The sequence below is a fragment of the Dufourea novaeangliae genome, unplaced genomic scaffold, assembly GCF_001272555.1.
Source record: "Dufourea novaeangliae isolate 0120121106 unplaced genomic scaffold, ASM127255v1 scaffold228, whole genome shotgun sequence".
Lineage (NCBI taxonomy): Eukaryota > Metazoa > Arthropoda > Insecta > Hymenoptera > Halictidae > Dufourea > Dufourea novaeangliae.
In genome coordinates, this window is record NW_015374150.1 from 1,656,746 (window position 1) to 1,794,062 (window position 137,317).

Genomic DNA, 137,317 nt, shown 5'->3' on the forward strand with positions numbered 1-137,317 from the left:
CATCGAGCTACCAACTGTGCTCTTGATTTAATAAAAGAAAAAAAAGATCATTACAGACCTTATCATTAAAGCCATCACAACCGTAATGCCAGTATTCATAATCGCCCCTGATCAAGAAGGATTGACCTGGTTCTGGTGGCAAAAGTTCCCGATGAACGTTTTTCAGCAAGCTACTCGTATAATCAGCGAACATTATGCGATCGTACGGTCAGCAACGTCGAAACCTATACATTCATTCAACAAAGAATAACATCTCCTTTCCTTACTGTACTCATTGTAACGATAAGTTCTACGAATAATCTATCCACGTTCACTAGCAATGGTAACTTATATTACTTCATCGACTGTGCAACGTTTCACAGACGAAAGGAAGATATTTATGAGCCTTTTGAGGTTTAAAGCCAAGTGTTGAACGATTTGTTACGATCACAGAACAACGAGTGCTACAAGGTTCTGTGTAAATCGGTTCAAAAACCGCTAATCAGTCCGCGCGACGCGCCAGATGGTAATTGGAGCGATTTCCCTTCGTATTTCCCGGTTCACGAGTGAGTATATTCGCGGCCATTCCAGTATTTTTCTAACCACCTAACCTGTCCAGCGAACGCTCGAGCATTATCGTGTCTGGTAACGATTCAGTGAAAGCTCTCTCGCTCGCTTTCTATTCGGTCTCATCTTTCGCGGGCATCACCTTTGTGCGCGTCTCTTTATCTCGGGGAGGACAAACGGACAAAGAAACCCGTGTAATTTACATCGGTAGGCTTAAATGTTAGCCATTAAGTCGTGGCGTCACCTGGAAACACCGTCGGATTGTCAATTGTTTTTCTCCGCGAGCCACGGACCAGCCATCGAGAAATTCAAGCTCGGTACCCCAGGTACCCAGTCACGCGCACTTCGTTACGCGTTTCTGTTGGTTGTGATCAAGTACGGTATACTCGGCTACACGTTCCGTCGTTACTGGGAACAGAAGCAGAACCGCGCGAAGAAGGAGCCCGAAGTGATACGCGAGAAGACAGCGGATGGCCCTGCGTAAATGGACACTGGGTATCTCGTAGTGCAGCAAAATGCCAATCGGGCCGCGAGAACCAGCACGGGCAAGACAAAGAGACAAACAGTGCTAAGACAGTGGAAAAAAACTGCGCGCGGTGTATGTGGTACAGCCACGGTACACGGCGGAGAAGACAACGGAAAGACGTGAAAGACAAACGATTATCCGCGGGAGGATGAGAATGGAGATTTCGTCCACGGTATGCTCGTGATCCCGATATAATATCAATTCGGGTTACCGTTGCTCTCGGGCTGATTCATCGTTTACGTTGCCGATCTGACAGCTACACACAATAGCCCACACTTATCGATTTTCTACCTGTTATGCGAAAGATTCGGATTTATTCGCGCGTGACCGGTTCCCCTGTTAATTTCCGTGTGTCTGCTTATGATTGTCCCTTGTCACTTTCCATCGGGACTGAAGGTCGAGACTCGGGAATACTGCCAAACGATTTAGGTTATGTTTATTATGTCACTGAACAGGGATTATAGATGTTTATGCGCGTTTAGGTTTTCGGTGTGCGGTTCAGGGTGTCGGGAACTGAGGACAGACTTGTCCTCCTACTTGAGAAGTTCGTTGAATGTGAATATAAGATAAGAGGGGTTTTCTGAAGCTTTGCTGTCGTATTTGTTTTATTGTGTTTTTGTTTATTGTATAGGCTGTGAATGTATAGTGTTTGCAGTTTAGTAGAGTGATGAATATTGCTCCTAAGGTATTAGAATGTGTATATTGTGTATTTATTTGATAGTGAAAGCTCGAGGGATGGTTCGAGAGTAACTTAAAAAAGAAAGCTGAAATTATGTATGGTGCTGTGCGTGAACAAGTCTCTGAAAGCTGGTTACATACATATGATTTAAGCAGTACAATGATACCTAATGTCAGTTCACCGATGAACGATGAGGAGCATTTTTGCAAGTTTATCTTATACAAGGAAATTAAGGATTCAAGGTATGTAATGCCTTGAAAGCTGTTCAATTAGAATGTATGTTGTCAGTTAAGGGTGGTGATTTTGTCTGTTAAATCACCAGATCTAAAATAACACAAGTAACTCAGCATCATTGCACTAACTTATTCCTGTTTTTCAGAGTACGAATATGGGATGTAGTCATATTGATGCCGAATCTCTTGTTTCTCTTATTCATAGCAGTGAGATTTAACAGAGCAAGGCTTAAATTAAGAGCAACGAGTAGTCCAATATTTTTAGCATTTTATGGACTTGTCATTTGTAATGTAGTTATCTCAGTGATACGATGCGTTGTTTCAATGACTGTGAATGCAGCAGCTACGGTCGGTGGTAAAGTCGACAAAGTACTATGGGTTACAGTTCGATTTTTCTTATTATCCACGGAAATGAGCGTGGTGATCTTTTGTTTGGCTTTCGGTAAGTTTATTTTTATCGTTTCGAATCGATTACCGAAGATTTCGTGTACATTTTTACATCCCTTTCAAAGGACACTTGGATAGTCGTTCAAGCATTCGTAGAGTACTACTAGCAACATCGTTCATAGCACTCGCTTTTACCATAACTCAAGGAACATTGGAGCTAATTTTACCCGACGATACATTCCGCATTCCCAGTAAAAATTTTTACGTGTTCGGTCATGGGGGTATGATGTTCTGGTTTTGCAGCAGTCTTGTTTTCACAGTGGTAAGAGTATATCTAGAAAATACTAACACCAACGATTATAAATTATTCTAACGCTGACCATAATCTTATTGCAGATATATCTTTTTATATTAATACTGCCATGGACTCGGTTAAGAGACCGTTTAACCCTCCCAAGTACGTCAATATATGCAGTGAATCAAACTATACCTCATAAGAACAATAAATCTTTTACAAACTCTTTTCTATTACAGCAAGAAAAAGTTTTTACATTTACGCTGGTACATTAGCCATGCTAGACTTAGTACAATCCGTCGGTGCAGGCTTCTTAAATTACACACAGAATCCCGTGGGATTATGTATCGTGGATTTCACAGCAGCCCTCTATCTGACACTCTTTACACCATTGGTTTATCACACATTCCTATCAGAATTTTTCGGGTAAGTCTATCTACATAAACACATGAGGGACATATATGTACACAGTGTCTATCTAACTAGTTCCATTTCAGGATTTCGCAACCATCAATCATGTTCTCCTACAAGGCACAAGTGGACGATGCCATGGATGAGGACACAGTGTCTCTACCGCACCAGCAGAGTTTCTCCTCGCTAAGAACAGACAGCGATTACATATACCAGGTCCATACACCGTCTATTCACAAGCCCTTATACGATTCTCAGATATTAAAATCATCCCCCCTGAAACACAAGGCCTCCTTTCACTCTCTAGCATCCCCAAGAGATTCGAAAAGTGCTAGTGGACACACCTACGAATCCTCAGCCGCTTTGTACCGTTCCACGTCCGGCATTAAGAGCTTCAACCGGCTCGGCGCAGACAAAGGTGGCGCGGTCATGAAAAACTATCCCCTCGCGAGATCAGACAATTTCATTGACTCGAAGAAGAGCTCACCCGATCTGAGATTCCCTAACACCGCTTGGAAAAGCAGCTCCATATCACAGATCAAGTACGGCGGGCCCAGTAGTGTCTCCAACCTGCTATTCCCGGCGCACACCGCCAGTAACTTTCTTTACAAGCCGGGCGCTAACAACAGTAACACGAATTTGTTCTCCATTATCAGAAAAAGTAGTCTGGAACGCGAGAGGAAAGGCTCTGATGGAAATGTCAATCAGTTCGTTGAAATTCCACCGCTTGAGAATACTTTGCAGTCCATTTTGGACAGTGGTCATCACGACCCTAACGTGAAAGATAGTGCTCTCGGCCAGGAGTCTGTAGACCTAGCTCAAACTTCGCAGTATATTTCCGACAGCAAAGAATCGACACCTTTGAAGCCGTTCACTGACACTAAAACTTCGGAAATTGATGTAGACGAAACATTAGACTCTACCGATGTCTCGGGTGTTTCCGAGAAGTTGCTTTCCAAGCCCGTTTTCGTGACCAAAGACGCGTTCAGAAAACGAAAAAAAGAGCCGAAGAAGAAAGAGTCGGGCGGTCTGAGTGATTATTTATTGTCTTTAACGGTATCGCGTAACCACAAGTCTCCGAGAGGCGGTGAAACTGATCCCAATCCATCCCCTTCTGATCAAAAAACCTATACACAGACTGAATCGTTGTAAATATTCGTTTGGAGTCATTGATGTAAAGTCTAAGTCATTAGTACCTGTACAGGGTGTCCCATTTAATTTCATCGACTAAGCTATTTCCTCTGTCCTCGATAGTTCGATACGATTTTTTTTGTTATTACTATTTTGTAACGTCGACGAGGCAAGTAGATAGAAATGGAAATCACTTTGATTTTTATGTAACAATGAAATATCGAGGATGAAGGAACCATTCCAAGGTGATCAAGTTAGATGGAACAACCTGTATACAAGGGACGTTTTAATTACTTGAGAGTTGTTTTTAACAATCGGAACGAAGTCACGTATGTTAACGATTAGATGTATCATAGTGTAATATAATAGAGAAGCGCACAAATGCTTTATTATATCTGTATATATGGCATGTTTAGACTTAATTAAACTTATTAATGTAGCCAAACGTACATGGTTTTATTTATTTATAACACTAACTTGGCACACAGTGTATTAACACCAATCATTTAATTTTCTGTTGCGTTGATACGGTACTCGAGGCGAATACAGTCTGCTTTCTTTCATTTTACCACGAATCAATTGCACCGCGCCTTACTGTTTGGCAGTTTTATGCACTCGAATTGGAAGATATTTATGATATCACGTTTGTTGTGTGTGCGATTTCATTGTTTCTTTAACAAATTGACTACCATATCATACTTGTACAGAAGACAGAATTTACGTTAGCACGGGTCGAAGCCACTAACAACAAAACACTAATTCTCTGACAACACAATTGCATTTTTAAATCTTATTTCGCCGAGGAATAAAATAACCAGTTCTGATCTTCTAATTCTAGTGGATACTGATATGGGAGTCAACGTGTTCGTATGTAGAGTCATTGCAAAAGTCTTGACAGAAATATCTTTAAAAAGTGGAAGAATTAATATATAGAATAAATTACATCGCTCGGGGCTTTTGCAAAGACTGTATACATTGCCTTTAAACAATACACAAGCTTTGTCCGTTTTTTCAGTAGATATAAGGTTTTTTTTAGAGGCTCAGGGACGCTTTACAAACCCGACTGATTTTCAAGAGACATGCGTGTCGTCGGTATGACCAAGAAACCGAGAATCAAACAGCTTTCTCTCGAACAAGTGCAACACGAACTATTCTTCTGTTCACAGAACCACAGCGTTTACGATTCCACCCAGTTCGACACAAACTCGACGCCGGTGAATCCACTCTACGCAGCGTCTCTGCAAAGCCCGGATAGCATAACCGGTTACAGTATAGACAGCCAAGAGGGCCAGACCCAGGCGAACGGTTACCAGCAATGAACCTCCGCTTCGCCGAAGAAAAAAAAACAGAGGCATTTAGAAGAACAAATTATCGGATTCACCAGTCGTCCAACGATCAAGTCTCATTTCCTGAAAGAGTGCAATCCACACACTGAACAAGGTGTTCCAACGTCACGAGCAGCTTGGAAGGAAAACCATTTGGTGTACGAGATATCATGGGAAGAATCTAGTCGCTCTCGAATCTTTTAGGGCAATAACATCGAAGAAATATTTTTGATTTCATTGTGATAGAAAGGCATCTTTTAACGAAGCTATCGAAAGAATGTCAACGATAGAAGAGACCGTGGAATAATGTTCGATCTTAGTTCACCGCTAGAAGACCGTGTCTTGGTACTTAAATTAGAGAATCTTCTCTACGGAGTGATCTGGATCAGAATTTTTTGGAAGGATACCACGTCGACATTTGAATTGCATTGATCAACTGGCTGCTAACGTTATCTTGTGCAGGATGTTCCGGGATGGAACTCAACAGACTTTCAATCAGGCTACGTAATGGATCATCCTAAACCGGAAAGATCGTATACTACTTTCTCTAGATGGCCACCATTGACTGTGCTATCCTGGATTTCTTATTCCTGTAACAAGAGGAACCCCAGCTCTTTGTCTCTTTAACAAAATTCCATAGAACAATAAGGTATGCGACCTGATAGAGCATCTAGCCAGTTTCATCCACGGAACACCTAACATTTTCCATCACAGACGTCATGAATTGACTTCGGGAAACTTGCTTATCGTTTTCTCCGTCCTCTTCACCAAAGAGACCCGCCAACTGCCGCGGGTCGCTTCACACACAAAGACACATTACATACATACAGACCACACATGCAAAGCGCCGAAAATCCCCTCGCTATTTTCCTACTTTTGCAATTAAGGAATCGCTGGAACGACGCATGGACAATAGGAGTCGTTGAGGATCGTGCCGCGAGGATCGAAAAACATAATTTAGAAATTAAGTGGGGAACCTAATCTTCGATGGTCCGCTAACTAATTTACGAAGACTCCATCCATCGTATATGTATATACACCCTGTACTCTAGTGTAAAGGATCGTGTTATTTATATACTAATATATACATTATATTTATCGATATTATATGTCCGTACTTGTATTGAGCTAGCTCGAGGCGGAGCAGGGCGGACGGATGGTCCGCGGGCAAATGGCACCACGTCCGCCTGTTTTCAATTTGATACATAACGAATTAACGAGAAAGCGGCGGTAAACGGGAGGCGATCATCGCGGTGATCTAGACGACACTCCGAGGGTGTTTCGCACTAATGTACAATATTCCACGGATTAGTGACTTCTTTTGGGTAGAAACAATGGAAAAAATCGAGTTTTCTGTTTCTCTAAGACATAAGTAAAGTGGAATCAAAGATTTCCAGTGACTTCCTTAAAAACCTATTCATCATGTGACATCATCAGATATCGTAATATCTATTAGAGCAAATATAGAGTAATAGGAAAGGTGAAGATAAAACTGTAACTCGAGATAGAAGGCGTTCACTAATCCATGGAGTATTTCTATTAATATGAAAATTGTTAACAGAGTCAATCGACACCTTTACGTGCCCCAGAACGAAGGTATAAGTGTTCCACAGATCGTCGAATCTTGAAAAGAGACCATCTGGCCAGCACTGAGCCATGGAATAGACGTTCCACCGAAAGAAAACAGTCCAAAGTGTTCACTAATCCGTGGAGTACCGTATCATCCTTGGAAGCATTCAGATTCGTTTAAATCCTCGTTACACGTCTGATTTTTCTACGATTTGTATCTGTTTTTCCTGAAAGGAGCAAAATTCTCGTCGAAACCTGGCTTCAATGGAAAGACAGGTTTTTGACGATCAGGGGAAAGGGAAAGGGGTATCGATATTAATACGATCGTAAATATTTTTTAGCGGTCCAATCCGATCGGATTTTGTAAATACGTAAATGAAAAAGAAAAATGAATTTCGTCGGGCGACACGCAACGAGCCCCCACTGTCAATTGCGCGGGTTGGTTTAAAGTCACTTCGAGTCACTCGTACTTGTACTCTACAGGCTGATTATATCTGTAACTTCCTGGCAATGTGATCCTCTTTTGTAATTGCCAGGCGAGGATAAGTAAAAAAAAGAAAAATGGCAATACGCGTAACACGATTATATATTTAATGAGAATAAAATTACATTTCACTCGAGCCTTTCGACCGTCTCTATTTTTGTAAAATTTGTCACACGTTCATTCCTTTTTAAGTAGACCTCGATATCCTTTCCGGTTTAATTGAATAAAAAACACCGACCGTACGTTGACCATAGGAGGGACAGTAGAAGAGCATAGGGCAAATCGATAACAATATTGTCTTTACCGGGGAACCAAAGCCTCTGTCTATCATCCCTACTGCTATCTTTAGCGAAAGGAACAGAGTACAGTCAATAAAGAGCAACTGCAGCTTTGGTTGCGATATCGATACCGTCTGTTGAGTAGAATTCATAATAGCTTCAACTTCAAGTAGTTATATCGATATCTTGTGTTTTATTCTTTTCAATTTAAACATTAAAGGTAAAACAAACAGAAGTTAAAGGTTTAATCGCGAAATTGTAGAACTTTTAATCGAGATGAGATCAAACAAGAATTTTAATCGAAAAAAAAGGGGTTGAAATGTCAGAAGCTGTTTCGTATAATTCTAACGGAGACTTTCATCAGGACGTAGTGCACCGAAAATATCCTGAAAACGGCTGGCCGGGAGATAGATTCGATGCACTTTAAATTTGCACTCTGATAGGGCCGCAGCCGTCGTTCTATAAATACAAAGTGCATGCATGCGCGTTATTCGCGCTCCAACTTGCAGCACCTTTTCATGGACAAGGCTGCCGGTGCAACAATTACTCACGGCACACCGATCACTCGGTCTTTCCATTCAACTGGATCTCATTGCACAATATCGGAGCGAGGTTTTTGCGTGACCGGGCGAGAAAAAGAGTGCATCAACTCCCCTCGATCGAGCTGTTTACGAAACCGAGCTCTCGAGTTGTTTTCAAATACTTTTTCAAACGAACGGCTCCCTTGAATTATTTGAAAAAACACGTTTTTCCAATTATACGAGAAATATTCTCGATAGTGTCCTCGCTTAAAATTTAGATACACTGCGTGGCATAACTATAAAACCACTCGAAAATATTCAATTCTTACGTATTGTGGTTGAAATAAGAACAAACCAAGTATGTAATGTCTGAAATCGTGTTGGAAAATGTTTCTTCAGAAAAGGATAGATTGTATTCCCTAGGAAATAAGTGGTTCGTTTTCATTTTAACCACAATAAGGATTGAAAATTTGACGGTGGTTTTATAGTTACGCCACGCAGTGTATAGTAGACGAATTTAATGAAGTATTCGGAAATAACTTCCAGTCCAGACAGAATTCAAGGGATAACAATAAGGAAGAATGTAATGTTAAATCTGCAAAATTCAGACGCAAATTCAGCCACCCCCCGCGTTGTAGCGAATTTACTTCCCGCGGTTCGGCGACGACGACGAACTTCAATAATTCACGGCGTCCGATCGATAACCTTCGAATTATCCGTGAAATATTTACCTGCCGACCGGTGGTCCCATTCGACAAGCAATAACGTTAATTGCCACCAAGAGAGTCACGAGTTACGGCGGTTTGATCGACAGAATATCCGCCGTATAACAGGGAAAATAAATAGACCAGTAATGGGTCCTTGCAGATTTTTTCCAAAAAAAAGGTTTTCCATAAAAAAAAAAAGGTTTTCCGCTCGTGGGGGGAATTCTCCGACACTGTGTATAGAGTTCGAAGGGAAAAAAAAAGTTTCCACGAGAATGAATCCCCGAGAAGCCTAGTTATCTCCTGTACAAGGGGGATGCAAAAATTTGTTAGGTAAATGAGTCTCTTGACCAAGCGGAGACGCGTTATCGGGATCGAGTAGGACGTCTTCTCCCCTAATGATACCCGTCCTAATTAAGTCTTGCTTGATTTTAATCAGTACGTCCGACGTACCCAAGCAGTTTAAACAATGTCGGGTGAATAAAGGGGTGGCCCAAATACATCGGCCCGTCACCAGGTAATTAGAAATGTTTTTTTCTTCTTCGAGACGAATAAGGAATATAAACTGTTTTTTTATCGACGTCAGTTATTTAGAATTGGAATGAATGATCTTCGATCTCTATAGAAGCTGAAACTAGAAGAGGGGATACTTATCTGGTTGATGGGTGCTTTTACTTAAACTTGAATTTCTAGTAAGAATATATATGTTCAATGATGTTTAATTATTCGTGATTATTTATTATGTATTAACACGCTGACTTCCACAGTGAAAAAGGCCCACGTAGCCAGACACACTTTATTTCGTTTCTTAAGTCATAAATCGTCGAAAATATATGTATACGTTCAGTTAATAGAAGTTCGTTAGTTTAGTTTAATAAAGGCTTGTTTTAAATTACACTGCGATATTAATTTTTTTTGGTAACGGTATTTAAATAATTCAGCCTTTTTGCAATGGGGGCCACATTTGGGTGACATGACAGTCAAAGTGCTAATAGTGATAACGATTAGTTACATTTAATGATTCGTACGAGTTAGAATATTCCGTGCCAGATGCAATCACTTTGAATCGAGTTATTTTTAATCGGGCAACGCGACAGAATCTCGACAGTCCTGCGATATACATTCAGAATCCTTGATACCCATCGCTATATACGCGTGGACGAAGGGATTCGAACTATAGAGAAAATGCGGTTTTGGCATTGGTCCAAAAAATGGGATTGTATCGCGTTGAGTCCCGTTAATACGCGTTGTCTATTCGAATAGAACCGGAAAATCGACTGGAAGTCGGGAAACTTCGACGTCAACGGTGTTTATCCTAACATTTAAATTCCTAAAAAATTCCATCCTTTCGTTACCCTCCTCACGTACTCGATACATCCTACAATGAAAACATCAAACAATGGCTCGTGTATCATTGAAAGTCGCTGAGAAGCTCCCGTCTCATTTCATACAACTTTAAATACAATCTACCAGAGTTACAAAAAGAAAAAGGATACTAAATAAGTTTTCGTCTAATGATAAACTTCAATTGAACTTCCACGGGAATAAATAGTCTCGTCAAAGTTCCAGGTGAAAGTTCCCAATTATAAGCGGAACGAAATCAAATGGCGGTTCAAGGTCAGTATCCCCCCTATGAATTATTCTGAAATGGACTAGGAACAGTGATTATAGTGGGTACGACCTTCCCCAGTTAATAACCAATTTCTAATCTCGTTATTTTACACCTTTACGTCATTCGACCCTTTATAATTCAAGATCGAAGTTCCCTCGACACGAATCTTCGATACATTCACGTTATTTCAAGTATGTTATACACACATGGACGCTTATAGAGTGCCTCATGAACGTTAAATCCATTTTCAAAATGATCTCCAGAGTAATCGTATCCCCGTCGTCCCATGTGAAACCGTGTCAGAGGCAACGGAACGCTTCAACCAACAACGTCTGATCCTGTTTTCCCCCGGTCAAACAGCCCCCCCGAGGGGTGTGGAGTGTATTTCTTACAGCGGATCAACGGCGCCTGAAGACCTAGTTTTCTCGAATGTTCAAGGATACCCTGGACATTAAAGAGGAGCCACGGGAGTCCACTGTTTCGGGGCTTCGGCCAGCCCCTCGATTCGTTCTATTCCGATCGATTCACAGGGTATTTAAGGATTTCAGGTATATACATACGTATGTATATACATTGCATCCTCGTGTATTGCATACACCTTCTCAAGAAAAGGCATTTCGCGCGTTTAAACACTCACAAACTCCCGACAACCGGACGCTTTGAGATACATGCGCGCTCGCCCGTCTGTCGTCATCTCAAATTGGAATCAATAGATACCCGACGAGACGGCGCCAAAACGTTACTTTATCCGGCGTTGGGCACAATACAAATAGAGGGTGTCGCGAAAGCCACGCAAAAATTAGTGTTTCCTTCGTTCTTGGCGATCCTGTTTCTATGAGAACATTGTAGATACACCGTTATTCCACTTGAAATTGATAAACGCTACTGCTTACTATTTTTATAGAACAGCTTATATTGGATTCTTGGAAAAAATTTTTAAATGGAAATTAATCTAGAATATAAGTTCATTCTTTAGTTATAGGGTGGGTGTGTACCAGTGAATGAGCATTATATATAAAAAGGAATAAATTAAATTATTAAAATTAGCAAATGATTTAATATTGATTGTTTTTTATCAATCAAGAATATGATGTAATAATTTGCTATGATTCAGTTTTTAAATTATTTTGATCTACAAGAAGCGATGAACAAGTCACATCCACACTTCTGTCGTAGTTAAGGCAACCAGTTTCATCGAGCTTGCCAGTGGCTCGAAATGCTCCTGATTCATAATATTCTATCCTGTGTTTACTTAGGTTTGTAAAATCGTTTAAATTATCTCGGCTTTGTTTTAGGTTCGATTCGAGGCACCCGGTTGGTGGGACCAATAGGGGCGCCAACGGAATCCTGGATTACAAAAGTAAGCTTATATTATCGGCGCCATCTGACCGAGCAACATCCCAATGTCAAGATCGTAAATCAGAATGTACAAAGCAGACGGGTGTATTGTTTGGGACATAAACTCGTAAGGGTGAAAGGGAAATTGCTGGGATGTTTGTTTAGGAGCTGAAGACTGGTCTTGATTAAAATGGAACAGTATATCGGTAAGAATGTATCAATATTATCCTAATGGTACATTCCTCGATCTTGTGTGTTGTGTATCACGTTTCTTTAACCCAATAACAGTCGAATAAAATTACGACTTGTGGTAAAAAAATGTATATTTTAATATATAATAATATATATTTCTTTACTACAATAAAACTGAACTACTTCTATCCATAATAAAAAATAAAAAAAACATATTTTTTCACTTATCGTTTTAATAATTACGTCGTGTATGATAAATGCGATGTGCCAGAAACACACCCGGGATAAACTGTTAATGAGTTAAGTCTGAATTATGTAAAAAAATCTATAAAAATGGAACCTTGTATAAACACCCACGATCTATGTATGAATAAGAACATTCTTATTCTCGTTTAATTACTCCACAAGTCGCAGATCATTATCCATTGTCAAATATTAATGCAAAATTGCCAATAATTCATTTACCAACGTATACACAAATTGTTTCCATCGAGATAAATAATTCTTATCGACTCGACTCGATCTCCACTGTCTGCGTGAAAACGGGAATCGTTGATAGATCGTTATCAGATACCATTATCCTGTTCGCGGAACAATTTCCTCTATTTCCGTTTCCAATTTGCCCTCCGTAACGTACTCGCTATTCCTGACATTGGAAAAACAATCCTATAACAACACCGGATAATTGGTAAGATAAATAATCACGATCGAAACTTTTTCTCGAGCACCGTGAACTTCGACTCTGTCATTTTTTCTCGACGTTGATTCAATAAACGGAAGTTATAAGCTAGCGGGGGGATGGAATTAATAACCGACAAATTACGTCGCAGTCCATTTCGTGAATTCATTCTTGGAACAGATTTTCCAACGGATAACAAAACGAGAACGTGGCCACTGAAATTAAATCTCAGCAGCTTTTATGTTCTTCTGAAAGGGGATGGAAACGTTTCCGTGGACGGTAATTTTCATCGTTAACTGCTCTGTAGTTCTCGCCTCGCGACGCCCCATTAATTATTACGATAAACAACAGTTCCCTACGATCGAATAATTATCACGCGCGTGAATAATGCGACACTCGTGAAGACAGTTTAAGTACCCTACAATTTCGTCTGGAAATCGTCCCCTTCTATGGCATAATTTAGTTTGGTAAAATACCAGAACTAACAAGCGGAATGAAATTCATTAAAAACTGAAACGAACTTAACTATACGCATCAACTTTTTTGTTCACTGTTCACGATCAATTTGAACTTCTGAATTCACACACTTCTAGTTTAACAAACACTTACGTAATAATTAATTGAATTATTCCTGATCGTTGTATGTACATTTCATCCCCCTTAACACATAGTGATCTGATGTACTCACTATAAGCTCGCGATTTGCCACTGCACGTTGGTAAATTAATTCCGCGGAGCTTGTTGGAAGAGATGATTTGATGGTGTATGCTGATATGATGTGATTTGAATAATTTAAGACTACTTTGTAATACACTTAACTTTCGTATGAACGTAAATGTAGCAATGTGATGTATGTGTATATGTGTACTAACTGTGTTTGTCCTGAAAGATGTGTTCTTGTTAACGGTTGAATGTGTTCTGTCTGATGTTCGTATGAGTAGTCGCTTGTTGTAGCGAATCGACTTATGATTGGTAGAAACTTCAGGATTTTGGTTAGTGTATATTGGTGGAAAAAGCGGTAGTATGACGTCAAAGAGGCGGGGTTTGGTGTAAATATTGTTATTGGGATTCCTGGAAGTCAGCGCCGTAATACGATAAATAAATGGTCTCAGGGCAATGAATGTTTTTGACGTGATGCGCAGCTGTCCAGGTAGTCCCCGTTTATGACGGTTTGCTGACCGTATTGACAACCCAAGTCGCAACGACCGCTGCGACTCATCGCCCACCTGCCTCGGGTCGCAACCCTTATTGTTATGCGAACCACTCAGAAGCCTGACGTTCACTATTGCGAGATTTTTGTTACCTAATTTAAACTAAAACCGCATTATTTATATAAATTATATAAAATATAACAACTGTAGTTATCACAGAAGAAACATATGATAGTTGGAAATTAACGTCAGATTCAATGATGGTCGTTTTTCGTAATCTCTTGTTACAATGGTTAAGAAATCAGAATCCCCTCAGTCTTTTTCTCATCGAAAACGCGTATTTTGCACCCCCATGAAAAAACACAAATTTCCAGGAAGAGCAGCATGAAACTCCATGAGAAAAATAATTTTAACCATCGACGATAAAAAATATTTTCGAGGCCTGATTACAAGAATCCCCTTCGGCTCGATCGTCGTCCTGGCCCCATGGGGTGGAAGGTGAATAGGTTAACGAAGACAAAAGGCGGGCCACTCGGGGACGCAGGAACGCGGAAACGGGGCGCAGCCGCGGGATGCGATGCCTGGAAGGGCGCCGACGCCGAGGGTGGCGACGCTCGACGCTCGTCGTCGTCGTCGCCGATGCTCGACGGACGTCAGTAGAGATGCCGCGTCCGCGAGTACGGTGTTTCGACGGTGCCAGTTAGCCCGTAGGGTAGCTTCGAGGTGGATCCACCCGAAAGTACGGTGAAAGAGGGGCGCGTCAGGACGCGGGGGACGCTCGCGCGAACGACGGTGCGTCCACAACTTCCGCTTAACCCTTTCGAATCACCGTTTATATCCCACCTTTCTTCGATCGTCTCTTTGTTTCCTTCGTCGAATTATTATCTTCGGAATACATTTAACGAGTTGACCACCGAGTCATTGAGGCAACAGTGATTGAAGTTTTGATTTTGAAATTGAAATAATTGTGTTTCTTGGGGGTACGATACCCCCTTGTGTCGACCATCACGAAGACCTATAGTAGAATAGCTCCGGTTTTATTTGTCAGGAATCGAATTGTAGAGGGTAATGGTATATGTTTTGTAATGTTTAATGTATTCGAGTGCTTCGTTCAATTGTATGTTTGGAGTATACACAGAACGTAAAGGATTCGATAGTGAATTTGGCTTTGTAAGGCAAAAGGACACAAGTTCTTTGCTTAATCTGTCAACTTGTTCGATACTTACAGAGATATAAACAAGATTCACAAAGTTGAATGAATTTTCTTTCAAAAAGAAAACTCAGTGAAGTGAGAATGCTTATGGACATCAGCAGTCAACGTGTCCCAAACGGTTATTATTAAGTGTACGAATAAGTAATTCGCCTTATTTTCAAATTCCAGACTTAGTTTCCAGGAAATCTGAAGCCTATGCTGTTTCAGCGATGTTTGTCTCAATTCTTAAATATTTGCCGTCGTTTCGCCAGAACAATAGGGTAAAAGTTTTATATGTACACTCTATTCTTATTTTATTAAAAAGTAACAGTGAATTACTTATTGATACACCTAATGTCTCTCCCTTAGCTTTGCTCAAAAGGATTATCGATCGAATCAACAATTCTAGATCCCCCGCGAGTGTCCCTAAGAATCAAAACATTAATAATCACAGATTATTAGACTCAAATTATTAAAAGAAAACGAACAGGTCTTTCCTAACCGTAATTTCATCTTTGTAATACCTTAACAATCGAAACACTTCGTAATAAAAAGCACTTTCCTTTAAGAATTTTCATATCGAATGAACAAACAGATTTTCCCGTGATTAGGACTAATCTACATCACCTAACCTTCGACTAACGAATTCATAAGTTAGATTTTAATCGCAATAATTCCTAAACATGCAAAAGAAAAATGCAGCAGAAACATGTTGAACATTGTCTTGAATCTAGTAATTTACGTATGTCTGTGGTGTTCCAAGCAAAAGGCCCGCGAGGCACACAGGTCGCCACGGTTCGACAATGATCAGGCTCTCGTCCCTTCGTGGGCTCCCCTCACCGATCGATTTTATTCCCACACCACGGGGATGATTCGCCGCGTACGAGCACACGCGAACAAAGCCGCCGCGGCGCGCGAAGGTTAACCTTTGAACGGACAACCGACAGCTTGGCAAACATCGTTAGCTCGTGGACACATACCTATCGTGTTTCAGACGTTTCTTTTTTCAGAAACTGATGAGTCGAATCCGTTTCCACGAGGAACGTGAAAGCATGACGATCGAAAGCATCGCGGTTGGAATTTATACAACGTCAATCGATTCGAATCGGGGTAATCGAGTGCTCGCGCGAGTGTTTACCGAGCTTCCGAGTTTAAAAAGCCGGAGACGACGATGCTTCAGACTGGTGGACCGTGAAAAAACGTCGAGAAGGAAATTCGTCGCGGCTAGGAGAACTCAAACTTGAATATATTGTGAACTCCAGAGTCTTACGAAAGATGTTAATCCGGCCTTTGTGAACACTCGATTGATTTTTAACGAAGATTCTATCATAACATCCTTTATTATTTTTTTTTTGTAAATAGAATGTTGCGTTATTTATGGATTATCTACGATTGCATTCTCATTAGTTCATCATCCTGATGTAATTTTTTCCAATTATTATGCAATGATTGCGTTCAGCAGTTTGTTTGTGTCTTCTTGATTTATTTTTTTTCTTATTACAAACGGAGGAAGTTAATTGAATTGTCACGATCCCAGCAGAAAAGCTGATGCCCGTGAAGTAAAGGAGACCAAGGGGAATCAGTGAAATGGAAAAGCTCGCTTTCTGACCCAGGACAACATTCGTACGTTCCCAGAAGTGACCCAATAAGCTCAACGATGAATCGAGAAAACGAAGAAGTACGCAATCATAAGTTTTCTTACGAGTTCTCGCTACTATTCCGGGTTAGGAAATGATTATTAAAAAAATTCTTCAATGTACTCATACTCTCTCTATATAACAAATTAATACACACTTCATTTTTTTTGACAATAATTACCGAGGAATATCAAAAACGACCTCTTAATTTATAAATAACATCCGAAGTCTTTTAGAACCTCTGCTTAATAAATGTCTGTTCAGTCATGATATTTATTCACAAGCAATTGTATAACGACACTAGAATCTATAGTTCGAGCATGTGAAAAATATCATAATAATGTTTCAAAATGTTTTGCGTGACGCAGCAACGACCAGAGTCCCAAACCCTTTGCGGGGCATTGCAAAAGGAGCCGAATTGCAAGTGCCTGGTATTGTCCGTGTTAATATACGGATGCCTTGCCGCAGTGACGTGGTGTAGATGCGCGAATGTCACCAAGGTACGTCACTTCCTTTGCATCACGGGATTCGTCGGCTGGTAGTATACTATCGAGACCGTGTCCATTTCATTCATGAGACGTGAAAAAAATCGATTTCTGTTGTACAATCGTCCTACGAGTTTCCAGTTAGTTACCCCTTTTACAATCCTTGAAAAAGACTACCCAAACACGAGGCACCGTTACCCAGCAGCACATCGTTCTATGCAAATTCAAACATTTTTACGAACCTCACACCCAGCAACGGAAATTTAGCAGACTTTTATGTAGCCGCCATAAAAAATATTACGAGGTCTAAAATAAGATTAAACCCGTGTTATCCTTTATTAAATTTCCATTTTTATACGCTCCCATTCACAAGTACCAGGAGGCTTATCCCAGTATAAAGCCTAATTACTCTTGAATGGTAAATGTAAATGCATATGTGGCCCACGTTAGACTGAAGACGTTAGTAAATTGATATCACTGGAAAACAATGTCCTTGAAAATAGAATCTGTTCCAGGTCGTAATAAATTTTTCGAGGTACCCAATCAGAAGCACGAGACACGTGTCCCCGTGTGACGATGGTTACATATACATTCCTGTAAGCTCTTGATTTATCCAGAATTACATGTCACGACGATTTCCCTTGAAAAAATTATTCTACCCATACAAAAGGTGGCGTTCATGGGAATGTTGTACCTCGTCTACCTGGTCGAGTGTTATCATTCCCCGATCAGAATCGATCTGTTACACTCGGAGAGCCAGGACAGCGTGTTGTCGAAGCTGCTGCAGCTAAAGTCCGCCCAGCCGACGATCTGGTGGAAGGCCGTTTCTTACCATTACGTACGCCGGAAACGACAAATTACCCGGTACAGAAACGGAGACAATTACACTACGACGCAGGTAACGCATAGCGCGCAACGTGCAACGCATATCTCGTTGTCCAGACGATGGGAGATCGCGGGATGGTAAATCGTCGATACGCTTCTCCGCGAGCTTCAACGGAACTTTGCTGCGAGGACAGATGGGCCATTCCATTTTATCTTATTATCTATCTTTAAATCTTGGACTTCAGAAAATGTTATTATATGTCAGACTATTTATTCTCCAACAACATAATGACAAGTCTTCCCCTTTTGCGACTATTTCTGACTGACCTTTGAAGAATACACTCCCTCCCTATAGCTACATCGCTTGGGATTGATAAACGTGCTTGTAGAGAACGGTGTCATGAATATCTGCTCCTCTCAATGGCCCATCTATCCTCGATCGATCTCCCGTTCTGACGGTCCACCTTCTTCCAGGTCTACTACGAGAGGATAAACACCCACGCTGCAACATCATTCTACTATTACGACTACTGCGGCGTGAAGGACATCAGCAAGGAGCTGATCCTGGACCCGGAAGTGCCGATCACGAAGATTAATCTCAGCAAAGGTTTCGCTTTCTCGAACATGAGATCGGCAACAGAGTTCGAGGAGGCCAGGTCTAGATTCTTCGCCGAACAAGTACGTTTCGAAATGCCGTTCTAATCTCTGTGATCGATCGGTGGTCTTATCGAACGATGAAATTATTCCTGCTCCAAGGAGTTAAGGGACGACTACATGGAGATGCGAGAAGGGCTTGATCTTGGATACAATCCCAATCCCACGACACTGGTGGCTGTTCTTGGCAACCCGTGGTTCACGAATCGCTACGTCTACTGGTCTCTAAGTGCTCTGTTGCTCAGCTGGCCTCTCAGAGTTATCATAGAGTACAAGACACAGTACGCGGACTACCAGGTGAAAATATCCCTTTTTTTATTATTCTTAGTGCGTAGTGTATGTCACTCTTATCGCCCATTGCCTGCTAAGAATAAATCGTCGTCTCCAGATAACCAAGCTCTTCGGGATCAACTACGATACTCCAAGCGGAAGCGAACCAATACACGCGTCCATGAGCCAACAAACGATTAGCCAGCCAGGTTCCTACATGCTGGCACCGAGCTACAGCGAAGCGCTGCTAATGGACCCGGTACCAGATTCGAGAAGAACCGAATCTCAAGAGGCGAGTATAACAGAGATGGTGCCGAGCTACTCGGAAGCTTTGCTCTACCAACGAGCCGAGCAAGCCTGTATCGTGAACGAAGAGATCAACGAGGATCCTGGTGGTCGTTACGACCTACCACCACGCGATTGCACCTGTCCCTGTCACGCTGCTACCGAAACGAGGGTCCTGGATGAAACTTCCAGACAGGAAGAAGATGGACAACTGAACGACGCCAGCAGACAGCCCCTGATGGAGACTACGATCGATATTAATCCTCCACCGTGTACATACACCACCCAAACAGAGACCGGAAGGTGTGGAAGCTGCGGGAAATTCTTGGTCGAGGCACAACTGGAGAACGAATCCGTCAGAAACCCTGACACTAGCTCATGGGAGGTGACTCGAAGGATCAGAAGAGATCTGACGATCGGTGTGATACCGAGAGACATGTCCGAGCCAAACCTGAGGTGTCGATCAGAGATGATAGATACCGATACAAGGTTCCTTCGGATGAATGGACAAAGTTTGAGGAATATTTTGGAGAACGATCAGGAAGAGGAGTTCGGTAGCGAGGAGAGGATAGGGGAATCATGTCAGGGCAGATTGAACGTGCCAGGGGATAGAAGGAAATTCCGATTCTCTCTGTGCTCGCTGGATGAAGCGACCTCCAGGTCTGGAGTACCTGTAGATGTTAGCAGAGGCGCCATACCGAAGAGAACGGCTGGGCGAAGTAGGGTTATAACGAATCCTATGTCGAATGAAACATGTACTCTGCCGGATTCGAAGACGTACTTCTGTTTAAAGTCGATTCTCAAGCAGAATAAAAGGAGGTACACGTTGATTACGGCGAAAGAGCTTGAAAACATGTCCAACAGAGAAGAAGGAAATCCAGAAGGCCGTAATGAGGCACGATCCTCATATCACGAAGGTTGTACACCTGTGGTCGCGTCAACGAGCAACGCAGGAGGAAGGTTCAATAATTTATTTTCGAGATCGAGGGAGAGTTTGGACAGTGTGTTGGGTAGAAAGAAGAAGCTGTTGGAGAGTTTGCCTGTAGATAAAAGCGAGGATGCTCCTGGAAGCTCTAAACGCGAGAACACTAGGTAAGAGACACTTTGAAAACTCTAAACTATTCATTCAAGATGTTCTAATTGTAGTCATTGGTTTTTGAGCTTAATCCATAAAAAACGTGAATTTCTTTTCTAGGACTCTAATCTTTGCGAGTCCCATTCAAGAATTCTGCCCTGGTGATCCCTTCGGAGGCAAAGACGTGATCCGTACCAGGCAAGAGGTCGATTCCACTCCTACAGAGGAATCACCAAGTCACACAGTTCTGACCCAACTGGGAAGATCCCTAGCCTGCGACCGGAAAATGTCTCGACGTCGGTTCCAAGACTCCAAGAGGCAAAGATACTCAGACACTTCTCATCCATCCACTTTCTCCTGCCCCCCTGATCGTCAACATCCTTATCCTTACGCTTTCTCTGCGTCCACGGACGCGGTAGATGCCACTAACATCGACCAGGACCAAGCATCTGCTAGGGTTTACCAGCAGGGAACTTCTTTCCCGCCTTACGAAGGTTCGAAACGCAATGGGAAGATGGTCGATCGCTCTACGGATCGAGTTCCTACAGACACCAGTTCGAAATCACCCAACAGGGAGCTTACTCGATCGTTGACCGAGAGAAGAACGAAACCCATTCGATACGAGGCGAACATACGTCGAAGCTTCACAGGCCGCGTAGAGGATTATCGAACGGAGAACAACAAATGGCCGAATCTGAATATGGAGACTTCGTTATAACGAAGGGACGCTGTCGTGTCAGGTTAATCGAATTGTAAATATCCGTCCTACCGATTTTCACGGTTAAAAAAATCTGTACATACGCCGTAAATACCAGTGACTAGTGTCGAGATGGGCTATTGCCCAGCTGGAACACCGCCTTTTGCTTGAAGCGTAACGCGAGTCTCGACGGTAGATCGTCGCTTAGATCGATTTTGCGCAATCGGATCCTGGATACGAACGCGAGAAACGCTGTCGATGTTGCCAATGGAAAAATTATTAAGTGCCCCCCACTAACCACACATCCACCCAGGAAAGTAAATTTCGTCGAGGGGAACGAAATTCCCGTAAGTGAGATTGTTCCTCGCGTCACGATCGCGAATCCGATTCCTTACGAGCAATTGATTCGGCGTCAATTATGCGCACACTTCGTAGCAGATAAGCTTCATCGACTAATGATTTGGGTTTTATCACTGGGAAAAACGTTGTGGTGAATGACAGCTTTTTGTAGAAAGATTCTACTCGAGTCCCCGGAGCTGATATTAAGGTGAATCCTTCCATTTTTCATAGTCCAATCGTGTTGGTATTGCGTGTCAAAACCCTTTTCATTAGTTTATATACGATTTCATGTGACATCTTACATACACATAGCCGTGATCGCGAGCTTTCGTACAATTTTATGCTTGTGCATATGTAACATGATCCACGTATAATAGATGCATCGTCTCGAAAAAGTAAACACTACCGCTATAACCGATCGGATTCAATTTACAACAAACGATAACTGGTAACTAACAATTACAAAAACTCGAAGCATCGAATAATCGCGGTGTCAATTCACACGAATTAAGTGGAACTTGACGGAAATCGTTCGCTCAACCAGTAGCAGACAATTTTAGATTCTAGCGACAGGAATCAAGAAATCAGTGCCGAAAACGATTGAAAGTCTTCGCTTCTCCGTGCATAAATACGAAAAATATATTATACAATGTGTATTTATATGTATTAGCGTCTGAAAACGTGGGGTCACGAATCAATTGAAACGAAAGTAATACTTGTAATCGAGAAAACAATTATTATATACTTAAAAATGCAAGGAAAGATTATTATAAAGTTTCAAAAATTTCATAAAAATGATTTTCTTCTTACGTTACGGAAATTTATAATGAAATGGAAAATAAAATCACGACCCTAAGGCGTTTGAACGTTAATGTATATTTATATACAGAGTGTTTCATATTCAATGGACCAATCGAAAAGGTGGTAGTAAAAAAGTAGGTCGAAAATGTACAATAAAAGTTTTCCTTAATTGGCTCCGTTTTCAAATAAATTGAGTTTGAATTTCGAACGAGCACTTTGCGCGCCATGAACGACGCATCTCCGCGCATGCGTACACGTATGGAATTCAAATGCAACTTTCTCGACAACGAAGTCAGTTATACAGAAAGTTTATTCTGTATTTCCGATTTATTTTTTCCCCATAAAAACATTCTCAACTGGTTGGCGATCAATTAGAGGACAGCCTGTACATTGTATAATATATTTATACAATATATATTTTTGTCTACGCGTCTGCTCTACCAAAGACAAAAGAGGCTATCGTATTCGGATCGTTTTTACTGGTCTCTCGAAATTTTCATCGAGAACTTTGTATTATTAGACGATATATATATATATATATATATATATATATATATATATATATATATATATAAATATATACTACTATTACATATTACCGCAGAGTAAGGGAACGCACCGTTATGCTTTTAGGGAAATATTTTTCATATACTCGACGAATGTGTATTGATGCCAATTGCTGATCGTGATAATCATTGATAGAGAAGATTAAATCGACGATCGTTGCAACCGTGGTATAATTAAGACTCGAAAATTTCATCATTCCTATTTGCAAATTCCTAAATAATTACAAGATTATTTAATTGGATATTAGACCAAATTCAGCTTAGACAATTTAGATAGCTGAATATAATTTAGAAAGTTTGTTGCATGAATAATTAAACACTTCAAAATTCGAATCTTAATTGTACCACGATAATTACCTATAAGTAAAAAATTAAGATTCTGATGTCCTTAATGCGTGCATATGTGTGTACGTGATGCCAATCAATCATTCTCACAATTTCAAGTTTAAAATTATGCGACCACGCAATCTAATTTTCTGAAGTTCTTAGAATTAATCACACGGTTTTGTAATAAATGGTAAACAGGAAAACACATAAAAAACGTAGACGAATGGCTAAGTGTTGAGGACGTACTCACCATCTGAAGAAAGTGTTGAAACTCATCGGGCAGTCACAAAATTACTCATCAGACAGCAAATTTTTTCTTGGACACGCTGCATTTCCAAACCACTCACCAAATTTCGTTTATTAGACGTTTTGAATCGGATTTTTTAAGGTGAAAACGCTTTCCAACATACGCACATTCGCACCACAAGCCGCGATTTTATAACTGTAACATAGTTTCATCGAGAATCGCAAGCAATTCGATAGTAATTTTAGCGCGAAATTCAAACGCGATGTAAGCCACTAGCCGAGCCACCGCATAGACGTAGACTTTGCAAATTCTTGAACGACGAGCGACGAGACATGTGATAACAGAAATTCGATATTCACGGTAACCGATTAATTATTAAGGCATCTCAGGATAACGCGCGCAATTATCGTTTAAGTTTACCCGTAAAACAAGTAATGTATAACAACTTTTTACTCCCAGTGAAGCAAAACTTTTTGATAGAGAAAAACGAACGTCCGCCGGTTGCAAAGAGACACTTTCCATAATGGCGGATGTACTACTGTAAACAAGTTAGCCATTAATTTTGAATATCCATACTATAAATGGCTTCTTCGTGAAATTTACAAAAATGGTATGGAATTGAAAATTTTAATCTGAAGAATTGACTAATTTAGTATGATGTAAACAGTCACTAAGTATTGTGAATACTGACAGCTTTGTTAAACTAGATACTCATTGACTAGCTTTGTACCGTACGTTAATTTCAAAAGTGTCTCTTTAACGTTCGAAAATTAATCAAACCAGAGGTACATGTTGGCAGATCTAGGCTTTAAGGATTTATCAAGAATTTTAACGAGAAATGGTGAGTAAACCATCCACAATTTGAATTTAAATTTGAATAACAATGTTCATCGATAAAGAAACGGGTATAGCTCTAAATTAATATAATGTTGATGTCGATTTGAATTCTACTTTATAACGAATTTTCGATCGATTAATTAAAATTGACTAAACGATATGAGAATTCGGCTACTGTAAAAGAAAGTGCACGCCAACAGGAATTTCGCTGTTATCGCTTAATGTCTTTGCAAAGTAATTCACGCAATGTATTTATTGCCTGCAACGGAATCCTCGTTGTCGTGCAACATAAATAACAACAAAGAAAAACAACAATGCCGTCTCAAAAAAGTGCTCTTCTAAGTAAAATTGTTATATAGGGCGAATTGTCTATAATTATGCGTTAACTGGATACGCATTCGCATAAAAAAGCCTGTAACTGTATACCGCTGCGTATATAACTAATTATTATTATTATTAACGACGATATACATTCCTGTAAGAAATAAAAACTGAAAACGATGTGGTTATAATACAATAAACGTTGACAGGACAAAGGGAACTGTATATTTAAATATTCTTTTGTGTATATGGAATCACGATCAACAAATCAAACCCAACTAGTACTTTGATTTCAATATATTTTTCTAAAACGTGAAATATTATTAATAAAAGTATAAGATACAGCCACAAGTGAAATAATAACACAGACAGACTAAAATTCTGACCACAAAAAACAATATAATGCATAGGTTTACCAATACGTATTGGTACAATGTACAATTTGAATACGACACTAATATATCGGGTACAAAGAAGTTCGTTTACTGTGCATATACTGTTGTTGCTAACGTTTATACACTTCGTTTGTTGATCACTTTATAAACATCCACGGGAAAGGGAACAATAGGAACCTTTTCTTTACTTGTGCCCACTTTCTTGTCGTATTAAACAATAAAGTGTCTTTACATAATAATAATAGGTATATTATTTTTTTTGTGAACATTTCGCTTTATATGAACAGAAATATGATATAGGACTCTTCATTTAGTTGGACTAGCAATATTGACAGACCATCGTGTTTCGCTAGTTCTCAACGGTTGTACGTTCAGTGAATTGCAGTGGCTTTCCATAAAACTAATTTTCGTAGCAATTTTGAGTGTAATAGACCCTATAATAAAGCGTCTTGCTTCGCCAGAGTGAATATGAATTATCAAATTTAAGAAGATACACTCCCTGCAACAAAGGAATTCATAAGAGATGATTGTATACAAACATGTATGTATGCGATTGTTTGGATAAATGTTGAATTTTTAATTTTTCTTACCTGCCCTGGGTATCTATGACTTCCAGCATAGATTTCTTCTTGAGAATCTCTCCTATATACCTGTTGATAATAATTGATAAACATAAGATGACTAATGACATTTGAATTTCTTATATATATATATGATATATATCTTTATATTTTATCCATAAACTTACAGGTACTATCACACTTATAGGTGGTGACGATGGTTTATAATCAGACTGAACACTACCATTCGTTACACCACTCTCCAAATCTTCCCTCAAGACATAATCCTCATCTTCTTCATCTTCATCCTCCGACTCACTAATATGTACTGACACCTGACTTGTTTCTGGCTTCGACCACTCAAAATATACCCCAAAACCAATATCATAGCCATCTGTTGCAAACTCCCAAAACAGACACGAGCCATCTTGATGTGTCGGTACCCTAACAGTCACTGTCTCCCCATGTCCAACTTTAATAACTGCATCACCAGCTTCCCTCCTGATGGTTTCCTTAAATTCTTCAACACCTTTGATGGTCCACATTTCTGCAGGAGCTATTTGTGGCCAATCTTCTTGCTGTTCATCTGAGTCTTCTTCATTTAATGGTGCTGTTTCATCAGTCTCTTTATTCTTCTCTTCCTTTTGAGGATCTTCTGTTGTGGTATTGTTTGCATCTGAAGCCTGACTTTCTACAACTGATTGGTTCTGACGCAATTGCTGCATATATTGATGATAATGTTGTTCCTGTAATTGCCTTATTAAAACACCTTGTTGCTCTGGATTTCCAGGATACTGTTGTTCCGCATACATTTTAAACTGATAATATGTTTGTTGATTTAAGGCATCTTGAATTTGTCTCCTCTGTAACTCTTCCTTTAATCTAGCTTCTTCTTCTTTCTTTTTTTGTTCATCTAACTCCTTTAACCTTCTCTCCTCTTCCAATTTTCTTGCCTCTTCTTCTTTTTTCAGTCGTAATTTTTCTTCGATATCCCTTCTCTGTGCTTCTACAACTGTTCCAAACAAAGGGCATAATTTGTCTAATAAAACTATAAATCCCTCCATAGCTTGCTCCTTGGATATATCTCCCAAATTCTGCCATGCCAAACGTCTATCTCTTCCTATCACATCCAATACCCCTAAAGGCGGTGCATTCTCTGCTGTGCATTTTCCATGTGTTACTTGTTGTGTAAAAGCAACCAATTTTAATTTATCTTCATAAGACAGGTGAACTGCTTTTCCTTCTTTTTCTAAAATAATTATACATACTTTTAATGTCACCATATCAGTAATATCCGTTCTATAAAACTATTCGAATCAAGAAAGTTGAACAACATCAAAATCAACACAGCAATCACAAATGAAGTTCTCATTGAATTCTATACTTCAACTTTCCAAAGTGTTAAGAAAATATGATAGCGTAGTTTAGAAATGCGAATTTATACGGACACGTCGTGTTTCTCGACATAACATAAAGAATTCAACACCGAGATTATTCTAGCAAACTGTCAATATGAGTGACTCACCTTTGTAGAAATTAACTGCCATTTTATACAGTTCTCTGGTTTCAAAACCCCAAAGACGACGTTCGGCCCATTTCTCTCTTTCTGTATCATCCTCATTTTTTGTTGATTCACTCGCAGATATTCCTAATTTTTCGATTTTCCTCTCCACTGAGGAAATGTCACCATTGGTGCCCGCCATTTGCAATTGCACTGACACGTCAATTACTGCCGCTACAAATGCCTTAACCTTCGTCCATCAAGTAATTGAAACATTTCCAAAATTACTGTGAAGATGAAGCTATACTAGAAAGAATGTATTCTTTCGCGTGACTCCTTTTATAGTAGCATGTGTACATGTGTTAATGGTCTAAGTCCGTCTATTGGTCTAGTAAGATTCGACGAAGCTGACGGACTATCGGCGCAACAACTCCTACGACGAATCGTACGATTCATATCACGCAGTTTGTAATCACAAACCGCTAAACACGTCATTTTAAAATTATAATATAACTACTTTACACTTAAATTAATAACTATGTTACAACCAAAGTGATACACTTGTCGGGAAACGAAGAGTGTAGAAATAGGAAATTTTGAAATCATATTTATTCTATTTGGAAAGATCTATTTTGACCACGCGATATCAAGAATATATCTTAAAGTCCCACACATGAATGTAGCATTTTTATAATTAATTTCATAATTATTAATAATAAATAATTTCACAATTTTCGGTAAATATAATTTACAAAAAAATATATTAACATCACATTATAAATACACGTATAAACCGTTAAGAAGAATTTTATACAATATTAAAAAATTATCTGTGAGAAATCGTTATTTAATAATTAAGAATTTAGCCTTCAATTCGTCCCCTAAAACAAATCCGAATATTTTTGTCATTCATTGGACGTATACGTACGTTCTACAACAATTACATTCATAAAATCAGCCTTTCAATTCAGCCTTCCTACGATTTATTTTAATCGCAAAATCAGATGTACAATCTCGTCCGTGGTTCAATTTGAAAAATTCGCGCCCACCGGCCTGACACGTCTCCCCGTAGTTCCCGCATTTACCGCCAGGTGTCCCCAGTTACCCCATCCATTCTATCAATGCCGTGCTACAAGCAACACGTTCAGTCGGCGAACGAGTGTCGCGAGTGTGTGTTCCTTGTTGGTGCTTGTCCGCGTCCGCGAAATCTTCACTGGATGAGAGCGTGATGTAGAGGCGCGGGAGAGGTAAATGCGTATGGACGCCTTCGATTCCGTGAGATCTCGTCGTGACAGACAGATGCGTATGCGGTCAGCTATGCGTTACCGGGCCGGGTCTCAGTGGTGCCAGTGAGAAGAGGACAACGGCGTTGGAGAGCGCGCGCGCGCGCCAGCCCGCGGCAAATCGTGCCTGGTTTCGTGTTTTCGACATGGCTGGGATATACCGTTATCCGTGAACGTTTTTTTTTCTCTCCCCCGTCCGATTCTTTCTTCTTTTTTTCTCTCTTTTTCTTCTTGCTCGTTCGTTCGCTTGGTTTCGAGAGATGTCTCCCTCGAGGGCTCAGTTGAGGGGGTGATTCCGCGGGCGCGGATCGAATCAATCGCCGGACGGGTACATGGAACTTTCCTCGGGCACACAGGGCTACGCGGAACTAGCTAGCGAACGAGCGGTCCTGCTGCAAGGTTAGGTAAGTTTTCTGCAGCCGATCCCTCTCCCGCCCCGGCTACGTTTACTATTTTCCCTTTTGTATAACCGCGTCGAACGCGTTCGAGCGGCTCCATTGATTTCCGACCGCATTTTCCGCACGGTTACGAGCCCCGTTCTTTTAACGACATTGCTCCGATTCTATCCGTTTGTTGTCCTGTCGTGGCATCCCACCGCTAAGCTACGGGGGACGACGAGAATCAGCTTGAGACTGAATAGCCTAAGGATGATGCGTTATTCGAATTTGTTGTTTGTATTTATTCGTTCATTTACTAGATTTAGAGTGAAGGCCCCTTACTTACGTGTAGTGTACTGACAGAAGCGTGATTTATAATCTACAATAAGAATAACTAGCGACAGTACTAATGACAGAAGAGCGTGTTGGGTGAGCATAGTTTCAATCACGCAGAGTTAGAATACAGGACGGTGTAAAAATGCTCGCGAAGGTTCTCCAAGTTTTATGTACTGACAAAGAAACACTATTAAGTCATGTCACGTATGTTCCGGATAAGAGCGTATGATACATCCTTGACGAGTTACAATAGAGACGAACTACGTTATCGATGACAATAGGACATGTTTAATTGTTTAATCGAATAGCTGCAATCGTGTCATGAATCGTCACCCAACAAATGTTGCGAAAACTGTATCAGTGTCATGATTGACAATTGTTATGTAAATCCGTACTTTTATACATTAAACAGAAGTTTATCTCTTTCGTTCTAGGTTCAATTATGCTATGAATGATTACGAAAGTTGCACAAAACTTCAGTACAGTTTCTTATTTCATTTGTGTTCTTGACAATCTCCTATTCCGTAAGTGCATAAAATTCGCGATATCGTAATAAATGAAACTCAGAAACCGCGAACACGAATGATTGAAAGTCATCGTACGTACGTACAACGAACAAAGGCGTAACCTATTTGTGTATATGCGTATACGGTGTGTGTACACGGTGCACCCACCGCCTACGTTCATATCTTTGTGGAGCACAGGTGAATGGGAAGTTGTGTTGTGAAACTCGAAGAACCGTAGCCAGTTCACTAGGACGATTGCTTTCCAGGAATTGATCGGTTTGCGTAAATGTGCGACAGAGGACCCGTAGACCGTCTGCTGGGCCAGACAGCGTAACAAATACGCGGACCATTTAAAGGTTTAAAAATCCGACTGACACAAATTGACGTTTAACTACGGACTGAGTACCATATTCATCTCTTCGAAGTCTTGTGACACAGTGCGACCAAATACAAATGGACCTGGTACTCCATTGTACTATTGTCCTACTATTATCCATCCCGTGCTTTAACTTCTTTTGGGCATAACGTAGAAATCTAGTCGTTCTGTACCACGTGGTGCACCGGTGACCCGTGGTATAATTTTGAAATCAATCCTGGAAAAAAAGGATAGAAACTGGAGTCCTGAAGACCTAGATATAGCTGCTATTATTCTTTTCCAATTTTCTTCCACAACGGGTGTTACTGATTAAAATGGAAATCACGAATATGCTTGAATTCCAGATTCAATTCCATTCCAGTTAAATTGTTCGTTTCCTCAAAATTATAATACATACCAATTTCAATAGCCGGTTTAATCGAATTCATTCGATTCAAGAAACAATCCCGATCGATTGTATACTTAATACATATAAAATTTTCAATTTCCTGTTTTATGAAACACGGAAAGCGATTATGCGGTACGACAACGAATCCCATTTTTCATTTCGCGGGGATTGAAATTCCGGGTCTCCCTTTGTCAGCATTCCAGGTTCCATCTCTCCCACTGTGTAATTTTTCTCGAACGAAACGAATCACATACATATACATATGTGCATGCATACATACATACATACATACGTTATATTCCTCTCAGGGGCCGATGAAAACCGAATCTCGTTGCGTAATCGTCAATTCACGATGACCATTACGTTCCTCGCCGGTTGAGTAATAAAAAAGAAAAAAAAACTTAAAAGGTATCCGGTAACCATTTCCTTTTTTTTTTTTCATTTTCGTCGACTCGTTGTCGACGCCACGTCAACGTTTTTTCATTATCTGATCAATGAACGCACAGGGCTCTAAGCCGCCAGCAGGAAATCGTCGTTAATTTAATTTAGACCTGGGTGAAATCTAGGTTAGTTCGAGATTAGAATCGGATTAAAATTAAAGGCTGCCCCCACGCCACCAGCGAATGGATCTTTTTCCTTCGAAAATATCTATAACGATCACTTTTGCTGAAGTATCCATTTTTTGCAGATAGTGTTCATAACGTATAACATATTTGAATCAGTAGGCTATACATGTGACTCGAAGAAAAATCAGCTCATATGTACTTCTGTCAATCCATTTCCGTGGAATTATGCGCTCCCAAACTCACTCGTGAAGCTTTTTTTTTCTTTTTCAAACTGTTGGAACTTTACGACATCCACTTCTTTTTTACGAGCTCTAGCAACCGGTTAAGATAACACTCATGATTCTAAAACAGTCCTTTATCAGTGGTCATAATTTTCGACCATTCGATTCCATTCGACATCGGATTAACGAACCAGGTGTTTCATTAGGTATAGACAGCGCTAGTTGCACGGAATTGAGACAAATTCGTCGTAAATATTTTATTAAACCTATTTCCATCTCTACCAACGTTCTCGTGAACTATCTAAAGTTTACGAGCCCGTTGTTCCTCGGTACTTTTTATGACGTCCGGTTAATGAGTTAAGTTAGTGCCTATAGTTCCGGAACAGTTTAGATCAACAGTGATAATTCACCGATATGTATGAATTATTCGTCCAGTGTCTGGAGTATGTCAAGAACTCCATAAAAATAGAGTTTTATAGGAGCCTTGAAGAGCTTATATGTACTTCAAACCTTTTTCCGCTTAACGACCCTTTCAAACGTTAAATGTCATTGCTCCATAGTTAACTGTTCCTTTCATAAATAGTTACAGTAAATCCTCGATGAGTGTTCGAAGGCCCCTCGGCACTGAACATTAAATATTTCATAAATTAATTGCCATATGCGACTGAAACGAATATCATTGACTTCAAAATTCCAAGCTCTATCGCCGTGCTAAACTTCATTAAAAATTCAACATTACACCTGGGGATCTCTTCTTGTCAGTGCCAAGGAGCGTTCAAACCATCATCGAGGATTTACTGTAATTGGATAAATTCCACATTGCTTGTACTTAATCCTTATATATTAAACTAAAGAGAATGCATAAAATGATCAGAAACATATCGTTCATTTAATCCAAGAATCCATGCAATTATTCGGACATAATGGCTCTCTGCAAATTCATTTCCGTTCCTACCGTGGACACACGGTTCTGAAACGTTTCTGCACGCAAGAACAAAAGGCCCCACCGCAGTAAAAATGGCCCGCACGAGCGGGCCACACCGTTCTGCAGAAGGAAGCTGCCACACGACGTGTCTGCGCGCAATTAACCAGACCTTACGTGTCGTCGTTCAAGGTTTCGGGGGCAATGAAATAGAGCACCGTATCGGAAGAACGTACTTGCCCCGGGAGCCATTGAATAGCTGTGTGTCCGTGAATAATAAAGGCTCTCCGTCCCGGAGAGAACTCTCGTTGTGTGGAACGACGGCGTTCCGTTGTTTGTTATCGCAATTACGCAAACACGATAAATTCAGTAGCGCTCGTCTGGATCGATGTGTGCTTTGCACGAAGAAACAACGAAAATAAAAATAAAAAAAAGAAGGAAAAGAACACACGCAAAAGCATATGAGTCTATCATCTCGTGGCGGTATATTTCATTCTGGGCGAGGCTTTAATAGCTGTGTAAATCGTGTGCATACATATAACCTTTTGCTCGATGATTGATTTATCGTTGTAATGAGTCCAACTGGATGATCGACGTTCTTTTAAACGAGAAACTCTTTCATTTCGTTCTGGATATAATATATTATGTTCCTCGAGGATGAATCCGTTACGCGTGGCTCTGCGAACGAAAGGATGGGTCTGCGAGAGAAACGGTGGATCCATTCCGATGAAGTTTTAATAGCTCTTGATTGATGCTTGATTTATCGTTCTCGAAAACGGGGAAATGTTGTCTGTCACAGAGCGGGGGTGATAAGTTTATCGCGACGGTGCATCGTTTCGAGTACTTTTACTTCGGTCGCGAATTGTGAAACTTTTGATCGATGCTTGATTAGTCGACGTCGTTTAGAAGCTTTTACAACGGACTATCGTTTTGATTGGCTCAGTTTCATATTGGAATCACTGCGATCTTCTATAGCTTAATTGGGTCATTCTTTGCAGGCTTCCTTGCTTACTCCTCCCGAATTTGTTACTTCTAAATAGTTTCAACGGCGAAGACGTAAATTTTGCAGTACTTATCAATTTACCGCAAAGATGTACAAAGTTAAAACGATTGTAAGTGTGCGTGCAAAGATAAAGACGTAAAAAACACTCCTTTAAATAAGTTTATCTCTGTTACAACATTTTACAATTTCCCACTTTAGCTTCGTACGTGGAGGAAACTTACAGCTCATTTCTAAATTTCTGAGAATTCCACGAGATTCTGATGCATCGGATCTGTAGAGTCGCACAGTCGATTGTCATCTGTGTAAAAGTCCCTCGTACATCGTCACCTTTATTTCTATAATTTTACACGATTCGTGATATTAAAATAATTACGCCGCCATCTTTCTGTCAGTCATTTTCACCGTTTCCCGTTTCGAGAACGCGTACTGGAGTTTAGAATCTTCGAACGTACAATACCATTGTCTTCCATGATATCGTTGAATGTCCCTGCAAACGGACATACACGTATACTCGTAGCGGATCGGTCGTTTCTTCGGTGAAAACTGAAATAACTCGCGTATCTGAACGCGCGTTTCCGTTTGCTGCTACTCGTCTACCCTTTATCGCGAGAATAAAACGTACATGTGCTGCTGGCTTCGTTTAATTAGAACCTTACGTAGATCAAGATAAAAGTTTAATCACTGCATCTTCTTCTACGCTGTATCTCTGGGAAACTTCATTCCGCATCTTATACTTAATTTTGAAGAAAAATATAAATATTTGTAAAACCAGAAGAATTGACCAATAACAAAGATTATGTATGTATAATAAAACGAAACACCGTAAAGAAACTATACCTCATTATTAGATTGGTGAAATTTATGCAAATTCTCAATTTTAGATACGAATATTAAAGAATTTAAAAAGGGAGTTAAGAAAAGTTAAAAAGGGGATCATAGTAGCATAAAATGTTTTCAATTGTTGATGCTACTAACGCTGTATATATGTACCTACATCGAAATCGGACCGCAACGACTAGAAAACTCATTACCACGTCGCGTGTTCAGAAATCGCAACACACTACGAAAACTGTTGCGAGCATGATAACCGAGCACAAGTAGGTGACAAAACAAATTTTCCAGTAAATTCTTCCTTAATGACGTAAATTGTTGACGTGGAGATCGAGTTTATAGTGTTGACGAAGGAAAGTTTCGGAATTTGTCTATAAAAATGTAAAATTCCCATGGAACTCCACAGTTCGATAGTTGCCTCATGAATTATCCTGCATAAAATATATTCTAAATACATTATTACACGTTCAAAATAGGTGTCGAGATTCGAATCTTTATATGGGACGCGCCAAAGTCGTTTCGGAGCGATTCATGCAAAGCCTCCGCCCGATTTGGTTGTTGCGTTCTCGTACGAGCACAAACAAGTGCCAAAGTGCAAGTTGTAGGCCGCGCGTGGAAGCCGGCTTGAATCGAAAATACATCCCATTAAGGGTAAGGGGTGGTTTAAGGGGGTGGCGAAACCGGAGTAACGGGACGGAAGTCTTTGAAGCACCCAAACGACGACGACGGGGTCTTCTTCCCGGTTGGGTAAGCCTTAAATCCGATGACGTTGTAAAAACATACGATTATCCTGTCGACGGGCGCATCAACATGGATAATAACTCGGCCGGTGGCACCATTAAATGCAAGGCCAATTAATCGAAACACGTTACACGGCTCCTGTTTATCATGACGTCGACCAGCTAAATTAACACGAGCGAAGGCGGCACGACGACGACGATGTGGACCTCGATTAACGGTTGTTCGTGTATTACGTGTTTATCTTGCATCGTCCTCCTTTTTTTTAACGCGTACGCCTCCGTATACAGGGTGTCCTTTGTAAATGGACACAGTGGAATATCTCCTGAGGCACCGAAGATGTGAAAAAATAGGTTCTGACAAAAGTTGTCTGGTATGGAGGGAAACATTATAGGTGGCATAAATAATATTTTGGCAGGTGTTTTAGTGGGGGAGATTTCAAGGTTAATTTTTTCAAGAATTCAAAGGATCCTGTGAATCATCATGTGATCATATTTGAAGGAGTCAGATCAATGTGATCACAAAAAAATTGTTTATTCCATTTAATGTTCCCCTCCATACCAAAGTATTTGTAAGAACATATACATATACTTTCATATCTTCAGTGCCTTAGGAGACATTCCACTGGTTCCACGTAAAACATACACCCTGTACATATGTACTGGCTGATCCAAATGGACTGACTTCAATCATCTTGCATCTATGGGACGATCTACAAATGTTGGATTCGTGCAAAAATTGCGACCCCAATTCACGACATGCATACATAATGTAACTTTTTATAGCGACAATTATCAGGTTTTTGTGACAAGTCGCCCATTTTTTTCTTCTTTATCGCAATTTTTTAAACTCTTTTATAACAGGAATTGATAAATGAACGTTGCACCTTTACTGGTGCACGTTAATCGCACGTTGTTTCGTAGTTTCGATTACGAGAGCGCCACGAAATATTTCGCTCATTGGATTCGCTCGTGATCCACTTTCGTCGAAGTTGCGCGCGGATCGTTAAACCATTTACGAGGGTCGTGTTCGAAAACTTTCGACCCCCTTATTTTTTCCAGTAGAGGAGGTGGAAAATTATTATACGCCGCACGGGAACTTTTCTACTTTCGATTAGGAAGTTCTGACGAGCTATTCAGGCAGAATAGCGTCACCTTTCGTGTGTAAGCGATATTTTACAAACATTGTACAGTTCTTCCAGGCAGAAACTTAAATAATGAAAATATTTTTTTAGTTCAGACTACGAGATACTGACGTGTGAAATACAAGATAAGTTATGTAAAATTTTGTAAGCTTTCGAGTCATATCCTTTTGTCTTTAAACGACTTTTCGTATTATTCAGTGGCTTGTACGCCTGTCGAATCGGTTAAGAAAACAAATTCAGCGTTATCGTCCTCATATGTATGTACATTCGTGTCGTGTATGCACAGATAAATATATTTTTCGCGTAACGATTGGTGGTGTCGTTAAACAATGATAAGGAAACCTGTTCATTTGTCTTACACTAATTTCACGCGATATCACAGTGTCTTTATGCACAAGAGTTCATAGTTGTATGCGAGCCAAGTAGAGATAACCAGCGAATATCACGAAGCGAGGGTAAAAATTTCCAATTGACCGGTCGATTAGTAATCAGTGGACATTAAAGAGGCAATTTACATGCTCGTTCCCGTAATTATTATGAGCCATTAAAATGATTGACGTATCGCGACCGATGCCTTTTTGAATTAAAGACTTCAAATAGATTAGACAATGGAAATACCGTGTACAATTAGCTGTACTCTTTTCGTCGTTTCTTTTAGAAATTACATCTCGGTTTCCTTTTCCGTTACGTTCTCCCTCGTGTCGTTCGGTTGAATAATTGCAACCCGTTTGCAGGACAGTAGACGAGTTTGCGACACTCGATTAGTTTCGCGAGCGGCTCTAAACGAAGCAGTGATTCAGGGCCTTCCTAAAGTGGTCTTTAACCTGATCAACGACGTAGTCGAGGACCGCTAAAATGGCCTTCGGCTGCCCTCCCGAAGATTAAGATCCCCGATTTTTATTCGCTCAGACTATGGATTCGTACGATCAACAAAGATTCTACAGATTCTTCACGTTCAAGTCGCTACGTATGACTCTTTATTTACACAAATTTACAATGCGATCGGTGAAAATGCTCGACGAAACACTTAATCCTCGATATTATGAAGCACGAGTTCGTCACTTTCAAAAAGTTCATGTATTCAAGAGTTTCTTCACGAAACTCAGTGTCCCTAAAACACACAGGCAAGACGAACGAACTCGTACATTATCGATTAAGTACTTGTAAATCGGAGATTGTCTTCCGAATACAGTATTACAGTGGCCAATATGAACAGAGAATCATGTTGTTCAAGTGCCTGGTACCTTCAGAGTTCTAAAGATGTTAGACAATCTCTATTGCAGCTAGAAGTTTCCTTCTACGATCCCACAGAGTCCGTTTCTGTTTCATGATTCCTCTTTCGCTGAAATTTCCAAGACCATTTTCAACCTCAATGACAGTTTTAAAAAGAACACTTATCCCTTGAAACAGTATCAACCATTCCATCGCAACAGTTTCAAACACACCACTTCGTAACTCGAAGAGAGTCTAGAAAATGGTTAATAAATTTCGATGTGCTTCTCAATACCAAAATCCTCCTTTCATCTCAATGAGTATACCTGGTGGAAGAGACACAGGGTGATCCTAAGATCCGAAGGTGGCCAAAATATTCGCATCTCCGGCAGTGGAATGCAGAAATGGACAAACATATGAACCGTGTCTTCAAGACATTAAGGATCAATGATCATTTAGAGTATAGACTCTATAGTTTCCCTACCAGCACAAGAATATACAGTCGCAAAAATCACCGTTTGGCCTCACCTTCCAGAGAGTTTTGCTTTACGAGCACACTGGATCACTTCCACCAGGGTTCTTCGAAGCACCGAAGCCACGGATTGGAACAAACAACGGCTCCGTTTCCCGTCCACTGGACCGTAAGAAAACCCACCAAAGGGAATCGACGACCAGCAAATCGATTCGGGGAATCGTAAAATTCTCCTGGTCAGCCCCGATTAGAGAAAAGGTAGAGGCTTAGGGGGAGAGTGGGAGGGGGCCAGTTACACGTAACCGTTCGCGTCCAGCTTCAAAGCCGTCTCGTACGAAGGTAGACCCTCGTCGACGCCCGTGGTTTCTTGTTCCAACGTGGACACGTCGCATTCCACGGATCTCACGGGTGTAGCCGTCAGCCCAAGAAGCGTGGACACCATGGACGGGATTATGACGCCGGGTGTGTGACCAACGTCTGATTTCTTCTCGATGCTGGCCGGTAGACTACGCGGATCGAAGATGAGGCTGTCGTAGGTCGGCGGTGGTCCTGGACCCGAATTCGGGGTCACTGGACAGGATGGGGCACCGTATATGGATCCTTCCTCCTGGATCACATCCGTTGTTGATTGTCTCTCGCAGCACTGGTGACAGACCTTATTGTATTATTAGGTTGCCCAATGCAGTCAATCCTCGATTAGTATTCGAAGACTCCTCGGCATTGGCAAGGAGACGTCCTCGATTGCAATGCTAACTTCTTAATGAATGTAATATTTAATGTTCAGTGCCGAGGAACCTTCGAACACTCATCGAAGATTTACTGTATGCTTGTGTCAGGTCTTATAGTACAGGACAAATCAATTCAGATATGGACGTTTCTCGTTTTGTTTGGTGTTCTGATGATGCTACGAAAGTTCTGAGAAAACTAACTTTGTTACTGTATGTACACTTGTACTCTACTTGTACTGTAACACCCTCTAATTGTTTCCAGCAGTGTGGAAAGAAATACAAAATTTCCGTATGGATAACCAGGCTAAGAGCAGCTTGGGTACGTGGAATGGCCATTCACTTCCAATCTAACAAGATCGTCGGTGCAGGTGATAAATTTAATTATCCAGGCGCTGATCACGCGGATACCGCTTGCTAAACATCGGCTACCTAAATATTAAAGGTTGTTCAAGGAGACCTGGTTCTGTAGTTACCAGGAACCTGGAATCTCGATCTCCGCGTGTTATCACGCTCTAAGGACGGAATTAGAACGGCACTCCTCGGGATCAGCAAGAAATACGCAAGTGACCCGAGTAAAGCGTGAAAGGAAGCAACGCGATTAGTGGTACTAATTCTTCTTGAAACCGCAAATGATTGCACCGCAATTGATAGCAGTGTACGTACAAATAGGCGAGCCCAGTTACCCGGTACAAGTCAACGCATTAATGCACCGCGAGTATTTTGCATTCGATACGCGATGAACCAGAGAAATTGATATACACCGGAACCGTTCGCAAACTGGTTTCGTCTCGTCGATGCTACACATGGTAACGAACCCTTTTTTCTTCTCGAAGAAAATATACAACTACCGTCGGACCATTAAAAAACGATTACATAATTATACAGTCCAAGGAGAAATACGATTATAGTTACAAAAAGTAACATTTTCATTTCAAGAAGAAACTTTGTGAACTTTTTCAAACTATACACGATTCAAAATTGAATATCATCGTTTTTATAATCCGTTTCTGAATCTCTTTAAGAACATTAAACATTCATAAATTCTACAATAGTAAAATTTTTTCTTTTAGTCCAGACTTTGAGCTACAGAGTTGAACTCTGATCGTTCCATCGGAAAACTGTCTCATTGAACTCAATATTCTGTAGCCTTCAATTTCTCTGATATGTGTCCATTTTTGTCCCTTTATTACACTATACTTCAATAGCTTTCCCTAACCCAGGCACATCAACTAAAACCTCAATTTCGATACGATCGTTTTTCCCCTGGATTCTTCAATTGGCTTTAAAATTATAAAAACTAGTTGACCCTAGTCAACACTGTACCGTCATAACCCTCTACTCTAGCAAACAATACCTACTACAAGACACAGACTCGATCGTGGGGTGGATTAAAAAATAGAAAAAAAAAACGATCGATCCATTCGGAAGCATGTATGTATAATCTATGTATAGCTGGAAGGAAGGTCACTCACTGTGGCGTGCGCTTCCGTGGTGAAAATCTCCAGACTATGGACATCCGGTTCCGTTCGCCAGTATTGCGGGTACTCCTGGGATCGATTCTTCTTGATGCTCTTGTGACAGCAATAACACATGAGCACCACGACCATAATCACGCCGCTGAGCATCGCTCTGAAAAACAACGCCGAGCGCGGACGCCGATCTAGAGCATAGGTGAGAGACCGGGCGTATATTTAGCGCGCGTTAACCGGACCGCCTAGGACTAAATCGACGCGCCCTGCGCGTAATATTAAGTCCACCAGTCTGTCGTGATATCGGCCCGTAAAACCCGCGATTCGTGACGGTTTTTCAGTGTTACATCCGTGGAATCGTTGGAAATTCCCTCTGACCGACCCTTCTTCCGTTGAGATACAACATATATATCAGTCTCATAATTTTGAAATAACGATTTAAGGGTTTAGGCGTTAAAGGGTTATTATCGTACAAGCCTCAAGAGAAATATCATCCCGTACTTCGAAGCTCCCAGGTAGAACGATCGCTGGCACCGAGATGCTTCACGGGAATGACAGAACATGCCTGCGGATCTATAGTTTGCCCAGGTAATTCTCTTGCGTCTCTAGATTAGCACCGGGTAGTCAGGCGAGCCGGTGATTTGTAGTCGTTATTTACGACTTTGTGCGCATTAACGGATTACGTTTACCGTAACGCCGTCGTCTCGTTTCTGCGATCAGAGTACGCGGTGCGGCGAGTTTCCTGTTCGTTTTTCCACTGCTTACGTTATCGTAGATCACTCTTGTCCAATCGCTTAATCAAACATCTCTTTACTTAACGAACTAAGAATCACAGAAATTTTTCGATTTCCCCAGTGTGTGTATGTATATGTATATTCCTCTAGCGTTATCGGACTGTCTTTAGAATCGTCTCCTTATTTGTCTTATTCGAACATCAATTTTTTCGATTGTCAACTCTGTGAACTTCCTCATCTGTCGTGAAACTTTTATTTATATTCTGTGTATGTGTCTTGTACAGTTGGTGGTAAGCCTTAGACTTCAGAAGTTCGAGCAAAACTTCCAGCCACTAAGGCTCTCTCCCTCTCTTTCGCTAATCGAGTTCGAGAAGCAGCGTGTCTCTGCTCTGTAAACACGTTCCTATGGCGAAGAGAGGCCAGAACCACCTTACCTTATCCTCGTGTCTTTACTTTCGCGGGGGAAAGGTCGGCGAGAAAATTCGCGATTACGGAAAGAAAACCGAAACCTGTTCCGATAGGCTCGTGATCCTTAGGTCTGGAAGCTTCCGTGGAACGTCCACGGAAATGTGAATTTATCTCGTTACTCACCCACCGAGAAGAATGTTAACGTTCCCGTGCAAATCGGTCTCGTAGTGGTTGGTCTTGCTCGATGCGCCGCTCGCCGTGGTGGTAACGTTGTATCCCGGCAGAATGGCCACGTCCTCGTTAACGTTCGTCGCGTTCCGTTTGTTCGCGGAAGCAACCTCCACTGCGGTCAGCACCGTCATCGTTCGCCGGAACGTCATCCTGCAATTATGATTTTCACCGTTTTTTCCCCCTGTTCACCGTTTTCCATTCCTCGTTGGCGATATATCTAACAAGGAATGGCCACCAGGTGTAACGTTGGCTTCTCAATAAGATGTGTAACCTAGTGAGAGAGCTTGGAATTCTGAAGCCAATGATATTTGTTTCAGCCGCATATGATCATTAGTTCATGAGATATTTAATGTTATAGTTGTAGCCTGTATACAGGGTGTTTCCAAACTGTTGGTACAACCCGAATGGATGTGATTCTATATGCAAGAATATGTCGAAAATATAGGAGAACATTATTTTGTATAATGCTTCGTTTTCAAAATAATTCATTTTCGAAATTCAACCAAATGTTTAGTGTTGGCTATAAGTAGAAATGGAATATAATGGTCAGACGCGTCAACGTTGACCTATTCCATTCACGCGCATCCTGTAGGTTTTCAACTTCGATTGTCTCGAAAATGAAGCAAAATGCGACAAAAATTATAGTCTAGATTTTTGGATTATTTTTGCATGTGACATCACAACCTTTCGGGTTGTAACACTGTTCGGAAGTACCCTATATATACGCTAGAAATTTACCATTAAATATTTCATAAACTTATGGCCATTTGCGGCTGAAACAAATATCATTGGTTTTAAACTTCCCAGCTTTATCATTATGTTGAAACTCATTAAAAAGTCAGCGTTACACCTGAGGACCTCTCCTTGTAAGGCGAACTATACGTACCCTTTAACTGTCGTCAATTCGTCATTTGCATAGAAATCGCATCTCTGGATAAGTTTCCGTTTTTATTCATTATTCACCCGTTTCAGGCAGAATAGAGCACACGATTTTGCTCGCATAATAAAGACAACACACGGTTAGTTGATGTCTCGAGCTGAAACATATTCTCTGGAACAACCTGACGCTACGAATCATTACGTCTATGTACGGAATAATCAGATGTTTTATTCGTCGATGGTTAAGTTTGTTAGATCATTCGTTGGGTTAGAGGAAACGGTTTGTTTTTACGGACAGGAGGAAGCTCGAAAAGAAGCAGACCAGGCAGGGACCTTTTCGACTTGCCTTACGTTCATCGATTACGTCCTTTGCACGGAAGTCACCCTTAAAGCCCGCGCGCGAGCCACCCCCTTACCTTTTCGTTCGTGGTACCGAGTCCTGGGACATTTCCAAACGTTCCGCAAAAGTGTAACACCGCCGTGTTCTATTTCTGCGCTATCCTCGACGTGTCCCCGGTGAATTTGCATCGAATTATTCGACATTCAGTCCCCCCCAGGGTTTCCTCGATCGAAACGCTCGTCTCTTTCGCATACCTCTACCTGTGAGAATTTAAAATCCAAGTAATAATAAATATTACTTTATTTTAATAATATTTATTTATCGTAATAATATAAATATTATTTTATCCTAATAATATTTAGTTTTATTTTTACCCGTTTTTTGTCAGAAATTTTATTCTCTGAAAATTGTGGCGATAGAAACATTTAAATGGAGTGCAGCGTAGAGCGAATGCATATTGGCGGAGAGAAAGGCTTGACACGGTCGTGAGATACAGAAGAAATTTCTATCGAGTGAATGGAGACCGGCGAAGAATTTCATGGATTATTAAAACACGTTGCACGTCCTAGTTTCATTCGCGTGTCTTCAGTGGGAAATGATCTTGCATTCTAGCATGCATAATTAACTCCTTGGCATAGTATTGAAATAGCTACGACGATATTCTATCAAGATTTCGATATTATCCGGTTGAATTGCAAACTACTACCTAATTATTACACCGGTTTTTTTTTCTAAACAACTTCAACATAAAACATAAATTTAACTTTCTAATAATTGCGGTTTCGTTTTATAATTTTATTTCCTTCGTGGCTCGAGTTCTTGTGGTGGGGAAATTGTATGTTTTCGAAAGGTCGATCTTCGTGCCCCGATAATAATTTTCATCGACAGGATACGCGTATTTTCAAAACATTGACGTAGGATAGAGCGAAAATATTTTTCTACGTACCTACACGCCGCGCGAGCTGAATATTCGAGCTAAAAAGAGCCTATCTATAGTTATTGCGTCATTTGTTTCGGCCTTCACGAGTATACGATCGATTTATGCGGAGCCTACTCAATTGACGAAACTTTTAGCCTAATACAAAAACATTGGGCAAGTTCGTGATTTTACGCTATTAATGTTAAACAAAATATTAAATGGACATTTCATAAATCTACAATATTTCTGACCATCGAATCGTTTACAATAATCCTAATATGATATATATTGAACCTTCGAAAGCTATGGACACTTTATCAAACTACAAAATCACCTGCGCGGTTGACCCTCAATTATTTACACTCCTGTACATTCTATTTTTTTCGCCCTTGGTGTTCCGTGGACACAATTCAATCAATACACCATTCATCAAACCTCCATAACAGTCTTCATGTAGCACGCATTTTGTACAGGGTGATTCAAACGGGACCGACAACTTCGAAGTTGCTCGATCGTTTAAACAGAAAATCGTGATTTCATACCTTTCCCGTGTTTATTATACCCTCCAAACACTTTTGTCTATCACCCTACTTATTTTTCACCGCAACATTAAATTGCACCTCAATCAACCGTTTACGCCGACTGCTACAGTGAAAAAGGCCATACGTCGTCAGACACACTTTCGTTCTCCAAGTCATAAATCGTCCAAAATACATATGTTTAGTCAATAAAAGCTGTTGGTCTCGTTGTATATTCTACTGGGATATCAATGTTACGCAATAATTCTGTAACGCCATTTAAATAATTCAGCCCCCTTTGCAATGTACGTATTACCCATATTTAGATAACATGACAGTCAGTGTTCTCGATTCTCCAACATTCTTCGATCTTTTCTGTTTCGTTTACTCTGTCCCGACAACGATCGTTGTACACAGAGGATGTCATTCCGATCCATTCACATCTCTGTCGATTCATTCATCGAATTCTCTTCGCGATTTATTCGTCGAATTTTCCCCCGAGAATGGCTTCAATTGCATAGACTGGGGTACGTACGCGTAGTCCCTCTGTTTTGTCGTGATTTCCGCTCTATCCTCCTTCGTTTCCGGCGTTCTCCATCGGTCAACACCACCCAGGGTAATCCGGTGGACAGACGACGATCGACGGGGGGGAAAAACAAGAATATATCCCTCCGAATATTTCCCCCGATCCGCACCGGCAACCGTTTCGTTTCAAACTATTATATGGCTGGTCATATTATGCGCGGTTGCCTGGCTACGCCACCACGCGATTCCAACCCCGACGTGACCACGGTTACCCGGCGCGCACGACGCGCGGCGTCGCGACGACGACGACCAGGACGAAACGGGACGCCGACCACTGACGTGGAACTAGGACGAAGCGGGACGAACAGGGCCAAGGTGTGTATACACACACCCTGATCCAGTCAGCTTAGCCCTCCCAGTTCTCTCCCCCTGATTAAAAGTTTAAGGGGCTATGCTCGTGTGACGGCTATATAATAAGGCAATTCTATTCCTTGTTTATTTAAAGCGTTCCGCCCAAATTTGTTCAAGCCAGAACCTGGTCGCGATAAGGATCGTGGAGCAGTATCTTATCATTTGAAGTTTTTCGTTCCTTTCAATAAAGAAAGGTGCGGCCTTGTGCGATTCGTTGAACAAACTCCAGAATTTTTGGCTTCTACAAACAGTGACGATCCAATGTCCAAATACATCCTCCGAAGGATAAGTCAATTTTTCGTGGGTCGGAGTAAAGTGCTACGGTAACTTGGATCACAAAGGACAGAGGAAGAGTGATGAGGGGGGAGGTGTTTACGTGGAATTGTCTCGAATCGTCGCGGCAACAACAGAAGAAAAAGAAAGCTCGAAAGAACGGAAAAATTCTCGGCGTCGCGCCGAAGCTTTTTGTTTCAGGCAGACGGACTGTTATCGCGATACACGGAGGCTCGTTGAGACCACCACGCATATTACGTGACTCACGGCCGGGAACGACTCTTTTGTGCAATTAGGCCTCGCGACCCCCCTGAGGCGTGTGTCTCGCACAATATCGTGCTCGCGAAAATAATTCGTGGGTTTTTTTTTATTTTTCGCTCGTCGGTTGACCACGCACAAAGCCGAACAGCGACTAAAGAAACCATTCGTATCTCTTACAAAGTATTAAAGGAAGTATATTAAAGCCTCTTGTATCCAAACACCCTAATATACGAACGTTCTGTGACTCGAATATAATTCCTCCTATGTAGTAACAAAGGCCTTAATGACTAAAAAAAAACAGAACACAAATGTAATGGCTTTTATGCTCTATAAAATTGTGCAATGAAAGGGGTAAAAATTTATTTCTTTGAAATAACTAAATAAATAAACATTCCAATTTTTAAAAATTTCATTACATACTTTTATAGAGCATAGGAAGCCATTAAATTTTCATTCTAACAATTTTATTAATATCTACTATAATTTTCGAGATGTCCAAATTAACCTTCAAGGGGAGGTTTCATCCCGAATAACTGAATATCAGCGGAAATGTCAACCTACGATTGAGGTACCCCTACAAACCTGCGGAGTACAAAAAAAATTGGAATTTTCGGGGTTACTTAGCGATTCCAAATACTGTGAAATTAAAGTAATTCTAAGAATGCAAAGAAACCCTTTAAATACATCATGATCGTAGATTTGTCACGATTTGAAAATCAAGGACTTGAATGATCCTCTTGAATTCGGACCGATCCACCGTAGCCGATAATGTATGTATTTCCATTTTTCATATGCCATGCCTCGGAAGCATAAATTATTCATCTGTCTTTTAACCGGTCGATCGATATTGACGTCATAGCTACAGGATTCAAGAAACCTTTATTTAATGAAATTCGAAACGTTTCGTCGAATCGCGGAACGTATGGTTTGATAATGAGCTTATAGAGTATATGTATACACTGAGTTTGGTACTCCACCCTCTCTCAGACACGAGTGAAATGGTGTATAAGCGTCGCGACGGCCTGCATAAAATTACCGCGAAACTTCCGCTTGTCCTTCGAGTCGATTTATCGTACGGGTTGTCCGAATCGATTCACAGCCGGCGGTTTGTTTGTTAACACGAAAACTTTAGTCTTCCGATATGCAATCGTGGCGTCGGCGGCGGCGTCGGCGGGTTAGTCTCGGTTGGTTTGAGCCGAACTACGGAACAACTCGTCCCTCGCTCGTGGTCGATGCCTGTAGCCTCGCGACATGGCACCCTGTTTCCGTACCGATCGAACGGTCCCATCGAATTCGACGTCAGCCTCCCGAATTATGCCCAAAGGTAATTTATCGTACGATATTCCTGCATCGACCACTAGTGCCATTCAAAAAGGAATTTGAATTGTATTAGGTGCACCGATAAATCATCCACTATATTTTGCCAAATTCGATACTTATTTTCGAGGAAATCAGAAGGTGATATTTTGCGCTAGATCGTCAATGTTCATAATCATTTCAAAAGAAAAAAAAAAAGAGTTAAGATATATTTTGACTCCAAACAATGTTAAGTGTATTAAAACAAACTAGTGGATTACTTATCATTACACTTGATACTTTAAAGAGTCTGAATTTTAGCTTTATGATCTTATTATCTTATTATCGTACATTATTCAGTCACTTATCGAGTATTAGAACACTTATCGAGTATGCAATAAATGTTATAGAAGACAGAAATAAGTATTGTTTGGGGGATATTAAAGCTCGATGGATAACGTTTATGACACCATGGAGTAATAAATGTGGGCCTGAAATATATCAGTTTTACGAACCATTACGTTTTCCTCATTCGAACTAAGTGTTGTAATGATTGTATGTCGAGGGTCACCGTTGACCCACGTGACACAGGCCTTCGTAAGCCTCTTTCCAGGGAGCATCGAGCATCACAGTTTAAGCACGTCGTACTTACGATTTGTTGTTAGCGCGTTAATTCTGTTTGATGACTAAAGAGGAGATCAAGCTCGATTCAGGGTTGAGTTTAGACTGCTCGAAACCTAAGTAAATTTAAGAGGATTCACAATATACATATATGGCTTCTCGTTGGTGATAATCATGACTGCGACTTCGAAAGTGACCATAGTTGATAAAAATCGTGGATCCTTCTGCTCGCGCGAACGGTCTTTGTATTCTTATCGAGTGTCTCGATAATATAGATTATTCTGGTTTTTTATCAGTGTCTGTATCATAAAATACGTCATTATACGACACGAAATATCCATCTCTTTTGCATTTGGACGCAATGCTCGTATCAGGCCATTTGAAACAACCACGAAAAGTTATTCCAGTAGGCACATCGTATGTATGATGTTCATTTAATCAATTCCAAAGTGTCTAAACCAATTTAAACCGCGACCACACTCATTTCTACGTCACGAAGGCGATACCTCGCAGAACACTCATCTTTGGTTTTTGTTCCAGACTCGCCAGGATGATGGGTAGCGTTCCCAGCGGATGGATGAGGAAGATTCTCCTCTTCCTGGTCCTGATGACTGGGGTCCTGCTCATCGCCATGTACGCACACGCGCCACCCCTTGTCTCTCTCCAGCCGTTCTCGTCTCGCCGGTAAGCATCCCATTCGTGCTATCGATCCTACAACTCGATCCTCGTTCTTATACAGTCGCTCATACAACTCCTCTCCTCCATCGTTGGATTATCACTCGTCTCTATCAGTCAAAGAACAAAAAAAAGACAATCATGAAAAGTCAAAGACTTGGAAGATTCAAGAAGGCCTCCTATCCATCCCCCTTTTCTCGTCTCGTGGTCCCTCCCACAGCGATTCATTCACAATCAATTCAAACCACCACCACAGTTTTAAACTTTTTTTTACCGCTACTCTCTGTTTTTTCTCGTTTTGTTTATTTTTTCGTTAATTACCTCGCACTTCCGGCGACTCGGGTGTGCGCATCAAAGACTGAAGGAGTTGCAACGAGGCTTGGTTACATTCCTGGTCGGTAATGAAAGCACGAAGAGACCCGAGGAACGGCTCTACGAGTATCTGGAAGAGCCTAGGTAACAGCCCCCCCTGTCCGAGGGGTGACACAGTCGCCCCCGTACTTGCTAAAGCTTCCTTTTGTCCCTGAAATCTCCACGACCGACCCCTCATCCGTGACTTCCACCCCTCCCCGGAAACGGAGAGATCTCGTTCGCTTTTCGACTCCTGCCAGCCCCCCCCCCTCGTCTGCTTCCCTTCATGGTCCATCCCCTGCATGTAACAGCGCTACTCTCTCATCCCTTCTTTTTGTCTTTCTGGAATTGCCCGGTCCCTGTTAGTCGATCGTTCCGTGGTGTAACTGAATAATTCACTGGTACGGTAGTGTCTCTAGATGATACACAATTTTGTCCATCGTACACAGTATAGAGGATTCGAAAGGTTTCTGTTGGTCTTTGAACATAATTTTACTTAAGTAATATTAATATAAATTTCAAAAGTACTGCCTTGTGATTCGTTCAGTCTTTTCAAGTGAAACTTAAATAATAATCGGAGGGAAATACGCTTCCGCGCAGAGGAATGAAGCGCATGCTTGTTAATCCTTGTAAATTAAACGCTAGTTGAGGATAGCCGTCCCATGAATATTTATCGCTGCGATTTTATCTGTGCAACAGCAGCAAACCGTCGGCTGTTTTGCACGAGCGACTGGTTCACCAGCCACCGACGACGGAGCTCTTCTATTTTCTCTTCGAGTTCTATTTCCCGTCTTCCGAGAACCGTTTCGATCACTCCGCGAGTCCGGCTCGGTGTGTCTAGTCTCTCTCCACTTTAGGATTTTTCCGTTCTGGTCTCCAGTAACTAAATGGTATTGATCTATTATCGCACAATAGGCACAATAGAAACCGCAATAAACTCAACTATTATAAAAATTATTGGTAGACAAGGGGGACTTTGTGAGAGTTATGAAAGATTTTAAATAAAAGTATGGATCCTTCAGACTCCAAAATTATTTTCTTTCCTTATTCTAGTATAGATACAGGAACTTTGCGTAGTATGCTTTTCTCCTTTCTTTAGTCATCATTTTGCACCAGGCTAAGACGTTTCAATAATACCATAGTTCCTTAATTCATTCTACATAATTGCACACGATACGTTCACCACCGCCATTTGCTTCGACATCAGACATCATCTGTCTAATTGAAATTCAATTTTTTCACCGTAGATAGGATAAGTGGTAGTGGACGTGTCTGTATCTTAACAATCTGCATCCTCACGTGTGTCTAATAAGCTTGCCGAAACTTTTTCTCAAGCACACCTGTCCTCAAAACCGGAAATAATATTAACAGCATGATACATAAATGTGTCCATTGACAATCTCGAAATTTTTTTGAATTTTGCTGCCGGATACAGGACATTTCAGAGCCCCTGGTCCTGGGCATGCGTGGCCGGCCGATGTGAGAGGCGAGCAGTGAGATCGTCGCGTACCTCTCTGGCGAGTTGCATCGCACTTTGCGGTGGCAACAGTCGTCTGCTTTGGCCCAGACCAACTGGAAACGTCCTTCTGGGCGAGGACAGCGTTGTAATACACTATCAGCAGATTGAGTTCGTTACCGTGAACACCAGCGATCAGGAAACCAAGAACCTCTTGGAACACGCCAAGGATGTCTTCATCGGTAATCGCCTTTAATTTGTCTCACATAAACAGGACCTGTTTTCTGCACGAACCTAGTATACAAATTTCCTGAAAAAAAAAACTATAAACCATGAGAATAAGTTCCCAAAACAAAATTCATGGTCGATTCCAGGAAACGTCAGGAGTCTAGTGAAAGTCGCGAACGCAAAAAGTCGATCGGGCGTGGATAGTTTCGTAATATACCTCAGCGCCGGATATGGCCGACCAATCGGACCCAATCTGGAGACGGATGAATCCTATACCCTCGAGCTGATACCAAAAGGAAAGGTTCTGGAGGCTCGTATCACCGCGAAAAGCTACTTCGGCGCTAGACATGGTCTGGAGACTCTTGGACAGATGATCTGGTGGGACGAGACCGCAGGAAGGGAGGGTGCTTTGAGGGTGTTGACGCGTGCCACTGTCGAGGACAAACCAACGTTTCCTTACCGGGGTCTGCTGGTCGACACCGGAAGACAATTCTTCCCGATCGAACGGCTGAAGAGGGTCATCGACGGTATGGCAGCCTCGAAGTTGAACACCTTCCATTGGCACCTGACGGACTCGCAGAGCTTCCCTTTCGACTCTGCCCAGTTCCCCGAGATGGCCAGATGGGGCGCGTACAGCGGGAATCAGATCTACACGCCCGACGACGTCAAGGATCTCGCGGATTACGCTAGGATCAGGGGCGTCAGGGTGCTCGTGGAGATCGATTCGCCTGCCCACGCTGGCGCCGGATGGCAATGGGGTGAGTTGTGTTTTGGGCCCGTAAAACACTGTGCCGTGATCTATAATTATACTTCAATTTTTTAACGGTCACGTGGGGAGCTTTTGTGGTCACCTAATGTCTTTTTTTAAAACTGCAACCATACCCACGATATCCTTTCTTGGAACTATCTTACGTCATTACTTCAAGGGGGAACGTACCTGTCCTGTCTGACTCCCGAATGAACAAGTGTAGTGTCCTATTCTATACATAATATTATAAAGATGAGGTATAATGAACGCAAGTAGTCGAATACATATAGAGATACGGTATCCTCTACGTCTTGGAAGTATTATTTTATTGTAAAAGTTAATCTGTTAATTTCACCTGTTGTGTACGTGTGGTTATTTAACACCCATTATCGATTCGACCTGAGTTTGGTCCTCTGCTAAACATTTTTGCTCCTTCGTTAAACCGATTGGCCCAGTCCATGAGGTGTTAGTGTACCCTGATGGTTAACCAGAAGCTTTCCAAATGCATGTATATTCCATATTTCCCGATGTGCGTGCTACTATTAGTCCTCCGTGAAACCGCGACTAACGCGTGTCACGCGTTTAATCCGCTTGATTCAGGGACAGAGTATGGGTACGGCGAGCTGGCACTGTGCGTTGATCAGCAGCCATGGTCGTCGTATTGCGGCGAGCCGAATTGCGGTCAGTTGAATCCCATCAACGAGCACTCCTACAGAATACTGGAGGGGCTGTACAGGGAGCTGTTGGATCTGACGGAGATCCGTGACATCGTGCATCTAGGCGGCGACGAGGTCAATCTCGACTGTTGGGCGCAATACGGCAACATTACCGCAGCGATGCAGGCGCAGAACATGACCGATCATCACGCGATGTGGGCCGAGTTCGAGACGAAGATGCTACAAAGGCTGGTCAAGGCAAACCGCGACGAGATGCCGAGAGCTGTGATCCTGTGGAGCTCACCGTTGACCAAGAGGCCTTACATAACCATGTACTTCGATCCGAAGATCCACGTGATTCAGTCCTGGGGCGGTAGCAACTGGCCCGAGACTCCAGACCTGCTGGAAGACGGATTCCGTGTGATCGTGTCGCACGTGGATGCCTGGTATCTGGACTGCGGGTTCGGTAGATGGAGGGAAACGGGGGAGGCAGCTTGCGGCGAGTACCGTACCTGGCAGACAGTCTACAATCACCGACCATGGAGGGATTATCCTCAGCAACACCTGAACTTAGTCCTTGGCGGGGAGGCTGCGATCTGGAGCGAGCAGACCGGCGATGCTTCTCTAGGACCTCGACTATGGCCTAGGGCGTCAGCTCTCGCTGAACGATTATGGTGAGCAATTTCTGCCGCGCTGTTTTCTTGTATGATTGCTTTGCCCTGATGGTTGATGTCTCCTTTCTATTTCTGACGGAGATGACTGTTCTGTACCTCTCGAGAGGATTTCTCAGAAGTTCCTGACATTAATCGATTAGAGAATCATAAGAGAATGTTCTGCTTGTCTCTGTCCATATTAAGCGTCGACCTGATTATCCCTTTTAACAACATAACCCCTGAAATGTTTCTTCCTATTAATCGTAGGAGCGACCTGCCAACCAATGGCTACTCGACGGACGAGAGTGTGTACACAAGGCTAGCCGCCCATATGGAACTACTCACCAGTCGGGGCTTGAAGATAGAAGCGATGTGGCCTCAATGGTGTTCCCAGAATCCCGGGAAATGTCTCTGACCGTTCCTCAGCCCGAATCTGGTCATCGAGTTCAGTTGGAATCGTACGCGTGGCTGTGATGGTTGCGTTGCCGGGTTACGTTGCAAGAAACGATTATTATTGCCACCTTTCGATCAGTCGACGCAATTGTCTGCCGAGTTCATGACACGTAGTAACAACCCCGATGAAGGGACCTTGTCAGGCGTCACGATCGTGACGCGATTCAGTCCATTAGAATCGATCATTATCCGATAACGGGTCTCGTAACTCCAAAGTAAGAAGTAATCGTTCGTGTAATGGTAGAGTTTGCAGCAGGGAATAATGTCGATCCGTCGAACGCTGATTACGTGGGAAACGTAAGACTACCCAATGATACGGAGGAATGAGGAGTACTCTGTGTAGAGTGTGCGTGTGTGTCCAGGTGGGCACGCGAAGGTACCGAATTTCCAGGTAGACTGATTTCCTTGGATGCAAGAGGTTGAAAGGATTTCTAGATCGGTAGAGATTTACTTAACGATGGTGTATAAGGGAAGGAATTTATCGAGCGTCTCTCTGTTCTGCCAAGAGCCGAAGGCACAATGTTCTTTTTGTTTCGATTCTTTTTTTTTTTTTTTGTAGAAAAAGGTAATATGAACACGGAGTACTTGATACTTCGAAGGATACTATCATGATATATAAATTAACGTCAATTCGAGGATTCGCGAGTCTCGCGGAACGCCTTTGTCGTAGCTGGATGCCATACTTTTCGTTCGAAGTGCCTTTCCAATTGTAATCTTACTCGTGGTGCCGCGATGATGCGTCATTATTGTTCGAGCGAAACGGACACCACCCGTTCCTAGGGTCTCGGTAATCGACACCGAGATTGCATTGTCGTCCCTTAGCTGTTGCAGTATTTAAGACGCGAATCGGATGCTCTACGCATCCTCAACTCAGAGGGGGAGGAGGGTCTTAGCTAAGCTCTGCTCTGAATCTCTTTCTGTTTGAAAGAAGTACGGCAGATCCGATAATGGTCCTTCGATACGAAGGTACCGAATTAAGTTTCAAAACGTTTATGGTATATGACCATCGTCTACCTTCATTGAGAATTTTAAAGATTTTTAACTGTCATATTTATATTGGAAATGATATTCAGAGTTTGCTTTTAGAGATTGACCTATGCGAGAAAATATGCTCTGAAAAATTTGATGGCTATTTGGAAACTCTATTTGAACCGTTGATGGCTCAACTGTTGAAATTATAATTATTGAATTGACAATTGGAGAATATTTATTCGACTCTTTTTCCAAATGAAAAAATCCGTCTTGTGTATAAATAAACGAAAATCGTAATACCATCCTTTTAAAAAAAATGGGATTCCATTAAAGAGTCCACTACTTCCATCGAGAAGAATCACGAAGAGGACATTCAAGGTGGTGACGTTAACCGGGACACCCCACGCGAACAATAAACGATTGAAACAGCGAAGGTATTTAACAAAGAAAAAGAAACGAATTTCCCGGAACTCGTATCGCCAAGAGAGGGTACCATTTTGTCATGATACCGAAGCATGACGCTGGGACAACAAAACAGCAGCTGTACGCGTAGGCTTTTATGTAAACTGCCAAGTCTATGTCCTAGAATTCACTGAAAATTGCAGAAAGGGGAGCAATGTCGTCGTCGGGCGACGTTGACGCAAATAAAGTCTGAGAAAAAGAAAAATTATTCGTTACCAAGGAACGCGTCAGTCCTATCGGAGAAATGGCAAAGAAACTTCGCGCGACATTTTCGCTTTCCTTTGTACTCATAGTTGTTACAAAACCCTGGTAGAATATTAATAGGAGAATTTTTGAGAGTCATCGATGCCGATCAATATGATCGAGCATCGATCGTCCATTTTATAGCAGGTCACAGAACGAAATACAGTAACATTGGGATTAGTGCAACGATTGGAACGTGTATTAACGATAAAGGAATCATTCGTATAATATTTACATCCAGACCATCCATAGGTCCACGTATAACGTTGCACTAATCCATGTTTTATAAAATTCGTCTCAGGATTAAGTACGTCGTCATGAATAATGATATATGGCCTACTACGACCGATAGATTTGTAAATACGCGATCACTTTGGACGTAAGGGAACAATGGCGTATCCCAATGATGAAATATTGTAGGTAATTAATTGAACGAAGGGGAGCTAGCGGAATGATGATGAATCGTCTGTACTTACCGACACTTACCGACATCGATGGCTGTAAAACAAAAAAATGAAGTGATTTTTAATCTGGGCCACGTGGACCGCGAGATCATCCGCTGTGCTCGTTGATTATTCTTGCCTGATGTTTGTTGCGTTTTTGAATGAAGTTTTAGTCAGCTCGGTCGGGTATGGAGAGGAATGTGTGGTGCAATTGAAGACTGGCGTATAGGGTGTTTCTCGCTCTGAGACGCGAGGAACACAGCGACTTTGACTTGAGTGTGGATGATTGTCCCGAGTTGATCCACGAAAAGAATACAATCTGTTGTAAAGTGTGATTGGTGTAAGTTTAACATAAAACGAATTTTGAATACAACGTGTGTCGAAAGTTCACTTCTTCTCTTACCCTTTTGAAGTGTTACTCCACTTTCTGGATTTGTTTACCGAACGAAATGTAAATCTAATTTTCATTTTATAGGATTGTCTGACACCGGAAACAGAGTAAAATTGGATAATCGATTATTCCCTCGTATTTCGATCAATATTGACGGAACTCAGTGGAACACATTAGCCGTCAAGCTTTTGATGGATGATCCATGCGTTTGTCGTTCCATCGACAAGTAGTGGTATTTCATCATCCCGTACCAATATACTTCGTCGATCGTTTTATTTATCGATAATCGTGTTAATAATAATTTTTAAAACACCGTTCTGATTCTGATTTCCTGTTTAGAAGTAGTTCACCTTTATCCAAACATAAACATGCTTTGATTTACACCAAATTTATATCTGCTTAATTTTACGCGAAGCTCCGCTTTCCGTTGCTGAAGGGAGCTTTCAAAATAACTTCTAATCCAAGTCAGACTATTAAACAATGTGTGATTGATACCAACTGTTCACAGTCTTATGAGCTACGGAATTAGAAGCAGCAAGGTACTACCTCTAGATCTTCACAGACACCTACAGACATTGTTCAGTGAGACTATTATTCAATCACCATAAACAACCATACCTTCTCTATGCTATATTTTTAAGTACTGAATTCATTTCTGAGAAACAGGTAACAGCCACACAATAGATACCAAGCTAACCTTGTCTGACTCTCGGTCGACTCTTTCCACTTGGTGTTGACCTGTCCTTCCCCACGCGACTATAACGGAAAGAAAACCGGAGGGCGAGGCACGATTGTAAACAGGCCGTTTACCATCGATGAACTCCACCTCGTGGGCTCACTTCTATCCCAGATTTCAGAAGCTACGCGTCGTCCCCTCGTGCTACCAGGAATGTAACTCTGTTCCTTACGTCGAGTTCTGTCTTCGAAATCTCATCGACAATTCAAGCAGATCGAGCTTAAAGTAAAATGGTTCATTGAAAATCATTCGCCGCGGAAAGCAATAATTTCCATTTTTTTTTTTCGAAAAATCCTCCACGATATCGAGTGCCACGAACATCGCGATGGCCGCGACGGGAATCGAACCGGAAGCTGAGGACGTCGCAGCCGCGATGGAGAGTTTCTTTGAGGAACAGAAGCAGAAATGCTATCTACTGCTGTCAGAGTGTGAGTGCATTCAAATTACAAACCTGATGGACATTTATTTTACTTGTTTGAGTTACTTTTTTAACCCACTTCCGGTACAGAAGAGTCAGAAATATATTTGAAACCCTCTAATCGTTTCTGTATCTATTTATTTGGTCATTAACAGAGGAGTAACTACAATTTCTAAAATTACTCTTCAAATTACCTTGAATTTACACAGACAACGGAACGTCGGTAAATAGTACCGCGCAATTTTACCACTGTCCACCGTTGTTCGACGGTTTCCTCTGTTGGCCATTCACGAAGGCGTCGACGATCGCGATTCTTCCTTGCCCGCCTGGAACGGACTTCGGCTACGACATGGAATCGAAAATCACCGTGGAGTCAACCAATCGAACGATAGCCACCAAAATCTGTCTCTCGAATGGCCAGTGGTACAGGAATTCAGAAGGAATTCCATGGAGCAATTACAGCCTCTGCGAATCCTCCGAAGACTTTATCGCTCGCTCCATAATGAGAATCACCGATCTGAGGATCGGGATGACCCAGTCGCACAACTACGGCAGCTTTGAATCCTTCTTACTGAATGTAAGAATGAAAACATTATTCCCAAAGAGCCAAGAAAATAATGAAAGTCTACATAAATGTGACGATAAAAAGTCTTCTCTTATTTCTACCTTTGCAGAAATGGCTGCCCATTGTGAGAATTGTCTCGCAGATCGGATACGCTACCTCGTTCTCTATGCTAGTCGTTGCAATGATCATTTTCTCTCTTCTGAGGTAACATAAGTGTGGGCATTGTTCTTGAGGTCGTTCGAAAAACTTCACCGATTTCCGATTATGATGAAACTGTAATATGTTGTAGTCTACGTGAAATCATAATGAGTTTATGACATCATTTTGCTGAGTTCAACGTTATTAACAAATTATCACATGTTGAAAATCGCGGAAAAGCGTGTTTTTAGCCAAATATTACTGTATAAACGAATTTGCATCTCGCAAACTATTACACTTACAGACAAAATTTTTGTTCGAACGGCACTTGAATGTGTTTGAAGCAACTATGAAATGATACTAATGAAATTTGGTATGCTTATCGACAAACATTCAAGGAACATACATCGTTTCAAAATTGTTTAAAACATGAGCACGGGTTCGTTTTTGCAAAATAAAAATTTATTTTGAGTGAGTTGGTGTGGAATGGTTCGAGCATATTATTTGTTCCAAATAAATCAAATATTATCCACGCCCTTCAGGAAGCTTCGAAATCCCAGAAACCGCTTGCACATGCATCTCTTCGCCTCGTTCATAATGAGGGCATTCATGGCTCTCATCAGGGACTGGATCTTCGTCGATGGAGTCGGCCTGGCCGTGGACGTTGTCTACGTCGATGGGAAGAACGCGTTTATCAAACAACGAAATGTAGGCATCGTGAAAATGCAAAAAAAAAAACAGAAATGCTAAATAAATTAACGGGAAATTGAAACGATCAGTTTCAGGCGTTGGTGTGCAAGACTATCACGAGCACATGGCAGTATTTCATCGTTGCCAATTACTCGTGGATATTGATGGAAGGCCTGTATCTTCACAATTTGGTCGTCTGTGCGTTTTGCGCCGACAGTGCAGCGATTAATTTATACATCTTGATGGGCTGGGGTAAGACTGAACAGTGAATAAAACTTCCTTAGTTGAATAAATTTAATTAATTCCACGCGGAATTTCGAGCTTCCCTCGAAACTGGAATTATAGGATTTATTTCTAGGAGGATAAGAGAATTGAGGAGGTTTTTTCTCGTGTCTAAGGGTTGCCTATCTTCGTGGTGGTACCTTGGATAATAATCCGGGCCACGATCGAGGACACCCTTTGCTGGACCACACACGAAAATCCGTCTCTGTTCCTTCTCATCAGAATACCCATCATGATATCGACCCTGGTGAGTGACCTTCAAATTCCTGAACCTTCACCCGTATTCACTACCCTCGATAATTCTTGTTAGTTCAACTTCCTGCTGTTCGTCAACATAGTGCGCGTTCTGTTCATCAAGTTCAAAACCTCGGTGCACCTGCAGCGCAAGAAGATGCAGTACAGGTAAATCTCCCGCGTCTCTGGGTTAAGAATCTGAGAAGATTGTACATTATTAATGTGAATCGTCACGTCGATGATTCTATCTTTAGTGAAAAAGGAGGTTAAAATTAGTTTTATTTATACAGCAGGTGGGCCAAGTCCACTCTAGTCCTCGTGCCCCTATTCGGAGCTCACTATACTCTGTTCATGGGCCTGTCTTACCATAAAGACCATCTTGTGGAACTTGTCTGGCTCTTCTGTGATCAGTTCTTCGCCTCTTTTCAGGTATTTCGACTTGTTCTGGATTTCTTCCACCAGTCAACACTGTTCAACTTGAAATACTACAGTTTGAAAAAATGTTGAGGATGAGGAATCAATTCCATTTGAATTAAGATTTGTAATTCCTAGGGTACCTTTGTGGCTTTGCTCTACTGTCTTCTCAACCTAGAAGTTCGAACGGAAATAAAAAGAGCCTGGAGAGCCAGATGGTCGAAGAACGCCGACATTTGCTTCTCCTCGTACCGTGAATCTAGAAAGAGAAAAATGAAACGTCAATCCAAACGATCCAACGATTACGAACAGCCTTCCATCAGTGGCACCACTATGAGAAATCTGTTTGTAGTGCAGGTAGACAAGAGATCGAACGAATTCTGGCCGAACATGTTGGAAATGGAGGCAGGATAGATTCTCTTAATATTAATTCGATAGCTGGATGTCTTTCTGTGTGTTACTCTAAGCAAATAATTCACGGAAGATGTACATTTATGTGCTTGTAAAGTGAGGTGTTCACCTTCATGGAAAATATTCTATGAATTTATATAAGGAGGAAAAATATAAAAATATTCAGTCGGAAAAATTGATTGTTTAGTAGTTAACAATGTAAAAGTACCAAATACGATATTCTACTAATAGTGTGATTAAAAGATTATCCTATAATGATTCATTAATTAACAAAATTTATTCTGTCGATAGTACAGTGTCCATGCGCTTCCCATCACAGTTTTCCCCAATCGATTCTTTTTTCAACCGGTAAATGTTTCAGAAGGTCTTCGAGTACCAACCAGCACAGAAATATCGATTGTTTCTTCAGCCCTGTTCGTGCTGCTACCTCGTGTCTGTTTTCTAGATTGCTTTCCACTTGTGTACAATGTACAAATGGTGTAGAAAAATAGATCATAATAATAATTTATGCTAATACCATGCTCTGAGTCTTCAGGATGTTTTACAACATATTAGTTAACTTTCAAACGTATATTCAACCCCTACCATAAAATTTCATTGAATTTTGCAATATAGTTTGTGATGCAATTTCTAAGAATGTAAATATCCATGAAGCTTCACAGCCCATTCATCAGCCAACGAAATATTAAAAATTCATCGGACACGTTTCGTTCGAATCGAGGTGATGAAATACACCACCGACCCTCTCCACGGTGCTGTTCCTCCTCGAAGTCGCGTGGCACGCGGAAGGGTGAGAAAGGGCGTCGAAAAGGCCGGGGGTAAAGTAACGAACCATGGAACTATCTCATGACACTTGTAACCGCCAAAAACATTAATCGGTAGGCCAGTCGATTAGAATGTGGTCTGGGATCGTCAAGCCTCCCGTCAACGGGGTTGAAAGCCGCGACACGTGACCATCGTGCACGGTCCATAGAACGTAGATATTACAAAACGTCGATTACACGATTCTTCACCCTTTCGTTCGCGCTATTGCAATTTGTCTAAACGATTTGTGTAATTGTAATATTCGAACGTGGACACAATCACCCCTTTCATTCAAGTTTTTATACAATCTTCTGTTCTGTTGTAGTTTGCGGATAATTGCGGTATCACGTGGAGGTAAGAATGAATTTTGATTTGTGTTCAATCGATTGTTGATTCAGTGGTGAAAAATACCAGGTAATGACTGGTTTTGTAGAACGATCGTATCAAACATTACTGTGGGGGATGATTTTCAGATATTCGTTCCAACCTGATTCGGTTGAAACAAAACTTGTGGACGTTTCTTCAACAAAAAATGTTATTATTTAAAGTCTTGTAAATAGTGCAAAGTGAAAAAGGCCAATGGGTAGTACACAATACAATACTGGAGACAGAGTATGGATTTCCTTGGAGGATCAGGTGTCGAGGGAGGAGCATCTGCGCCGGCGTTCGTGATATAATAATCTTCCCTCCCTACCAATTCAATTGTCAAATGAAAATTTGTTTATTTTGTTATTGACTGTTTTAATCAATGCAGTTATTGTGTTTTTTTTTCACCGCTGAAAACTGCGTTGATTTATTTTTACAGAGGAGTAAAAATAAAATCATAAATAACAACAGTTCGGTGCAGATATTTAAAAACGATCCTTTCAACATCTCTATAAATTCGTATTGGCAGTGTGAAATATCGAACAAATACATAAAATCGGGATGGACAATGCTTCTACACTGCGTGGCATAACTATAAAGCCACCCTAAACTTTTCAATCCTTATGTATTGTGATTAAAATAAGAACGAATCATTTTTTTCTAAGGGATACAATCTATCCTTGTATCAACACATTATTTCTCAACACGATTTCAGACGTGACATACTTCGTTCGTATTTATTTCAACCACAATACATATTGAAAATTTTAGTGGTTTTATGCTACGTATGTATGTACATTTCAATTGAAATCCCAGTGTGATTCTGGGACTTGTAGGAAAAGCTTGCCGAATTTTGACCATCACCTATTAGATTGGACCACTGCTGTAACTTTTCATGCGTAAGCAATTTGCTCCGTATAACAAACAAAATGTGTTGCTTATATATTTTAGTTAATGCAATCACCACTATCATACACAAATGGTCTATCATACGACTTAAATTTCTTCCACATGCCAACCTACAGTAATGGTTCACCTGGGCGATGGTCAAAATTCGGCAACCTGCTCCTGCTCACCGCGACTCTTTCAACCCCTATATTAACAAATACACTGAAACAATTTTCCAACGTCCCATAGGGATTTCAACTTTCAAATATCCCGTCGTAAGAACTTCCTTATGTTAACAAAGAATACAGACAGAAAAAAACAGTGTGCAGAATTTGTTAGGAAACCAATCCTTACGTGCGTGCAACCACGAATCTCTTGACTGAGGATCACAGAGAGACAGAGGGCTAGAAACGAGGTCCACGGACCCCGAAGAGCTTTCGTATGATCGATAAAATGGTCCACCCATTCGTGCAGTATCCGTATCGTACACGTTCCATCGTTCTCCACCGCCGACAGAATGGCGGGCGGTATGGGGCGGTCTTGCGACACCTTTTCGGCGTTTCCATTGGAGAACGTCGGGGGGATGCTGCGCGAGAAAGACAGGACGAAGGATGAAAGACGAGAGGACGCATCACGGGGGCGTGGTCTAAGGGTTTCAAGGGGGTGATTCTTCCGGGCACTTAGGGGATGCAGACTGCCCACAAGAACACTGAAGAGATCTTATCAGAGAGGTGTTGTCGATCCCGTGGTGTGCTCGTACTTGGTCCATCGGATAGAATATCGGGGTTGGAGATTGTTAAACAAGAATATCGGGTACTTGTAACGATATTACAGTGGAAAGTGATTCGACGCGAGGGTTGAAGTTGGAAAACGGAGATATACTTTTCTTCGAAGGAAGATCCTGATCTCGGAGGATCGTAAAGTGAAATTAAAGAGAAGGGTGATCGAAAAGATAATAGAGAGATTGGCTTTATTGGTGAAACGAATCGTGCAGGAGCTGTTGGATGTATAAAGAAGGGGATGAAAATCGCTCGATGATTTCTTCGTAAGTAAACCTGCAACCCTTTTATTCTTCCTTAGAATTTAGTTTACGAATTTTTTTATTGTCATTCTGTATTATACAAAATGTGAAGAAGAATCGGTGACATAGAAGGTACAGGCGGATCTAGAGGACTCGACACTTGGGATAGGATTTTACTGCCTCTGTTAAAATATTGAGGAGATTGAGGAGGACACTGTGGTCACTTTACAGTTCGTACTTTCGTTTATTCTCAATGCTTGACACAGACAGATAGGAAATGTCATTTTCTGTGAGTTACATTTTACGTAAAAAACTACGAAGAAGGGAACAAGACGTAACACTTATATCGGGGGTTAATATCACGCGTATCCGTTCCAATAATCGTAAAAGGACATCGAAATCCGGCAAGATCCATGTAATATTAAATTGGCCGCGAGGTGTCCATACGAATCGTCGGATTTACCATAAGAATCAGATCGAACGAGGTCGTGGGGTTGTTCTCCATAAATAATTGAAGAGACACCGACCACAATCTTTGCAGAACGGCGACGCTTTTTTTGAATTATGCAGCCGTATCTACTTTTCGTCGGTTTCCGTCGAATTGCCTGAAATTTAAGAGTCCCTCGGGACTCAAAGCTGTTCCTTCTTTAATACGATCCTGTTTGTCTCTCGATTCGCCAGTTTTTCACGATCATTTATTCATATGCACGTTCTTCTTTAAAAACTTCAACTATAAAACACAAAAACTGGAAAATTCATACATGATAAATAAAAAATATTGAATAACAATGCGATATCTTTCCCTGTCATTTGCGTTCGAATTAGTAAGAAAAACACCCGTAAGAAACAACCCTTTCACACGAACGTAGGAGTTTTGGCAAATATTTGATCGAATCATTAGATTTCTCGCGGCGAAAAGCCCTTATTCCGAATTTGGGCGCGACTCCCATGGGATTCCGACGATTTCGGCCGGAAGGCAGAGAACGACTCCGATATTTTCATGCTTGGTGGGCACGTCGGGGGGTGATAATGCGAATAAAATAATTCTATTATATCGTACTCTACCAATCAAATCCCCAGAAGCCATTTCTATAACAGCCTCTACATCTCGAACCGAATATTAATATTCCAGCAACGAAGAATGAAAATGGCTGTCCCTTTTACAACTTCCGTTTCCTGCGAGCCGAGCTTTCACCCAAGACGAGGATAAGAAAGCTACAGTGTCAAAAATTCTGACAAGAAGTTACCAGAAACGTATTTTAAGCCTCTAGTTTTTCATATACAAAAAAGACAGAAAAATGAAAAATTCTATGATGAACAGTGGTCACGGGGTTGTTGTGAACGGGACAGGTGCGCCAGGTGCGGGCACCCTTTCGCGAGAGGAGAGACGTAGACGTAGAAGGGCGACGCAGAAATATCGAACAGCCCATGCTACCAGGTAAACAACATTATCAAAAATTCTATCTTTTAGTCATTTAATTATATTATTGATTATTTCCAGGGAGAGAGTGAGAGTAGAAGCATTCAATCTAGCGTTCGCAGAGCTCCGTAAGCTACTGCCCACGCTGCCACCGGACAAGAAGCTCTCCAAGATCGAGATCCTCCGTCTGGCCATCTGTTACATCGCCTACTTGAACCATGTCCTCGAGGCCTGACTCGGGACCAATGAAACTACGTCCGAGAATTATATTTTTACAGAGCGTGCTCTAGCGCCGTCTCGGTGATCCCTCCGAATGGATCGTCGTCCGACTGATTTGAGCCTGACCAGCGAGATCTACCCTTTCGATGTGGTGGAATCCTTTTTTCTTTTATTCTAGCTTCACTTTTCAAGCGTTCGATTGATTGTCTTCCTGTAACAGATTGGTTCGCAGATACGTTTCGATCATTATCGTTATCGAACCTAAATAATCGCGATTGGTAATTGTTTAAATGTGTTACGAGTTAGTGGAATTATTGTGAATCGATCTGTATATTTATTATGTAGAAACACCATTGTATCATGTGACTATTTAAGCAGAGACTCGAACAAACGATGCGATTATCGCGAAGTAACGTTGTTACTGAACCCTTTAACGCCTGGACCCTTAAATCATTATTTCAAAATTATGAGACTGATGTATATGTTGTATTTTGTTATTTTAAAGTCAAAAATATCGATATTAAATAGACCTACTATTTTTTCGTTTTTTTTTGTGTATTTCTGGAGGGAATACGTGAGTTTCTCCACTGAAACGTGGAGAGCTACTTCACATAAGTGAAACTACAGATCCTTACTTCGAAATTTAGACATTAACCGGCAACAGAATTTAACGCGTTGTTAAAATGAATGTTGCACGGATGGGCGTTAAAGGGTTCGCAAAAGCAGTGAATATGCTGCAAAATGTTGACTGTCTCAGAGACCATACCTGCGTTGACGCAGGTTCGCCTAGTCGTCGAAACACCATTATTTATTATATTTAATAAATAAAACGAACTCGATCCTTGGCTAAGTCAGTAGACATACATACTTCAGGATCAAGATGCACCAAGTTCCTCTAATTACTTCTAAGAGTGGAACCGGATTTTCACGCGACAGAGCTCGAGTACAGAGCTATTCGAAATCGACCAGAAGACCTCGTCGGTCCACTTAAATCAATCTTGTTCCGTGGATTAGCGAACCGTCCCGTGTTCGGTATACCCCATGGGGATTATCGCGCCCCACGAGCTCCTAAATCCTCTATTTCCCCGTGCAGTCCTCGTCACCTAACTATCGTCCTGCAATCGAGACACATCGTCCTCGAGGCGTGGGGAATATTGGCTGGTCAAAGTCCCTGTTCTCCTACCACACCAGTAAAACAGTATTCAGTATTTACTTACTAATACCTTAACTAACAAATAAAGAAAACAGAGAATATAATTCATTACATTCCTTTCCATTTATTCGAATACCAATTTTAATCTAGTAAATCTAAATGAAGTTCTCAATAAATCTTGTATTTTGCACTCTTTTAAATTCTCTATTATTATCGTAATGTAATGTTAGTAACTACAATAAAGTTGTATCACTATTGTCTACTATAGTTCTAGAGAAAAAGCTCCTGCACGATGAGGTAGAGTCTAATTTATAAAAGTTGAACAACAGTTCAGATTAGGGATTTTGTTAGTTGAGTGCCTAAAAGTTACCCCTTTGAGGGTGTTTTAATCGAAATGGGGGGGGGGGGTAAAAATAACGAAACTCGAGTGGGAAAGACAAGCAAACGGTGAATGGTAGGAGGATACTGACCTTAACCAGACAATATTCGGAATTCTCGGATCGTTACTGGCCATCACCGAACGAAACAGACGTTCGATTAAAAGTGTCCGAAAGAACCAACTTCACGGCTCATCGGTTTCCTTCGTCGTTTCCATTTTTCTGTCACGCTCACGGGCTTCTAACGCGGGAGTGACCCGCGATCCATTGGGACACATATACAGTACCTTGCAATTTACTTTATTGAAATACATTATGACATTTCGATGCGATCTTCGTTCTACTTGATAACATTTAGATAAATTTTCAAATCGAATAATTTTACATTTTTTTCACTCTTTTGGTCGAATCTTCGTATATCGAGGTGAAGCGTCGCGAGCATGTTTAGAGATATCGAGCTTTAGAGCATTCGACAGAGGTTATTGATTTCCTCGTTGCACCTGAGACAGAGAAAAATGAACCTGCTCTAGCCACCCCTTCTTAACCAATTGTATATCCTCGTAAGAACATGTTAACAATCAGTACTAAATGCAATAATTTCTATATTATGATAACTATTGCGATAATCTAATCTCTATTTTCAATTTATAAAAGTAACATCGACAATCTAAAAAACTAGTCCTGTAACATGGTCTCATAATTTAATCACTAAAAAATTAGTCTCATATCGTGGTCGTAATGTTTCACATAGTCTCCCAGAGTGAAACGCGATAATTCGAAATACATCGGACGGACAATCGCATTTCCTCGATGACCGTAATCGCCGGCGTGTGAGTTCTCAGCCAATGAATTGCGTTCTTATCGTATATACCCGAGCCGCATATACATACGCCGCTAGGACTACCATAATTATGGAAATGTACGGTACGGTGCTCGTCTCTCTTTCGTCGTTAGTACGAAGAAAGGAGCAACCGGAAGGGTATCGTAATATCCTCGCGGACAGTGACCAACACATCGAATCTCACGGTTTATTAGGCAAATTGTATACGGAATCACTGTTACGTTAACCTAATCTCCCGAAGAATTCACAATACAATCACCGAAGAGCAGGAAGAGAAAGGACAAAAACTTTGTGATTCTCGAAGTATAGAGGAGAACAGAAGAAAAGAGGAAGACCGGAAGAAAGGAAACTTGGTGATTTTCGAAAAAATATCATATTGATGGTACAGTGGAGTTTTGTGTATATAAATCGAGTGTATGATGTTTAAGGTTTAGAAAGAAGAAAGTTTGATGATTCTCGAGGGACAAAGAATATAATGTCCAAGGAATTCCAAGGAACCACGATTGACGAAGAAAATTCTCTGATCATCGAGGAATACAAAATATATGTATAGAAAGAAGCGACAACAAAGACCGACCAATGAAGTTGAACAATTTCGACGATGCTACCATCGCGGTGACTCTGCTGTCTCGCCTGATGGGGCTGAGAAAATTCAAGGAATCAAGTACACCATTTTGGTTCGTGATTAACTATTCGTTTAAGGTCGTGGTCCTAGGCGTGGCGGCTTTTAGCCTCTGGTTCGGCTGTTTGTCCGAGATATGGACTTCACATTTTAAGCTGGAACGTGTACTGTACCAGATCGTGGTTGCCGTTTGGACTGCAGTGTTCTTCTGTATGTTAGTTTTCAGCTGGTATCATTCGAAGGTCGGTGAATTTAAACATGTAACATAGTATCGTTTTTTCGCGTGCACAATGATATACATATTTTCCTCTGTTTATTCATTCATTTAACTCTCATCCGTCCCTTGTGTCAATTGGACACATTTTTCGCCTAAGAAACGATGTTCTTCTGTCATATCTAGGTACATTTAGCCGAGGCTATTATAAATCTATTATTTTAAAGAACTTTAACATTCAACTATTTATTTCTACGTTATATTAATTTTTTACCACTCTCAGAATTTGACACCGAGTGACAACTTAAGTTGGGAAAATAAGAGTCGGATGAGGGTTAAATGAGGTAATTTTTGTGGCAGTTATAGCGTTAAAAAAAGCAAAAATTTCGAAGCTTTTTTCTGGTTGAACGATCAAAGAAGACGTGTACGTTCGTCGTTCGATTTTGTCCTTTTTTACAGGATATCCCGAGTCTCAGAAAATCGATCATCGAAGTGGAGGAGAGCCTGTTGAAACTGGGCGCCGAATTTAATCATCGCAACATATTTATTTGGCTAACAATAGCCTGTTGTATTTTCTCTCTGAACACGTTCATATCGGTCGGTATATGCGGGTACTGGGTCGCTTCTGGTAAATTGAAGCTTATTTACCTGTTGGCTGAGATGGCCTACAGTTACCTGGTGAACATCGGTGGAATTGTTCTCGTGGACTTCATGGCATACGTCTAGTACGTGGCCGATCTCTGATATCTCTCGACACGTGTTTCAATTAAACGAAACTGTGTGTGTAATTAAATTAGACACTTACAGGGGATTAGCTAAAAACCGGATAGAGCTTTTAGATAACAGAAATGGAATCGTGCGAAACATTTCAAATACTTCACGAAGCATTTACGTTTTTTTGCATTTGAAATAACAATTATGTATAGAAATTATTATGCAATTTTTATGTTTACACTCTTTTATCGCTCTTTTGTGATAAATGTTTCCTAATTTTGAAATCGAAATTCGCATTTTTGTATGTAATTTCGTCATACAGAAATGACAGGCTTCTGTGAACAAACGTGAGAGTCACCGTTGCTACCAAATGAATTGATAACAAAGATACACGTGCGTTGTAACCACTAATAACTTAATTTAGTGATATTTCTTCCATTGCGTTTTCACCGTACCAGCTGGCAGAAATTCAGCTTCAAACAGACGAACGATCTCCTGCGAAAGTTCCTGGTGGAGGGTCGACAGATAAAAATCGAGGAATCGACGACAGAAGCGGTCGAACCCGCGAAAGGTCAGACGCCACAAACGCCGAAGAAGTTGGGTAAATGGATGTCCAAGCATTCGCTCCGTCGGCAGCGTGTCGCACCCCTGAAGAAGACACCGAGCGTGAAGCACGAGCTCCAAGCCGTGAAGAAGGTCCATCTGCTTCAAGAGATCAGGTATACCGAAATCATGGGTACCTGTAAAAAATAGAGGAGTAATTTTCGTCAAAATTAATCAATTCATTTATTTTATTTATTTATTTATTTTACTGGATAACTCCCGTTAGAATACAAGGGAAAACAAATTGTTTTTAAATAATTGTGCCTTCGAAGGTTCATCCATCTCCAGTTGTGCGGTATCACAAAAACAATCAATCGATTGTTCGATTTGCAAATAATGCTTCACTCAAGCATCGCTGTACTGAACTTGACCATGAATTTGTATTACGTGTACATGATGCTCGATCAAGCGGCGGATAAATTGTCGTCGGAGATAGGCATGATCCTTGTGTCTCTGTTCAGCACGTTTTACAATTGGTTCAGGATCATTTTGGTGAGCTACGTCTGCGAGTACACATTCAGAGAAGTGAGAATCTTGATATTTTCATTGTTATACAATTTCCACTATACACAATACATCACTTTCATTCTTGTGTATTCTTATCATTTATTGTTAATTTTCTATACTCTTGTAGTAGTTCTTTCTCTTTTTCTGTTTATTATACCGTTATTTGTTATTTTATCGATAATTACGCAGTTCTTCCTACAAAATTGTAACCTGTATATTCTTGTGAATACTTTCGTAAATTTATTTCTTTTCCTTTTTCTTTGCTTTTGTGATTCTCTATATAGTCCTGTAGAACTTTTGTTGAATTTTGTTAATCTTTCTGTATAGTTGCTATAAGTTTTTTATAAACTCTGGTATATCTGTACGCGTTATTGTACATCTAAACTTCTTGTTTGTCATCTAGGCTCCCATATACTGTATTGTACCAAAGGGCTCAAAGCCCATTTTAACATAAATGTTATTATTGTTATTATTGTTCTAATTCCGTGCAAGAACTCAAGATTCGTGTTTGTAACAGACGATCTGATTGATTCGTGTTGTGATATTTCCAGGCGAAAAAGATAATAGAGATCATCCATACGTGCTCCGTCTACGATTTCGACACCGAACTGAAGGACGAGGTGAGATTCAGCTGTTTGGAGGTGTTTGAATATATACAATAACAGTTTGATTGATCCTTCTCGAATGTAGATCCTTCAATTTTCATTGCAAATCTCGCTCAGCCAAATGAGCAACTCCAAGTTCCATTTCTTCAGTCTAAATTATACCTTCATACGACAGGTTGGTGGGCTCGTTTAACATCGAGAAATATACCGCAGATTAATTTGAAAAAATACATTTCTATCTTTCGAACGCGTGTTTCACTGTTACAGTGCATTAGTGCGGTGTCCACGTACCTAGTCATTATGATACAGTGGAGTCAAGCTATGGAACCGGAGATCCTACTAACGAAAGATTTAAGTTCAAATACAACCAGCGTCAGTAAAGAATAGATTTTTCTTTGTCTATCAATGTAACAACTGTTGATTTCACCTGAAAGTACAAACATATGTAATTCTTGTTGCAAATCGTGACGTTTTTCTTCAAATAAAAACAAGTATCATATCATATATTTATAATACACTAGGTTCGTATGTTTCAGTTACTTGTTCCAGGCAAGCCCCATTTGAACTTGTCAAACGTGCTTTACGATCGTTTCGCCCCACCCCCTTAATTTATCAGTTCTGTTTTCCATTAACATCTTACACGAGAATTAAGACCATAACCAACAGAATTTACGAAATCATTTAATCAACGTGGAATCGTTCGAATTATTATGGAACATGCACATGTCATCGCGAGTAATAAGAATAAAACGTTTCCTCGCCCAGGGTGAAGATCGATCCAGGTGAGAGGACAATTACTATCGACCATTCGATTTCGTTCATTACTTAGCCAACTATTAATTTCCAACGGTCGAGACGATAACCATCGACGTCGATGCGACGGTAGCTCGAACGAGACAGTACAGTGACGCGTCGAGCTTCGTTCGTTTCGTTTCCGTTCGAAGATGACCAAGACGAAAACGTTCCGAGACACCATCAGGCCTATACTTCTGTTGAACACCATGGCTGGAATGGGTTGCTTCATATACGCTGAAACTACGCGAACGAGAAAGCTCATGGGAATTATTTATTCGACGTGTTACGTGCTGTTCATTTTATACAGTGGTCGCTGGGTCTCCCTGTACCTGGGTATTTATTATTCTACGTCGACGGTGAATTCGGAATCGTTCAAAACTGGGTACTACAGCCACATGTTTTTGTCCATCCTGTTGATAGTCACGGTCAGGATCAGAACGAACGTATGGCAATAAGATTTACTACTCACTTCTATCGTACAACTGTGTTTTAATATTATTATTTATTTATTTAACGGACAACACGCCCTTTGGTATACACGTACAGGACAAGAAATGAGATTACAAAATTATAAAATCGGTGTTATTGTGAATAAGAAGAACTCGGTTCCTTTGGATCAGACAACAGAAAAATCCAAGAATTCATCTATCTATCTGTCCTTCAGAAACTGTGCACGATGATCTCGCTGTTGAACACCTGCGATCAAAAGATGGAGACCATAGGGATGCCCAAGCAGATTGCCCTGTACCGGAAACAACAGTTCTTATGTATCGTTATCGTGACTTCTGTTGTCGCCGGAAACGTGGCAAACTGTTGTATTTCGCAGCTGAATACATCGACGCCAACAATCGTCAAATTAATGATGGCATGCGGTATCAATATGCCGGCACTTGTGGTAACGGTATCCGACGTTTCCTTCTATTTCTGGGTCAAGTATGAGAAATTTACACCGAATTACTGTTCGAAGAAGGTAAAGGTAATACTAAATATCTGAAAAAATCACAGATTCATGGAGATGAAGTTCCGTCAATTGAACGATCTACTGAGGGAGATGTTGACTATAAAGCCCTGCACGCCGACACGCGCCAGAGTCGTGGACATGATCTACGATTTCGAGAAGAAAGAATTCCGTGACGAGAAAGTACTCGCCGCGAATGGGAACGCGAACACGATGAGGGCGGTAAAGTGAGATTCTATTTAACGAACCTATACTTATACATTCAATTTTGATTTTCAATTTGGAGATTTCGTGATTTTAACCGGAACATCTGTTTTCAACAAAGACAAATTCATCTGCAATTGATCAAGATCGCCAGAACGGTGAACGAATACTTTGGGATACAGATCCTCCTGACAATGTGCACCTTCATCTTTTACATTATTACCCTGCTGTTCGTCATTTACAAGATCCTTGCCAATAACAGCTTTCATCCAGATATTATATCTCTGGTTTTCGCGCTGATAATGTATACGTCGAAGATCTTCCTTCTGAGCGACGTATGTAACAAAACCACTTCTGAGGTGAGCTTCGATCGTTTTTGGGAGTCGAGAGATCTTTCGAGGAAATGTAAACTGTCGAAAATTATACAAATTATTACATTCCTGTTCCTCAGGTCTCCGACACAGGCGATCTGATTTGCAAGCTTTACGAACCTTCGACCTCCAAAGAGTTTCGTGCTGAGGTAACAGATTGAGAAACTGAACGCTGGTACTTCTTTACTGAGTGAGTCGCGTTTCAGATTCGAGACTTTACCCTGCAAATGATCCAGAATCCGTTGATGTTCACCGCGTGCGGGTTCTTCGATTTGGACAACACGTTTATTCAAGGCGTAATATATATTAACAACTTGGATAATCACTGGTTGAACTGTATTTGGATTTGTAAATTGAAATTTTCTAACAGGTCGCGGGAACAATCGGCACTTATGTAGTGATCCTGATTCAGGTAGGACAAATAGATCTGCCCGATCCACGCGAGACGAATACAACCATGACCACGACAACGGTCACGACGATGGCGTAGAATCGTGATTTTCGTTTGAAATCTCATTAAATCTTGAAATCGAATAAAGTAGTACATAAATAGTCTTATTAAAATATGAAAACATTAACTATTTTTAGAGAAATTACTTTATCATGTAATCGTATTGTTATAGAATGTAAAGAATAATTAAATTAACAAATTGTTCTTTTTTAGCTTGACCTAACTATAATTCACTACTTAAGAAAATTACGATCACTTTAAATTACCAAAAATTTTTAGTCGGTATAGTATATTATATAAAAACAAATGTACATAAAAATTTGTCGGAATTCCTTGCTCGAATCTTCACGCAGACGTCCAAGGCTCCTCGTCCCTTGGCCCTAACAATTTTCCGCCAATTAGAACGCGGACAGGGATGATACCTCAATTACACTGCTCCCTAAGCACCCCACGCGATTCCAGATGGAGGCGTTAGCCCGTGAAATTCAGTAATCCTGAAACTCGATAGCTTGTAACTCGGTAAAAGTATTTCTTCCTCTGATCGGCCCCTAACCGATTTTTAATTCGCGAAAATATAGCGTCCCCACCTAGTTGAAACAGTCCAAATAGAACACTTACATCTATCAGACTCATGAAAGACCATTTTTTAGTACCTATGATTATTTTTAAGAAAATAACTGAAACTGCCAGTAACATCAGTATTCATCTTACTATCATAGTTTCACAAACACTAGTAAAACAAGAATTGCTCTGCTGCTTCCATTTGTTTCTTCTATCGACAAGTCAAAACTATTTTAATTTCACCGATTTATTTTACTTTATTTTCAATAATAATTAGCGTCACGTTGTATAGAATAAGGAATTTTGTAAAAAAAAAGTGAGGTAGGTGGTAGCCAGGATATGGTAGACACACGTTTACAACGGGTATAACATTAATTGGGAATTAAGGGTGCGAACGACGCTGGCCGTCAGTAGCCACCTGCTACTGGCGTAACATTCGCCGGGGGTAAGGAGAATTGATATATTGCACCCAAGGGGACAGAGAGGCTGCGTGCGGGCCGGTTTAGATGGGCACAAGCGCACTACCATCCCCTAATCCCCTCCCCTTTCGTTAACTAACATTCGTAAGAGATACCTCGGCTTTATTGTCGATTAAATTATTCCAGTCAGTGCGACAGTGCCTATGGAGACACGCTCTAGTCCGTATATGGACCGATAATTCTACATTTTTAATTAGTGTTCTTGGATTTCTTTTCAACAACGTGGTAATTTAAGCGAAGAAGAATTAATAAAGACGTTTTTTATTTTCATCAAAGACTTTTCTGTTCTCCTAATGGGTAAATATTTGTAATGGATGTAAAACAGGTTATTTTATGAACAATTTTCCCAGTATAATAAGAGTTAAGAGTTGTTTCAGCCTGAAGAACAATACGGACACAAGATGGCCGCGTACTAGCTACCTCGACCAAAGCATATGGGCGGGATTAGAGATGGAGATTTTAGAAGAGTAAACGCAAACAGACTGCTACGATTCTAATAATCCGCAAACGTCGTTTATCATGTCGAGAGACGAATTCACCCTAACACGGCCACTCCTACTCGGGGTGTACAGTGTATCCGGTGACTCGCAAACGTTTATCCCCTCCTCCTACTTATTGGTATCAAATAGGGTGTGTTACGCGAATAATGTAAAAAAAGATGTGTACTGTTAAAGGATCAGATTTCTGTATATTTAAAATTGTCTATTTCTGCAAGAAGAAATGTATATACAAAACTTTATTTACACAGTGTATTATGGCTATTGTTGCTTCTTCCCGTATTTCAATTTATTTTTAAACTTCTTTGGATTGATCCCGTATGTTTTCAGCCTTTCTGGATTCAACGAAGCAATATCGCCAATGGTATCTGCCTGTTTGGAGTCTTTTCTTTTCATTTTATTAAGCTTCTTTTTCTTCATTTTATCTTTCAGATTCAGCATCTTCTTCGATTGTTTGGAACTTAGTTCACTGTTATTTTGACCATCAACGGTCATCTTCTTCTTCTTCTTCTTCAAAGATTTGTTAGTACCTTGTTCTTCATGTGACTTATTCTCAGCGATAACAGTAGAATTACTTTCTTCAACTTTATCAACTTTCTGTTTTTTCTTCGACAGCTCCCGAGGTTCTTCAGGCTGTTCCTCAACCTGTTTCCGCTTCTCAATTTTCTTCTTCTTCTTAACCTCCTTCGAGGTCATCTGTGCATTATTTGTACCCTTATTCTCGATTTCATCATTATCCATGTTATTTGATTTTTCCTGACTGGTTTCAGTAGCCGATGGAACGTTCTGCACTTCCTGTTTCTTCTTGTTCTTCTTCTTCCTGCGACGTTTCTTCTTCGTCTCCGTTTCCTCGTCATTGGAATTGATGAAATCAATGGCATTCAAGTTTTTAACTTCTTTCTCTTCATCCTCAGGACTCCTGGAAAATATTACACGTTTATCATTTGTGTTTTTTTTAGCTTTTTACACTCATTTTAACAATTTCTGTGTCTCACCTGTACAAACTAGTAAGTACTTTCTTTTTAAGTGCTTCGTTATTAGCCTTCTGCTTGTACATCCGGACATCATTTAATTCTGCATACTCTGGCTTATACTGCAGTGCTTTTTTCAAGGAACACCATTTATTCAACTCTTTGTCATCTGCCATAAGAATCTGGAAAAACAAATAATCACTTAAAATACTGGTAAATATGCTGAACCTATTTCTAAATGTACTATAACAGTAAAGTCAAATGTAGTTCCTAAAATCACCGTTATCAATCGTAGAGGGCGCAGAGAGGATGGATTCTTAAGAAACCGATAGTTACTAAATCTATATTTATCTTTACATTAAAACTGACCTCTTCTACACTTAAACCATAATCATTCGGTACAACTTTCCTATATTTAAATTTACATGGAATATCCCCAATCATATCCTCGTAGTCTAACGAATAATACTTGTCAAAGTACTCTTCATAAGACTTGTACTGTTGGGGATCAAATTTCGGTTTTTGTTTTGCCATCAGCTCAGCAAACTTAGATTTCCGTCTGCGTTTTCTTTTCTTCGTTCCCTCTTCTTCTAATTGATTACATTTAGATGAATCATAATCAGCATCCATCTGAAATTGGAAGTTCAAACTTGGAATCTTTTACAGACAGGAAACGTATGGACACAACAATAGTACATCAATTACATTGAAGTTCGGATCCTCGCAATCTGGTCCCTCATAGTCTTCTCCATCATGTGCATCATAATTTTCCGCGTTCGGATCGTAATTATCCCATGTAGTTTCAACTTCTAGATCTTTGTCAATCTCTGGAAATTCAGGCTTAATATCATCTTCCGGAGCCGCATAATAGTCATCATTAAAGAGTTCTGTCATCTTCTTGTCATATTCATCCGGATCAAAATCACCCTCCAAGTCGATATCATTAAACTTTATGTCGTCGTTTCCTGTAATCTCTTTCAGTTTCTCTATCTTTTCTTCAATTTCCTTCCTCTTTAACGCTTTCAGCTGTTTCAGTTCCTCCCTCTTCCTCAATTTCTCTTCTTCCTTTCTTTTTTTCACTTCTACCCTCTTTTGCGATCTACGAGTGTCTTTTTTTCGTATCGTATTTTCCATAGTACGTGGATATCTTTTGATAAACTCCTGATCTGGTTCTTCAAATCTAAAATTATATTTCTGTTCAAACTCTTCTTGTTTCTCTATGTTCTTCTCATCTTCCGACAAATTTTCATCACTGTCGTGAATTAAATGGGTATTATCTAACTCAGGACCTGCATATTCATTGTCTAAATATTTATTGTTCAATACATAATCTCTTAAAAATTGTTCATTAGCGTCCAGATTAGGATTGGACCAAAAGTCACGTAGAGGTTTCAATGCATTCTGTTCCTGCTCATTTATGTTTGAATCTTGTCCCTTTAACCATTCCTTATAATCTGCTTCTTCCTAAATGAAAAAAAATTATGTTCTCTAATTCAAAAACTGAGGGGATAAATGTAACTTACCTTTTCTTTCTCACTTTGAGACTTAGTTTTTGGCTTTAGTAAATCTACATCATCATCATTCTCATCCTCATCGTGCAATACATCTTTGAAACTTTCTTTTATTTGCTTTTGTTCTTGAGCATATGTCACATTTTTGGCTTCTTCCTTTATCTTTCGTAACTTGTCCTCATCCTCACTGTCACTGAACTTTCCCTCCCGTTCTACAATAATGTTTCTTTCAAAATCTCTCAAATAGACAGCTTGTTCTTTCTTTGATTTGTCAGAAGACTTCTTCTTTTCATAGTGCAACTCCTGTGCTTTGTTGGTTTCATCAAAGAATGTTACATCTTGCTTGTAGATCTTTGGATCCTTCTTTTTCAACAAGGCTAATGTTTTATAGAAGTCTTTGTCAAACTGTTCTGTTACTTCCTGAAAAAATAAATTAAGTTAAAAAGATATATAGAAGGTCTTAAAAAGAAAAATTGTATACATACATTTTCCTCTTCAGAAGAAGATGAAGAGCTCTCTGTATCAGAGTTTTCATCAGACAATACAGTCCCATTGATGTCTCCATATTTTGTTTTCACTGAAAATGTAACCATCTCATTCAAGAATATTGTTTAACGAAGCAAAATTAAAAAATTTACGATGTACATACATTTGTTCAACTCTTCCTTGTGCCGCCAATTGTCATAATTCTTAGCATAATCTTTGTTTATCTTTAAATCTTCTTCCGAATTAGAATTGTCTCCGTTAAACAGTACGGACATTGTGTCAAAAAATCATTTAACAATTACACAGACACTCGAATAAATATTGTAAACAGGCTACTTCTGTTCCTCAAAGTTTCGAAGATTGTAACATTGCTGGAATCACTGATAAGACACTTTTCTTTGTAATGAACAAATATTTTTAACTTTTAGGAAATGAGAATTTCTCATTCTTTAAACCATAATTCAGGTTAAATTAGGTTATGTTCATAGGATTGAAAGTCCACATGGTCATCATAACACGAAAGTATGCTGGAATAAATATTGCCATTCAGCAATACACTACTTATATAAAAGTGACAAGTATTAATTTCAGATCCAAAATATCGCTATTTATTCAAATAATAATTATAATTCGATTAATATTTAAATCTTTGTTTCAAATAAAAAATATTTGAAAAGTACTGTTGTGTCATCTACGGCAACACATCCAAGCTACTAACCAATTAGTAGCCAGGTGCGACATTAGATGGAACCACCTAGTAGGTATAGAACAGCCTTCATCCAAAGCTTTTTTCTGTCTCACGTTCATTACCTTACAAAAATTTTATTTATTGCGAGTAATTAAATAATGAACGTATGTTAATATTCAGCCACGTGTCTCTTAAATTAAGTGAAATACAGAAGTTTTATTTTCTTGAAAATTAGTGTCAAAGAATGCAGCAACTGGTCAAATTAGTTTCGTAAATAAATCGAAACCTTGTATGGGCACATTGTTTTTTAGGCTATCAAATAGCACACGGAGTCTCATAGGAAGTAGTAAAATCTTTTACATAAATTCAATGAAATACTTTCAGGTACCCACTTTAGGGCTATGAAATTAGAATGTTCAAGAAGAAGTAAAGAACTTTCATATTATTCCCATTCATTACAATTTCCCTTGCGGGAATGCCTTACCGTGATTTATGTCCCCCCGTTCTCGCCACACGGGGTCGCTGGCGCCTATACCGGGGGTTCTATGACCCCACTTACTCGCAAACGAGGTCACTTACGTATACTCCGGGGGTTCTATGACCCCTGTTACCTAGCTACTACCACCGACTCGCGGTGATAGAACCATTCAGCACTTCCAGGGACCATTCTCTTTTCCGCGCCTAATTAATTTTATTACACCATTAATTATTGCAACCTTTCTAGTCGATTTTATTGCTTCATATGGTTGCAGGCAAGCCCAATAAAGGTCGTCGCGCATTTTGGCGAAGTGCGACGCAGGAATTTGTTTCAACATTTGAACAACTCTTCTAACGTTATGCTGACAGCTTTTGTCTAGACCAAGCACTCGATTTATAGCTGAAAGAACGTAGATTAATTCTCTGCCATTGAAAATAACAATAAACAATCAGAACACTGTTAAAAGCGCGATTAATCGCGGATACCATTACTTTTTTGACCGGTGGCGCCACCCGTGGCAATTGCCGCAAACTGCTAGCCAAATCACACCGACAGGTGAGTGAAAATTTGTAATGATGGAAAAAAGCGAATATTTCAGTAATTAGGCGCTCAAAATGAACATCGTTAGTCTCGAAAGATTCCTAAGAACTTCATGCATCAATCTAAAACTGCAGAATCCCAGAATTAGTAAAATTATTTATGTCTATATTAACGTAGACCCCTATTGAGCGGCAACCCTAATTTCAGAAGATTCCCATCGCATTTACACCGTTGAACAGGCATCAATTTTCTCCGTCACGCATTAAATTCGATGTTTAAAGAACGTAGATTAGTACTCTTTAACGACTGGGAAACAGTAATTACAAGAACATTGTTAAAATCACAATTGTTTGTAATGGTTGACCCTGCATCTCGTCATGCGTACACGGTATAGTTTTCTTTCGACATCTCTTCCAACGTTATGCTGACAGCATTCGTGTTGACCAAGCACTCGATTTATAGCTTAAAGAACGTAGATTAATCTCCTGTCAGTGGGAATAACAATGAACGACGAGAACACTGTTAAAATCGCAATTTATTTGCAACGGTTGACACTGTATCTCGTCATGCGTACCCTGGTTAGTTCACTTTAGACAGCTCGTACACCGTTATACGGAAAGCTTTCGTTTAGCTGAAGCACTTAATTTGTAGCTGAAAGTACGTAGATTAATCGACTGTTATTGAGAATAACAATAAACAACCAGAACACTGTTAAAATCGCAATTTAATCGCGGAGTACCACTATTTTTTTGACTGGTGGCGCCACCCGTGGCGAATCGCTGAAACTGCTAGCCAGTTATATGGCTAGCAGTTTCAGCAACTCGCCACGGATGGCGCCTCCGGTAGAAAAAAAGTGGTATTCCGCGATTAAATGCGATTTTAACAGTGTTCTGGTCGTTTATTGTTATTTTCAATGACAGGAGATTAATCTACGTTCTTTCAGCTTCAAACTGAATGCTTGATCAAGACGTAACTTGTCCATAGAACGATGGAAGAGCTATTCAAAGTGAACTAAACGGGGTACGCATGGCGAGATACACTGTCAACCGTTGCAAACAAATGCGATTTTAACAATGTTCTTGTAATTACTGGTTCTCACCTGCCAGAGAGTACTAATCTGCGTTCTTTAAACTTCGAATGTAATCCATGACGAGGAAAACTGATGCTCGTTTAGCAGTGTAAATTCGATCGAAAACTGTTGCAATTACATAACCACTAAACAGGCAACACTTTTCTTCGTCATGCATTACATTCGAAGTTTAAAGAATGTAGATTAACACCCTACAACGGCTGATTCATCTTGACCAAGCACTCAACTTGTAGCTGAAAGAACGTAGATTAATCTCTTGTCAGTGGCAATAACAATAAACGACCAGAACACTGTTAAAATCGCAATTTATTTGCAACGGTTGACACTGTATCTCGTCATGCGTACCCTGGTTAGTTCACTTTAGACAGCTCGTACACCGTTATACGGAAAGCTTTCGTTTAGCTGAAGCACTTAATTTGTAGCTGAAAGTACGTAGATTAATCGACTGTTATTGAGAATAACAATAAACAACCAGAACACTGTTAAAATCGCAATTTAATCGCGGAGTACCACTATTTTTTTGACTGGTGGCGCCACCCGTGGCGAATCGCTGAAACTGCTAGCCAGTTATATGGCTAGCAGTTTCAGCAACTCGCCACGGATGGCGCCACCGTTCGAAAAAATAGTGGTATTCCGCGATTAAATGCGATTTTAACAGTGTTCTGGTCGTTTATTGTTATTTTCAATGACAGATCCGGTAGAAAAAAAGTGGTATTCCGCGATTAAATGCGATTTTAACAGTGTTCTGGTCGTTTATTGTTATTTTCAATGACAGGAGATTAATCTACGTTCTTTCAGCTTCAAACTGAATGCTTGATCAAGACGTAACTTGTCCATAGAACGATGGAAGAGCTATTCAAAGTGAACTAAACGGGGTACGCATGGCGAGATACACTGTCAACCGTTGCAAACAAATGCGATTTTAACAATGTTCTTGTAATTACTGGTTCTCACCTGCCAGAGAGTACTAATCTGCGTTCTTTAAACTTCGAATGTAATCCATGACGAGGAAAACTGATGCTCGTTTAGCAGTGTAAATTCGATCGAAAACTGTTGCAATTACATAACCACTAAACAGGCAACACTTTTCTTCGTCATGCATTACATTCGAAGTTTAAAGAATGTAGATTAACACCCTACAACGGCTGATTCATCTTGACCAAGCACTCAACTTGTAGCTGAAAGAACGTAGATTAATCTCTTGTCAGTGGCAATAACAATAAACGACCAGAACACTGTTAAAATCGCAATTTATTTGCAACGGTTAACACTGTATCTCGTCATGCGTACCCCGGTTAGTTCACTTTGGACAGCTCGTACACCGTTATACGGACAGCTTTCGTTTAGCTGAGGCACTTAATTTGTAGCTGAAAGTACGTAGATTAATCGACTGTTATTGAGAATAACAATAAACAACCAGAACACTGTTAAAATCGCAATTTAATCGCGGAGTACCACTATTTTTTTGACTGGTGGCGCCACCCGTGGCGAATCGCTGAAACTGCTAGCCAGTTATATGGCTAGCAGTTTCAGCAACTCGCCACGGATGGCGCCTCCGGTAGAAAAAAAGTGGTATTCCGCGATTAAATGCGATTTTAACAGTGTTCTGGTCGTTTATTGTTATTTTCAATGACAGGAGATTAATCTACGTTCTTTCAGCTTCAAACTGAATGCTTGATCAAGACGTAACTTGTCCATAGAACGATGGAAGAGCTATTCAAAGTGAACTAAACGGGGTACGCATGACGGGATACAGTGTGAACCGTTGCAAATAAATGTGATTTTAACAATGTTCTTGTAATTACTGATTTCCAGTCGCTAGAAAGAACTAATCTACGTTGTTCAAACTTCGAATTTAATGCGTGACGAGGAAAACTGATGCCCGTTCAGTGGTGTAAATGTAATCGAAATGTATTGCATGTAGGGTTACCGCCCCATAAGGGGCTTCGGTAATATAGACTTAACTAATTTTACTAATTCAGGGTTTCTGCACTATGGGATCCATGCATTAAGTCCTGAGGGACAATTTGAGACTAATGACATTCATTTTAAGTGCTTAATTACTGAGATATTCGCTTTTTTCCATCATTAGGAATATTCACTCACCTGTCGGTATGATTTGGCTAGCAGTTTGCGCAAATTGCCACGGACGGCGCCACCGGTCAAAAAAATAGTGGTATTCCGCGATTAAATGTGATTTTACAGTATTCTGGTCGTTTATTGTTATTATCAATGACAGAGGATTAATCTACGTTTTTTAAGCTACAAATCAAGTGCTTTATCTAGACGAAAGCTACCCGTATAACGGTGTAAGAGCTGTCCAAATGTGAACTATGTAAACGGAAAGCGTATCACGGGTAGCAATGACTTATGTATATGCACATATGTATGTAGAATGAGAGCAGATATATAATTTTTTGGACGCGGTTCAAGCCCCGCAGATTGTATTAAGAATTTGTTTATTACATTCACTAGATATTTTTTTGAATTTGTAACTTCGCCAAAATGCGCTACGGCCTTAAATAGTAATACAAAGATAATTTTGTGTAAAACATTTTATTAAAAAAGATACAGATAAAATGTACAATTTTTGGTATTATAACAAACTTGATCAGGTGACATATTTACAGACTTGTTCATATGGTAGTTTTTTTACAACGGTACCATCTCTGTCAAGCTGTACATCAATACAGTAATTCTCTATGTGAAGCTTATGTACTACCCCATTCTTGCCTTTATATTTTCCCCAAAGAATTATGACTTCTTTTCCAATAGCAGGTATCACTGTCTCTAAGTACTCTTGGTCTATCTTGATGATATGATTCTCAACTTCTTCTGGTGATTTCAATTTTACTTTTCCAACGAAATTTTTCTTCTCTACAGACTGAACTATTCCTTTAGCTTTATAATACTTTTCTCCTAAACTCTTTGTGACAATTTTCACTGTCAAGCCTTCCCTGAGCCAGCCTTCTAAATTGTCTTCGTCCGCATCCACTTTCGATTTATGTTTTTTTCTTTTTCTTGATGAACTACTTGTTTCTGACTCTTCACCACTCAATTCTTCCTGCTTTATATAAGTAGTGGCAATATACTCTTCTTTAATAGAATCTTTATTTTTATCTTTCTCTTGTTTTATGATACTGGGAAGTAACTTTGGTTTTTTATTTATTTTCATTTCCAACACCAAAGGTGCATCTGTTTCAGACCGGGATAATGGCTCTTTAAAAATTCCACTTTGTTCACTGGTTTCCTGCTGGCCCTTCTCAACTTGTTTCTCTATGAACTCCATCATCCTTTCCTCGTCATCTTTGTCCATCTTTTGTTTCTTGGCTTTCTTTTCCTGTGCTGCTAGGGTTTCTGGGTCTCTATCAATATATGTTACATACCAGCCTAAAAGAAAAAACATCAATGAAAAGAATACAACGAGTTACATTAATTCTGAAAAACAAAAATAACGGATAGATTAATTCATTCAATACAAAATTACCTTTTTCTGTTTCATCCACAACACATTGTCCAGTGCGACCAAGCCACTTCACAAATGCAGTCAATGTCACCCACATTGTGGCATTCATATGTATGTGTCCTCTGTCGGAGATATATTCCTGATACACACGATTTGCAGCTACTCTTCTAGTACCAAATTGTCTCTTTAATAAATTTAGGTAACCATGCGAGAACTCTTTAGAAAACTGATCCATATATCGATGTGCATTGTCAGCAAACAATAATAACTGTCTGTGATGAGACTCTGACATTGTATGACACTTGAATCCATTTTCGTCCCTGCACTGCTTCTGACACATCTGACAGTACCATCTTAATTTCTGCAGACCCTTTGCTTTTATCTTGTTTGCAATGTACTTTGGTGTTCCCACTTCGTGTTTACCCATTGTTTACGTTTCTAATGTACTGAAAGTCAAGAAAACAATCCAGTTTCTAGGTAAACAAAATGAACGTTTGGTTTTGGGTTACGTATCATCGATCGACGTGATTCTACCTTTTTCTTCTTCCTCTTTCGACGAATCTCTATCACTGCCATTTAACACTATATTAAATATTAGTAGACAAAAGGGTTCCACTTTTACGCATGTTGAAAAATAAAGTAATTACGATACATTCATGAATAGGAATCTGTAAGGTTACTCCAAACACTGTGATGTATTCAACATTGGGAGTTATCAGTTCACCCGATATATAGGAAATCCTGGAGCCATCTGTGAGTGCTTGAGTATATCGTTCGAACTAATTCTGGACTATTTAAAAAAGCGCGGGAAACTTCAAAACCGATAAAGTGACGCCACCGACGAGGTATAGGATAGACCTATCATCTTATGGAACTTCGTGTCTCATGTTCTGAAATACAGATAGTGTAAAAAGTCAGGGATTTCTGCTGCCCTCTACGTTATGAGAACGGTGAATTTGTGAACTACGTTAATTCTAAGAAGGGACCATGGTCGTGAACGTATTCTCTTCCGTTCGCTATAAAGTAGACGTATTAGAAAGGAGTCTTGGGTTCACATCCCGACGGACCTATATTAGTTTTTCTTCGCGTACAAAAAAGTTTTTGCGTTTAATATTGTTTTTATGGATATGTATATGTATTATTATGTACATTTGAGTAAATTATTTTATTATTCCATTGTTATTACAACAGTTTAACAGTGTCAACGAACGCATGCATATTTTCAAATATCGGACTAATAGTATATTTTTATTCTATATTATTACATATAAGTGAGTAATACGTATCAAAAACGTAATCGAAACACAGATTTTTATTACACCACAAACATCGCATAAAAGATATTTCGTTATATTGACATTTGTAATAATTGTGGATGTTGCAAGGAAATCAATATTATTGAAGCATCGGATATTTTTATTCTCGTGAAATCATATAGATACACGTAATATGAATGGAATATATAACACTTCATTTGTGCTAATAATACTCAGAATTCATGCTTTATCGGTAACGTCGGGTATTGACACTAAAATGGTAAAAGGGCTACGTAGCCCTATGAACGTGGTACAGAAAAAAGCATTGGATGATAGGTCTATTCTATACCTAGTCGGTGGTGACGCCACGTGGTAGCAAATTCCATAACTAGATTATGAAGTTCCAAATTTAATTCCACTTTCCGTCATTAAGTGGCTACCATAATTTTACATATTTATCGATTTTGCAATTTTCCCGCGTTTTTTCAAATTCAAATTTCACGCAAAATTTACCTTCACATTTATTTTTAACGCGATTTCAACTAAAGTTAGAAATTATTATTTATTAGAAGGTCGATTAAATCACTATCGAATCTACAAGGAGATCCGTGCAAGTGAGATGATGCATACCTTCCATTTGATTACAATTAGAAAAACGCGATAAACACAAAAAATGACCAATTTTAAATCTATTTTCCTATTGCAACATCCTCTCTGGAAGCGCTACCGTGTGTCTGCAACTTGCAATTACACCTTAAACAAAAATATATTTCCATCCCCTAAAGATTTAAGTAAAACAAGTATCTCGTACAAGTGCGTATACATTGCATAAAAATTACACACCAATTCAACATCTACGTTAAGGATAACAATTGTTTTTTACGACTTATTGGAACGGGTCCGCCCGCTAGCAGACACTAATCGATCCGCCGTGCCCGCCAGTCTCTAACAGAAACGTGTAAATCTGATCGATCATTTAAGTAACCAAATACTCGTAGTTGCACGTAATCTCTTGTAACTTCGCTCCTGGTACTAAGCCGCTCGGCTCTAAGTTCAATTTCATATTGCACTCTGGCAATATACCAGAGACCGTCTGCAACGCATACCTACCTGCACATGCAACCCGTTTCCGACGGTGCACGCACCCGAATACAGGATACCACGTAAGGTCAATAGCAAGTTGGTATCGAACAATTGCCGTGCTAAAAATACTGGCACAATTTATTCACGCCCTAACACGATCACGTCGAAGGAAACGATTCTTTTCATTTTTCGGAACGGAATTGCTTTCTTTCCGGATATGTACTTATAGCAACAATTATAGCTCACTTCCACTATTTCGACGAATGGTAAAAATAAACTAATAAAACATTGAACAATTTAATAGGAACGTACATACATTATTATAGTTTGTTAGCTAGTCGTAGTGATTACTTGTTTAATTGAGAAGAGAGATTTGGCGCGTACTTCAAATTAAGGAAACCACTTTTTTGTCAAAATTACTTTACCAACGTATCCACGGAAATGTTAATAGAAACTCATGTATTTCCGCATATATTTAGCGCGCATGCAACCACCACGTATGCTCGGATTCGGAAGTTCCGATCGTAGTTTCGAAGGCCGAATATGGAGCATCTATTTCGAACGGGCGCGAACTTGAACTTAACCAAACCGACGTAATCTTGATGGTGGCATGATAGCCAGGAAATTAGTAATTATGGCAGGGAGCGATAAGATATGTACGTTTGTGTGGTGGAAGTTTAACGACTCAACTCGGATGGATCTGGGTAAAATTAGGTGGATTCTTCACCCTATCATTGTATCTTTCATTTAGATGAAAATTGTACAATTCATTTAACACATTCGCCACTGTGCCTTAATGATCTTATAATAATAATATCACCTCAACTCTCTAACATCTCAACAAACTAAATCTGAAGTATCCATACAGTAAACCAGTGATGGGCAACTCAGGTTCCGCCAAACTCACTAGCGGGCAACAACGTGCAGCATGCACATAACAGTAAAAACGACTGAATTAAGCAGAAGTATTGAAAATGTTGCATGATCTTTAATGAATTACTCCCTAAAAGCGGTAGCCTGTGGACGGTGTTAATAAAATTTGTTCCAAATGATTTATTATGTGATTCGTACGATAGACGATAATTTATTAATAGCCGTCACAAACGAAGGATGCACCTTTAACAAAATCCTTCACGATCTACGGTACTCAACACGAGATTCACGCTCCTCGATTATCCGTTCCGATCGAAGGAAAATGGCACGAAACGCGTGCAAAGATCGCTCGTCGCCGATAAACCAGTAAGATTAGCACAGGCGAGAGACAATCCATTGCAGAACACGTGTAAGCGTAACCTTATGCACAAGAGGGGATGCAGTTGTGTGCGCAAACATAAAAGCGTTACGCGATTTCGTGGAGGACTTCAGTAAGGGTGTAACAATCTTTCCAGCCAACTCGAGTTTCTCTGTAACCAATTAATCTTTAGCCTAGAAATAGGCTTTACATCCTCTAATTTAGAGGATAAAGGTTAACCTTCAGACTCTAAAGGTTAATGTAATAATAATAATGATTTATTAACGGGATAAATACCCTTTAGTACAGAGTTATTACGATAAGAGAAGGACGTACATAAACATGGAAATAAATGATATAATTAAAATTAATTATTGACAATGCGAAGAAACGAATTCTTTAATGCTGGCAGAGAGTGATTAACATGCACGGTCGAAACAACCAAATTGGCCATATTGAGTACGGTGAGTTTTGATATAAAATAGGTTGTGATGACGAGATGCATCGACATGGTGATAATGATGCAAATGTTCACCAAAATGTAGAAAAACGGTTAATAAATCTACAAAATGATCCAACTGAAGTACAATTTTCAGTATAACCGATGATTAACCACAATTCGACGTTGTAATTTCTTCGATCCGTTTCGAAACTCGAGGTGTCTAAAGACCGAAAATTCGAAAAGTTTCAGCTAGTGAATCGTGGCCAGGGGTGGTGGTAGTGGTTCCGATCGAGCGAAACTTCTTTCGTATACGGCCGGATCACGGATATCCTGAAGCAGCTCAAGCCTTTCAGGTTCTCGAGTTCACGGCCCGTCATTATGCATATAACTATCCGGAGCCTGGGTGGGATGGTAAGCTCGTGCGCGGCGCGATGAACCGAGTCGGCCGAAAGCTGCCGGAATTATTAACTCCTGTCAGTCCAGGCGGCTCGATGCAGCAACGAGCACTTGACTGCCTCCTCGACTTGTTAATACGTCCAAGAAGAAGTGGCGTCGATCACATCGAGAATCACACGTCGTGTCCAAGTGACACGAAGAGACGCGGAGACTTCCCTGAAGACACTGGTCCTAGAAGATTAAATGGTACTTCGTCGAAAATGTCACTTCACGTGATTACACGCAGACGGATCATCGATGTGAATCCTATTTGTGGTTCCGATGATAAAGTTTTATGAAAACTGAACGTTAAATTAATTCTGTTACTGAACGTGGAACTCGATATATCAAAGGGGATCTTCATCGTTCTGAACGGAAAGTAATTCTACGGACGATGTTAAAGTGTCTTTAGGATTTCAAAAATCGTTTAATATATCAGTGTTCGACGTCGATTCGTTGAAGATGGACATGGAGGAACCGGAAGACACCGAGGAGGGTACCAACTCTTCTGCGAACTCGCCCTCAGCGTCCTCAGCGTCTGGCAAGAGACATTGCATGGAGATGCTCGCGGAGAAGCCGGTATATCTTCGTCAGAAAGGTATCGTGAACGAAGAAATGAGAATAGAAACCGCAGTTTTTAACATTTTTAATACGGCGATGCTAAAACGCGACTGTTCCGTTAATCTGCCTGCTACGGTCGGCGTTTGGGCATTTTTTTAGACACCGATTTTTTCACGCCTTCGTAATGATCATTTTGTAAAATTTAATGGAAAGATATTTCTATGACAACTGCAGATTTGTTAACAACAAGAACATTATATAAACAGAATTTCGAAGACGTCTTGTATACTATGGACCACTTGTATATTTGTCATCTGTACCGAAAAAGTTAATCCCCATTACAGAATTCTAAAATTTAAAGAGTGTACAGAGACTTCAAAAGCATTGAAATGACTTCTGCATCCCGACCATGTTTAAGTTCATAAATTCGATCCCTTTCTGTAATAATACGGTTGATTTTCATAGATATAATTTTCCAAATGCCCGAAAACTTGAACCTTCTTTTACAATAAAACGATTTCTCTGTCAGGTTTTTTCGATCTTTCCTTCATCTCTTCGAGTAAGAATAATGAATCTGTGATCCTGAACATCGAGGTAACTTGAAATTTTCTAATCGATCGTGGATCAAGAAGTATGAATTTACTCCGAAAAGGATTTATTTTTCAAGGCGTTCGCGGAGGAAGGTGCGAGCAGGTGAATCAGATCGATGAATCGCAGGAGAGTATGTAGTCGGGGGTAAATTAAGCCGCGTTATATCGGTGGGTGTAATCGGCGAATGCAGATGCCCTGTTCCGACGCGAATTCGTAATTCGATAGACTCGATTGCACGCGAGCACGCGATTCCCAGCTCGCGAGACGTGTGCCGAAGCCACACCACCGTCTGTTGTGTGTGCTCGCCGCTGTGCTGCTGGCGAGAAACGAATCAACCACGTGTTATTCGCTGTTAGCACGCGTCTGGAGCAACGACTGATAAAATGCTTTCCATATTATTCTTGATCTATGTACTTACAACACAATGGGTTTCGTCTCTGTTACAGACACTTCACGAAACTTATTTGAATATCAATGTGAGCACTCTAGCAACCCGCTAATTGATGAACTCGACATTCTTGTGATCATAGATTTTATGGAACCGTCTATGAAAATCGGAATTTTGTAGGAAGGTGTACTAGTAAGTCTAGTTTATGCAAATTCGTAATTTCCGATACTAATATCGAAAAATAAAAATTGAATAGAATGTTGAATTCTCTACGTTAATAATAACTAGACTGCGGATGTTTATACAAAATCACAATTTTAGGATGTAATTTATAAACACAAAAATGAGAGAAATTTATTTCCTACGCTAGGTGTCTTATTTTGTTGATAATAATATATAAATATCATTGAAATTGTATTCTTCATTTTACTACATTTTGCACTATTAATTCTATTTTGCAAGTCTATTAATAACAAATGTTATCTACTTGACTGTCGTAATAGTTGAGCTTCAATCATGAACCCAAACAGTTTCTTATGTCTTTTTTTTTTTCGAATCCACGATGGTAGATCGAAATATATGTGAATTTTGTTTCGCGCGAATAGTCGGAGGTCACCAGCAGGCACCGAAACAATTTCTTCGAGCGGGGAAGAGAAGAGAAACCGTTTAAGAAGGAACCGACTTACATTTTTTCGAAGCCCGAGGCATCACGCGAGGCAGAACGCAGTACGTGCATGTACACACGTAACTGTAACCGTAAAAACGGCAAATGAAAAGACGTTGTATCAAATGGTTTCATGCGAAACGGCATTTTCAATTTTCCCGCACGGGTTGCAGCCTCGAAAAATTGCGGAAGTGCGTTCCTCCGCGTATTCTGCTCTGAATAATTGAAAAAACGGTCTGGTTTACCTGTATTTGTTCCACCTTCGTGAACCTCTTATTGAATTCAATATAATTCCTAAACACACGACTTGCTCCGGAATGCAGCGGTTAATCATTGCCCATGAACTACTCACAAAGGAACTTCGATAACTCTTCGAAAAATCGTTCAATTTTTCATTTTTGCTGATATTCGATTCTTCAGGGTGAAACCACCTCTTGAAGGTTAATATGTACTTGCCTATTTCCTGTATATCTTGAAAACTGTAGTAGATATCAAAAAACTATCGCAAAGAAAATTTAAACAATTTCAATGTTCTATAAAAAGAGGGCAATAAAATTTTCATCCCAATAGGTTCTCGATAATTACCATAGTTTTCAAGATCTACAGGAAAATAGGAAAAGACACATTAACCTTGAAGGGGTGGTTTCACCGTCAAGAGCCGAAAATCAGAAAAAAAACAAAAAATTGTCCGATGCTTCCATTATGGTCCCCTACAAACCTGCGAAATTAAAGAAAAATATCGGAATTTTCATGGCACATTCCCCCCGTCAGTAGTGACCATCTCTCAAAAATTCTTTTACATTATCAAGATATTCTAAGCTGATTCGAAGGCGATTCCATTACTCCTATACGATATCATGAGAAAAAATTACGAACAAAAAAATGCACTAAATGTCATTCACGAAGAAACTGCTCCACTCGATGTCTATCCGTGTCGAGATCGTGCCAAGTGTTTTCCATCAGCGATAATTAAGATGGCGGTCGAAGAAGCTGCTGCACGTGTACTTCCAGTCGTTCTTCGCGGAATGGCGAACGTTGAGACATCCCCCCCCCCCCCCGGGATTAAATTGCTCGCGTGGTCTGAGACACGTATGTACGGATTGCCGAGACAGACAGACGTTATTGGGGCATGTCTATCGTCTATCTCTGCCGAGTGTCTTCGGACATCCGAATTGACGCGTTTCGTGCGCTTCAAAGTTTCACGGACTGCTCGAGATATCAGCGCGGATCACCGTATATAAAGGGACTTGGTATACGGCACGAATCCCAATTGATATTCGATAGCTTGGTGTGCCGTTCGTTCCAGCGTGGCAATCGTCATCGGTGGTGACAATCGGTCGGAGCTCGGAGTCCTCGAAGCTCAATCGCGTCTTTGTTTCATTCAGTTGGTCTACGAACACCTTGGCTCCTGGTCTCGTATACTATTTTATTCCTTGAAGTTTAATACCGTCAGTGTTTTGTCATACATGCATTCATTGTCGTTGACTCGTCGGAAGTTGAAGATTGAAGGAACTTGCAATCCCTGAGGCTTGATCGTAACTTTGCTTGATTCAGTTGCTTTAGGACCATCTTGGCCCCTAGTCTCGTACAAAATATTGTATTCCTAGAAGTGTAATACCTTTATCTATGTATTCGGTGTCTTTGGTTCGTTGGAAGTTGAAGGTTAACGGAACGTGCAGTCCTCAAGGCTCAATCCTGTTTTCGGTTAATTCGGATGGTTTAGGGACACTTTAGCTCCTAGATTCGAATACCATTTTATTCCTCGAAGTATAATACCATCATCGTTTGGTCATATATGCATTCGGTGTTTCTGATTCGTCGAAAGTTAAAGCACAAAGAATGTTCCTGTCTGCTAGAGCGGCCAGGTGCGCTGCCCTTATGGGAGAACCGGACGAACTCTATCCAGGTGGATAATCGATCGGTTTCGTTGGTGCTGGTGACTTTAATGCCTCGTGTGTGTTTTTGTTCCAGAAAAAATTATATACCCAAGGAATACTAGGACCCTGGCCAAGACAGCGGTAATTGGAGGGAAACCGATCGAAGAGGAGACCTGCATGGTACATTTCTTTCTTTCGAGTAGTTCCCTTTCTTTGAACGTCTCTATTTCAATTCGATGTGCGATAGGCTCTGAGAGCTGTGGTTTACGGAAGTTCTGCCAGTCCACCGAAACCAGAATGGGCTAGAACCGGATTAACCCTGAGACCTTACGGGCAAAGTTTGGCATTTGGATTACGAGCGCCTAGGAACACGACCAGAGGACTAGTCACCGCTGTCCAGGCCATCATGCTAAAGCATTTCCTCTTCAAGTGCAACGGAAAAGACGTCCGTGCTAACCCAGATAGGTAGACACCATCTTTCATTTTTATATACTACTCAATAAACGTTCCTGACAGTACAATTTTCTAATTTACTGTTACCAAGAATTTTGTAATTCCACTAGTTTCTTAGACTTTGTAATTCTTAAGCCCAGTGAAGTGAATTGTACAGAAACTGTTTCGAGCCTACATGCATTTATTCAACGTTGAAGTGTAATAAAGCCAGCAGACTGCTTATTACAGTTCGTTAAAGGAACTTGTAACAGTATAGATGGTTGGAAATCGATAAGAAGCTATCGACAAGTTTCAATGATTGTTTCTTTGGGCAGCCAGCTGAAACCTTCTTATGACCGACAAATCGATGTCCTCACTTCGGCGATAGCCGAGATCATTTGGCGATGCGCGGGTGGATTTGTGGTGCAAAGCACCGGTTGCACGGCGAATCAAAATGTCGCTGGAAACGCGAACGTTCCCAGAGCTGTCGTCGTGTTGCCCCAAGAGACACCCTATTTGCAGCACAGCGTGCAATATTTCCAGGATGGACTGACAGAGACGGTATGTGAATAAATAAAATTTCAGGTCAATCCAAAAATTCAGTATCCTACTTTTAGCTCCACCTGTTCGAGTTTGATTCTCTCCAGGATCTCGAGATATTCGTCAAGAGATATTTATACTTGGTATGCTTCTTAGACTATTTTAGAAAATTTTTAGAAGCTTTTCGTTCCTAAATACGAATTCGATGGATTTCAGTTCCATGACGAGGGTGGCCCCGGTGCCAAGTTACTTCTGTACAGCGCTGTGCTTTCTAGAGGTCTTTCGAAGTGAGTACATTCGATTGTGAAAATTAGATAAAAAATATATTCTGAGTGAAATCGATTCGTGAATTCTTTTTCGTGCTCAAATATCTCCGAAATGAGGGGATTGCTATTAAACATTCCATTTTAAAAACTGTTAGATCATATAGCGAAGGTCCTTGGAAGCGTATCCTTGAACATTTTCAAATTTTTCGGAAGCCGATAAGATAAAAAAAAGTAGATCTGGACATAAAAAACCTAGGGAAATGATGGTACCAATAAAAATAAAGTGGCCCACGAAGGGTTAATTAAATCTACTTAAAATCTTTAGCTAGCTTCAGTGGAGACCATTTTTACAAAATGAACTCTTGATAATTAAGTCCACCTAAAATCTCTACATTCTTTGTTGATGTAACAGGGTACGAGCGGACCTAGAAGAACCCAAGGCATCGATATTAAGCGGCTGCCCAGAGGAAGGGCCCATCAGCGTGGTGATCCTGTCGTTAACCGGTCGTGCATCGCCTCACCTTCACAATGGGGTGCTCCACGTCGGGGACGAGAACACATATGTAAACCGATTATTAATTTCTCTCGATTACATTTCACCTCGTTCCCAACCTTGATTCCCCGTTAATATTCTCAAGGCCGTGCCACAATGGGGCGTTCTCGTGAGAAGCGAAATAGGGTTTCTGGTTCACGAGGGGGATGGGCAAATGAGCAGGCAACCGGGCTCCCGGCTGAAGACACCCAGTCTACCCATCTGGGTCACTCTGTGCCATGGTCACCATGGTGTTCTATTTAACACGAATCGAGAATTGCTTCGAAATTATCACGCTGAACGCAGGTGAATGTCCTCTCTTGAAAACATTTCAAACTTTAACCCATTCAAGACCAAGTAGTGGAATAATACGATTTTTTATTTATTACAAAATTACGTACGGTGAAAAAATTATTAAGTAAATCCTTGGACTCTCCTTTTAATAGCTACAATACTAGAAAACAGAAGTGAATAATATTGAGTGGTTGGAAAAATTGCAAATGAAACGTATTAACACAACATTGGTCTTTAATGGGTTGGGTGTCTCGAGTAGGTTTGGAGATTGATTTTATTTACTATTATTTTCTGGTCTGACAAGGTTCGAGGTGCAATACTTCACCTGCGGCGGCAGCCACGCCACAATGACCGTGGACACTAGGTCGAACTCTGGAAACGATTCGGAATTCGAGGGTTCGAGCAAAGAGCTCACGGACATCGCTGCGACCCCTTTGGAGAAGCTTATTCGCTCCAAGTGAGTTGAGCACTAGGAACTTTATACAAAATAATATTTTTTGAACTGATTTGTGAAGACAGATATGAAGATGAAATTTTCTTTAGTTTCTTAAGACTTTTATTATGACAAGAATATGACATGTATTAGATCTGATATTAGCTTTACCATTTATCGTATTTCACATGGTCGTATATGCTATAAATGCGTATAATCCGCACTTTACTAATTACGATACATCCAATTAAAAACAGAAACATTTACAGTTTCCTTTTGTCAATTGTAGATGGCAAGACGCTTGCGTACAGTGGAACGGTGCACCCCTGATGTGAAACAACAAAATTCACCGATTTAATTGTCACGATGTATAGTGTAGCCGTCTTCAGTAATTCCGTAAAAATTTCGTTAAAGACTGAAATCAGTTTCTCACTGCAAAAACCTCTTAACGATTCGACGATGGATCGATAGCCTTCGATGGATTCGACAAACACTTCTCTCGACATGCGATCGCGTGAAGCGCAACGCTTTCAAATAATTACATATGTGTAGTTCCTTCTCCGTCACACTGAATAATTGGGAAATCTTGTTCGAAGGCCCCCAGCACTTGTTTCAAACTCATTTAGAAGCAAAAAAAAATTCTTGTTGCAACGTTCAATACCGATTCTTATTAAACAATTCAATCTTCTTTTAATTAAAACTGTCTAAACTTTATTCTGTGTTCGAAATCACACCTTTTCGATCAAATACACAGGATGTACCATTAAACGTAATCAATTTTTATTAACAATAAAATTAACAATCGGTGCAGACGTCATAAATAGTACTAAGCAATCGTTTCTTAATCATAAATTATATTTTCTTAATGTTCCGTTGGTTTAGAAGAAGAAAAAAATATTTATTATCATGCTTGCCGAATTCATCTCAATATCCGCTAAAAGATGAGCGTACAAAAATTCTAGATTTATCTATAAAAAATAACTGAAGGTGCCTCGAAAACTCTGGGGGAAAATGGCTGACAAACAATTAGATCCAATCATCTTAAAGCTCCCATTGAATAATGTTATATTAACCAAAAAAAATGTTCGATCGAACAGCTATCGATAGAATAATTTAAGCTGATCACGTTTCGTGGTCCACCCTGTACACCTCTACGCAACGAAAAGTGTATCTCCATCGATACGCGTAATCTCTCGCAACCACTTGTGTCCTCATCAGCCAGCCCGTCAAACGATAGAGAAAAAAAAACGTCATTTCAAGAAAAGTTAAAGAACAATGGTATACACACTTCGTAAACGGAAGCCATCGGTCTCTCCATGGCCGGAGGATTTCGGCTTTCACGAGGCTGGCTGGGGCCACAGGCTGGACGGGAGGGTAGCAGCGGTGTTGCATGTGCACTCCCCGGCACACGTACGTACGTATGTACAATTTCCACCTGACGAAAGTGTAAACACCTGTTCGAAGCAGGGCCAGGAAGGCGTTCGGTTGGCCGAGTCGATTCCCCTCCCCTCTTTTCCCCCTTCCCACAACACAATAGAGAACTTCCCGAGTCCCGCTCTACCGCGCTCTTTGCTCGTCCGCGTTTTATAGCGGCGAGTCCTGCTGGACGAAAGCGGTCAGGTGCGTTCTGACAATATATACACCTGTGCAATACTCCTTCGATTAATCAAAGTGTCGATTGTAATAGAAAAATTACAAAAGATCGTGAAATGAATTTGTGAGTTCTGGAGAAGTTTGATATCGTCCGATATAAGGGGTCGTTCGATGGTGTCCAGTGTCGATGGTTCCGAAAACGATGGAAAGCTCGACGGCGTGGATGGATACCGAAAGGAAAGGCGGGAAGTGTTCGTCGGCGAAGTTTGGTCGTTACTGAAGGATGACTGAGGTGAACGTGTAGGTGACTGTTGTGCGTGGGGTGATGGTTTGAAAGGAATATATTTTGTTTCGGTGGTTTACGGCGATTTAAGGAAGGACTTTGTGAAACCTGCGGAATAGAACGCGTCGAGGGTGTATAGTGGTCGACGAACGCTGCTTGTGGTGAGTAGTTAGTGGGTAGTTATTGTTGAAAAATAATCTGAGACGATGGAAAACATTGAGTCATACGGATGACGATGTACCTGGTTTATTATTCTATGTTTTGTATACGCAGCTTCATCCTTTAACCATTAGGATTGGATTTACGTATTGGAATACAGTAAAAATTCAACATTATAATCATATTTAACTCTTAATTGGTAAGGTGGAGTCTAAAGACTCCCTTGAGTCTTTTCAGAATTTTTTATCTTCATTCGATAGTTAATTAAATAGATGTTTGTTTATTTCTTACATGAAAACGCTCAACAACTACATAGTTGTGTAATAACTAGACTGCAGATGTTTATGCAAATATAAAATCGTATGGATTAATCTCTCTAAACTGGATGCAAAGAGAAATTTATTTACCCTGTTAAGGATCCTAATAGGTTTAAAACTTCTGACACTTTTCATTATACTGAATTCTAGATGATCAAATATTCTATAAATGCATAAAATCCGCAGTCTAGAAATAAGATTTACGTACATAATGAGGCTTATATAATAAGATTTCCACCAGACCAGTTAAGGGTTAATAATGGTTCCTTTTTACGTTCACCTGGATGAAAGATATAAATTTCTGTTTCGATTCAAGGTAAATACAATTCGTCATTTCGAATCGTTTAAGCGCGTGTCCGATACAGTAATAGAAGCGAAACGAAGTGATTCATCTTCTTGGTATACTCCGCCATCGAAACGGCGCGTCGCGAATCACGGGCCGAAGGGGGAGGAGGACTCTTTACGCCGGTTGCCCATGGCAGTGCGTTTCAGTTTACGGTCCCGTGAATTTCAGGAGTATCGTGGCCCACATAACCACGGTATCCGGCTCCGTGGATCCCGTATTAAATCATTTTGGCCCTACTAGGTACTAGGTAACCGTTTTCCTCCGCTTACTCTCACGCGGCGGTTCCTTTTACCGCTTCGTTCCAGCCGATAGAAAACGTAATTGGCAACTTTAACAAGGATACGGTGATTACATCGTGTATACACGTCTCTTGCGGAGTTAGAAACGATCCAATATCCGCTGGTTCACGGACGATTGCAGTTAAATTGAAATCTTTCTTCCCACAAAAATCAAAATTGTCTTTTGATTTCAAACTAAGGAAGAATTGTGCCCAGATAGCACACGAAGACGCCCATTTTACGGCTATTTTAGGCCGTCATTAAGGTTTCTTAAAAGTCATCTGCGTGCTATCTGGGTAGCATCAGAATGAAATAACTTTTAATGTATACGTACTACATTCTCAGTAAAAATTGAGTAAAAGTGCACAGAAGGGTGTAAGAAACGTTCGAGCAAGGAAATAGGAGATCGTTTTCCCAGAGTCCGAATTCGATGATATAGTTTCCCTTATTCAGGAACGACGGATTTTTATGCGCACCTAGATTCTTATTGCCCATTTTTGGGCCCGAACTATCGCTCTCGCCACCTCCCCCCCCGGCCCCCGTTCGGTTGTCGTTCCACGTATCTAGGTTTCACGTAATAAAGTAGTTTCTTCGCATGCTTTCTAACCACGCGTTATGTTCGCCGGTTTCAGACACGGAGGCTCGTTCATTTTTCCGCGACCCCGTCACCGGACGATCGTACATCGATTCGACAAACGTTTGCTCTTGCTTTTGTTGTCTGACTGCTGATTTTGTCACGTCACTCAAGAAACCCGTCTAGACCAATCACTTCTTCTATCGGTAAAAAATGTCTAGTTTATTACTTCAAGCATAGAGTTAGTATACGTGGATAAAGATGGTGTAAATGAACATATTGAATGCATTATGTTCTTGAATATAAAATGGCCCAGTTTCAGCAATACTTTCGCTTCCTTTCGTCAATCGTATGTACGCGTATATAATACAGTATTAAAACAGTAAATTTGAACGTATTTTAATAAATAAACTTCTGGTACCAATTCATTTAAATGCATAGTACTTATTTCACTAGTTGGTTCAAGCATCATTTTGTTCAGTTGCATAGTTTATATACAGGGTGTCCTAAAATAAGTGTATTCTTGAAAGGGGTGATTCCTGGGGTGATTTGAAACAACGTTTTCCTTATCGAAGCAGTTGTTCCAAATCACCCCAAGAATCCCTCATTTCAAGGACTTAGAACTATTTTCAGACACCCTGTATATGTTTTTTATAACAAAATATTGTCTCGGGAGCCACACAGAGTAGCTTTGGAAGCTGCAGTGTGCGTTAATCTATAACTTCCTCGACCTAAAAACAGAAAGGAACCTTCTTCTCCAAAATGCTCTCCTTTCAAAATCATAATCGTGACATTTCGCTCGAGTTGCAGATGTATCGGTGGACGCCGGGACCGATGAAGGATGTCCTTGGATCGCCATGAGACAGAACATTCTGAGGATCCTGCCAATTCTGTGCTGCGCGTTGCATATTTACAGTGGACAATGTGGGTTTCTCCAACGAGGTTTTCCCACGGTCACCTGTTCCGCCCCTCTTCGCCCCCCACCCCCCTGGTTCCACCTTTTCGTCCCTTCTGTCCCGCGGTTTGCCACTGTTCCTCTGACCCCCCTTCTCTGATCGCGACCTTAATCGGCCCCTTCTTCCGTTTCATCACACGGTTGATCGCGTGCAAACGGTTACGCGGGAGGATCGTCGATGATGGTTGCAAACGGAAATCGGAGGGACCAAAGACGGTGGAACGTAAACCACGAAAGTTTCCTCGACGTTCGGTTTTTCCCTTCGACGACCATCGCGCGACACTCGCCAGCGCGACGGATCGAATAACTTAGAGAAAGTCGACGGTGTTGCGAAAAATTAAGACACTCGAGTCGACGTATTAATTTTCCTTTTTCGCGTTTTTAACGTCACGGCCGACGGAACACGTGCACCGTGTTTCCGATCTCGACCGTCGTTCGCTGGAACACGCGTTGTTCCACGTTAATTTTGCCAATCTTCTTGGATAATAATTAAATTGTACCTGTTCACGGATGGTATAGATATCTTCGTACGGGAATTTCGTAGACAGAGTCGTCGAAGGATGAATTTCTTAGGATACTTAGAATATTAGAAGGATTATAGAATACTTAGGATTAATGATGAAGCTCAGTCAGGTTTTTATCTTCTTGTGGACCTAAACTTTTATAGATATCTGCATTTGCATACATTTCCGCAGTCTAGTCCACAGTACTGTCTAATCGTACTTCGTAGGTGCTTCATAATTCCATCGAGCACGTTGTTGACGCGATATAACGCACTCCACATTTGCATAATAGTCGGTGGTTATCTCGTTCGGCAGGAAACGCGTCGTTGTCAAGGTAGCGTTTAATCGAGCGATTACTTGTAGGTACGTAATTCTCACGTTACCTTCGACAAATTTGTAGACCCTGCAAGACAGTAGATAAATAAATACACTCTAGAATGATATATACACTCACAGTAGGTATAATATTACAATTCCCATACGATCACGTCGATCGAAGTACCTCCATTGACACATACCAGCTCTATCAACCCCATCGAACCTAACATCGCATCAAACATCCGTCAATTTCGTCGCGAAAGAGTATTTATATCTTTCGAAATTCAAATTGATACTGTCGTTTTCTTCTGGAAAGGTCTTCCAGGATCGACGACGGGGGGAAAGAAAGATTACGAAAGGCAACGCCGGAACGTTGCATCGGCAATGTATATGTACACCGTGAGCTGGCAGCGGGCGGAACTTCGCTCCAAGGGAGCGAGCACGTTCTAACCCCCGTGCACGTTGCCTCTGTGTGTGTTAAATGACACATACACAACCTATCCCTGTCCTGTCTATGTATGAATCTAGCCTTTTATCTGTACGACGCGATCGCGAATGTGGGATGACCACTCCGTCGGTCGTTAGAATGTAGGTTTCTACTGTGTCCGTAGTTGGAAGTCGGGGTGCTGCGAACAGGAACGAGACACGACCACGGGCACGCTGTCATTTCAATTTTTTTTTTTTTTTTACGATCGAGCGAACATCACGAGAGCATACTATGATGTTTAGTGTGCTCGTAGAGTCTTCTTTAAATTGATACTGAATTCTTGGCTTTAAGTTGCATACTTAGGGGATGTTGAAAAGCTTGAATTGACAAAGGGAGCTTTGATCTTTTGTTCGTTTCATTGTCGATTCAGAGTAATGAGTAAATTGATCAGGTAAGGAAATTCTAATTTTTATAACAAAATAATACTTCTTCTTGAATGGTTAGACACTTCGTCACATTAACCTCATTCGCATCAATTTCATTCACAGGTGCTCCCACGTCGAGTCATGCATGATTTTTAAATTGCTAGTTTAAATGTCTAGTTATTGGAACGAAGATTGAAAAAGAATTAAGAGTGCAAAGCGTCAACTGTTCGAAAGTCAGGATATAGCTCGTAAATACTGCTACTTTTCACTACGTATAAAATTATTCCCGACTCTGTTACGGATGTAGCAGAAGCCTCGATGCACAACAAATTGGAGGCAACGATCTTTTAACATCAAACGGCTAACTGGGCCTGATTACGAACAATTATACAACATTTTTTATCAAACTCCTTCCCAAGTAGGATAGTCTTCCAGTGAACACTTTTTCTACAGGAGTGTGCATACAGGAAGACGAGCTAACCGGTTCTGAAAGTCTCCCGGAAACCCCAAGACCACACACACGGTTCCAGAGAACACAATACGAATTCGAGGAAGACGATCGCGCGTGACTCGAGGAACTCTAGAAAGAAATAAAAACCTCTTGACCGCATTTTAACCGAGTCCCTTCCTTTTATCGCATCCGATCCACTAAAATCCACTTCCTTCTGTCGTGGCCGTGCTTTCCACTTCTTTTATCGATTATTTGCCAGAAGATTCTTCTGGAGTAACGATATAAATCCATTTTTATTTTTATTTCCACAGTGATCCGTGACGCGCGATGTTTCCTGGAGAACGGTGCCACCGCGGCGCACCTCTTCGTCAGCGAAGATCTGCCGGTCGGTGACACCGTGGGTGTTCTAGGTGTCTTGGGTGATCCTGGTCCCCAAGGGGACGTCGAGCTAAGGCTCCAGGAGATCGACAGTCCCGTCACGTTCGCTGCGTACACGAATAATTTAACCCTGATCCGACCCCTCGACAAAGAGGGCGTCGATGGTCCCGCCAGCGTCTACGTGAACGTTATCTGCGAGAGAAAGCACACCCTGGATCCTGTAAGTGAAATTCACTGGGTACAGTGACTCACGTATTCGTCCATATACCTGTCAAATTACAATCAAGAGTACAATTTTTTATGCAATTACTATTTAAGTATCTTTCTGATTTTTACTTTTATCACGCTTTAGTGATACATTTTTTTTGCAGTTTGAAATAAGACTCGTAATTTGGTGAAGTCGGTGTGTGTCCTCGTGAAACTATTAAGTTATAAAAGTGTCCCGGGTAGTCGAAACTGTAATTTGAGACGTTTAAGCCTCTTCAGTTTAATATTTACCAATATAGTAATTACTATTGAATAGAATTTGATTTTTAAAAAGAACTACGCTCCTTCAGGGTTCTGGGGTAGGTGCCATCTGGTCAATAACAGTCCTCTTACCAAAATGCATCGCTGACTTTCCCATTCCGTGGCCAGATCCTTTAGGAACAATGTCTTTATTGCCATTTCTGACTTTTACTCATCTGTTTCACATCAAGAACTCCCCAAGTCGCCGATAGCCAAAGAACCCAGCATGGTCTCTCGCCACCATGCAACGCCAGGTCTGTTTAGTCTCATGCACCCTCTTTCAAGACCTTTTGCATTCTAGAAACCCTATCATAAATTCTCCAATTGTCAATGAGCAACAGACCATCCGCCTTCTTTAAGATTCCACTTAAAACACGTTGACGCGAACACACGATTCTCAAGAACTCACTGTACACGAGAGACCAGTAAATTCTGAAAAAGTTTTTATTTTCTTTGGAACCTGTTAGAAGGGTAAATGCAGTAAATAAATCTTGATGTGACTACAGTTCTGGTAAATTAACCCCAAAAAATCTATATTTGCATAAAAATCTGTAGTCTGGCCATCAGACGGAGGATCTTCATACAGATTTATCTCATATAGGGCTTCGTGATACCGGTTAACATCCGTGTAACAGATGCGAACGACAATGCTCCGCAATTTGTCAACGCGCCTTACGTACTGAATATCTCGGAGGTAAGAATGTTTCAGAATCTTTTTTTCTTTCTAGATTATTGTGTTGTAAATAATTTTCTATTGATTTTCCCCTCTTTATTTTCAGGTTACCGTTGTTGGGACAAGGGTATTGCAGGGAGTACGAGCCGTGGATGCTGATCAACCAGGACCATTTTCTACTGTGCAGTATGCTGTCCTACCTGGACCGCATTCGGTACTTGTTATCGTTTCCCATAAACGCTGTGACGTCGATTCTGAGTTGTACTCACTCTGAAATACCTTTGTAGGACTACTTCGTGTTCGTGAACGCTTTAGAGGGCACACTGGTGCTCAGGAAACCGTTGGATTACGAGACTCTGTCTAACTTTTCCGTTGACATTCGGGCACAGGTGATTTCACACGATAATTTCAATCAGTTCCAGTCGTTTTTAATATAATAATTAATTAAAAGTTATTTATTATCTGTAGGACCAAGGAAATCCACCGCGATCGTCCACCACAACCCTCCACGTGAATGTGATCGACGCGGATGATCAGAATCCTGCTTTCCAGAGCGATCAATATAAAATTATTGTCCCTCGACAGATAATACCGGTATAATTAAAAGTTTTTTTAAATAATATTTAATCCATAAGCCTGTTAATTTTACCGATAGCTTGAATAAATTGAATATTCTTTCAGAGAAGGGTACTGAAGGTGGATCCAGCCCCGATAAAGGCGGTGGATCAAGATCTGGGGATCAATGCTCCCGTTAAATACACGATTCAAGGCGGAATTCTGCCGTTTCTTACATTGAACCCTGAAATTGCCGAGGTCGCCATTACGCGGCCATTGTACGAGCACGAACTTTTATCTCCAGCGACGATTGTTGTTAAGGCAAGCATTACATTTACTTCTTCGCTACCTTATTAATACACTTATATAAAGTATATTAAAAAAATTTAGATCTTCTATGAATGATTAAAAGAAACTGATTTCACTTTATAATTAAATGAGTACAGTAATAACGCGCATGCTACTCTGGTGATTTCAACGCGTGGTGAACGCCATCGCTGTGCTCGATCGTTCAAACGCAACGCAATATTTGAATATTCGTGACTTTTATACAAGCATTACATGTAATTTTATGTTCAGCGTTTCTAAAAGTAATCGTGACACATCTGCGTATGTAATAAATTATGATTACAGGCCACTCAGATAGACAATCCAGACAAGTACGCGCTTTCGACGATCGTCGTGTCGCGGGAAAGCGACTGGAGCGTGGAACCCACCGCTGGTAAGCAATTAACCGGGTTTCGTGTGATCGATCCCTGTCCTAAAAACATCCACTAATCAATCAGAACGTTGCGAATTAGGTGGAAGATTGCCCGTGAAGTTCATCAGGCGTGATCATCAAACCAGTATTCCGGAGAACACACCGCCGGGAAGCGTATTATTAACGACGGGAGTGAACAAAGCGGACTCCGTGAGTTTATAAGAAAATGAATACTTAAATAAAGTTAGTTTTTATATAAATACTTTCTTCAGAATTTGAGGTTCTGGCTGGTGGGAGCGATCGAGGATTTGGAAAGATTCTCCATCACTAACTCTGGTGAACTGATCTTGAAAGGAACTTTGGATTACGAGAGAAGAATCCAACACAGTTTCTTGGTTCGTGTCACTGATGGTCATCATGTAAGTTTATAAAACTGAAAACAAATTAATTTACTTGCTATATTATTCTATATGATCGTAAAATCAATAACATTCAACGTATATCTGCAATCGGGTCACGACACGATCACAATTCAAAGTCAACAGTCTGAGACGAGAGTAGATTATAAATATTTACGTGAAACATTAAATCAAATGATCGATAAGAGAAAATTAATGAAATTATAGACACTTTATCTCAAAGATATGTTGAGAAATATTTAACGAACACGATTCCAGAACGACACCTCGCGAGTGAACGTCTCCGTCGAGGATGTGAACGAATGGGAACCCCGGTTTCGTCATCCCAGATACGAATTTCACGCAGCAACCTTGAGAGAGGGATCTATTGTCGGTAAGCCACTTTCTCCTGCACCGATTTCGTTGGATGAATTCATTAACCTCTCGCTTATGCATCCTTAATAATAAAATATTCAGGAAAACTAGAGGCAGCCGATGGTGACAGGGACGACAAAGTTAGTTTGTCGCTTCGAGGTCCCGACGCAAGGTACACCACACTAATAAAAACCAAAATTGAACCTTAATCAACATTACTAAATACACGATTATAACAGATCGTTCGAGATTCGTGAGAGTGGGGAGTTGATACTTCGATCATCAGCGACTGTCAATGGTTCCTTGGCTCGACTGGTGGCTGTGGCTTCCGACTCAGGCCGTCCTCCTAGGTACACAAGTGAAGATAAATAAATAAACTATTATCCACCAACATTTCTCGATAATCATTCTCATTACAGGTCAAGTATGATCCCAGTGATCGTTCATATACCAAATAGCGGTTCGTTACCAATCGCAGCACGAGCTGCACCTGCCTGGTTAGGCAGCAGCGTCCTCCTGGTCGCGGTCTTTGGTGCTGTCTTGGGTCTGCTAGGAGTTATTATACTTGTTTTAATTTTGTACATATATAAACAGTAAGTGAAACAGTTCGTTACAGGTGCAAATTCATCGAACTCTTTAATAACTTTGAATTTTCACGATCGTGTTACAGTAAGAGACCAAAGACTAGCGGCTCGGTGAGCTCCGTGGGGACAGGCTATCGTGAAAAATCACCTGTTCCCTCTGCCTTGAGTCCCACTCCTCAGGTGCTCGGGGCAAATATGCTCCAGGATGCCCTGGAGGCTCCACGCAGAGAAAATCGTCCAGTGGGTGCACATAGCATCGACGAGAACGACGAAGAGGAGGATGGTGGTGGCGATCACGAAGACGAGGATCACGTCGATCAGGAAGTGATCGACGACAGTAACAATAGCGAAATGAGGGAGATGAATAATGAGGTGAACGACATCGAGAACCCTGTTTTTGGAGCGAGGAACTCTTACAGCGCCACGATTAAAAGTGAGTTGTCTGTTTAACCAAGCAATCATTAGATAGAAAGCTATTATATGTACATATATATTTATTAATAATCTAGCCTGAAGACCAAGGGATGGACTTGGTTTACAATTTCTATTACTTAGCTCTCACTCATCATTCCATACTTCAAACATATCCCACTCCTTATCCTACCATCACTCCCTTTCTTCTCTAAACCTCCTTATTTTATTTTCTACCTGTCCTTCCACGTAATACTTCCTCTAACGTGCAGTTCTCTCTTTCCAAACCATAACAGACCCTATATACAAAGCTATTTAAAGATAGAGTTTCAACTGTAGAGTTGTACTTCCTCCGTTGTTATGATTAACGAAATTCATTTAAAGGTTTAACATCGGCCAGACAAGTACCGATATATCCAAGACACAAAGTGGCTCCAGCCCCGAATCCGCCAGGTCTATCAGCGACCTCGAACATCCCCAATATCGGCGGTTTGGTGCAGAACATGAACGACTTGAGCGCGAAATCGAACCTGAACGCGGCTTCACGCGAATCTTCCAATTACTCTGGGGATCTTCCGGAATCGCTGATGCCCGCGTGGCCTGCTTGCTCCGTCTCGCAGAGGGTCAAGAAACTATCGTGGGACGACGACGACAGGGTAATTAGAACACCACATAAATGATCCAATAAAAAAGTCCAACACACTCGACCAATTCGAAATCAAAATAAAATTCTAAATAGGTTTCCAATAGTAACCATCCGTTTGAAATTATACGACGCCATCTTGCATTTGCTAAAGCTACTTTGACCTCAAAAGCTATATTTAATACCGAATTAATTTTCGCTGTTTGACGTCCCTCGGAAATTAATAATAGCCCCATACACGAATTTCTCTTCATAATCTCGCAGAGATTGATCAAAAGACAAAGATTTTATCGCGAATTTATGGCAACGTCGAAACTATCCTCCAAACGAATTCCCCAATTTTAGAAAGTTTCTACATCTTTCAGACGGTAGACAGCGTGGAAGTGGCGGCTGAAACTATGTCCAAGAACAGCCAGACGGGGAACGAACGACTCAATCTCACCGTGTACTTCTAATTGATCCGCGAAACGAAAGACTGAACGCCGAGATTGTTCCTGCCGTCAATCACCTACGAGACTCGATCGATCGTTCGCGCAATGCTATTCGTATCATTGCCAGATTCTAAATGAATTTAACCACGATGTATGTACATATACAAATGTATAGTTGACTGTATTAGTTGGGGACGATTCGTACCGGGACACGAATTCGTCTTCGCTATAGTTGTTTCATTAAAGACATGCAAAAAAAGATACAGTATTTTTTCATTGCAAGCACACTACTTAAAGGAAGATGTACACCATCCAGTTTTTAAAGAATAGAATATTTCCAGCGAATACAAATCGTTAGTGTATTTCTGAAAAGTATCTAGATTGTACTGAAAGATTCTCTGAATTTTTAAATGGCTACGTAGAACAAACCCAATAAAAATCGTCTCTCGAGACAATGTTCTAATACTTTTGTCAACAAAGTCAGCCTTAGATAATGGTTCAGAGGAAGATAAAAGTACCTTCAGCGTCCGCCTCGAAAGAAGATAAAAGTTCCGTTTCACAGAGAGAATCGTGTCAGTAGGACGATCTTTGAGAAATGCCAGGTTAACTGGTGTATCTTCTCTTTAGTGTGCCGAAAACTCGTGCAACAATCACATAATGGACCCACCTGAGAACCTTGTAACGACATCATCAAGGGTATTTTGCCAGTAATTAATATTTTTCGTATCTTAACAAAATTATTTTCTCTATACACGCAGACCAATTGACCTGTTTACGATTAAAATGGTGAATAGAAATATAATAGAATGAAAATTAGAATGAAATCTTTTTAAAAGATGGTTTCGATAAGCCCTCGCGAAAACGCGTGACACAGGTAGACAGACGAATCCGACGAAGAAAGTGACTCATTTTTCCGAGGAGGAGAGAAAGTGTCCAGCAGAAGGCGTACACGCGATCGGGATCTCTCGATCAATAGTCTTGCGTGGCTCACGAACGGAAACGGATCGGCCAGGTGCGAGGGAAGAAATAAAAGTGGAATGATAATAACCGCCGTCACGTATCTGTTTCATGAATATTATGTAAGTGGAACAATTGGTAATCGAATCGTTCTCGAATTTCTACAAATCAGTCGAATATACACGAACAACGTGATTATTAATTCAACATTAAATTATCCTTGACTGTGTGTAATTAAATATAAAACATTAGGAGTCTTCAATAAGAAAAGTTTGTAGCAGTGAATGTGATTACGTTAATTGTTAATATATTCAGTAGCATTTATATAAACAAAGATCATAAGGATCTCGTACTGATGTGATGTTTTCGTGAACTGACGCGCATTCCTTCGGACTTTCTCAAAGAAAGTTGGAGATAGTGTGGTTGGAACGCAATTCGGATAAAAACGCATTTTGTTCTTTTCTTAATCCGTTCTCGTTTACGCTCGATCATCGCATCTCTCCATTTTCAGGTTTATCATGAAGGATAAAGGACCTCTTCAGCTATGCCTCTTGATAATTATACAGTTGAACATCTGCATGGGAAGTCCCGGTAAGAAGAAACAAAACTATCTCTACTGATACTGAACTTTCCAGCTTGAAAGACTTTGCTTTGTTCTTAACATTCGTACAACTTTCATCAGACAGTCTGTCAAACGTATCCACGATCGAACCACCGGGACCATGGTCCGAGATTCTGGAGAACTGGGTGGTATCCGACTCGGGGTCGTTTAGGACATCGAAGGTGATGAAATTGGGCGACAAGACCTTGATGGTTTCCAGTAAAATATCGTCACCGAATAAACGTGAAGTGTCCGAAACCGATCTCTATCTTCTCGGTAAAATCATTCGCTACAGTGTACACTAGATACTTGTAATCGATCTTTCGAAACGTTAAATGTGAATTCACGTTTTTTTTCAGGAGCGATAGAGAAGCTGGTGTACAGAGTAGACTTCCTGGAGAACCGGCTGAGACGAGCGGAAGAACTCCTCTATTACGTGATTTCTGGAAATACGAATCAGAAACGTGAGTTATCATTCTTTCTCTTTTACGAATTATTCATTGAGATAATCATTTTTCAGCGTCCTGTCCCGCGAATTACACGAAAATCGGCCAGTATTGCTACCACTTTAGTGACCGCGAATTCGATTGGAAGTCATCCTCCAGCCTCTGCCGCGGAATGGGCGGTTATTTGATAGAATTCGAGAAGGATGACGAGAAACGCGACGTGTTCGCCAGTCTGCAAACAAACTCGAAACTGAAAGGTAAACATTTCTGGACCGGTGGATTGAATCCTGGTCTCTTGTGGATTTGGGCGAGCAGCGCGAAACCAGTTCATCAGAACACAAAGCAAACCGTTCCCGGCGATGGCAGGTGAGCGTCATTATTCACTTTTGAACTTTTTACAACATAAGAATCGTTAGATTTCTATTGAAGATCGATAGTATTGTAATAATTATAATACCAATTATTATTTCAATTTCGTCTCTGATTCGTTCGTATCACTTACGTCTTCACAGATGTCTGAAGTTGTCCTACAATTCAACATCACGACTGTACTCTTACCAAAGCGACGATTGCGGGGCAAGGCACAGATACGCTTGCAAATTAACGGTAGACGACGAGTCGGCGAACAGGATCGAGAAAACCGCGCGAATGTTAATCGACGGGCAACCTTAGGCATAGATAACGACTGAAGTAGATTATTAGTGTAATTCGGTTTTGTATTTATTACGTGTTTAATTATTTATTACCTGTTGAAACGTCTGAGCAGAGAAATGAATCTTGTACTAATCCTGTGGAAAACGTTTATTAATAATACTTGTGCACGAAATTGTGCATAAATATTTCACATAAATACTGAATGTATTCAATACAGATACTAAAATACTGAAGGTAGTAACTACATTAAAATGCAACCATACGCTCTAAATACTTTGTATACGCAGAAAACTTGATAAGCCCCACATATAGTAAAAGATCCACAAAAAAAGTACCAAATTTTGAATAAAATAAGTTGGTCCCCATAAGTACCTACTCTGATGCCTTTAAAAATCCTGAATCACCTGAGGAATAACAAAACTAGGAATGCCCTCTTAAGTTCCCACTTCGATATACCACAAAATTACGCATACAATAGTTATTTAATTGATTTTCACTAAGCAAGTGCTCTTAGATATTCTATTCATCTACTATTCATCATAGCACTGTATCAATCGAAAACGTTCGCGTTAGTTCGATGGAACGCAATCGAGGCCATCGTTTTTGCGGATTTATGGCTCATGATAAGACTCCGTTTTTCCCTGTTCACCAGCGACAGAACGTCGTCGCTGTTAATGACCAGGCCGTCGTTCTCGGTAATCAACCTCCTCGTAGCCTGAATACCATTTACATCGACGCCGCGGCAACAGTCGTCGATCACCGCCACCGAATATCCTAATCGAAGCGCGTCCAAGCAAGTGGCTTTCACGCATACATCGTAAGCTATACCGCCGACAAATACCTGCGTGACGCCAGATTCATGCAGAATCCGGTGCACCTCGTTCGAATCCGTAGCATCTTTCTCGCCGAATATCGAATAAACCTCTACATCCGGATTCAGGCCCTTTCGTAACTGCACAACGATCAAATTTTAGTGATAATGGTATGAAATTTCACGGACAGATTTTTTTTATTTTTGTTTAAATACCTGCTTCGAATCTGGCGCGATCACGAGATCTTTGTGCAATCGAGATCCCCACGTATCCATAACACAATGCTTGGGCCAGAGTATCTGCTCCAAATAGGGCTCGGCGAAGATCACGGTATCGAACAGCTTTGCATTTTCTTTTGTCACCTACGTCGAAACATAATCGATCTCATTAATTGCTCTCACAACTGTCCAATCACAAATGGCTTGGGATATTTTTCAGATCGTGATTATGTTGATGTTTTGAAGGAACAGTTATCCTTGAAGAGAAAGTTTTGCCAAGTGGTAAACCCTTGAAGAGTAACCCGAGGAAGCAATAAATTTTGACCTGATCATTGTCCCCCATCTGGCTGTGAGTGAAACAAACCATACTACCTCGATTCACTACAAAACATTCGTAACAAGAGACACCGCAGGAGGGTCTGTATAATTTTGGAAGATCACTTGTGAAGAATAACCCTCGACAACGGCCACACTCCAGTCAAAAGGGACGCTATACTCACTCAGTGCGTCGAGGGAAAAGAGAGAGAGAGAGAGAGAGAGAGAGACTACTTAAAATTGAAAACTGTGAAACAAAAAGTGACCGTGAAAAAGTCAGCAGAGCCATTTGACCACGAAGAATTTAACACTTGTGCTATCACCGTTTCGTTTGAGATCCATTTGTCGCAGATTTTCAAGATTCTATTGGTTTAAGTACAGTGTATTCTGTTGGATACCCCCCAGTATTAGTTTGTTTTACATATAGTTGGTTAGTTGGTTATACACTGTAACAGTCAAGGCAGCATACGTGACTGCGTTTAGACGTAGAGATTTGTCACGGTTCTCAAGGACCTATCCTACCCGTGCCCCTCCAAGGAAAAACCTCTACCCTTTTAGGACCATCTTTCGCTTTCTCCGATGCTTTGTAGGAAGACTTTTCCGAGTCCTCGAACAAGAAACATCTCTAGCTGTGACTAAGTGTAACGATAGAATAAAGCAATCAACTGGTAAATAAAGAGTACAATTGTTTCACCCACGGGATCACAACAATTCATCTAGTTTATTAAACATTTTCAAAAATAAAAATAAAAAGACAGTGAATAGTAGAAATAATACTGTACAGTACAGCAAAAATTGAGACGAAGAACTTCCGGGTGCACTTCGTCGTGAGAACGAATTTGAATAATAACCGGTTGCTTCGTCTTCGTCCCATGATGACGAAATATTCGTCTCTATTTCCAGGTCCATAATGTTCATGCCTGCGTCATAAATAATCCAAACATCTATCGGCCAAAGCGTAGTACATTCCGTTCGACGAATTAAATATCCACGAGCCATCATGGGACAAAGACGAAAATAAGCAGTCATCGTAAACACTCGATCTCATTAGTTATTCTAAATAAAAAATGTCGATCCTTAGTGCCCTATTAAAATTTTCTACGCAGAGAAGGTGGTGCTGAAGGAAAAAGAAATCTACCCCTGTTTTTTTTCACGTGTCAGCCACTCAGAAAATAAGTCTGGTAAACGTGAAAATGACCTTCGATTGAGAATGAGTGTCGCAGTTCCGGTCGATTTACAGCTGCGTCATAAATATCCCGATCGTAACCAAAAAAATGGACAAAAGTGCTTGGGACTACACGCATACACGGCGTGTAGTGCGCACGTGCTATCGGTGACAAAGAAAGAACTCTTTTTGGGTATCTACCACTCGACGTGTCGATGAACATCTGGCAAAGAAATCCGTTTGAACCTTTCTCTACCTATGGGGCAAACAAAAGAACCGGAAAAAAAATATCTTTGCCCGAAATACTGCCTTTTGTAGCCTTTCACTACATAGTCTCCCAATTATACATGGTGTTACATTTAGAACAAAGGAAAGGAAGGTATAGCTGAGATAATAACACGGTTGCCTTTTTTGTTTGATAATTTTTAAGATTGTCGAGTGTTTCGTAAACGCAATTCTACCCATTTCGTTAGACATAAACTATAGAGAAAGGAAACGCGATCAATGCACGAAATATATAGTGATTTTTTTTAAAACTTACTTCTCTAAAAGAATTGTGCACTCGTTACGACCTTCGGATGTGTTTAAATGGCGATTACGGTAATTCGCGGCGACGTCACGTACCTTCGAGTCCAAATGCAGTTCTCGTAGATGCAAATTTTCGTGAAAACTGATATGATTTTCGGGATGCCAGTCCAACGTGTAAATAATTTCATCGAACTGGCCATTTTTCGTCAGACGATTTATCGGTCCCACCACATCCAAACCATCCTGATTGCATCCGCAATTACGAAGAGCTAAAGATCCGGTGATAAAATCGTTTTGCACATCCACGATCAGCAGGGCACTCACGGGCTCGACAATCGTACGCAACCAATCATGAAATCTATACACAATTACAGATAGTACCTTTACAAAATAGCTTATTGAGTCGAAAAATATTAAAAAGTGACAATACGACTAACGTATATTAATCTGTATCATATTTATCTTATTTATTTTCCTTCATTATCTTATTTTGCCAAAAAATTGATTAAATGATTCTATATGCTGCATTAATCAAATTTGCCTTGTACGAATTATTCAGGTGGAACTGTCGTGCAAATGTACATACATACACTTCCGACTGCGGAACAATAGCGAACAATGTGGAGAATAAATTGCGATTACGTAGAAAACGTTCGTAACGATTGATTACATAGCCTAGTACATATTCGTTTCTTCGGTTGAACTCACATTTTTATTTCTTGTCCCTTCAGAATGCCATCGCAATCGTTATCCAACAATTCGAAAATATTCTTTATCCTCCAATCGTTCTGCTTAATTTCTTCCGGTGGAAAGAGAGCGCCACAAGTCAGGTGAAAGTTCGTATAATTTAAGGCGCTCTCTATACTAGGTAAATCGAGATTAGCCAAAAAGTGGGAACTCTGTCGGTCCTTCCCACCACGCAGATTGATCATCGATTTGTTACCTCTTTGTTCCATGTTTTATATGGAATGATGTCAGCGATAATTCGACAATAATCTCTTCGGCCGAATTCTTATTTCTTCTTGAGAACAACAGAAACCGTTTTTACTCAAAATATCTATTAAATACTTTTTGAATTTAGGCGGCCTTGATTGTGGATTACTTTGCTATGAAACTTATTTGACGCGTACTGTTTCATGAGGCCGGTTCTGAGACACTAAAGAAGCGTATTGGGTAGCAGCTGCCCAACATCTATCGATCGTTACAAGCGTATGAACATACGTTTCCATAATATTTATTACAGAGCTTTAAAACTTCCTTCGAGGATGTAATTTTTACAATTATGTTACGCTTGTCTCAAATTTCCCTCTGTCAGGTACTCCTTTTCCAAAAAAGTTTCGTCATCTTAGTTTACAAACATTTAAAGAGTAATTCTACAGTTTAATACACGTGTGTTAGCAAACATGAATGTGAAAAATGAAGCTTTCACGGAACTCTTTTGCAAATAGTATATTAAATCATTCAGCAAAGATCTCGTTACATTATATTTATTTAACTTTCTCTATATTAAATTTTTTGTCCCTGAAGTCGAATAGTATAATTTATCGAATAGTATATAATGTAGAATTTGTAGCGTGCCTTACTTTTGAGTTAAGTATATTATCTGCGCTTGTTTTTATTAAAATTGCAAAATTTTAAGAATTTTAGAAATTGGTATTTCAATTGGATTAAAAGAAATATTTTGTAACGTTTATTTAAAAAAATAAAAATTCAAATACACCTTCACTCACCTTTGGTATTTGTGTAACTGATAGACTCTATCATATTTTTTCTTTATATGCGTATGTAGGGGGTATTTAAAATAGATTGAATATGTATAAAGCATGTGAGACTGATATCTCGTCTCTGCTCGCATGACGGAAGACACGTATATACATATATGTATATGCATATCATAAATGAAAGCAATTTACAATTTTGTCAAAAATCAAAATTCTGAAGAAACCCAAAAAAGGCTAATAAAATATACATTTTTATCTGCAATTTTATCAATATTGCTGTATTTTTTATTGATAAACAATATATTTTTATCATTATCAATTATGATTATTGACAGGTATCATCAAAAGGAAAAAAGTACTTTCTTTTCCAATTATAAAGCTTTATTAGTTATCATAAATAATAATGTAACATACTGTTTAGTAGGATGTCAATACATAACAAACTAATGCTTAGCTTCGTCGACGACAAACGATCGTAATTTTATTAATAAAATAAATACTTTTATCTATCGTCAAAGAAGTAAAATATATTGTAAACAAGAGGGAAATAAATTTGACCTCCTCTTGTTACTCAACATTGTACTATGCATCAGAATATAGTAAATTCCTTAAAACCTTAAGGATATTGCAAATAGATTCCACTTTTACAGAAAATAAGACGAGATATTGCTATTTCATGTCAGAAAAAGAACATAGTTTTAAAAGTATCTGAAAAGGCACAGTTTTCTCTTTAGTTTCTGTTAAAACTGTTACGTTGCAATTATAAATCATAATTGTGCCCACATAAAAGTAATATCGATACTTCTCTAATGCCTTCCACAGTTACTGTACAACAAAACTTATCACTATGGCTTATATATGACACCCGTGGAACTTAAAGAATTAAACATATAAAATCTGAACTAGGTTAATGGTTTGAATTGCGACAGAAAGCGTCTCTAACCGCGTTGATTCCAGATGCAATTCTGCTTATACAAGGATGTCTTATTTTGCCGTTTGTTGCTACAAAGAACTCCTCCAATTCGCCAGGTACATTGTCTCTCTTTTCATATTCATATGCTTGCATAATTAAATCTAATCTGTCCAGATCCTTCACATACATTGCTTCAGGAGACTCTTGTCTTTCATATTCCTATGCAAACCAAAAGTAAACATGTTAAATAAAACAACTTTAAAAAATAACTATTCTCAGGTACTGTCACTCAAATATGCACCTTCACAAAAGAAATTCAAGTGAATTTAATACTTCACCATTTGACAACATTCTCAGAATCAATACAAAGATTTTTTAGAGGAAGAAACTGTTATGTTCCAAAAAATGAATTATATGTGCCATTGTAGATTTACAAATCACAGTAAAATAAATCTTTAGACAGATCTTACCCTAAACATTTCCAATATTACAGGCCCTTTGTCTCCCAAGAGTTTGCAAATATAGTCCATGGCTTCATCTTCTAGCCTATGCTTCACATCAGGTGGGACTCCACAATGAGGTGTTATATCCCCAACAATGCACTCTGCCAAGTCATGAATTAAAGCCATCTGCATGATTCTATAGAGACAAAGAATAATTCGCTTTGTTAATCAGACTTCAAAAATGACAAATCTTGCACAAACAATATAATAATACCATTTCATACTTGACTTTATCTAAGTTTTCTTCATTATCCACTAAAAAAGACAGCATGGCCATCCGATACATGTGACCTGCAATTGTCTCTGGATCAGGAACATTTCTGATGACCCATCCTGTCCTTTTCATATGCTGAAATTATAGCATATACATCCGAAACTTGTCATTTATACATAAAATAAACATATTTATTCTATTAGAACTGTTATTAAAATAAAAAAGTATTTAGGCAAATATTTAAATTTTAGAAAACAGATCATCCAAGAGGAAGTACTAATTCACATTCACTACTGTATCACATATGCGTGAAACATCAATTTCCAAATCAGCATAATTTATTTAATAAAATCAGAATGTGTTTTGCAATATTCCTCTGTATCTTATCTTATTCATTTGTCTTTGTTTTATGTATTTTTAATATCTAATCAAGAAAATAGTGATAAACGTTTCCGAAACCATATTACTGTAGCAAATACGTCAAGATGTATATTGAAAAGCAACCTCTCCAGTTTCTCAAACTTCTACACTCCTTATAATACAAATTCTATCTGTTTCACATTCCTTTTGATACTTATATTCAACATTGTATTTTTGTTGCCTCTATTACAAATTTTACTCGACTGAACAAAAACTGCGCCCTTGACGAGTGAAAGTTATTGAAATATGTAACCACTGTTTTTATTTGCAGAATAAAAGATTATCAAAAATGATTATATAATAAATATACTATATATGGTGTTGAAACAACTGCTTTGTCAACTGCACAAAATCACGCTAATCGCAGCTGATTAGGAATGCCAAAAGCGAACATTCAACGTATATGCTGTGTCTACACGCGCCTGTCAAAGTCATGAGTTTATATTTGTCACAGTGCTGCCTCGCTCGCAATATCCCTCGAGAACACCAATGATATTTACCTTTAGTTTTCCAATTAATTCCATGAATTCTTGGAGATTCTTGATGTCCATTTTCAAAGAATAAACTTTTCCTTGGATAAGTCGAATGATTCTGATGAAATGCTGCTATTGTTAATGAATGTTAAGTCGCAAAGTTGCAGTTATGCGTTTTCACTACGTCGTGCAACTTCGTGCACGATCCTCAAACTACACTATGTACTACTTTGACGTTAAAATAGTACCGCGACAGAAGGAAGTCGATTCCTCGATCGTGTGTGCAATCATCCGCTCTGCTGATGCTGCTGCACGCAAATGCTGTCCTCGGTTTCAAGACTTGAGATATATGCATCCACATCCAACACGTTCATCACACATACATACCCATCGGACAATAAGAAAGTTACGTAACTGCTTTTGTGTAGAAGGTAGATGAATGTGGGTGAATGCGTTAGAAGTTCATACATCTATGAGTACTTAGATGGCACTCCTACTTCGCAGAAACTTAGGGAAGGGGAAATAAACGAGGTAGTATTTTATGTGAGCATAGGAAAATCTTGGAAAAACATTAATATCCCTTTGATACTATTAAACATTAAAATTATGCTGTTAACTTTTTACGCAGAAGAGTTGATCAGATGTGACTTATGGTATTAAAAGCTTTTTTTGACACATTGTTAAATGTACAGTTCTTCTTTTGAGAAATCCAAGGACACGTGAAAATGATTAATTAGAATTAAAATTGAATCTTTAATTAGAATTGAATTAATCTATAATGAAGGACTGGTTATATTGTCGTAAAAAGTTATACAGTTAGCTTATATGAACGCTTTCATTTGTTAAAATACAAGTTGTTCTATTTTTACTCGTTTTTATAAGCGGAAGTACCCTACAAGAATCCTGATAAAAACCTATATAGTTTATTGTAATTATAGCAATAGAGTGTAACTGCACCTTGGTTACTTCTAATTTTAACCAGCTCCTGACAGCACCGTTCGAAATGGTGTGTATATGCAATTTATAATTGCCGCGCTTGCTTTTCCGAATATAACTTCCTACAGTGGCAACTACATCGAAGTATTTTAATTTTCACAAAAATGTTGTGCTTAACTTTGATTAAAAAATTAAATAAAACTTTTTCTACTAAAGAATATATATATGTATTACTCTGTTCTATATTAAATATTTATATTATTCTTTGTTCCGTGTTCTGAGCTGCTGATAAGTTTCTGGAAACTGCATTTGTTAACTGGACTAACATTAATATACTATTTTCTATTTGAGTATGGTAGCAATATTCTGCGCTATGCATTTAATAGTTTGTACCTTAAAAGTAAAATTACTTTAATATAAAAGAAATTATCCTAAAAATATACATATTTGTATTTGATACTTTGCCAAAAATACAATAATCGTAGCCTCTGGTGGTAAATTCGAAAAGTTCATCCTACTTTCGCGCATTTGTAAACTAGCCCATAGTCGCAAGAGGAACTGCTAATTGAAAACAAGCACATCGTTCAGTCAGCTGACCTGTCTTGTGATAGCAGCCAGGCTTGGCTCTGAAGCTTGACTCGTTGTTGTAAGGTGGACTTACTTCGATACGTTGCACGTCTCGTAAGTTTCTTTATCGTCACTTATTTCATTGACTATATACCGCTTTGATTTACTATACAGCTGAGACAATACGAATAGTTTCGTCCTATGTAGAGTGTGCGAGAGGTTTTTACAAAAAGACTGGCGCGTACAGTATCGATCGTGCCAGTTTGAATGCGCCATCGTTTCTCGATTAGCGGTAGAATTTACACGTTTTCTTTGACCCATAATCGTATAAAATAGGTTTTTTAAGGGAATCTCGCGGCAGACGAATTGAACCCTTCCATGTAGTTGATCGATGGACAAATATCTCGTTCAGAATCGTCTTCTCATTCGGCCAGCAGACGCCTCGCGGGCTTAAAAAGGGCTACGCCTACTTTTTAAATGAACTGCTCACGTGAATTTCACGATGAATGGGATGTGTTCGCTGACACAGACTTTCACATTGACTTTAAGCGTAATAACTTGCAGCGTTCATTAAAACATTGGATTCGTAAAAATTATCTATGATCGTTGTCAGTTTATCACCGTTTCCCCAAATTTTTCTGCGCTGCAAGGTGTTTGATTAGACGTCAGACCGATGTGTTACCACTGATTTAGTCCCGTGATCAAACATCATAAATTAGCAACTACCTTTTGAAATTTTATTATGATCGAGAGTAATACTTCTACGAAATTAATTAATAATATTCACTCTATATTGATCCTTGCATCAGTCGAGTTATGATGTTATCCTAAACTGGTAGTTTGGTTAATAGTCTTTTAAATTTAGCAACCCTTAAATGGTTTTAATTAATCTTCCTGAAAGGATTCTGACGTCTTTGTCTGATATATTCCCTGATTTATTTTGCATATTTCCTTCAATAAATCTAAGTTATCCAGTAGTTAATTTTTTCTTGAGTAGGATGTTCTAAATATATGTACTTCGTTAGCTGCAATTCCGTTGCACTTCATAGTACAAAATGCTTTCAGTTATCAAGTGGTTTTAACTGAGTATCATTCAAGATGACGAGCCATGGATTGTCAAAAATTAGCAATGAGGAGAGGGAGAGTAGATTTGGCTATGTGTATGCAGTGTCTGGTCCTGGTTAGTATACAAAGTATTTGATTCAGTTGTAATCTTGGTCCATATTAATTTGCTTATTTGCTTATAGTTGTCACTGCTGAGAAAATGTCAGGATCAGCTATGTATGAACTGGTCAGAGTAGGATATTATGAGCTGGTAGGAGAAATTATTCGTTTAGAAGGTGATATGGCCACCATTCAGGTATTGTAAACTTTTCATAAATTCACATAAATATTATGTCGCATATATTATAATATTATAAATATTTACAGGTATATGAAGAAACCAGTGGTGTAACCGTAGGAGATCCTGTACTACGTACGGGCAAACCACTGTCTGTGGAATTGGGTCCTGGTATTTTGGGCAGCATTTTCGATGGTATCCAGCGTCCCCTGAAGGACATCAATGAACTTACAAACTCTATTTACATACCAAAGGGTATCAATGTACCAGCTCTGTCAAGAACTACAAGTTGGGAATACAATCCATTGAATATAAAGAGTGGTAGTCATATCACTGGAGGAGACTTGTTTGGTGTGGTTTATGAGAACACATTAGTAAAGCATAGAATGATTTTACCCCCAAAAAGTAAGGGAACTGTAACTTATGTTGCTCCTCCTGGAAACTACACAGTTAATGTAAGCTATGTAGTTTCATATTATCCAAGTAATATTATACATTTCATACAATTTATAGCTAAGTTTTACCATTTCTTGTTCTTTCAGGACATTGTATTAGAAACGGAATTCGATGGCGAAACGCACAAATACTCTATGCTTCAGGTATTAATTTTTTATTTAGCTCTACGTACATGGGCTGTTTAAAAAGTTTAGTTTGCAACACTTCTAATATTTTGTACAATTATAATATTGGTGATACGTGTGCATGCAGGTATGGCCGGTACGTCAACCTCGTCCTGTCACTGAAAAATTGCCAGCTAATCATCCTTTACTTACCGGTCAACGAGTCTTGGACTCGCTCTTCCCGTAAGAATTTAACTTGTTGCTTTCACGTGCACTCTCTAATACGTAGAATCACCCAAAGTATTTCCTAAAATTTTAGATGTGTCCAAGGTGGAACTACAGCAATCCCAGGTGCCTTTGGTTGTGGTAAAACCGTAATTTCGCAAGCTTTATCCAAGTATTCCAACTCTGATGTTATTATTTACGTCGGATGCGGAGAACGTGGTAACGAAATGTCTGAAGTACTTCGTGACTTCCCTGAACTAACTGTAGAAATCGATGGTGTTACTGAGTCCATCATGAAGCGTACTGCTTTGGTCGCTAATACCTCCAACATGCCTGTAGCAGCTCGTGAAGCATCTATTTACACCGGTATGTGTTCAGTAATTAATGAAGGAAAATGTGAAAATGCAGTTTTCTCACCTTTAAATGTTCTTATCTGCTTGTCTGATGAAAGTAGTACATATCATTTTCCCTGTTATTAGGTATCACTCTCTCAGAGTACTTCAGAGATATGGGTTACAACGTTTCCATGATGGCGGATTCAACATCTCGTTGGGCCGAGGCTCTTCGTGAAATTTCCGGTCGATTAGCCGAAATGCCTGCAGATTCCGGTTATCCTGCTTACCTTGGAGCCCGTCTGGCCAGTTTCTATGAACGTGCGGGAAGGTAAATATAATTCTTGAATAATCAGTTTTATCAGTTACGTGTTACTAATATTAAACATATCATTTCCAGAGTGAAGTGTTTAGGTAATCCTGATCGTGAGGGTTCCGTCAGTATTGTAGGTGCTGTATCACCACCTGGTGGTGACTTCTCTGATCCTGTCACCAGTGCAACTCTTGGTATTGTGCAGGTACTGATATAATAAATAGAATTCTGATATAATAAATGGGCTTGAAAATATGCAATCCAACCACTTCTTCAGGTGTTCTGGGGTCTTGATAAAAAGCTTGCTCAGCGCAAACACTTCCCATCCATTAACTGGCTCATATCGTACAGTAAATATCTGCGAGCCTTAGACGATTTCTATGACAAAAACTTCCAAGAATTCGTTCCTCTTCGAACGAAAGTGAAGGAAATCCTGCAAGAGGAAGAAGATTTGTCAGAGATTGTACAGTTAGTTGGTAAAGCATCTCTCGCCGAGACGGACAAGATTACTCTGGAAGTTGCGAAACTTCTGAAAGACGATTTCTTGCAACAGAACAGGTATCAACGTTGTTTTTCAAATACTCTGGCATTTCGACGTAATCATTTATATTTACGAGTGAACTTTTCCTTATAGTTACTCGCCGTACGATCGTTTCTGTCCATTTTATAAGACCGTGGGAATGTTACGAAACATGATCGCGTTCTACGATATGGCGAGGCATGCTGTAGAGTCCACGGCGCAGTCAGACAATAAAATAACATGGAATGTCATTAGGGACAGCATGGGTAATATTCTTTATCAATTGAGTTCAATGAAGTTCAAGGTAAATATACATACCACAAAAAATAAAACAGACGAGCCATTCTTCTGGCCAGTGGAACAAATGAGAGTAATTAATGTTATACATTTATATTTATTTCAGGACCCTGTTAAAGATGGCGAAGCAAAGATTAGAGCTGATTTTGATCAGCTGCATGAAGATATCCAACAAGCGTTTAGAAATCTAGAAGATTAATTATCAGAGGCAATCATACGAATATAATTTCTCCACGTGAACGTTCAGGAATCATATGCTGGTCATTTAAGGATGTCCTGGATCTGCTGGGGAAAACATACATATATAAAACAGGCATTCATAATCACGTATCGCACACTAAATTGTTATATTAGTTTCAATATTTAGAGCATAAAAATATTGTACATAAAAAGTTACAAATATAAAGTCTACCGTAACCGTGTGTGTATTGACTAACATTTAACAAAAAATCATACGTGATGGCTATTGCAATCAAATATAGAACGTCCTTAAATGTGTTTCCAGCTTATCCAAATTACGTTATGTGCTATAATGAGCTGCTTCTGAAACATTGAAACCGAAATTCTATTTTGCTTAGTAAACTGCAGATGGTCATGCAGTCACATTTACTAGACTAATTTACAAATGACAAGAATTAAATAGAAATGTTTTTCCGGAAGGTTTCTAGTACATTACAATCAAGATTTTGTTACATAAGAGCATAAAATCCGTAATCAGTGATTGGTATCGAGTCGTCAAAAAGTATAAACTGCCTGATATACAATTAAACTTCCGGTTATATTTGTTTTGCCATCAATGGAGAAAAACTCGTGGAAGGATTGAAGAGCAGAGAAACTTTTGTATGTATGTAAAATGAGTATAAAAGAACATCGTAAGAAGCTTTCCATTCATCCGTTCGCGAAAGAATATATATAGTTAACGATGTGCTTAAATATTTTTGTTGTTGCATGGGATGATATGGTGGCTTTTTACAGAGAATGAAACTTCAATTAAAGAGTATTAAATATTGTATTATACATAGTGTATTATGTAAACATGTTAAGCGACGAATGCAGACGCTACATGTTATGTACAAGTAGATGTTATTTTAAACGTTGAAAAGTTGCAAAAAAATGGTCTGAAAGTTTAAAAAAGTGTCAAAATGTTAAACTGTTGAGGTGCAGGGTCTTTATCGTTAATGGAAAGAAAGTATAGAAAAACATGCATCGTAAACAGTGTTCCAGTAACTTCGACATTTCCATTGTATCATATGTAAAAACGAATAAAGACTATGCATAAAGAAAACGAAAACAGTCTCCCTTTAGGACTTATCGATATTATTAAATTAAGAATCACAACAATATGTTTCGTTAAATTTCATTTTAATAATAATCATATATTATATAACAATAACCTCGCGATATATACATCAACGATATATTACAAACCAGTATTTAATTTCAATTTTTCTGCCGTCACTTTGTATGGCGCACAGAATTCCGGATTGAAAAAAATATGTTTATTGCTATATGCATATGTACATACACACACGTGTATATATACATATATAAATTATATACACATTCATACGTGTAGGATTAATAGTCTATTTTACATTTTCAGTCCCTAATTCATTTCATGAAATACCTACTCTACACTCGTGAAAATAGTATTAAAAATAAAAAATATTCAACGTTCTCTGTAATTCTTCAGTCGTCATATTTCGTATCGTAATTTTATCGGTAGTGGCCCAACAAAACTTACATTTATCTTTCCATTTCACCTTTTTAAAAATTAACTTTGTCTGCACAGTCTAAAATTACATAACCCGAGAGTTTCAAATCAATGCTCAATATTCACAGCCTTGGCTCGTTCACGTACACGAGGTAATTCGATCCAATGCACATGCATATACGGAAACAAGATCATTTTAAGTAAGTCCTACGAGAAAAATAGTTGTAACATCAAACATTGCTACGGTGATCTTATAATATAAAATTGCACTTAAGATACATCAATTGGAAACACAAAATTTTGAGCTTCGTCATTAAACCTTTTACATACAATTAAGGCAAAATATCTTCTAGGCATAAATTAACTATGCTATACCCTTTTTCCTATCGGTGGAAAATTCATAAGGATAAGAAAGTGTGTACAGTTACATATAGCCGCATATGCAGTTATGACCACACCATTCGGACCACGTGATACATTCTTGAAGAATGTAAACCCAATATGACGAAATTTGATGTCGTTCTCGTGGAAAGAAAAACCATAAGAGTAAATACTTCGTTCGACCATCAACGCAGCTTATGTACCTTAATATTTACAAAAAAAAAAAAGAAGCACTGTGTTACGGACTACCAATTTCTTAAGGACTCAAATGACCAACGTCGACGTTAGTTCCCGTAGCAGAGGATAGTTGAGATCTGAGTTGGAGGTTCTCCCGTTTCAACTGTGTAACGATCTGCTTTAAAGCAGTTATTTCTTGCCGTAATTTTTCATTGTCCCGCAAACACTGACCCAGTCCCTGATTAGCTGCTTGCAACTCTCCTATGTACTCACAAGCTTTAGCCAGAATTCCTCCTTTGCTCTGCAGAGAAAAATTGAATACAAAATGGCTATATTACTGCTCATTAGTATCTGTAAGTCTGATAAACTCCAATTAAAATACCTGAGTTTCATAATTTGCTTTGCCTTCACCACTACTAGCAGTTCCAGTTCCAGTTCCAGTTCCTGTTCCATTTGCATTCGCATTCGCAGTAGCATTGCATTCAGGAATAATTTTTCCCAATTTTGCAATCCAATTGTTTATTTTATCTCTTCGTCGACGCTCGACTTCATTATGAGTTGCTCTCCGTCTATCATCTCTCTGTAGTACATGAAAAAAAAGGGATACATAAATTACAGATTGAATCATAGAATTTTTCGAAAATTATCAGAAAATGCTGAGAGGTCTATACCTTCTTCAATCCAGTGGTACAATTCCTTGGTGTTTCTATCTGTAAAGTAGTTGTTCTAGGGACCAATGATCTAGAGGTCTGTGCAGTGGTGAAAACATCATTAGCACTCCCAATGACATAAAATTGACCATTCAACGGGGATGTCAAGACCTGTACAGTATTATTCCCTGGTTGTGTCACTGGTAATTCTATTTCATTGCCGGTAGTAGTGCCATTTACTTGTACCACCCTATATGCCAAAGCTTCTTGGTAGCGCATCCCATCTTCTCCCACAGTTTCTCCTATAAAATATTCATAGTTCCTATTACCTATATACTAAAATACATAGCATACAATTACTTTTAATTCATAAGGAGACATTAAACTATTAGCTAGATTCTTTCCGACTACCACCATTTGTTACTGGATGTAAATAATGTTTAGTGATTTGAAGAAAATTAAAAACAAATAAACACATCACTGAACAAGACATCAACATCAAAGTACACATTTAACTGTTTCAAGTTAAGTATATAATACGAAATTTATAATAAGATTTTATATAACACTTTCCAGCAACCAATATACTACAGAATCACGTAAGTCTTGACATCTGTGAGATATAACTAACTCATTAACTTAAGCTATATTTACCTTCGCAGTCGACGATTTCCGCCTCTTCAATAACAATTCCCGTGCCGCCTTCATCCTTCGCGTTAACAGTGCTGTAAAAGAAGCGTAGAGATGTTGAGGAATGGATATGCAACGTGTCTATAGAATTACGTCTATGCCTATTACTTCCACGACCGTTGTCCTAAGTCTTGTAAGTGCGCACTGTGCACTACGTGATGACCTTGAGGAGACCTCGACCGAAACAGGAGGGATAGGTGTTCGCATTATCAGCCGGTCGATATTTAACATAAACACTACCTGACATCCTGCTGTTCGAGGTGCTGCTCCAATATATCCATTCTTTTTCTACCAAAAATGTTTGAATTTGTCAAAATTCACGTGAGCTGGTCACGGGACACGGCAACGAGGTCATGTGGTGCACAAGATGGCGTTCTCCGATCACTACGCCACCTTACACTCTTTGATTGCACACTTTTGAATTCCGTGCCCGTACCGATGAATGATATTCAGACGAATGTTTACACATGCATATGTACACAACCGTGTGGTTTAATACAAATTCAGACTTTTATTAAATTGATACATAGATACTTATGAAATTCAGTTTTACTAATTGGTATATTTAGTTACACGAAATTATTAACTGTGTACTAAACTTCTACTCTTTCCAATATAAATTATAATGGCAATAAATCAAATTTTAAAACTGTACATTTTTCTTGATAGCAAATATCTCGTCTGTGATAGCAACTAACATAATTTGATCATTGTTTTTACAATCCTCTATACAAATTAGATGTTATTTACACTTGAGATAGACATAAATGTTCATATTATAAAGTAGATTAGACAAAGCTGTTCTATTTTTATCCTGGGATGAAAGGTCATTTTAAGCTCATATATTGAATACAAAATTAAATCTGAAAAAAAGTAAAAACATTTAAAGGGTCAAACAATTATATTCTTTGAAGTTTTTATTTAACTTATTTTTTAAAATTTATATTAATATTACTTATATATAAAATTTCGATTATTAATTTTTTTACGAATTAGTGAATACAATGTTATTTTAAATTTGATTTTCAAATTAATTGAACTTGAAAGCTCTCCCTGACTGTTTTTAGGATATATTTGAAGTTTTGAAAGTCATTCCCAAGATTGGTGTAAATACGAATGGCAGAAATTGCAAGTTGCAACGCATCCTGCAACAGTTTTGATTGGTCAACCAAATACACTTCATCATGGAGTACGTCGGTACGTACACTAAATCTTGACGATTTTTCATGCTTTTTCATAGCGATCGTCAATCAATAAATATTTTACGTTGTCATATGTTATGTTTGTTTTTAATTATTTTAAATATAACGAAAGAGTACTACTCAATTTAATCCATTTATAAAATATTGTGAATAACAGTGTATGTTGAATGAATTTTGAGAAAATGTTCGTTACTCTTATGAGAACTTTTTACACAATTACTTGCTAGTTGTATTAAATACTATGCAGTAATCAAGATGCACAATTATCGTCAGTGAATCAGAAGTTTCTCATAAACTTGTATCTTTTTGGACATAACCTACACTAATCTGTCTAAAATATTTCCTTTATTTCAGTAAATCTTTTTATGCATTGCTCTTTCTCGACATTCCAAACGATACAAAACATATTATTGCATTGTAGGAAATATTAACCTAATTAAAAGATAATGATGTGAATGTTCTAACAAGCTTGTTTATTTTTTTCAGGGGCTGCAGAGAGTGAAAGCAATGACAATTGTTGTAACATTGCACCTTGCTCTGAGCTAGTGTCAAATACAAATTCCAATGAAGCTCCATCTACAGAAACAGAAAATTCACTGCCAAAATGTGAAATCCTAGAGACACAGCCAAAAGATAATAATGAAACCATTTCACAGGATCCCCCCCAAGAAAATATAGATTTTAAAGTGGTTTATAATAAACAGCGGATTAATGTGAATTTCCCACTTGATGGCACTGTTGCACAATTGAAGGCACATCTTCAAAACATCATATCAGTGCCACAAGCCATGCAGAAAGTTATGATCAAAGGATTAGCCAAAGATTATGAAACATTGAGAAGTCTGGGTGTTACAAAAGGTAATTCGCTGTATAGAATATAAAAAGCTTCTAATAATTCCTTGATGATATTGCTCATATTATGTTCTCAAGGTGCCAAAGTCATGGTAGTAGGGTCAAAGTTAGATGACGTGTTGGCTGTGTCAATTCCAACAAAGCAAGATCTCTCAGATGAAGCTGCATCTACTACAAGCAAAGAACCCTTGTCCCAACAAAAAATGCATAGGAAAGTTTTAGATAAAGGTATTCCAGAAGATGTAATGCCTGGTATATTAGATAGCAAGGTACTTTACAAATGAACTAGTTAATTGGTGTGTACAAAAGGATTCAGTCTAAATGAATTGAATTGCAATTAGGAGCCTCTACCAGAATTTCCATTGGCTGGCATGTTAAATAAATCTGGTGGCAAAGTTAGATTAACATTCAAATTGGAACAAGATCAGCTTTGGATTGGTACAAAAGAAAGAACGGACAAAATACCTATGAATTCTATAAAGGGTGTACACAGTGAACCTATACATGACCATCCAGAATATCATATTATGGTTTGTATCTCCACTTTGTGAGCATGTTTGAAGTTTCATGTATTTATACTTAATTGTTCTTTTAAATTGTAGGCCATTCAATTAGGCACAACAGAGGCTTCAAGATATTGGATATATTGGGTTCCTGCACAATACATATCGGCTATAAAAGATGCTATTCTTGGCAAGTGGTGCTACTTCTGATTGATCATTGATGGAAATTTCTATCTTTTTGAATGCAAAGTGTAATCAGGTGTAAGCATTGATACAAACACGATTGTGCTAGTCACACATTTTTAACAGTAAGTAGTAACTTATTTTGCGTTGGATTATAACTGATGTGTCCTAATAAAAGTATTCTGTTAAGAAATCATTTTAGATAAATAACGATATTAATTTCTATTGAGAACAATGACAGTTATTTGATAAAATTCGGCAATATCGATTTTTACAGAACATATAGTATTTATAAGGCATTGTGATTTCTGGAATGTAGAAAAATTTTGATACATTGAGATAATACTGTAATTATAATATTAATTTCTTTGGATTATATCGTATGTAAGACTTGTAAATATAATAAGTTTTTTTTGACTCTCAAACCGAAAAACATTCGCGTCAAGCGACAAACAACGTTATCGTTTGAACAAGCAGATCAGAGAATTCTAAATATGTTTTGTTTATTTATGCAATTAGGAACGTATAAACCTTCAACGTAAAAGTGAAATTTTTGTAAAATTACATTTATAGGAGGATGCGAAGAAAGAAGTTATGATGTTGCATTTACAATCTTTTGAAGTTCGTCGAGTTTCCAATAAATACAATAATACAACTTTTTACTGCATTTAGTAACGCTGATAAGTAAATTGTAATAGTTCAGATATTCCCGTAAACATTTTAAATACAACATTTCGAAACAACGTTAAGTTTCATACCAAAACACACGCTTTAAATGTCGCGCTTTAACGAAACTTATGTTTTGCTCAGAAAAGAAATAAAACTGAATTTATAAATATCAATCGAGCCATAATAGAGCCACGTCACTGCTAAGAAATATAGCCTGCATTTTTTACAAACAGAAAAATGCACTGTAGTGTATTAAGATTGTTCGATAATGAAACATCGAATTTGTTGCGAAATTAAATATATATTTACACTGGCCTTTAGATTTTCGGCATTGGCCTATGTAAATCGTCTGCGAAAAGTCTTATTTCGGAATCCCGTTGTAGAAATTCAAGTGGACTGTATCTCGACGAGCATAAGCAAATTTCATATTGCATAACCTAGTATTATAACTGCTGTAAATTAGGTTTTATATTGCGTATACACCTTTTAAAAAAAAACCGAAATTATACGAAACGACAAATCAAATTTGTTTAGCAGAATATCTACATGGAATTTGTGATTGCAGTTTGCACATTAAAACATTTACTTCAATGTCCATTTAAATAAGACTTGTACATGATGTTGTGCGATTTCATAAAATAAACAATTTTAAGAATTCTCTATTTGCTTGATTTTATTTCATTCTGTGGCCGCGAATTTTACGGATGTATAGCAGACGTAACCGAATGAAACAATAAAATAAAATTAAGACAGAACCCTCCTTTATCATGTGCAACCATTCATTAAAGTCTATTTAAATTCTGCTGTCATAAATTAATCTAGGAAAATTTGGATTTAACTAAACATCCATAGTCCACTAACAATCGAGTATTTATTTGAAAAAATGATGGTATAGGTATTCTGTATATTCTAGCAGTTTGGTAAAAACAGAGAGAAAATCTCTCTGATAAGAATAATATGAATACCAAAAACATAACAGAAGATGGTCGGAGAAAACAGTTAGTTCATTATTTAATAAAATGTTGAAATTTATAATTCAATTTCTTTCAAAACTATTTCTAAAAGGACTGTTTGATAAGCTCAGTATAATATTTTATCTACGGTACAATATTTTAAATTTCTCTGGATGTGGCCGCGGAAATTATGGAATGCCCGCATTAGCCCACATTTGTTCATCACGTGAACAGGAAATTTCCTATTAGGGTATTAAATTACTTGGTGTCGAGCGAGTAGACGGAGCAGACCTTCGACTTTCATTCGTTTGCTCACGTTTGCTCCGCGTAAGAAGATGCGAAAGTGTCGGGAGGAGGCACAGGATTCTGCACCAATCGGAGAATGATAATACCTGTTCCGCAATCAATGCAAACCTTCACATTTCGTTGAAACAGAAGTGGTTCAAGGCTTCATTGCGGCGCAAGTGTGCTATGTATGTGTAAAAGTACGGTGAAATCCACACAGTCACGCTTCTTAGAAGCTGTTCTCGTGTTATCATTGATACCCTTCGATTAACGTATATACTTCACCTATCTTTCGCATTTGAAGAAAATAATGAAGGAATACATCGTCCATCGAATTATGTTTGGGACGAATATCTAACCAGTCAACGTGTTGTAAACAATATTTAAAGTAACGATGTCACCTTCGCTATGTTAAACGGAACGCATTTGTAAGAATATATGAAACACAACGAAAAGTTGCCATAAATTGAAATCGATGTATAAGGTACAAATTTGATTATATACTTACGGAAGATAAGAGAAATAATGTTGTCATTGAGTCTAAATGTTACTACTACGAGATCACGGTAGTTGGAGGATGAATGAACAGGTAGCAGTGACGGGACGATTTCGAAGTTAATTAAAAGAAAATTACCACTGAATCTCCAATGGTTACTTAAAGTGGTTTAAGGAAAATCTTCAATGTTTATCCTTAACACTAGTAATGGATGGAAGTAATAACACTTTAGAAAATATACAAGAAGCATTTTTAGCTTTAACTGAGAGCTTTATAGAGAAAGGTGCTTCACTGTCAGAGCTCAAATCAGCTAGTATCAGAAGTAATATAGTACACAAGAGATCTTCCAGTTTTTATTATTTATGTTTAAAGAGAGTCTTCCTTGCCTTATTTGTGCCAATATTTTGTAGTATACTTTTTAAGTATTTAAGTATTGATATGGTAAAAAATATTCAAGAAACTAGGTGCTTGGTACCAAATAATTATTTCATATGGGAATTCACCAGGCCAATATCGAATTGTGATTATTGCCAAGATGTTACTACGGCCTTAATTTTACCAAATCTAACCAGAGAGGAATTTAAGAAATATGCTTATTCTTCTCGGCCTATGGTAATAAAAAATGCAGCAACTCATTGGCCTGCTTCAAAAGTATTCAGTTGGAAATTCTTCAGAGATTTATACGAGAGAACAGAGGGTGCTTATGAGTCTGTAGATGAATGTCAATTTTTACATTTTAAAAGCAATTTCACTAGTTTAAGGGATGTCTTTGCCATGAGCGAGGATAGAGCCCTGCAACTTAGTAAAAAAGATCCTTGGTATGTTGGTTGGAAAAATTGTCATCTTCAAATTTTGGATACTATGAAACAGTTTTACAATCTACCTCATTTTTTGCCAGAGGATGCAGAGGTTCCATATACCAATTATGTTTTTTTGGGGTATGAGGAAGGTGCCATTATGCATGTATGTACAATGGTGATACGTGGACTATGAATGTTTATGCTAATTAAAAATGAAATTAGACAATTAACGATGAAGTTTTTATTGCTTTTTTTTCACAGCTGGACTACATCTCTCGCCTCATGTGGCAGGGACAAATCTTGGGGAATAAAATATGGACTGTTGCTCCGACTCCAGAATGTGATAATATTTGCAAGCATTTTAATTTCACCGTTTATGCTGGAGACATTGTTCTTTTAGATACAAGAATCTGGTATCATAGCACTTATGTTATAGATAAAAGCTTTAGTTTAACAGTCACTTCTGAATATGGGTAAAGTTTCATGAATACAGATATATACAGTTGTTTTTGAATAATTTTACTGACTACATAGATAGCATTCTATGTAGTTAAGGTTTTTTATTTTGTGGAATAAGGAAACCTAAAATAACCTGCCTTACTCAATTATTGAATATTTATAAAGTTTTATACATACTGGAAATTTCAGATTGATGCAAATGCTGTTAATGATCAGCATTTTAGTGTTAAATTACTTGTATAATGAATTTTTGTCTCATATGATGTTTGTAGGTGCCATTTTTTAATGAAATGTTACAGTTATTAATGCATAAATTGTAATTTATAAAATATTGAGTTTTGTAACGTTTTAGACTGCCGATTATATCCGAATTGTTATAAATTATTAAAGTGTATAAAGTTATTGTACACACGTAAATTATTGTATGTACCATTTTTGCCATATTTAAAAACTAGTCGAAACAAGGATTTTCGAGCAGCTATTAGCACAAATCAAGTCAACTGTATTTTAATACAACTTGTAATTATGCGATAGAAACGTATTTTTATACACATGTAATTAAAGTTTTATACATGCATTTAAATATAAATGTTAAACAGTGCGCATGTAATCGAAAGCCGCTGTTTTACATCCAATTGATAAAAAAAAATATAAATATATATTTAAGTGTGTTTTAACAACTGAAATTTTGTATAAATTTTACTATAATGCGAATTGTTTTATTTTATATTTAATTGTGTTCTTACATACGTACAAATATTGTGTACCTTCTATAGTTCTTAATAAAATATATGAATATAGGAATCAGATTTCTTTATACATTCGTATGCAGTAACTTTTATTTAATACATTTCATTAATTCCGCAAAATACAATAGAATTTCTTATACAATATTTATACAACCTACACAATAAGTATAAATAGTTGCATATGTTGAGTCATACCAGTACAATATAGTGTATATAGTCAGAATGGTGAATAATATAAGAAAGATAGAAATATTGTATCATTGAAATGCGTACACCAAAACGACATCATAGCAAAACCTAAACTGGAATGCATAATATCTGCTCCTATGTAGTATATTACACGTATAATACTATTCAAACAGTAACAGCGCAATGCTACATTACTGCTTTCAGAAATCGTGAAAGCAATTTTACTGATCCTTCTTTTCTGTTGCCTGTTGGAAACTTGGTGGACTCTCCTATGACAAAGTAGTGTTAGAAACATTATATGATTTCATAGAAACTGTTTTATACTTACATAGTATGCAGGAGGTGGAACATAGGCACACTGAGGTCTACTTGGATCATAATATGCACTTTGAGCAGCTTCTGCTGCTTTTGCATCTGCAAAACGAAATAATGTGAAACACTAGTAACACTTCACTGAAAGATTTTTTTCTTATAAGTGTATTGGAAAACATAATGAACTACATACATGTATATATATTTGATGCAGTGAATTGAAAACGTTTTGGCATCTTTGTCAAATGTTTAAATAAATTAATTGTCCCAATATTTTCAAAAGTGATCCTCTATATTTGATTCCTAATTTTTGTTACTGTGACATCAAATAATTTGTCCATGAAGTGGAATTATATGATGAATCACTTTCAACACAATTTTGGAAATTTGTAATCTAAAAATTTTATAAAGTTATATAGGCGTTTTTTATTGCTATTAACGATAGACAATATTTTATCTATAACATACTTTGATTGAGTTACTCATTGATTACACTCAAAATATAATCGTTGTTATCTATTTTGTGAAAACTATATATATATAATTAATAATTTTATACACTTTTGTAACTAAAACAGACTGATTAGTTGATGAAAAACCGATTGAAAGCTTATAATAACACTTCACGTATCTTTGAACTATCTCTGGCAACTATGAGATAATAACTGAGCATAGTGAAAGTCAACCTTACTTCAGGTCAACCAAACCTGTTGTGCAATAAGATTGCATAATATTCAAAACCTTCAGACTTAACAGGTGAGATAGAAAATATGGCATCATTATTCAGTTATCATCTTTATAAAAACATAACATTTTGAATTGGTGGGTTTAAATAAAAACAGCAAGTTATACTTGTCTAACTTTTAATAACATAGTATGTTTGATTATAATCATTATCACAAAGCTATTATATCATTGGAACAACAAAACAATACTTTAAAACAGTAGTTAACAATATTGTTCGTTATGAGTACATATGTCAAAAAAAAATAAAGTAAATTAGCATTTCTTATATATTGTGTATGTTACATTATTGTGTGCCTTTTGTATGTGTTGTAATGTAATATAGTAGCATATATGCATATATATTTGCATTTTATGTTTTTAAAAAATAATTGTATTCTATATGCGATTTGTTACGGTCCATTTATCACATATTTGATTTCAAAGATCACTTTCAAAATTTGGATCACTTCTAAATGTTTTGAATTTCATAAATTTCACATGTATGCATATAATATAATATAATTGTGTTATCACAATCATTATACAATTAATAACCAGGTGGATAAGGATTGTAAGGATTTTGTTGTGGATAATATCCAGGTTGTGGGTAGTTATTACTTGGAGGATGTTGTGAATATGGTGGTGGATTTTGTGAATAACCACCGTATTGTGGTTGTTGATAGTTTGGATACCCACCTGCTTGGGTCATTGGTTGGCTATTGTAACTCGGATTTGCCCATCCAGGTGCACCATTTTGCTGAGGTGGTGCCCATCCACCAGATTGTTGTCCAGCAGCACCCCATGCACCTTGCGGTGGTACACCACTTGCATAAGGTGCATTTATACCAGGATATGGAGGTGGCATGTCCGTCATAAATACAGTGTTTGCTATATACATACACAAAACAATTTTAAATAATGAAATTGTCTTGAATAAAAACAAGTAGATAATCATTTAACACTCTGACTGCCACATCATTTTAGAGTAACACAACGTTTGGCCTAGAGCTAAAAAATTAAAGAAAGAAATTTTGATTAAAAGACAAGTGGATGCAAAGCGGACCCTAAGAGGTACTAAAAGTTGTCGGGGAGCAACAATATGTATCATAGTGTAGCACTGGACAGTTCAGTTGACTGAAGAGGTTTTGATCTTGTAGGAATTTTTATGGGTGTCGGGCTGGCAGTCAAATTGTTAATAAAGCAATATTACGAAGACCATTAGAAGGAAAAAAGATGGAAAAACATTTAACCTGGAGGCACATCTGGGAATACATTAGTGGGTGGTACCCAACCATAATATCCAGTAGCTGCAGCTTGATAAGCAGGTGGTGGAGCAGCATACCAGCTTGATGTTGGTGGTTCATAGGGTGGTGGAGTATCAGATCCAGGACCATTACGTTGAGCTGAAAATATGTTTAATAATTCCTCCAAATATGCTATGATTAAATAAATATCAATCTCTCTGATAACATGTATCATACCCATTGCTGCTGCTCTTAACATGGCCTGCCCAAATTCTATCGCACCACCACTCTTGAAATGCAACTTAAACTTGCATTCTCCAATCCAATTACCATTTGGCTGGGCATGACATTTGCCTTTGATGTAATTAGCTCCGAACATTGGTTGCTCCATTTCAACGTCACTCAATGTTACAAAAGGAAAGCTGAAAGACTGCATCTTTTCTTTTTGATCTTTGGCATTAAAGATCATTCTGTGCGTTGTTAAGTATAAACGACCACGTTTGCTTCCAAGGAACACTGGTTGCTCTTGTCCATGGAACTCCATGGTGACATTATCGCAAAATAGTAATATACTGAAGACATAAATATAATTTTCGTTAGTGGTTGTTACAGTGATTGTATCAGGCACAAGGTACATTTGAAATGCAATAGTTTATCGTAATTTAATGAGGGTAAGATTATTGACATAATAAGGAAGCCGCCTTCGAAAGGCCAGACATTAACTACGTTGCAGAAACGTCACGGGCGAAAACGTGCGAAATAACGTTGACAATCCCAAAAATGATAGATAATCTTCTCTACTTACCATTCACCGGCGTGTATAAGAACACCGCCGTTTGCGTGCGCTGTATTTAATGACATTTTTCGAATTTTTACCCAAAATACCGCTGAAACTTACAGCAACAATCTTCTTCTTTCATCAGCTGATTCATAAGTGATAAGTATAGTATGACGCAGAGCGCAAGCGCATACTTATCACTCGTAGTATAGCAAAAGTACATACGTACATATAGCTGGAAACAATAAAGTGGCAATTGTATTATATAATTGTAATATGCCGAATCAAAAATGAATCGATCATCACTGGAGTTTAATCTAAATTTTTTCCAGCTTTAAAGATGAAGACAAAACCTTGAGAGGAAATTATAGAAAATTAAGTTTATTTGCGGTAATTCAATCCGAACCCACAGAGCCCTCGAACGTCGAAGTAGTCTATCCATATTTTAACCATATCCTCATAATTCTATTTATCAATTATTGGGATCTAATCTGTTATTGGACCTTCAAATTCAGAGCTTAAAAAGGAAAACGTTTCACTGAAATCAAGTGGAAGTCAATCTGTTAGGAACCCATCAATCAATGTCCGATAACACCATTATGAATTACAATCATCAGCGATGTTAATATGTATGCAATTACATGTGTAATTCTAGTAGACCAACCATTATTCAACTTTAATCTACGTTCTTTAAGCTGTTAATTCTGTACTTAGCAAGAAAAAACAGTTATCCATATAACGCGGTAAATGCAGTTAAAATATACAAGTACAGTCTAGCTTCGAATAATGTTGCTGTTCTAGCTGGTTCTAGCAGCATTCAGCACCATCTATTAATACAAACCATATCAGCGTTAATACCCGACGTTACCAATAAAACATGAATTCTGAGTATTATTAGCACAAATAGAGCATTATATATTCTATTCATAATCCGTGTATCCAATATGATTTGGTGCCCAGTATAACTGATCAAAAAGAACCATGATCGAAGATCTATATTTTGTAGAGGAAATTTCTAGGAATGTGGCTATATTTAATTTTTATTCCGCGACTAAACTTTGTCGATATCTTTAAATATAACGGAGATAGTAAGACGATCAAAAAGTGCGTACATTGGTGAGGAAATCGCGCGGGTAATTGGCGCTTATTAATTGATCAGTTCCTGGAAATTTGGCCCACTACAGCTCCGAGGTGATCAATTATCGCGCGTCTACTGATAAATAGTATCTAAACAAATTATTATTAAATTTATGCAAATATTACACTAAACTATATACTTCGTACCAATGATTTAAATTTTAAATAAAAGCCAATAAAATGCTATTCAGTTCACCAATACGCAAAGTTTACACAACTACTGATGCCTTAGAATATTCAAGCAAATACACAGCATTATGAAACTCAGAGAAAATAACAAAGTTCCATCTACACCGAGATCCTCTAAAAATCTTTCGCAGTTCCACTCCAACTCTCGTAATCCAAATATTACAACACTATAAAAAAAAGTAGACTCAGACGTATATATAAATTGACCGCTCTTGCCCCTCTCTTGAGCTTTCGGCGTGCAATTCCGCCGGTGAAATTTTTCGGCGGATCAACCCCCGGTGGGTAGGCAAAGCGGAAGCGCGCGCAGAAATCAATGCCGCAAAATTTTCAAAGCATGCGCTCGGACCGTGTCGCGGCGGATCACGGTTATTCCCCGTGTACCTATAGTACGCGTGAAGAAATAAATACGGTGTGCTGCAGTGTGTGATTGTGGCCGTGTGATTAATACTTCTGGTCCCCGGGTCGAAAAAAAACGTGTGTATGTGTGCGTCAGTGAGTGTATGTGCTGGGCAACGGTGGTGTGTCAAGTTCACCGTAAAAGAACCGCACGCGACGCTTTGTCTGTAAAAGCTTCTTCCCGTCGAACAATATGGACCCATAAAGACACGGCGTTCGCCAGTTGCGTTCGTTCATTTTTGGCTGGTGTACAGAAAAAAGGAAAGCGAAAAAGCCCGTATTGCGGGGCCGCGCAAACATGGACGAGAACCTGAGCCGGGGCTACGTGCAGTTGGGCAAGGCGAGGGGCATGAATGAATTCAAATTCTCGAACGGATTCACACATCTGTCGCCGCCTGTCGACAAACGGAACTTCATATTCTTCGCCCTGATACTCAGCGGGATAGGATTCCTCTTGCCGTACAACAGGTCACGCCGCCAATAACACTCCATTAATCCTTCACCCCGTGTGTGTCCCGGCAATCGAATGTCAAAGACCTCCCTGGGTCCCCATTCGAATCTATTGTGCCTCGACTATAAAACGAAAAAGACATTTTTCACGAGCTAGAAAAATCATTTTTGTTTACGTATTACCCGAGGAATCGAAACGATTGATCGTCA

General features: G+C 39.4%; 22 protein-coding genes across 23 annotated transcripts in view; 13 read left to right on the forward strand and 9 right to left on the reverse strand.

The window, feature by feature from the left end:
• Positions 1–193, reverse strand: part of LOC107191764 (ufm1-specific protease 1) — a 1,010-nt gene extending 817 nt beyond the window's left edge. The window contains exon 1 of the mRNA XM_015580865.1: positions 59–193. Coding sequence (XP_015436351.1) covers positions 59–193 — 135 coding nt within the window. The remainder of the gene's footprint in view (positions 1–58) is intronic.
• Positions 194–1,844: 1,651 nt separating this feature from the next.
• LOC107191659 lies at positions 1,845–4,283 on the forward strand. Its single transcript, XM_015580752.1, has 6 exons — positions 1,845–1,993; positions 2,131–2,426; positions 2,497–2,693; positions 2,768–2,828; positions 2,906–3,092; positions 3,164–4,283. Exons 1-6 carry the CDS (start codon positions 1,845–1,847, stop codon positions 4,227–4,229), a joined length of 1,956 nt encoding a protein of 651 aa, XP_015436238.1. The 3' UTR covers positions 4,230–4,283.
• Positions 4,284–16,910: 12,627 nt separating this feature from the next.
• On the forward strand, positions 16,911–21,709 carry LOC107191712. The gene is made up of 8 exons (XM_015580810.1): positions 16,911–16,931; positions 17,259–17,390; positions 17,891–17,971; positions 18,046–18,273; positions 18,675–18,878; positions 18,957–19,151; positions 19,243–20,501; positions 20,605–21,709. Exons 1-8 carry the CDS (start codon positions 16,911–16,913, stop codon positions 21,200–21,202), a joined length of 2,718 nt encoding a protein of 905 aa, XP_015436296.1. The 3' UTR covers positions 21,203–21,709.
• Positions 21,710–25,402: 3,693 nt separating this feature from the next.
• On the reverse strand, positions 25,403–27,472 carry LOC107191680 (Golgi resident protein GCP60). Its single transcript, XM_015580776.1, has 4 exons — positions 27,100–27,472; positions 25,763–26,823; positions 25,605–25,664; positions 25,403–25,513 (listed from the first exon to the last, which is right to left on the reverse strand). Exons 1-4 carry the CDS (start codon positions 27,275–27,277, stop codon positions 25,415–25,417), a joined length of 1,398 nt encoding a protein of 465 aa, XP_015436262.1. The 5' UTR covers positions 27,278–27,472; the 3' UTR covers positions 25,403–25,414.
• Positions 27,473–28,659: 1,187 nt separating this feature from the next.
• Positions 28,660–52,585, forward strand: LOC107191612 (probable beta-hexosaminidase fdl). The gene is made up of 6 exons (XM_015580686.1): positions 28,660–28,762; positions 47,604–47,747; positions 49,525–49,787; positions 49,920–50,531; positions 51,122–51,851; positions 52,098–52,585. Exons 2-6 carry the CDS (start codon positions 47,614–47,616, stop codon positions 52,243–52,245), a joined length of 1,887 nt encoding a protein of 628 aa, XP_015436172.1. The 5' UTR covers positions 28,660–28,762; positions 47,604–47,613; the 3' UTR covers positions 52,246–52,585.
• On the reverse strand, positions 37,728–41,169 carry LOC107191499. Its single transcript, XM_015580562.1, has 3 exons — positions 40,973–41,169; positions 39,651–39,807; positions 37,728–38,093 (listed from the first exon to the last, which is right to left on the reverse strand). Exons 1-3 carry the CDS (start codon positions 41,167–41,169, stop codon positions 37,743–37,745), a joined length of 705 nt encoding a protein of 234 aa, XP_015436048.1. The 3' UTR covers positions 37,728–37,742.
• A 3,270-nt stretch (positions 52,586–55,855) lies between the features above and the next one.
• On the forward strand, positions 55,856–58,685 carry LOC107191500 (secretin receptor). Its single transcript, XM_015580563.1, has 9 exons — positions 55,856–55,958; positions 56,158–56,525; positions 56,623–56,717; positions 57,194–57,359; positions 57,431–57,593; positions 57,740–57,870; positions 57,934–58,025; positions 58,148–58,286; positions 58,410–58,685. The coding sequence occupies exons 1-9, from the start codon at positions 55,856–55,858 to the stop codon at positions 58,683–58,685; spliced, it is 1,533 nt and encodes a 510-aa protein (XP_015436049.1).
• A 4,386-nt stretch (positions 58,686–63,071) lies between these two features.
• Positions 63,072–63,416, forward strand: LOC107191736 (helix-loop-helix protein 1-like). The gene is made up of 2 exons (XM_015580837.1): positions 63,072–63,199; positions 63,263–63,416. The coding sequence occupies exons 1-2, from the start codon at positions 63,072–63,074 to the stop codon at positions 63,414–63,416; spliced, it is 282 nt and encodes a 93-aa protein (XP_015436323.1).
• Positions 63,417–69,980: 6,564 nt separating this feature from the next.
• LOC107191501 (putative gustatory receptor 28b) lies at positions 69,981–71,854 on the forward strand. Its single transcript, XM_015580564.1, has 7 exons — positions 69,981–70,274; positions 70,496–70,764; positions 70,837–71,016; positions 71,115–71,352; positions 71,445–71,513; positions 71,571–71,660; positions 71,735–71,854. Exons 1-7 carry the CDS (start codon positions 69,981–69,983, stop codon positions 71,852–71,854), a joined length of 1,260 nt encoding a protein of 419 aa, XP_015436050.1.
• Positions 71,855–73,613: 1,759 nt separating this feature from the next.
• LOC107191693 (protein KRI1 homolog) lies at positions 73,614–76,715 on the reverse strand. The gene is made up of 7 exons (XM_015580792.1): positions 76,484–76,715; positions 76,320–76,411; positions 75,847–76,254; positions 75,029–75,787; positions 74,693–74,953; positions 74,348–74,505; positions 73,614–74,271 (listed from the first exon to the last, which is right to left on the reverse strand). The coding sequence occupies exons 1-7, from the start codon at positions 76,593–76,595 to the stop codon at positions 73,614–73,616; spliced, it is 2,448 nt and encodes an 815-aa protein (XP_015436278.1). The 5' UTR covers positions 76,596–76,715.
• Positions 76,716–81,727: 5,012 nt separating this feature from the next.
• LOC107191503 (DNA/RNA-binding protein KIN17) lies at positions 81,728–83,161 on the reverse strand. Its single transcript, XM_015580565.1, has 3 exons — positions 83,117–83,161; positions 82,604–83,028; positions 81,728–82,506 (listed from the first exon to the last, which is right to left on the reverse strand). Exons 2-3 carry the CDS (start codon positions 83,007–83,009, stop codon positions 81,728–81,730), a joined length of 1,185 nt encoding a protein of 394 aa, XP_015436051.1. The 5' UTR covers positions 83,010–83,028; positions 83,117–83,161.
• Positions 83,162–87,497: 4,336 nt separating this feature from the next.
• On the forward strand, positions 87,498–93,942 carry LOC107191757 (protein FAM188B2). The gene is made up of 10 exons (XM_015580859.1): positions 87,498–87,627; positions 91,205–91,290; positions 91,358–91,575; positions 91,878–92,103; positions 92,160–92,225; positions 92,299–92,369; positions 92,761–92,911; positions 92,987–93,186; positions 93,479–93,631; positions 93,897–93,942. The coding sequence occupies exons 1-10, from the start codon at positions 87,498–87,500 to the stop codon at positions 93,940–93,942; spliced, it is 1,347 nt and encodes a 448-aa protein (XP_015436345.1).
• Positions 93,943–98,014: 4,072 nt separating this feature from the next.
• Positions 98,015–105,915, forward strand: LOC107191733 (protocadherin-like wing polarity protein stan). Its single transcript, XM_015580832.1, has 17 exons — positions 98,015–98,081; positions 100,548–100,834; positions 101,723–101,815; positions 101,901–102,008; positions 102,082–102,183; positions 102,263–102,388; positions 102,476–102,670; positions 102,983–103,070; positions 103,150–103,259; positions 103,322–103,468; positions 103,727–103,841; positions 103,925–103,994; positions 104,062–104,172; positions 104,242–104,415; positions 104,493–104,839; positions 105,202–105,473; positions 105,826–105,915. Exons 1-17 carry the CDS (start codon positions 98,015–98,017, stop codon positions 105,913–105,915), a joined length of 2,502 nt encoding a protein of 833 aa, XP_015436318.1.
• A 1,451-nt stretch (positions 105,916–107,366) lies between these two features.
• Positions 107,367–108,567, forward strand: LOC107191504 (C-type lectin domain family 9 member A). Its single transcript, XM_015580566.1, has 5 exons — positions 107,367–107,439; positions 107,531–107,725; positions 107,809–107,913; positions 107,970–108,261; positions 108,408–108,567. Exons 1-5 carry the CDS (start codon positions 107,367–107,369, stop codon positions 108,565–108,567), a joined length of 825 nt encoding a protein of 274 aa, XP_015436052.1.
• Positions 108,568–109,099: 532 nt separating this feature from the next.
• LOC107191505 (nicotinamidase-like) lies at positions 109,100–112,543 on the reverse strand. Its single transcript, XM_015580567.1, has 4 exons — positions 112,296–112,543; positions 111,684–111,945; positions 109,577–109,723; positions 109,100–109,501 (listed from the first exon to the last, which is right to left on the reverse strand). The coding sequence occupies exons 1-4, from the start codon at positions 112,541–112,543 to the stop codon at positions 109,100–109,102; spliced, it is 1,059 nt and encodes a 352-aa protein (XP_015436053.1).
• A 1,545-nt stretch (positions 112,544–114,088) lies between these two features.
• Positions 114,089–116,054, reverse strand: LOC107191706 (HD domain-containing protein 2). Its single transcript, XM_015580805.1, has 4 exons — positions 115,859–116,054; positions 114,949–115,073; positions 114,692–114,860; positions 114,089–114,440 (listed from the first exon to the last, which is right to left on the reverse strand). Exons 1-4 carry the CDS (start codon positions 115,907–115,909, stop codon positions 114,216–114,218), a joined length of 570 nt encoding a protein of 189 aa, XP_015436291.1. The 5' UTR covers positions 115,910–116,054; the 3' UTR covers positions 114,089–114,215.
• A 1,316-nt stretch (positions 116,055–117,370) lies between these two features.
• LOC107191598 (V-type proton ATPase catalytic subunit A) lies at positions 117,371–121,332 on the forward strand. Its single transcript, XM_015580665.1, has 12 exons — positions 117,371–117,448; positions 118,400–118,514; positions 118,582–118,694; positions 118,766–119,131; positions 119,219–119,275; positions 119,385–119,479; positions 119,556–119,827; positions 119,941–120,124; positions 120,194–120,311; positions 120,384–120,664; positions 120,741–120,930; positions 121,030–121,332. The coding sequence occupies exons 2-12, from the start codon at positions 118,433–118,435 to the stop codon at positions 121,120–121,122; spliced, it is 1,851 nt and encodes a 616-aa protein (XP_015436151.1). The 5' UTR covers positions 117,371–117,448; positions 118,400–118,432; the 3' UTR covers positions 121,123–121,332.
• Positions 121,333–123,274: 1,942 nt separating this feature from the next.
• Positions 123,275–124,887, reverse strand: LOC107191719 (upstream stimulatory factor 1-like). Of its 2 annotated transcripts, XM_015580818.1 has the most exons (6): positions 124,776–124,887; positions 124,644–124,709; positions 124,500–124,570; positions 123,867–124,147; positions 123,578–123,775; positions 123,275–123,496 (listed from the first exon to the last, which is right to left on the reverse strand). In XM_015580818.1, exons 1-6 carry the CDS (start codon positions 124,814–124,816, stop codon positions 123,275–123,277), a joined length of 879 nt encoding a protein of 292 aa, XP_015436304.1. In that variant the 5' UTR covers positions 124,817–124,887. The 2 variants fall into 2 exon arrangements, with proteins under 2 accessions (XP_015436304.1, XP_015436305.1); XM_015580819.1 differs by lacking the exon at positions 124,644–124,709.
• A 795-nt stretch (positions 124,888–125,682) lies between these two features.
• LOC107191722 (ubiquitin domain-containing protein UBFD1-like) lies at positions 125,683–127,395 on the forward strand. Its single transcript, XM_015580821.1, has 5 exons — positions 125,683–125,732; positions 126,224–126,595; positions 126,668–126,858; positions 126,931–127,119; positions 127,192–127,395. Exons 1-5 carry the CDS (start codon positions 125,720–125,722, stop codon positions 127,300–127,302), a joined length of 876 nt encoding a protein of 291 aa, XP_015436307.1. The 5' UTR covers positions 125,683–125,719; the 3' UTR covers positions 127,303–127,395.
• Positions 127,396–129,346: 1,951 nt separating this feature from the next.
• Positions 129,347–130,955, forward strand: LOC107191728. Its single transcript, XM_015580828.1, has 2 exons — positions 129,347–130,641; positions 130,740–130,955. The coding sequence occupies exons 1-2, from the start codon at positions 129,886–129,888 to the stop codon at positions 130,953–130,955; spliced, it is 972 nt and encodes a 323-aa protein (XP_015436314.1). The 5' UTR covers positions 129,347–129,885.
• Positions 130,956–131,990: 1,035 nt separating this feature from the next.
• LOC107191677 (WW domain-binding protein 2) lies at positions 131,991–135,076 on the reverse strand. Its single transcript, XM_015580774.1, has 6 exons — positions 134,963–135,076; positions 134,395–134,729; positions 134,164–134,316; positions 133,610–133,801; positions 132,204–132,289; positions 131,991–132,144 (listed from the first exon to the last, which is right to left on the reverse strand). Exons 1-6 carry the CDS (start codon positions 135,016–135,018, stop codon positions 132,097–132,099), a joined length of 870 nt encoding a protein of 289 aa, XP_015436260.1. The 5' UTR covers positions 135,019–135,076; the 3' UTR covers positions 131,991–132,096.
• A 1,467-nt stretch (positions 135,077–136,543) lies between these two features.
• The window catches only part of LOC107191711 (equilibrative nucleoside transporter 4), a 3,647-nt gene continuing 2,873 nt past the window's right edge, over positions 136,544–137,317 (forward strand). The window contains exon 1 of the mRNA XM_015580809.1: positions 136,544–137,125. Within this exon, the coding sequence (XP_015436295.1) occupies positions 136,956–137,125 (170 nt within the window). The 5' untranslated portion in view covers positions 136,544–136,955. The remainder of the gene's footprint in view (positions 137,126–137,317) is intronic.

What these genes read in the sequence shown, in the direction of transcription:
- LOC107191722 (XM_015580821.1), top strand. An exon ending in AAGTCTGGGTGTTACAAAAG is followed by an intron (nt 126,596 to 126,667) that starts GTAATTCGCTGT and finishes TATGTTCTCAAG; the next exon opens with GTGCCAAAGTCATGGTAGTA. An exon ending in ATCCAGAATATCATATTATG is followed by an intron (nt 127,120 to 127,191) that starts GTTTGTATCTCC and finishes TTTAAATTGTAG; the next exon opens with GCCATTCAATTAGGCACAAC.
- LOC107191733 (XM_015580832.1), top strand. Translation starts at nt 98,015, where the DNA reads ATGAGACAGAACATTCTGAGGATCCTGCCAATTCTGTGCTGCGCGTTG. An exon ending in GAAAGCACACCCTGGATCCT is followed by an intron (nt 100,835 to 101,722) that starts GTAAGTGAAATT and finishes TATCTCATATAG; the next exon opens with GGCTTCGTGATACCGGTTAA. An exon ending in CTTCGAGGTCCCGACGCAAG is followed by an intron (nt 103,995 to 104,061) that starts GTACACCACACT and finishes CGATTATAACAG; the next exon opens with ATCGTTCGAGATTCGTGAGA.
- LOC107191499 (XM_015580562.1), bottom strand. Translation starts at nt 41,169, where the DNA reads ATGACGTTCCGGCGAACGATGACGGTGCTGACCGCAGTGGAGGTTGCT. An exon ending in GTTAACATTCTTCTCGGTGG is followed by an intron (nt 39,808 to 40,972) that starts GTGAGTAACGAG and finishes GTTGTTTTTCAG; the next exon opens with AGCGATGCTCAGCGGCGTGA. An exon ending in CCACGGAAGCGCACGCCACA is followed by an intron (nt 38,094 to 39,650) that starts GTGAGTGACCTT and finishes GTCTGTCACCAG; the next exon opens with TGCTGCGAGAGACAATCAAC.
- LOC107191598 (XM_015580665.1), top strand. Translation starts at nt 118,433, where the DNA reads ATGACGAGCCATGGATTGTCAAAAATTAGCAATGAGGAGAGGGAGAGT. An exon ending in GTCTTGGACTCGCTCTTCCC is followed by an intron (nt 119,480 to 119,555) that starts GTAAGAATTTAA and finishes CTAAAATTTTAG; the next exon opens with ATGTGTCCAAGGTGGAACTA. An exon ending in TTCTATGAACGTGCGGGAAG is followed by an intron (nt 120,125 to 120,193) that starts GTAAATATAATT and finishes TATCATTTCCAG; the next exon opens with AGTGAAGTGTTTAGGTAATC.
- LOC107191659 (XM_015580752.1), top strand. Translation starts at nt 1,845, where the DNA reads ATGTATGGTGCTGTGCGTGAACAAGTCTCTGAAAGCTGGTTACATACA. An exon ending in AAGGAAATTAAGGATTCAAG is followed by an intron (nt 1,994 to 2,130) that starts GTATGTAATGCC and finishes CCTGTTTTTCAG; the next exon opens with AGTACGAATATGGGATGTAG. An exon ending in AGACCGTTTAACCCTCCCAA is followed by an intron (nt 2,829 to 2,905) that starts GTACGTCAATAT and finishes TTTCTATTACAG; the next exon opens with CAAGAAAAAGTTTTTACATT.
- LOC107191719 (XM_015580818.1), bottom strand. Translation starts at nt 124,816, where the DNA reads ATGGATATATTGGAGCAGCACCTCGAACAGCAGGATGTCAG. An exon ending in TTAGGACAACGGTCGTGGAA is followed by an intron (nt 124,571 to 124,643) that starts GTAATAGGCATA and finishes CTTCTTTTACAG; the next exon opens with CACTGTTAACGCGAAGGATG. An exon ending in GGAAATCGTCGACTGCGAAG is followed by an intron (nt 124,148 to 124,499) that starts GTAAATATAGCT and finishes AATATTTTATAG; the next exon opens with GAGAAACTGTGGGAGAAGAT.
- LOC107191680 (XM_015580776.1), bottom strand. Translation starts at nt 27,277, where the DNA reads ATGGCGGGCACCAATGGTGACATTTCCTCAGTGGAGAGGAAAATCGAA. An exon ending in GGCAGTTAATTTCTACAAAG is followed by an intron (nt 26,824 to 27,099) that starts GTGAGTCACTCA and finishes TAATTATTTTAG; the next exon opens with AAAAAGAAGGAAAAGCAGTT. An exon ending in CTATAAGTGTGATAGTACCT is followed by an intron (nt 25,665 to 25,762) that starts GTAAGTTTATGG and finishes TATTATCAACAG; the next exon opens with GTATATAGGAGAGATTCTCA.
- LOC107191712 (XM_015580810.1), top strand. Translation starts at nt 16,911, where the DNA reads ATGAATCGAGAAAACGAAGAA. An exon ending in TGAATCGAGAAAACGAAGAA is followed by an intron (nt 16,932 to 17,258) that starts GTACGCAATCAT and finishes TGCGTGACGCAG; the next exon opens with CAACGACCAGAGTCCCAAAC. An exon ending in ATGGTTACATATACATTCCT is followed by an intron (nt 17,972 to 18,045) that starts GTAAGCTCTTGA and finishes CCCATACAAAAG; the next exon opens with GTGGCGTTCATGGGAATGTT.
- LOC107191736 (XM_015580837.1), top strand. Translation starts at nt 63,072, where the DNA reads ATGATGAACAGTGGTCACGGGGTTGTTGTGAACGGGACAGGTGCGCCA. An exon ending in CGAACAGCCCATGCTACCAG is followed by an intron (nt 63,200 to 63,262) that starts GTAAACAACATT and finishes GATTATTTCCAG; the next exon opens with GGAGAGAGTGAGAGTAGAAG.
- LOC107191706 (XM_015580805.1), bottom strand. Translation starts at nt 115,909, where the DNA reads ATGGACATCAAGAATCTCCAAGAATTCATGGAATTAATTGGAAAACTA. An exon ending in AATTAATTGGAAAACTAAAG is followed by an intron (nt 115,074 to 115,858) that starts GTAAATATCATT and finishes CTATAATTTCAG; the next exon opens with CATATGAAAAGGACAGGATG. An exon ending in GAAAACTTAGATAAAGTCAA is followed by an intron (nt 114,861 to 114,948) that starts GTATGAAATGGT and finishes TTGTCTCTATAG; the next exon opens with AATCATGCAGATGGCTTTAA.
- LOC107191612 (XM_015580686.1), top strand. Translation starts at nt 47,614, where the DNA reads ATGATGGGTAGCGTTCCCAGCGGATGGATGAGGAAGATTCTCCTCTTC. An exon ending in CAGCCGTTCTCGTCTCGCCG is followed by an intron (nt 47,748 to 49,524) that starts GTAAGCATCCCA and finishes TGCCGGATACAG; the next exon opens with GACATTTCAGAGCCCCTGGT. An exon ending in TGGCGCCGGATGGCAATGGG is followed by an intron (nt 50,532 to 51,121) that starts GTGAGTTGTGTT and finishes CGCTTGATTCAG; the next exon opens with GGACAGAGTATGGGTACGGC.
- LOC107191757 (XM_015580859.1), top strand. Translation starts at nt 87,498, where the DNA reads ATGGAGGAACCGGAAGACACCGAGGAGGGTACCAACTCTTCTGCGAAC. An exon ending in TCGAAGAGGAGACCTGCATG is followed by an intron (nt 91,291 to 91,357) that starts GTACATTTCTTT and finishes GATGTGCGATAG; the next exon opens with GCTCTGAGAGCTGTGGTTTA. An exon ending in CTTTCTAGAGGTCTTTCGAA is followed by an intron (nt 92,370 to 92,760) that starts GTGAGTACATTC and finishes TTGATGTAACAG; the next exon opens with GGTACGAGCGGACCTAGAAG.
- LOC107191501 (XM_015580564.1), top strand. Translation starts at nt 69,981, where the DNA reads ATGACCAAGACGAAAACGTTCCGAGACACCATCAGGCCTATACTTCTG. An exon ending in AACACGATGAGGGCGGTAAA is followed by an intron (nt 71,017 to 71,114) that starts GTGAGATTCTAT and finishes TTTTCAACAAAG; the next exon opens with ACAAATTCATCTGCAATTGA. An exon ending in CCAAAGAGTTTCGTGCTGAG is followed by an intron (nt 71,514 to 71,570) that starts GTAACAGATTGA and finishes GTCGCGTTTCAG; the next exon opens with ATTCGAGACTTTACCCTGCA.
- LOC107191728 (XM_015580828.1), top strand. Translation starts at nt 129,886, where the DNA reads ATGGATGGAAGTAATAACACTTTAGAAAATATACAAGAAGCATTTTTA. An exon ending in AGGAAGGTGCCATTATGCAT is followed by an intron (nt 130,642 to 130,739) that starts GTATGTACAATG and finishes TTTTTTTCACAG; the next exon opens with CTGGACTACATCTCTCGCCT.
- LOC107191677 (XM_015580774.1), bottom strand. Translation starts at nt 135,018, where the DNA reads ATGTCATTAAATACAGCGCACGCAAACGGCGGTGTTCTTATACACGCC. An exon ending in ATTCCCAGATGTGCCTCCAG is followed by an intron (nt 133,802 to 134,163) that starts GTTAAATGTTTT and finishes GTATGTATATAG; the next exon opens with CAAACACTGTATTTATGACG. An exon ending in CCAACCAATGACCCAAGCAG is followed by an intron (nt 132,290 to 133,609) that starts GTGGGTATCCAA and finishes TTCGTTTTGCAG; the next exon opens with ATGCAAAAGCAGCAGAAGCT.
- LOC107191504 (XM_015580566.1), top strand. Translation starts at nt 107,367, where the DNA reads ATGAAGGATAAAGGACCTCTTCAGCTATGCCTCTTGATAATTATACAG. An exon ending in TGGAAATACGAATCAGAAAC is followed by an intron (nt 107,914 to 107,969) that starts GTGAGTTATCAT and finishes ATCATTTTTCAG; the next exon opens with CGTCCTGTCCCGCGAATTAC. An exon ending in ACCGTTCCCGGCGATGGCAG is followed by an intron (nt 108,262 to 108,407) that starts GTGAGCGTCATT and finishes ACGTCTTCACAG; the next exon opens with ATGTCTGAAGTTGTCCTACA.
- LOC107191693 (XM_015580792.1), bottom strand. Translation starts at nt 76,595, where the DNA reads ATGTCCGTACTGTTTAACGGAGACAATTCTAATTCGGAAGAAGATTTA. An exon ending in ATGGTTTAAGTGTAGAAGAG is followed by an intron (nt 74,506 to 74,692) that starts GTCAGTTTTAAT and finishes TTGTTTTTCCAG; the next exon opens with ATTCTTATGGCAGATGACAA. An exon ending in GTACTTACTAGTTTGTACAG is followed by an intron (nt 74,272 to 74,347) that starts GTGAGACACAGA and finishes AATATTTTCCAG; the next exon opens with GAGTCCTGAGGATGAAGAGA.
- LOC107191505 (XM_015580567.1), bottom strand. Translation starts at nt 112,543, where the DNA reads ATGGAACAAAGAGGTAACAAATCGATGATCAATCTGCGTGGTGGGAAG. An exon ending in AAGGGACAAGAAATAAAAAT is followed by an intron (nt 111,946 to 112,295) that starts GTGAGTTCAACC and finishes AATTGTGTATAG; the next exon opens with ATTTCATGATTGGTTGCGTA. An exon ending in TCGCGCCAGATTCGAAGCAG is followed by an intron (nt 109,502 to 109,576) that starts GTATTTAAACAA and finishes ATCGTTGTGCAG; the next exon opens with TTACGAAAGGGCCTGAATCC.
- LOC107191503 (XM_015580565.1), bottom strand. Translation starts at nt 83,009, where the DNA reads ATGGGTAAACACGAAGTGGGAACACCAAAGTACATTGCAAACAAGATA. An exon ending in TGTGGATGAAACAGAAAAAG is followed by an intron (nt 82,507 to 82,603) that starts GTAATTTTGTAT and finishes TTTTTCTTTTAG; the next exon opens with GCTGGTATGTAACATATATT.
- LOC107191500 (XM_015580563.1), top strand. Translation starts at nt 55,856, where the DNA reads ATGGCCGCGACGGGAATCGAACCGGAAGCTGAGGACGTCGCAGCCGCG. An exon ending in CGCAAGAAGATGCAGTACAG is followed by an intron (nt 58,026 to 58,147) that starts GTAAATCTCCCG and finishes TTATTTATACAG; the next exon opens with CAGGTGGGCCAAGTCCACTC. An exon ending in AGTTCTTCGCCTCTTTTCAG is followed by an intron (nt 58,287 to 58,409) that starts GTATTTCGACTT and finishes TGTAATTCCTAG; the next exon opens with GGTACCTTTGTGGCTTTGCT.